The sequence below is a fragment of the Hakea prostrata genome, chromosome 11 (genome assembly GCF_041222555.1).
Source record: "Hakea prostrata isolate BN-2017 chromosome 11, UWA_Hpros_2, whole genome shotgun sequence".
Classification (NCBI taxonomy): domain Eukaryota; kingdom Viridiplantae; phylum Streptophyta; class Magnoliopsida; order Proteales; family Proteaceae; genus Hakea; species Hakea prostrata.
Window position 1 is genome coordinate 1,933,255 of NC_142610.1, and position 124,568 is coordinate 2,057,822.

The following is a 124,568-nucleotide window of genomic DNA, read 5'->3' on the forward strand; positions in this document are numbered from 1 at the left end:
TTGTTGGAGGGCATCATCATTGAGAATAGACGTTACTCATTTTGTTGGGGACTCAATTGAAGATTGAATTGCTTTGGTGGATGGGAAGTTTGGAGACTCATGTCGTTTAGAATATGTGAACTCAATAGGAAGCACTATATGTTGGGTTATTTGGAATCATCGTAATGTTTTCTTATTCAAAGTTATCCCTCCCTTTTTTTCCTAAATTCTTAGGTTTTTCATACAGGTTACTTGGTGACTAATGATGATAAAATAACACCAAACCGGGTTTAATCGCGGTCGGATCATGGACTCTGATCGTGAACGGGTTTAACCATGATTGAGACCAATCAAGAGTTCCAACCAATTAGTTACGTAAGGGTGAAGGAACTCTACAGTTAAGGAAATGAATGTGATCCCGTAGAATTCGGAATATGTGATCAAGTCACAAAGGGTAACTACCACTAACACAAGGTGGCGATCGTGCTAGGAAAGGTAATTGTCACCAACTTCAAAAGAAGGATAAAAACCCAAAGATCGAATGGCTACAAAGGAAGATCATGAAAAAATCCAACGATCGAGAGCAAGAGGTAAACCCTATACAAATTATAGGTCACACACAACTGAGGTATTTGAATCGTTTCCCTCCATTATTGTATTCAATTAAGCTCTGCAACTAGCCAAAGCTCTATGGTGATCAATTACTGACTCAGCCTTCGGAGGTGGCCACCCAACCATGCGTTTAGGCCACATCTGATGTTTATCTTGCAGGAATCTAAGGGCTAAACCATTTTTTGACGCATCAATGACATTCAAGGCCAACAAAACAATGTACACGAAGTCTCCTCCACAAATCAAGTTTTTATGCTTACTAGCCATACTCAGCAGCTGCTTGATTCCTTTACGTTTTCATCTCAGATGCAGCATGGACCATCTTTCTCTCAAGTTGGTGGTCATAGTAACATTCTTTGTGACCTAGATGGCAATTCCGTTACAGCAAAATCTGAGGTGTGTAAAGGTTTCTCTCCCATGACTAGAATCTTTGTGGGACTCACTTCATATGGCACTTCTATTGTAGCTCTCTCGTCTTTCTCTCATCACACATAGCAAACCGGCAGTTTTGCCCTAAATGGGCAAGCCCAATTGACAAATTAGCCTAATCATAGCATGGATAAAGAAATTAAATTCTAGTATTGATTTTGTGCCATTTAATTACATACATAGAATTCTATAATTCCTAGTAGATTACCTAGCAAAAGGTTGTATTGAAATTTTATATTTCTAAAGTCTAGTGGTTGTTCCCACCTTCTTTTATTGTGGATACTTCTTTTATGGACTCTAGTATTCCTCTAGAAAGCATAATATAAATTATATTCTAATGAAAAAACAACATTGTGAATTTAAATCCTTTGTTATGCAAGATCGTCTGCAATGCATAGCAGTGTAGATGTAGCCATACTAGTTGACATTTGCAAAGTAGCCAACGAACTATTAATGTTAAAATGGATTTAGTAAATATAAAGACACTAAAGTTAGATCTGCCTAACATATGCCCAACCTTAAAGTAAACTCATCTTTTTGCCAAAAAAAAAAAAGGCACCGGATAGGCAATAGGTCTAACCTTAAAGTAAACCCATCTTTTCACCAAGAAAAAGAAAAAGCTAACAGATATCCAATAGGGCTGTCAATGGACAGCTTTGGGCCGAGCCAACCTTGAACCCTAATCCTACCGTAGATACCGAAATTGAAACCCAAGCTTAACCTAATTATGTCAAGGTTTAAAAATCTTCAACACTAATTTGACCATGATAGGGCCCGACCCACCCTGATTAACTTTGATATAGTCAGGTTGGCATTGATTAACCTTGACCTTGAACCTAATTCTAAGTAGGAAACAAAACGATTAATAATATTGCCATTGAGTAGAATCCAACCCATGACCTCTTTGTTAATAATTATACGTCAACCATACTATGTTGGAATTAAATAAATTTTAACTATAACTTTAATTAAATTAAACAAAAATAGGGTCAGGGTTGGCTGGTCCAAGGGCTAAACTTGAATCCGACTTGACCTTGCCAAAGCTCATTTCTTTTGTAACCAAAGTCCGCTCATGAGGGTTTGGGCCAGGCTGGTCAATTGACACCCAATTCCCAATCACTTGGGGTCACTCAATTTCTCATCCCCCTACCCTCTTTTATATTTTAGTTATTTTTTTTTATGGAGGGGAGGGGGTTTAAGAAGTTGCGGGCTTATTTATTCAACTAGAAACCACAATCAATTTTTCAACCTAAACTATCTAAGAGGAAAGCCCAAGATAAATACATGGGATTGGAGTTTATGGATAGGAACAACCTTGAGTTTTGGCAACGTGTTTTGCAATTCTATTTGCTACAAAGTTAGCTTCTCTCAATGCATGAGCAAACTTGATTTGCTGGAACTGTTGGAGGAGATGTTGAATAATATCATTAAGAGGGTGAGCAATTTTCCATGGAGGGTCCCTTGGAAGGTAGTTGATTAATAGTTTTGATGGACTAATTGTCACTTTCCAAATGCAATTGATTAATTTCCTATCTTTCACTTATATAAGTGCTTTGTGAATTGCTTACGTCTGTGCTAATTGGATTTTTTTGCTTTCCTGCTTGACCAAAGAAAAATAATATTTTACCTTGACAATCTCGAGCTATGCCTCCAAATCCCGATATTTTTTTGTTCCTTAAAGACTGATCCATCAGCCTTCACCTTTATCTATCCCTCCAATGCAAGGGTCCAGGGATATAAGTTGCTTTGGTTTAGTGGATTGCTGCTTCAGTAGAAGCTAGAGTTGATTAGTAGCATACCTGATTGCAGCTAATATCTTGATCTGAAGGTAAAATGTTGGTGTCTACCATTGGAGTGTAATATGCCCAAATAACCCATGTTGAAAGAAGCATCGATAAATGATAATATCTGCTGCTTTGCCTAAATATCCTTGTGAATATTGGTGATAAGTGCATATACCTGTTGATGAAGTAGTTGTGTCAATTGCTAGGGAGGATGAGTGAGGTTTCTCCACACTTTAACTGCATGTGGGTAGTGATGTAAAGTGTGATCTTGTGATGCTGGATTGGTTGCACAAAAGAGGCAAGTATTTGGAATGTCATATGTCACACCCTCTAGTTATAAGAAGATCTACAATGGGTAACTTGTTGTGTATTCACTTCCATAGAAAATGTAGTACCCAAGGTGGCAAAAGAGTGTGCCACAATTTCAACTAGTTGAAATCTGAAAAAGTAGCAGTTGTTGAACCTTTAGACACTAATGTCAATTGTTGATGCAACCTAGAGGAGGGTGAATCGGTTGCAACTAGTGGATTGTCCTAATTTTTCGGTTTGATTGGAGATATAAGGCAAATTGAAAATTCAAATGTAATTAAACAATACAATCAACCACAAGACAAGTATTTTATAGTGGTTCGACTTTGCAAATCTACGTCCACTCCTCTCTTGGCCTCAAGAGAGTATTCTACTAGTGATTATTTTTCAATACAATGGGTAGAGAATCAAACCCTTACAATCTTTGTTACGGGGCAAGAGTATCATTTACAATCTTTGTTTATCCTAGGACAAGAGCACCATCTTCAATCTTCGTTCATGGGTAAGAGCACCCAAACAATATTTGTTAACGGGCAAGAGCACCCAAAACCAATTCTAATCTACTTAGACTTTGAATCTAAACAATTACAAGAGAAGGATGTTATCTAACAGGAGATGTGACACTTTACCTCTTGTGTGAATGTGATGCAATAAGAGTTATATGCTTAAGATATGAAATGCATGCACCACCAAAGCCTTCAATCACCTCAAGCTTGACTTCCACAAGCTTACTTAACACCTTGGTATGTTCTTCAAGGTTAGGGAGAGAGGATGAGAGGCAAAACCCAATAGCTTTCTTGTGATTTGAGAGCTTGAAATTACTTTGGGGAGTAGTTGATCAAGTGTGTGGTTCAACCCTCTCAAATGGGGTGAATTGGGCTTATGTAGATGGCATTTGAGTGCCTTAGCCCAATCCCCAACGGATAGAAAACGGACATAATTTTAGTCCAGTTTTAAGTCCAAACGATCATCCGTTTGGGAAATATTATTTAGAAAACTAGCGGTTGGAGGCTTAGTCAAGACCAGACAGACTTTCGTTTGGCTTGATGAAGCCAGACGGAAGTCCGTTTGAAGCACAGATTGCACAGTTAGGTCTGGGACTTGGACTTGGCTTGGGTTTTTGGTCTTTTTGGTCAAACCTAAGCCACATACACCTTCTTGCTATGTCCTAGGTTAGTCTAGTGACATGAAATGCATATAATTGGTGTCATTACATATTCGTATGTGTGAAAGTGTCCTAAGTCATAAATTCATCTAAGTCTTAATTCTTGACTTGATCTTTGTATTTTCTTGTGCATTGAACTTGATACTCATCTTGACTTTGGTTCTTTGTCCAAGATTGCTTGACTTAACTTGGGCTTGAGCATCCGGTGAGTTTGGTCCAGTAAGATGGAATCGGTCCACTTTAGTAATGAGCTGGATAAACATAGTTTTATGTAGGCAGTAGTAAATTGTGTTTGTTATGATCAAAACTAATGGAGGCTGATGTGGCAATGCTGACATGGCATTTCCCAACACCAATCTATATGCAAACTTCACTAAAAATTTCCCAAAAGAAGTATACTTCCAAATATACTTGTATGGAGCTAAGTATAATGGTAAGGGAATCTGTAATATTTGCTGCACACAGTTTTTGGTCACCGCTAGTGATCAAGAAGACCCCTATTCCATGTTGAGGAGTTTTTATCAATGAAAGGTTGATGCCTTGGTTGGAACTTGGCGAACTCGTGGATAGCATCCTAAATCCAAATAAGAATCTGGAATCCAATTTATGTGTCCATGGATTTATAGGCTCTCCATCTCCAATCCTGAGGAATAAGCCTTTAGAAAGTGATTCCCTAGCTTGAATGATTGATTTCCAAATGTCCATGAAGAGAAGTACTTCTGCTTAATTAGGAAACTCCAAAGAGGTTGCATAGAGTTCAACAATTCCCATACCTTTTGAGATAGAAGAACTAGGTTAAAACATTCAAAATTTTTAAGGTTGAGTCCTCCATCCTTTGGAATGACGTCTACAAATTTGTTTCCAACTCACTATGAGTACTTGATATTATCTCCACTTGACCCAAAAAAAAACTCTTCTTGAAGCTTTCTCAGGGTAGGATAATATTGAAGCTCGTAGCTTAAAATAAGACACAAAATGTATGGGCATCACATTGAGTGTACCTCATCTCTCACATCTCAAAAAGGTTTTTTTTTTTAATATTTTACTACATTAGCATCTTGATGAGAAGTGGCAAAAGAAATATAGCAAGTTATTAGTTGGCCAAATAGATAGTAAATCAGGAGAAATTAGATGATAACAATCAAAAGAATATACCAATGATATTTATCATGGAAATTGAAATACACCCAAATGGAACCTCAACAAGAAGCAATAGAATAAAGAGGAAGAATCATTGAGGCACGTCAGACGCTTTCCTTAAAACAGTTCATCCCCTCCGATGTGTGCTTGAGGATCTAATGGGCGTCAATTTCCTAGGATACAAGTCATACAACGACGGACAACGGTATACTTAGCATAAAGTAGACATCAAACTTGATATGTGTCTACCTTCTATCACCACAAAATTCAAATCGACAAACTTCTCAAAACATTGACAAGACTCACAAAATTTTAAGAAGACTCTCAAAGCACTCTTAGCACAATTCTTAAATCAAAAGAGACAAAAACCCAAAACTACATCTCTTCATCAAGGGGGATCCCAATTTATAGTGGAAGTCTTTGGTTGGTATAATGAAAATATCATATTATCATCAATGTCTCATTAACAAGCTCGAGAAAACAAAAAGTCCTTGTTATTTACAACCAACTTGGAAACGAAGAGTTTCAATTCTTAATGAATCAAGTTTGGGAAATGAAGAGCTTTGGTCATTTATAGTCAAGCTAGAGAAATGAAAAGTTCATTGGAAAATGAAAGTCCCATAACCCTCCATTCATGAACAATGCTAGGAAAATAAAAAACCCAAATGATCATAAACATTTTATGCATGAACAATCCTTGGAATTTGAAACACCCAATCGTCCATAATTAATACATGCACCTATTTCCACAAAATATCCTTAATGAATGATTTCCATTCACTCATGCTCCAAGAACCATATTCCAACATTATTTCCATAGCCACGTATAGGTATTGTGTGTACTCCGGAAATTCTCATTAAGGTGCAAAAGCACTTTTTTGATTGATTATCAATGAGTGCCAAATTTGTATTTGTAATTTTGGGTAAAAAGGACTATAAAACAAATGATATAAGATTTATTTGATTGGTGATGCATAGTATGCTTGTAGAAGTTGGAGAAGAAATCAACGTCATTGTTTATGCCTCCATAAAATAAAATGTACATACATGAGTTGAGTCGTACTAAAACATATTCTCTTTAATGTAATTGAACATCTCTTCATTGTGCAAATGGTGTTGACCTAATCGCTATGGCATGCACTTCAAAGGTAGCTACTTGCAAAGAATGTTCGAAGGTGGTACTTACAAGCTTGTAAGTGAAAAAAAAACACACTTCATGAGAAAATCAAGAAATTAAGATTGTTTTAAAATTGTTAAAGCAACTAGGAACCAACTCGTTTCTTGATATAGAACACAAAGAGACACTACAAAGAGACATCTCCAACAGATATGTCTTGTGTATAAAATAAAAGTAAATACTACAAACACATGAATCATGCAACAAATGGGTCGATCACAGGGAGGGAGAATATGATTTCCTTCCTTCAATTGTCATGAGATGTGAATTGCTCTTCAATGAATAAAATTTTATTACGCTAGCTGATCTAACTATTCCAACCCTTGTCACTTAGAATTGAATATCTAGAGAATAAAGCTTGGGAAGAGTAAAAGAATGGGAATGATAATAAAAATAACAACGCTATTTATTCAATAGAAAAACGAATTACAATGCATAAAGAAAATGTCTATCTACTTGAAAAGAAAAAGAAAAAGAATCCAAACAAAAAATATGACAGAATATACAGAGAAAAGTTTGGGAAGAGTAAAAGAGAGAGGAAGGGAATGATATAAATAACAATATTACATGAAAATACAATGCATAAAGAAAATGTCTATCTACTTGAAAAGAAAAAGAAAAAGAATCCAAACAAAAAAATATTGAAAGGAAAAGAAAGACTTACTTAAACAATAAAATTATATATAAAGGTAGCTGACTCTCTTAAAGAACCAACTCACAAAATTCTACTAAAGAAGAAAAGCTTAAATAATTTTCAGTGTATATAGAAGGGAGTGAGGCTAGGTTTTTTATAGGATGAACATCGAGGTAAAATGCTTCACATTTTTAATGTGGGACTAAACATAAAAGAGAATATTCCTAAGTTAAATAGGAAGAAGATATACATGAGAAAGGGAAAAGACAAAAGAAAAACTATAATAAACTGAAAATACTATTTTGTCCTTCTGAAAATTGCTTCATATTTTCTATTCCAGACTTACGAATTGGGACCTACAAGAAGAGATTCATTAAGGACTTTAAACATCCTCTAAAATATTCATTTTCATACATTTTTACAGATTTACCCCAAAAATGCAAAAAACACAATAAAATACTTCAAGATAACTTGCTTAAAATGTGTACAAATGTATAATTTATGTTCTAACATTTCGCACATAAATGCGCTCATCATGTCCCAAACCATGTATTTCTCATGAAAGCTTTTTCATTAGCTATTCAAACAAGCTTTTCTCCAAGACACCTATTGGCTATTGTTGGGTAATTGTATTACAAATTCTTATAACTACGAGAAATGAAATTGCATACAATTAAGATTTGAAGATCCTTAGGGGATTTGAAGAATTTGATGTTGTAATCAAAAGAACAACCAACGGACGAAGTTAAGTCACACCTTGAGTGCTGCCTTTAAAGTAATTGATGTACCCTACTACTAAGATTTTCTCTACAAGACCATTTCTAAGATAAAACAACCCTCAACTAGAAGATGAAACATTTTTTCTAGTCCTTTCAAGGAGCCAAAAGTTACAGTACAACACTAAGATAAACTCCTGAAAGAAAAGAAACCTTGCAAAGAAGTAAGTAAATGAGAATGTAAGTGTTTGTTGTGTTGTATAAATCACATAGTATTCAAAGATGTGGTTGGGCTTTTATAAGCCCAAGATCATATATTGTAATGAATTGAGCCATTAACCCACCTTCTTAACTAAGTGAAGAATGAATTCCTTACTAATGGAGAATTAGTAACCTTGAATCAATAAGTAATGGACCGAACCTAAATCGACTAAGTGGAGAATCAATTCTCGTATTTATCTCATGGCCATAAATTAGAGTTAATTCATTGTTACTTTAGCCCCAATTATGAAAATGGTCATGAATGGTCATGAATGTGCTAATAGAAATTTAAAGATTAATGATATCCTATACTTGAAATAGAAAATTCCATCAAATAAATAAGCCCACCTCATCACTCATAATCAAGGTCTTTAAGTCTCTTATATCAATTTCAATTGATATTCATAGCCACCTCACCATCCATGATCAAGGTCGTGAAGGATCTAATTATCATCCTTATAATTCATGGATCTCATATAAAAACAAATAAAATAAACTTTCAAATAAGCAGAAAAATGTCTTTTCTTTTCTTTTTTTCTTTCAAAATTGGTATTAACCAAATAACAATACTTCCCAGTTTTTTTTCTTTCTTTTTTTCCAGAAAATAATTCCAATTCTTGAACAAGTGACAGGAATCAATAATGGTATTAGATCAATCTTTTAAATTATTTTTACAAAATACATTTTTCTTCTATGTCAAGAAAAAGAAAATATATAATACATCTTTTCTAAAAATAAATGTATAATATGCCAAGAAAATTTCGCCACCATGCAAGGGCTAATCGAACGGGCGGAAGGTAACCGTTAAAATTTTAAAACCCGAAACTCACATTTCCTATGAAAAGCATTAAGAAGAGAGAGATGAAGAAGGGGGAAAGAAAGCGCTTCCTTCTAACGGCTAGTTTTTTTTCTTCAAATGAAAACAAAAAAAAAAATTCTTCGTCTTTGCCGTTGTTGTTTATCCGTTATAGTCTCCATCATTTCCATTCAGAGGTCAAAGATTCCGACGAGAAACAAAAAGCAGCAGATCCACCAATCCTCCTCCCCTGGTTGGGAGTTCGTGGCGTGTGTGATAGTCATCGCACGGTAGTTGGTTCTGGCAACTGATTTCCAGTCATAAGAAGGGAAAATAGATCGGGAAATTTGAGTGCTTTCTAGCGTAAGACCTTAATTTTTCAATAATTGATCGATCATTACTGGTTCCTGTCTGTTGATTAGGGCAAATGGGTGAAGCAACCGCCGAAGTATCTTCGATGTTGCAAGATCAGCAGCAGCCAGCCAGTAATGCCACCACCACCACCACGATGGCTGCTCCACAGCTTCATCGAAGACCAAGGGTGAGGGAGGTCAGCTCTAGGTTCATGTCTCCGGTCGTTTCTACTTCAACTTCTGGTGATCTTCATTTCCCGGCTTCCAAAGGTTTCAACCCTAAGCACGTAATGTCTTCCTCTGAATTTCAACCTAAGCAGAATCAGCTGCGGTCTCAATCTGTGCAAAGGCGGCAAGGTGAACTAGAACCGTTGGGCTGTGCAGACGAGAACAGATTGGATACAGCGCGTAGCATGGAAATTCTTCCCGGATCTCAGAATAAAGCAGTCACACTGCAGCGGAGGCAGAGACCGTTGAAGTTCTGTAAGGAGAATGGAAGCGATGCAGAGCATCACACGCTAAATCCCGACACAAGCCATTCGAAAACCTTCAACAGCAGCAGATTCGTGGGGAGAAATGGTAATCTAGTTCGTTCGAGGCCAGATACACCGATGGTGCGCCATACGGACAGAACAACGCCTATAACAATTTCGTCGAATCACAATTTCCAGCGGTCCATCAACAACATTGGCGTCAGCTCTGTGGCAACCACAGCTGCCGCAAAGCTTGTTCAATCGAGTATTGGGAATAAACCCACCCCCGGAGTCTCTTCCGAGGTTGTAGCTTCTGTTGCTGTGAGATCTTCTACCTGGCAAGAAGATGATCAGCGTTCTGAAGCCCTTTCAGAAGAACCAACATCTAGCGATGGCTCTGGACCCGAAACATGCAGCATCTCTCATCGAGGCGGCACATGTATTAGTCCTACAAATGCATTGCAGAAATGCAAGACACGGTCAGTTCCAGATTTCCGTTCTTCCATGCCGGAGGCGGATTTGTTGCCTACTATGTCCACCAGACATGTTAATGAACCTGGCGACTCTTCTAAGACTTCTGCTTCCCTTTTCCACCGTTCTTTGGTTTCACCTCTACCTAGTTGTGTAAATTCCCTAGTTAGTCCGGCCAGGTCTATCTACAGGTCAGCATCCGTTGTGTTGAAGCCTAATCCAATTACCACTAAAACAAGTATTTTCCTTCCACCACATCCTTCAAACACGAAATTGGTACCAGAGACAAGAAAGGGGAAGAAAGTTTCCAGTAGTCAAGAAGATGTCCATGCTTTACGGCTGCTTCATAACCATTATATGCAATGGAGATATGTGAATGCAAAAGCTGAAGCAACAAGCCAATCTCAGAGGACTGCAGCTGAGGTTAGTCATCATCTTCTTCGTCCTTATTCTTTCCCCTTTGTGAAAATAAGTTTCGAAAAACATGATTGGTCGGTTGATGATGATGATGTGGCGTGGCTTGATTTGGTTATATAACAACCATTTATTAAGGATATGGATACGAAATGAGTTGATCCATTTGTTGAACCATTGGATATGGTACATTCGCATATGCGTTTAGCTGTTGGATATGATAAATGGGTTGATCTGTCTAGGATCCATTTTCACTGGTTCCAACCTAAACTTGAGGGCCCTTAAAGACCAGGGCACCACCTTTGGTATCCTTAGCTAAGAAGTGTCTCTTTGAGACTAATAGACACATTTAATGTCTCTTCAAGCCAAGGGGTATCTCTTGGGGAAGACATGTATCTTATACCAAGAGGTTAAGTAAACCAAGTGCTCATTTACTTTAGGAAGCCACTACGGCTGTTGTATCTTGGAGGCCAATTCACATTCATGTCAAAAGTGCTACTAGGGGTGTCTATGGTCTTAAGTAAATGCCCATTGGCACACCTCAGCCAACCATCTTGCTGTTTTTTTTTTACACTGTTTATTTACATCAAACCTCCTGGTGAACCATCTAGGATCGAGAGTCCATCATATCCGTGTTGTTATCTTCCCCATTTATTTTAGTGGTAAAGCTTTGAATGTGGGGTACCTTTATTATTTTTTTAATTCATACTATGCTTTGGTTTTCTCCAAGGTGACACTCAGTGAATGATTTTGTTCCATGAATATGGTTGAATACAGCCTGGAAGAAAGACAAACAGAAAAGGAATTGGGCAAAGCTAAAAGCTAGTATGAGGAAATTTTGGGTACAATAGTAAAAATAATTGGAAGCACTTTTCATTTATCAAGTAGTTATAAGGGAGTTGCAAATAGTCAGAAACAAGAACGAAAAAACTGCGGACACATATGCTACCTTGAATATAAACCCAAACAACAGTTACAGATAGTTTGGTAGAACACTTGCACAGATAATCTTAATCTGGGTGGAAAAGAGTTACAGATAGTCAGAAACTACAAACATTGACTTTGCTTAATTGTTTCCACCTAGTATCTGCCAGAGCTGGTTTGGACTACCCTAGCCTCGAGCCTAAAACTACTTACCATAGCTCAACCTGAATTCAATTGAGGGAAATGCTGTTTCATATTTCAGAAACAAGTTCATGAAACATGCCAGAATTATTAACTCCGTTTGTGTGTGGGGTTTCATTCCATAAGATGGGTTTAAAATGCACAACATGTTTACTGAGATGGCTTTCTGGATTCAACACCCCAAAGCTCACCATCTCCTGTCTTGTTTCTTATTTGGTCTTTGGCATTGAACCTTACAAATTCAATTTATTTTTAAATTCTCTTACTCTCATATCAGTGTCATCACAGAACAATAAAAGATGAATCAAAGAAGAATGATCAGAGAAGCAGGTACAGTAAGCCCCACAACCAGGATTATCACCAGGAGTCAGTATCTTATTTTGATGTAATGCCTTACCATTTTCTATGAAAATTTTATAGGCTTTTAGGGATAGCAGGACAAACTTATTTGAAGTGTTATACAACAATTTCAATGTGACCCTAAAGGGGGTGCATGTCAAGTTGCCAGCCAAAATCTCCCATTTTCCACCCTTTTTCCTTTTGGGTTGGGGGGGGGGGGGGGGGGGTGCACATCTCACATCTGCTGTTTTTCTATAATCCTATTCTCTATTATTTGCAATACTTTAGAACTTATCTTGATTGATGTTAAACCTAATTAAAACCTTTCTATTTGGTTGTTTTTTGAAAGAATATTTTTTTAAGATACTATTCCATGTTCAAGATCTAAACTAATATATACAGCACACTAAAGCAATTATATTTTTGATGACTGAGGACGGTAGATGCCTCACTGGACAGATACAGCCTTCTAGCAGGATTTTAGTTTTATTGACTGAGAAGATTAAGGAGGTAACTAGCTTAAAAGGTTCTCATTCTTGTCTGAGAAGACAAAGCTATTCTTTTCAGAATCTTGGCATAGCATACGAAGGATTAGATAGTTAAAAAGATCTGATCCTCATTAGTCATCCTATTTATTCCTCAAAGTAGCCCGAGGAGTAATCTTGTGTCTCTTATATATATAACATCATGGTTCCCAGAATATTATCTGCCCAAGCTGTTGAACTCTAGTAAAAGGAACATCTGAGTGCACGAGGCTTCCAGTACAGCAGGTCTAGGAAAGGCAAATGTGCACAGCCTTACCCACAGTAAGAAAGAGAGGTTGATTCCAAATTTTGAACCCACAAGGCTGTTGAACCTTAATGAGAGATAATTCCTAGCATGAGACCAACATATTGTAGGGATGAGCATGAGAATCAACGAATTCTTTCTAATGCAATCCCTTTATTTCCACCTAGACACCAAAAGCAATAGAGGACCAATAATAGAATAGCTCAGTGAGCTTTTGGGTTTACCAAATGACATAAATTGTGCTTCCCCCTTTTCCTTAAGAGAACCTCTTCCAACAGTCAATTCATTGCACAAAGGAGGCATTCAGGTTTTACAATTCTGTAAGAACTTGCTTTTCATCATTTACTACATTTATTATTTGTTGTTATGTCACTAAATCATCAGTAGCAGAAATATTTACTTTATTCCACTGAATGAACTTCACCTCCAAGTAAAAACATTCAATTATTAGTTATGTTAATATGCACAGTTTTGAATAATTACCTAACCCTGACATCACATTTCCTTTGTTGCTGACTCAAATATTTCTTCTTTTCTTCCTTTTTTAGAGGTCACTTTGTGCTCTTTGGTGCAATATATCTCAGCTGCATGATTCTGTGAAAAGGAAACGCATGGAACTTGGACAGCTGAAAAAGGAAAGAACAATATCTGCTATTCTTGAAGCTCAAGTAAGTTTTCTTGGTTGCTGTAGAACCTTTTATTTATTTAATTTTTTTGGTTGGTGTTGGAGGGTGTGTGGGGGTTGAAAATGCTGTGATATATTGTTTTCCTTAAAACATCTGAGTTCATGGCATTCTTAAAACATCCATACTCATGCTGTAAGGGGATCATAACCAAATGCCAGAACTATAGAAGGAAAGAAGAGCAAAGAGCATGGAAGACCGGGAGAGGGAGGAAGGGAGGATGTGCAATAGGTCAGAATCATCAGATTGATTATATCATCATCCAGGCAATATTGTTTGTGCTACAATTTCTTAACTAACCTAGCCAATTCTGACCATATGAGTAAACTAAACCTAACTACAATTGGAAACATGACAGTACAAAGTCCATGGCACTCATGGACCAACCCTCAAGCTTACATGTAAGTATGGAACAGTCACCAACAAATGCAGCTCAATATAATGCCTTTGTAACTTGTAAGCATATCTGGAGTTGATTGCTGGAGTTGACAAATGGAGTTGGCTTTTTGGCATTTCTCACAAAATGACCTTCAACTACTCAATATGCATTGGTTTGTTCATGGAAAACGGGAATTCTAGCAATATAGAATACGGCATCTTTCTTTTTAGGTGAATACATACACCTAGGGGCATCACTTGGTTGATCTAGTGGGCTCAGAAATGGGCAGTTGATCATACCGTCTTATACCATTGGTTTGTGAATCAATTTTGTTTAGTTCTTGGAATTATTCTTTGGGTGAACTCTCACCAGGAATGGGCCCTCCATGTCTACACCACCAATCAAACACCAAGTACCCAATGATCAGATCTGAATTTATGGGGTGTTCCTAGTGATTCTACGAGACGTGATCATCCGACAACTTCACGTTCAGATTAATGATCATAATGCAAAAAATACAAACTCAAATAAAACCTGAAAGTTTTGGGATGAAAATCAGATTAAATGATCATTAGATGGTGAGTATTGATTCAGCATTTAAAACCATTGACTTGATCCTACTTAAAACAATCTCACATATTGGAAACACTTTTCATAGTATTAAAATAATAATAAAATATAAGTAAGATGTGTAGCATCACAGGAGGAGAACCAACCTTACTACTAAGGGTGCTAACATTTTGACAAAGACTTCATTGTGGATTTCAAGTTCTAGAAAGAAGAATAGGCAGAATAGAGGAATAAACTAGTTTAGATCAAGTTGAGTTTGCCTTGGCCCTTTGGTCTTGTCTCCTTTTGTGCTTAGTTCCATTTTCCTTCTGCTTTGTTTTTATGCCTTGTTGGCTTTGGTAGGGCTCTAGCCTTTATAGCTCTATTTTATTCTCTTCAACTCCCCCCCCCCTCTCTTCTTTTTGGTGAGTATTGATTCAGCATTTAAAACCATTGACGTGATCCTACTTAAAACAATCTCACATATTGGAAACACTTTTCATAGTATTAAAATAATAATAAAATATAAGTAAGATGTGTAGCATCACAGGAGGAGAACCAACCTTACTACTAAGGGTGCTAACATTTTGACAAAGACTTCATTGTGGATTTCAAGTTCTAGAAAGAAGAATAGGCAGAATAGAGGAATAAACTAGTTTAGATCAAGTTGAGTTTGTCTTGGCCCTTTGGTCTTGTCTCCTTTTGTGCTTAGTTCCATTTTCCTTCTGCTTTGTTTTTATGCCTTGTTGGCTTTGGTAGGGCTCTAGCCTTTATAGCTCTATTTTATTCTCTTCAACTCCCCCCCACCCTCTCTCTTCTTTTTGGTTAAAGAGATCTTTGTTTGTCCAAAAAAAAGAAAAAAAAATGTCAACTGAACAGAGGGCTATCAGTGATAGGCTACAGCCACTTGAGGCTCGGTGTTCACTCCTGTTCATGATAGTAACCTGCCACCTAAGGATGAAGACAGGTATCAATGACAATCTGCAGGGCATCATCGCAATAGAGAAGACTAGTCAAGGACTCCTTTAATGTAACGTACTTTTGAGGATAAGCTCAAGTTCGATTTCAACGTTTTGACTCTTTCTCAAAGAATACAGTGGCAAGCATATCCTTAAATATTCTACGATTGGTTATCAGCATTAGACAACTACTTTGATTGCTTTGACCTATCTGAAACAAGGAGGTTGAAATTAACTCAAACCAAGCTCGTCATATCCACTCGTGAATGTTGGAGGAGGGATCTTAAAGACATAGGTAGAGCTCCATTTACTTGGACAAATATGAAAGATGATCTGGGTGACAAAAATCTACCACAACACTTCAGAGACTTTGCAAGACAAGTCCATGGCAAACATTATGGGGCAGTTTGACACTTGCATTAGAGAGAATGAAACATATAGGTTCTCAATTTAGGCTGGGGTTGTGTCCAACATTTGCAACTGCTTTGAGAAAGTACTTCATACAAAGTAGTTAGGGAGAAACAAGAAGATTCTCATCAAAGAGAAGGTATTTATGACCAACAACAGCACAGTGCAATACTAAAATTTCTCAGGAAATGGGACACTATGCCAAAGCTCCCAATTGTCAAAAAATCAATGCAGTTGCTAAGAAAGGAGGTTCCTGATGATGATGAACCTTACTTATTCCTGTAACATATGGAAGATGTGGTTTTGACGTGGATGACTATGATGAGGCTGATATGGAAGAACATAGTTCTCGTAGAGTTGTAGTATTCATGTGATTACTTGTATCTTGGCATCTGAAACCAGGGGAGGATTGGTAATGTAGCTGCATCTTCTACAGATGCATTCAAGTGATCACCACACATATGGTGATAGTTGATAGTGTCAACTGTACAATGTTATGCCCAAGGGTGTTGTTAAGGAGGTATATTTGAAGACTGGCAGCATCAGGAACCATTTAAGGTCTCACTGCTGAATGGTAAGATGACCTTGAATACAGTTGATTGGAGGGCAAGGATCCGTCCATTTAGCAGACTCATTTAGGTGGGATAAGGCTGAGTTGTTTGCTCGTGTTGTTTTGTCAATTTGATCCAAACACAGACTGTGTGTGTGTGTGTGTGTGATCCTCGTCCTTTCTAACAAGTTGAATATCTCTCTTGTGCTTTCTCTTTTGTTGGGAACTATATTGATAATAAATGAATAGGTTTTTTCGTCTTGACCATGTTAGGTATCCTCATTCCATTTATATACATTTTTTTTCCAATGAACAATTCCCATCTGTATACTTGGTAATTGGCAGTACATCCACTAAGACAGTGTTAGAGGCAGAACCTAATCCTGCCTCCACTTGTCTCCTTCATCCCCCAGCATGGTGGTTCCCCTCCCTTCCTAACAGTGAATTTCCCACATAGGCTGTGAAGTGAGACTCATTCTGTTCATATACCTGATAGTAACAACACTAGACAGACCCTAACAGTCCAAAAGTAATTTTGCCCCCAATCTGAATTCGTTTCTGTTTTAGTTGTTGCAGGCTTTATGATAAGGGATTAAGTTCTTCAGTTATTAACCCTAATAGGCATGTTTTGTTGGGGACTGTTTCAGATGCCATATTTAGAAGAATGGTCAGAAATCGAAGAAAATTATTCATCTTCACTATCAGGAGCTGTCAAAGCTTTGCAGGATGCCCTGCTTCGACTTCCAATCAGTGGAAACGTGAGGGTAAGTATTCTTTTCTATATGTTTGTCACAACTTATAAATAAGGTTTCAATGATTTGTTTGGACATGTTTTTTTTTATTTATCTCCATGTATGTATTTGTCTCCTTTTTCTGCACTGACTTAAGTAATTGTCTAACCATGTTTGCTGATGTACTTTTAATTAACAAAAAATTGTTGAGAATGAGCATCTCTATACGTGCGCAGGTTGACCTAAAAGAGTTAGAGGAAGCTTTAAATTCGGCATCAGATGTGATCGGAGTAACATCATTCAATATTGGAAGCTTCTTACCAGAGGTGCTACAGATCTCTTTTATTTAAATCCACATAAGATAGAAAAAGATAAAATAATATGATTATAAGTTTGAAGTTTTCACTGAAATATACTGAAAATTATTTGAGATTAAACTGTTTTTACATTTATGTAGCAAAAATTTATTGCTTATGCTAGAGCAATAATCATTTAAATCAGAAAAAATCTGCACTACCACAGCATCATTTCCTTTCAGACTTTCTATTATCCATTTTTGATAGATCCTCCTTTTTTTTTTATGTGTTCTTTGAGAAAGAAAACACAGCCCGAGAAAGTGGGTATTCTGAGAACCCTGTGCCATCATCGCATGCTTAATTTCCATTTAGATTTCTGATAAATCATAGATCCTCCATTTTTTTAATGCATGTGTTTTCTTTCTGATACAAAATACAAGCAGAGAGAGTGGCTTTTCTGAGAACATCTGCATCATCAGAATGCAACATTTCCATTTGCATTTATACATTCTGTTATCTGTTTTTGATAGATCCTCCTTTTTTTAATGTTTGTGTTCGTTCTGAAACAAAACACAGGCCGAGAGACTGGTTATTCTCATTTCAGAATTAGCTGAGGTGGCCAGCACAGGAAGAACTCTGGTTGAAGAATGTGGAGATTTGTTAACAGACACACATATGTTACAGGTTTTTCCTTGCTCCTAATTATAGCTTCTTTTTATAGCGTAAATTATACAATGTTCTACTTAGAAAAACTTAATTCAATAATCTACCTAGGAGAACTTCATGCATATCTTCTCTTTAGAAAAATCAAGATCCCAGTCTTGACTAATTCAATGCTGATAAAGGACTTGTAGATGTAAATAATCCAAATGGTTCTGCATAATTGGATGCTCTTAATTTAGCATATCATATATGGACTTAAAGATCTTACAGGAGCAAAAACACCATTATTTTGTAACATAATACTAACTTGGTTTCTGCAAACTGCTGTTCTTATAGGTGGAAGAGTCCAGTTTAAGGGGTCAACTAATCCAAGTGAGCAGGAGCACTGCTGGTCAATCAAGGGAAGAATAAGATGGAAGTCTTTCCAGGATTTCCTTTTGCTACAAGAAAAGCTGCTTATTTTTTGCAGTAGAGAATATCAAATGCTCGGGTTCTCAAATCTTCTTTGGCTAAGGTTTGAAGTAGAGCATTTAGTATTTTCTGCCATGAATTTGGAAGGATGCGTTGATGCTCATCCAAGTATAAAAAGTTCATGGTGTTGAATAATCTTTTGCCTCTTATTGCCACTATCGGCTAAAACAACCTCTCCCCAATCGCTTCCCCTACCCGATCCAAATGAAATAAGGTGTTACTAAATGGCATCCCTTAAAGATGTCAAAGAATCTGTAATCTTAATTATTCTTTTATTCTTTAATACATTACATGCATTTTCTAACAGAGGTAAATGTCATCTCACAACAATATTGGGGCGGAATCAGGATTTAACAAGTACCTATAATTTACACAAAACACAATGAATTTTCTACCTATTATCTTTATGTTAAATTTTTTCTAGGGTCTAAATATTGATACCTCACATATGAACAAATAGTTAGCGGAGAAATTTTAAAATTTCATAAAGGCAATGTGTTATGATCGTGGTCAAGGGTAGGGCCTAATAAGAGGGTTGCATTGTAACAGAATATGTGGGTGGAATGTCATGAAGAGTATGGTCATGTTGGAGCTTATTAAGGGGGAGAATGGTCATCAAAATAGGGAAGCAAACTTAGAATTATAAATAATGATCGGGTGCAAGTGCTAATATTTCACACATGGAAGAGGACCACAAAGAAAATTCCAAAAAATTGGGGGGAAAACGTAGCTCCGCCATGGATATCTAGGAAAAGAATGCAGGATTGAATATTGGGCAATAAAGAAGAATAATTTAGATAAGTTGAGAGTAGTGGAGCAAAAGATGTTGAGAATGATGTGTGGCACAATAAGGGAGATAGCTAGTAAAGAGTGATTCTATTAGATCTGATTTTGGAGTAATGCCAATCTAATACAGCCCCACATCTAGTGTTATATGGCTTTTAGCAAAGCGTCTCTCAGGATACAAAGAATCTCAACTTTGGTTGTTCTTCAGAGTACAAAATCTAAATAGAGTGAGGATTTTGAATTTTCTACGAACTGGTATATACACTGGAGGGAGGGACTCTTATCAATTGCAAAATCTAAATATAGAATGATATTTGAATTCTCTATGAATTGTTTTATACATTGGAGGGAGGGACTCTTATCAATTGAGGTGTCTACACTGAACAGTCATGACTTTGTTTGTTCAGGTACCTTTTTTTTTAGGTTTTAATCTTAACCATTGGATCATTCGGCCACATAATCTGAAGGTCCAAATTGATATGAAAAATGAATTAGATCAATCCTTACAATAGTTAGATTATTGAGGCAGATCTAACCATAAGATCTTCTTGGATTCCAATGGACCCATACCTCTATAACCCTTGATTGTCCGTTGATAAAACAAAAGGTCAAGGCTCGATAGGCTCAAATGGTACATCGTCCTTGTTTGTACACTAAATAACAACTAAATAAGTAATAAATGATATGAGAAAAATTGCACCGAACCCATCTGGACCGGGTTCACATCTTTCGTCCTAGTTAGACCATAATCGGGGCCCATTCTAACCTAACCTAAACAATCAGGAAGGCGCTACTTTATAAGTTACCGGCCATGAACACCCTCCCAAATCTTGCGGTAGATGCAGCTTCCTAATAGGGAGCAACTATCGTCAGGACGGTGAGGGAATCGTGAGAAGTTCGGTAACTGCTATCACCCTCGAATATTCAGGGAAAAACCCTACAATCGGACAGTAACCTGCAAAGATCACGAATTCATCCGACGATCGAGAATCAAGGTAAATCCTATATAAACAAGTGATTGGTTCACGCAAGAGGTATCTGAATCGTTTCCCTACTATTATCATTCAAGTTTATGCGCTGCAATTAGCCAAAGCCTTTTGTGATTAGTTCAGCAACTGACTTAAGCTTCGGAGAGCCTTTTGTGATTAGTTCAGCAACTGACTTAAGCTTCGGAGGTGGCCTCCCGGCCTCCCAACCCCAGCGGTTGGGCCACGTCTAACTTTGTTTTGCAGGCCATCGCCAAGAGATCCGAAGGCTTAACAATTTTTGCGCCATCCAGTAAATAAATAAGTACACTTTTCCTAAAAGAAATAAAGAAAAGATTCCGGTGCTTAAATAAAGCCAAGAAAATATTAAAGATTCATACACTTAATTAAATCAAATAAAATATTAAATGTTATTTTTATCATATTATAAAAATATACAACATGTATGAAAAACAATAACAACTTGAAAGGAAGAAAAATACAAACCAACAAGTTGCAGATACGAAGAAATTAAACCAAGAAAAAGAATGATTTCAGAATAGAAAGTCTCAAATCTCGAATTGTAGTTTTAGTTCATGTCACACCCCACCCGCTGGTCTCGGTTACCCGCCCGATAACCCGTGGGAGTGATCCTTCATAGGATCCACGATTTTTGTCCATCAATAATAATAAATGCAAGTAAAGACAATCACGAGCAAGAATAATCAAGGAGTTCAAATACTCCAATAAAATAATCAAGGGAAGAATAAATGATAAAAAAGAATACGAGTTCAACGAAAGCAATTCAAATATTTAAATGAGTTTATTTCCGATTTCTTTCTCTAAAGCTAAAAACTTAGACTCAAGTTTATCAAGGTGATGGGTTCTCCAATTCTTCTCCAGGCGATGGCCAAACTACTTGACAACTTGTCTCCTACGCCCATCAATGGGTGATATAAGCGCACTCCATGCACTCACAGGAGCTCCCGCATAGGCTATCTCCATTTCCCATTGCCGGTGCCACATCTTCTTCATACAAGAAGGCTCCATCATGGGAAACCAATCCATCTTCCAGCGTATATCCTCCATCTGTACAGGCTAATATAACATAGACAAATAAAGGAATGACTTCTGCTGAACTTAGTAAGAACAGCAATAATTCTCATCCATATGTCAAACCATCAGAAATGCATATATGATAGTATGAGTGCAAAGTATGAATACCGCTAAGTTCTAACTATGCAAGTCTCTAACAGTTGACATGCTTTAAGATATACACCAGCCCTCCTCTGGGTAGGTCTAGTCACTCTGATCTGGCAAAGACTGGTTACCTCTGTAGGGATCTTGGGTAAAATGGAAAGTCCACACCTGGCTCTCAAACCATGGTTGGGGGTTAAGTCAACACTCTCTCACCACGACCATTGGCATGAGTACTGGCGCATGTCAGGGTTTCTAATCCAATGCAAGTCATAATGGTAACATACTACATGAAGTCTAGATACATCCCCTATGGCACCAACCAACTCGGTTCAGTATCCTTCGCAACCTAGGAATGAGAATCCTCACGGACTGGTTACCGCTATTGAACTCCATTTTATAACCCTATGGTCATCCACATATTGTTGGGGCGGAATGCTCTCATGACTCCTCACGACACCCGGTCCGCTCCTTGGACGTCCATGAGCCCAACCCTAACATATGCAACCCTACCATTGTATGACCAACAGTGGACCACTGAGTCTCCACACGGATTGGTTACCGCTATAGGATGAAATAGAGTCACATCATTGTCGTTACGGGTCATCCGGCTTCAATTCCCCTACCGAAAGGGTAGTAGTATGTGGGGTACCTAGCCATGCAACTCTAGACTCTACCTAGGTATGTCATCAAGTAGTTATGATAGTGCTGGAGACATCAGCAGGCATGTGTCCCATATCACAGCCCTTTGATATCTCAAGCCAAGATATCCCAATGGAATACTCTTTCCATCAGAACCACGATACATCAATTATCATCATACAACATTCATAATTGACAAAGTATATGTAAAGACAATACAAACATCAAGTATATAATAAGATCAACATGCTATACAAGGTTAAAACAGTATATAAAGTGAAAGAATAGTATTGAAAGATATTTTATAAAGATGAGGTTGTATGTCCTTACCTGTAAATAAGTAGAATTCCTCTGGATTGCAAACTAGAAATAATTATAAGACTTTTATTGGAAACAAAGGACACCTATAAACAGGGTTACATTAATATGTAAGTCAAATGAATCAAATCGGACAAAATCCAAAAGTTACATGCTCACTAGAAACCAGCCGGTCGCTTGGGCCGGTCGCTTAGGCTAAGCGATCGCCACTAGTGATTGTCCCAAAAATAGTGAGTTTCAATCCGAAACGGCTTCTGATCATCCGTATTCAATCCGATTTTTGAATGATCATAGTCCAAATTTCAAATCTAACACTCCTACAACCAAGGGAAATACGAAACCTAACAATTGGCATAAATTTGGTTATCCAGAATCCTCCCCTTGATTAGATCAATCCTTTTCACAAAAGCAGGGTTTCGTTTTCGGACCTGATCTCATCAAGATCATTAAAAAGGTAGGTACTGTAATAGAATGATCATGAACAACCAACGAGGAAAACTAATCTACTTTAATCATAGGTAAAGGTAGAGTATGAGTGAACATGGAATCACTTACCTCAACTAGATTAGCTAGAAAAGACAGTAGAAGCTTTGGAACACTAACAACACTTCAGATCACCTTCTAGCACGTCTCCACAACTGCCTCACCACCAAAAACAGCAATCCCGAATATAATATTCGTAAAGTAGATGAAGGTTGCTATTTATGAAAGTCTGAGGGCAAAATAGGGCAAAACCCCGCAACTAGGACCAAGCGGTCGCTTGGGGCGGTTGCTTGGTCCAATCAACCGCCACTAGCAACCGCCCCCTAGTATATTGCTATATAAGGGTGCTTTGCTCAAGGGGTTGATGTCCAAGTACAACCTAACCCTAATGTACACATGGGGGTGGTCTTACCTTCAATCCGGACATCTCCAGACATCACTTGCCTTCCAGAAATCCAACTACCAAGCAAGGCAGGGATTTTTGTTCGCGGCAGAGTGGACATCGTCCGCCCACTGCAGCGAACGTGACACGTGTCCGAATGTAATCTAACGGTTAAAAATTCAGTGTGGGGACTTAATCGTAAATTCAAAGTTTATTTTACATGTGAGGTTTTAAACTTTTTAAATTTACAATCAAACCCCTCAAAATCGATGAAACCCCATTCTCGATCAGAAACCCTATTTTCGTTGAATCAAGAAAACGCTGTGATATATCCTCCTTCTCCGGCTACGGCGACGGCGACGGCAAAGTGGTGTGGAACAGAGAAACTGCAGGTGTCAAGGACATTGGATTCAAAATGACATCTGTGCAACAAGTAGTTGGCAAAGACTTGAGGCTTTGGAATGAACCCTAGAGATGGTTCTACCTGAAGCATCACACGTTCTTGTTCATGCATCGAAGGGTTGCAGTTCACTACCTCTTGCTCCAACTGCTCAACCTGTAAAGCAAAAAATATATCCTCTCGTCTTTCAAGCAATAAAAGGTTTCACAGTTTCATGGGGCAATGAAGATAGTAATCTAATTAAAGCTTATCCGAAGACATCCCTTTCATTATAAAGCAAATCAAATCAAAGTTGTAGCAACAGGAAAAAGAATAAAAAGAGAAAGAAGCAAACCATTCAGTTTTAGCAATTGAAAAATAGGTTTATCCAGTATAATATGGGTCCATATGTTTCAAGTTCTGTTCGGAATACCGGATACGGATAACACCAAAACGATAAAACTCTTTGGTTTATCACAGCAATGGTTTGCTTCAACGAAATAGGGTTACCTAAATCTGATCGAGAGTGGGCTTTTACCTTAGAGTAGGTGCTGTGTTGTTTGGTTTAGGAGCAGCAACTACCCTCGATGCCGTCTCCGTCGCCGGAGAAGGAGGAAATAACACAGCGTTTTCTTGATTCAACGAAAATAGGGTTTCTGATCGAGAATGGGGTTTCATCGATTTTGAGGGTTGATTGTAAATTTAAAAAGTTTAAAACCTCACATGTAAAATAAACTTTGAATTTAAGATTACGTCCCCGCATTGAGTTTTTAACCGTTAGATTACATTCGGACATGTGTCGCGTTCGCGGCAGTGGGGGGACGATGTCCGCTCTGCCGCGAACAAAAATCCGCAAGGCAGACTCTTCAACAAGAGAATCCAGATCCATGGGTTCAGGGTATGGATCATGGACTTCTATCCGGACACTCCACAAATTTACCCAGCTAGACCTTCGGGTTCTCGGACCTGCAATACGGATCTCGGGTTAGAAATATGGGGGTTGTTACAGTTCAAATCCAACTTTTATTCCGTAAATTAGTACGAAATACATAGAATGGAATTTTGCGACTTTAAAATTTGCTGCATGGCGTATACTTTTTTTTTTTTTTTAAAAGGAATCCTTCATTTTGATTTTAAGGGTGAAAAACTTATGAACAAAGGAATTCTCCTTTACCCACTCCTATATGAAAATTTTAACTTTGAAAATGGAGTTTAAATTATTAAAGACATCTTATCATTTTAACGAATTTAGCATTTTGGTCAGGTTGAAAGGTTTGAATTTCAATTTGCATGTGAAAAAATTAGCACCGTCTCATTGTTTTCTAGGGTCAATAATCGACTACAACACTAGAGAGCAATTAGCTATCCTACGCCGAGAAAAAAGTTCTTATCCAATCTACTTTAGCTGCCATGCCCTCACACTTTATGTCATGCTCCTTGCCACGATCACAATTACACTCGACAAGCTCTCTCGGGATTTTTTCTGGTCAAATGGTACACAAGGGCATGTCCACACCATCTCCTGAGATCTCATTTGTCGCTCGACTAGAGAAGGTGGCCTTAACCTCAAAAAAAGTGTTGATTTTAACCTCGCTCTTCTGACTCGGAAGGCATGGGAACTCCTCAACCCCTCTGCATCGCTATGGGGTAGATTGATGAAACACAAGTATTTTAAGAATGACACCTTTCTCGACACCCCCTCCCCCTCTTCTACCTCTTGGGGATGGGAATTGCTGCTTAAAGCTAGGGAACTTTTACGCCAAGGTCTTTTCCTTCAGCTAGGAGACGGTTCACTAGCAAGTCCTTGGAATCTTAATTGGGTACCGAATCAACCCCCTGATCTGGGTTGCTTTCCAGTAGCCTCTCTCCCCATAAAGGTCTCAACCTTCATCAACTTCGTGTTCGCTTCTTGGCATTGGGATAAGGTTTTTGATTAGTGGTCCACTGACATCGCAATCAAAATACTCGGCATCCCAATACCCCTTTTCCCATAGGTTGACTGCTTCATATGCAAGCCCACTTCCTCAGGTAAGTTCACTGTCAATTCGGTTTACTGTCTGTCTACCTCATCACCCTCTCCCCCTGCCCCCCCTACCTAGACTTAATTGGGTTCGACTTTGGCATCTCCCCCTACCTCCTAGAATTCCTTTTTTTCCTCTGGAAAACTGTTTTGGGAAAGTTACCTACAGCAGATCTGCTCCCTTAGCGAGGATGTCAAGTACAACTCCATTGTAAACTATGTGGACATCATCCCTTTTCAACACATCACCTCTTTTTCCTGTGCCCTTGACTACTCACCTTTGGCATTCTCTTAGTCTTCACCAATGGGATCCCACACGCCCATTCGACCTCCAAGTTCATGACCTTGTCACCCAATCTACTTACCCCTCCCCTAACAGTCAACAACACTTTCACACTCTTATCGCCCTTTGGGCACTTTGGGGATACTATACTGCCACAACCCACTCTTCCATAACCCCAAGGCTTCAGGTTGTCATGATGCTGTTACAACAAATCCATGCGTTCACCCCTCTCCCTCCCCTTCAATCCCCTCGCAAACCTATACCACTCATCTGGTGGGAACCTCCACATCAGGGCAGGATCAAACTAAATGTGGATGGCTCTTCCTTTAAGAATCCAAATCACTCAGGAATTGGAGGAATAGCACGGGACTCTTTTCATCAGGTAGTGTTTGCTTTTGGACAAGGCATGGGCTGTCAGGTCTTTCTTATCGCTGAGGCACAAGCAGTTTGAAGGGGTCTAAGCCTCACCCTCGACTTTCGGATCTCACATCTTCAAGTGAGAGCAACAACCAACCTCTTGTTATTTCTATAACGCATACAGAGTCTTGTACAAGTTGGAAATCTCACACATCATTGCAGACATCCTTCGGCTGGCAGTGTCCTTCACTGAATGTTCCTTCTCCTACATACCGCGTGAAGCCAACTTTGCTGTCAATGAACTCGCTTAATCAACGGCCCACTCACAGGACTTGTTCATGTATCATCTCTCCCCACCCCCTCTTTATCTAGGATTCTACTCTTTGACTTTTTAATGTGTAAGATCCCGCGAAGATTCCAGTTAAATAAATAAAGTATTTTATTTTCCTACCAAAAAAAGTGAAAAAATTAGTTTTCCTTTAATTTTTATTCTTCATTGGCACACTTTTCTACGTGATCCTCTGCCTTAAATGATCGCCAACTATTGGTGTCCAGGTGCGAGGTAGTTTCCAGCTGATTAATAGAGAGAAAATCCATTTCCTTTATTTTATTTAAATTTGAACAAAATAAAAAAATGATCACCAACAAATAAGATTTTTTTTTGGGGTAAGAAACAAATTACCCATACACATTTTTGGATGTATTCTAGGCCCTCAAATATTTTTCAGGGAGTATTTACACTATTTATTCTATTTCCCTCCATTCCCTCTTCAATTGAGACTTTGATAGATACCCTTCAATTGCTTTTGTTTTTGGTTGATACAGCGGGTATCTGATGGTTTGCTATCAACGAAGCTTAAGATAAATTTTGAGTTTGCACTGAATTTGGATGATCTGAAGTTGCAGTTGCAGTTGCAGTTATGTCGACGACAGAGTTTGGGTCCTCCATAATTAAAGTATCCCCAACCGGATAATCTGCCATAGCCTGCATTTGAAGTGCTCGGAACTGCTGGATCTGTGACCTCTGCTGAGTAAGTGTCTTTTTTCTCTTTCCTGCATCCCACGAAAATACCGATGCCTGCAAATTCTCGTTTAATATTGCTGGATTGAACGAGCTACCCATCTTGATTCAGTGAGTAAAGGATTAGACGTAAGAATCTCAAAACCGTTACCGGTCATATTTCAAGTGTGAAAATATTTGTCTCAAAATTTTATTTGTAGAAGCTCACCTGGGTGACAATAGTGTACAGAGGTAAAGTGCTGTAGCTGCAGAGCACTTGAACAATCAGCCTGGACTAGTAAGTGGTATATGTAATGTCAGTATAAGAATTGAAAAGGGACATGCTAATGCAGCTAATGGCATTATGAATATCAAATTATATGAATACTGTGTGGTGTGAAATTCTGCTCTTGTATTCAGCTTGATGAATGATGATGCATTGTATACTGGAAATATACATTAATCCATTACCCTATGATAAGCCTAGGAACGATGTAGCCGACTTTTTCCATGATGCATGAATGTAATCCGTAGGTACACTGGAGACATCATTGAGAGTCAAATTTAAACTCAGTACAGACAGGAGAAGTGAGATACCGAGGAATGCATAGAAGAGCATAATACTAACCCATATCCAGATGAAGAATCCAATCTCAAATGAGTTTTGAAACAAGATGAAGTGAATTATGTAAAGAACAATCCTTGGACTGCCAAACCAGAAATATTTGTCAGATAGCTTGACTGTTGATGCTGCGGGATTATCAGTTCTCCTCTCTTCAACCTCTTCAGCTAAACGGGTAATGATGTGTTCCAACTTAGCACCCACAAGAAGTAAAAGCTGCAACTTCAATTCATTAATGATTCTGCATTTTGTTATCTCAAGGAACAAATATCATGATTCACATCTTCAACATTGAACACACTTACAATCAAAGGTAAGAATGATAACCAAAAATAAGTGTGCCATCCTGCATTAGCAACCACAAATATGATGATTTAATATTTATTCCCCTGCCACTGAAGGTACAAGGATGGAGGAGGATTGGTGTGAGTCTTATGAATACCTTCAATATTCAGCAGCAAGAAGATCAGAACAAACAGCCAGAGATACCAGCTGCAGCAAATCAAAACGGTTAGTCCTTCCCCCACCAAAAAAGGGGGAAATTATCAGCACCAGCCGCTGAGTTACCCACAATATTAATGCCACCCAAAAGTAGATCAAAATATCACCAAGCATCCTACAGTTGGTGAATCTCTGTTATCTAGAAATGTCAGCAGGTTATTTTTTTCAAAGACAAAAATACCCTCCAGATAATGTGAAACGATCACAATCAAGTGGAACCCATTAATACTTAAGATTCTTTCTTCCTTGTCTTCCTCTTCTCCTGCACCCAGCCTCACCCACTGCCCTTTCTTCCTCCCCTCCAGGTAGGCCTACCCTACCCTTCCCTTCCACATCCAAAGCATGAAAAAAATAGATTGCTGGAAAAGAAAGAATCAACAGCTGAGAAAGGGTGTGTCCTTCCCCCAAGGCCACCACCCTAGGCTTTCCATCAAGATGGCATGTATACGTCTTTTTTCTTTCCGTATTTTCCAGTTTTCCTTTTGTTCTATCACTTGGCCCTTCTCTGATTTGTTTAGATATGGGAATATGTTGTTGAACATTGACAGAAATTCATTGGTAGAGCAATTGGAGGTTTCTCATGAAGCAGAGTTGAAGCCAAGACTAAAATGAGGTACACCGTTACAGTTGCCAAAGGTCTCAACGCTTGGTTCTTAATTGTCTTCTCTTAGCATCAGTGTATGCATTCCCTCACCTCAGTCTGTGCTTTTGAACCTACCTCTAGCATGTACTTAATTTACTTCTCCATAGGCAACATTCATTGTCTCACAACCAATATCAACTCAATTAAGCTAGATTGGGGTAGAGATCTCACTAACAGCAGCAATGGAGTCAGCATCTCCTCCCTGTCGCCAAAGCACCTCTCAAGATGTCTCATTTAGATTAGTGTGATTGGTAGCTTCTGCCTTTTTGAGAACTTCATTCTCATAATAACACTGTTGCCTAGCATCTCTGTTCATGCTTTGGAAAGGAAAGGCTCTGCTTCGGAACTATTGATTCCTTACCAGCAACTAAGGGGTTCATGCTTTGGAGTCTGACTTGTCAATATATTGATTTTTCCACTTTCTTCACTTGTGCATTGACACAGATTTTGTTTATCAAACAGATTCCAGTGGTTTTTGTGTAAAGAAGAATGCGGAAGTCAAGAGGGTACGGCAAGCTGGAGGGGAGAAAGAAAGGGTGGTGCCGGAGAAGACGAAGATGAGGAAGAAAGAATAAAAAGTATTAATGGGTCCCACTTGATTCCCTCCCCCCTCACATTATCTAAACTCTAAAGGGTATTTTAGTCCTTTTAAACATATAACCAGCTGACATCACTAAATAACATAGATTCACTAACTGTAAGGGGTATGAGTGTTATTTTAATCTATTAAGGGTGGCATTAATATTAGGGGGTAGCTCAAGTGCACTGACAATTTCCCAAAGAAATTAGTATCCCCATGTAAAGCAAGCTCATCTTCTGAAGGTACCTTATACCAACAACTTTCTTAAAATCATATTCAAGTATCCGCATCATGTAATTATGAAAATCGTAATCTGGGGTTGAACGCAAGTGTGTCTGAATTGAAGACAAGGAATGGTATAGTCATGCATCTGCAGAATTCGTAAGAAAAAGCATCCAAAATATACAAACTGATCGTGTAATATCTTACCCTGATAAATCCTAGCTGCCCAAAATATACAAACTGATCGTGTAATATCTTACCCTGATAAATCCTAGCCGCATTGCAGCGTAATCTGACTTGGTTACAGAACCATAGAACTGCTTGAAGAATGACATCTGTGATCAAGCATGACGAAAATATAGTCATCAGTTTCCATATCAACCTTTGGAAAATCTAGAGCAATGCCTTGAGAATACTGTTGCGATTGGCCAAAAAAAATATTTTGAAAAGAAAGTTCAGCCTACCTTACAAGCACTATAAATGATCAGTGACATGTCTATCGGCTAAAGACAACTTTTCACCATGTAAAATGTTCTAAGGCCAGTTCAGGGCCTAAACGTGCCTGGTTCGCTGTTTTCTACGTTGGCCACTGCCAGGTAGACATGTGTCATGTTCAGAATTTTGAGCTCTTTAAAAACTCTGGTTTTGGGCCCCAAACTATTTGGAGGCCCTATTTTGCTGTTTTGGGCATTTTTGGTTACAGGAGCATTTTGGTCTTTTTCCTTTAAGTAGGGTTTTCACTGGTACCTATATTTATAGTCTCTCAACAGGTTGAGAGGGGTAGAACATGATTAGGTTTGTATTCTCTTCTTCTTCTTCTTCAAGGAAAACCATCTCTGCTCAGCTGTGGACATAGCCTTTGGGTAAATCATGTAAATCTTGTCCTCTGCAGCCTTGCTAACAATATGCACCCTAAATCTATGAAATGGAGGTAATGCAGCAGTGGAAACAATGAGTGTGGTATGTTTTATTGGTATATAGATGTGGTGTTTTACCTTATGAAACATATCAAGAATGAAGAAATAAAAAGCAACTAGGATTAATTTCTTGATATTTTGATAATCAATATAATGCGTCAAATGCATGTTGAATCTAATTCACTAAACTCACAAAGTAAATATATGAAAGAAACAGAAGTTAGATGACTTGGAAAATAAGCTAGGGAAGTATAAACAGTAACATTACAATGGCTTGAGTAGATGCAAAATATCTTAGAACTAAAGATGGAGCTGAAGAAAGCTTTCTAATTTATAGGGGAGACAGCATGGATCTAATAATTAATCCATTTGAAAATTTGTCTCACAGGATAGGTACACATCAAACAGCAGCTCAACCTCTGCCTTCCCCTTCTACCCACTCACCTTAGGGGTCATTTCTACACTTCCATGCTTGGTCTTATCAGCAAGAGAGTCCAGCTCTAGAAAGGCAAGCTCCACTCCTATGTGGCTAGACTTGTTCTAAACAAATCAGTCCTCCAATCTTCCTACATCTACTGGTGTGGGGTCATTGCCCTCCCAAAACCTACCATCCATGCCATGAAATCTCTTTTTTGCAGCTTTCTCTGGAACAGCCAAGAATCCTCCAGATTCCTTATCCCACTTTATTGCTCCACTATCTGAATCCTGTAAACTCATATCTGAAGGAGGTCTTGGCTTCCGTCACATCAAGGATTATAGTATTGCCATCCAGGTCAAACTCAAATGGAAAATCTCCACGAAATAGAATACCATTTCATTCAAACTGGGTATACTCCTACCTTGTTAAGCATGATTCCATCTGGACCACTTCAATCCCCTGCAACACCTCTTGGATTTGGAGGGAACTCCTGACCCCATGCACACCTTGCTCTCTCAGCTTTGTCCTCCATCACTGATGGATCCAATATATCCTTTTGGCTGGATCCCTAGCACCCTTCTGGTATCCTCTACCATTTTGTGGATGCCGGGGCTGTTTACTCCTCAGGTTTACCCAAAGCTAACTCTCTCTCCTTTCATTCTTTTGGGCTCCTGGTGTCTCCCAAATCCCTTCCCCGAGAACTAGATTCAATTTGGCCCTTACTACAACCCTTGCCTTAACCTTGCCCTCCTATGATTGACTTTTCTCTGGCTTCTAAATGAAAATGTCTTCGTCTCCATGGCCACAACTTGGGACCATATTTGCCCTCCAATCCCCTCTTGTTCCTTGTTGCAATCTTGTTTGGTTTACTTGACGCATCCCCTACCATTCTTTTACGCTTTGGAGATCCCTCACTCACTATCTTCCCACCCAATCCCTTCTCATTAACCACTAGATCCTATCAGCCTATCCCCCCCCCCCGGTACATCTTCTGCCCCTCTGATGAAGATATTGAAGATATCCCCCATCTCTTCTTCTTTGCTCACACCTTCACTAGACCCATTTGGCAATGAGCCCTCACATCCATCTAGACGGCTTTGGCCGTTTGAGACCGAATACCATTGGATAGCCTCTTCCTTCAAAGGCCACTCCTTGGAGGACTCTGTTGAGAAATTGATGTTTGGTGCTTGTATCTCACAGATCTAGATTGACCGCAATATGTGCATATGGTATGGACTACCAAATCCAGAACTCCTGACTAGATTTGGAAGGCCATCAGCATTGATGTTAGCTCTATAATTGCTCAGCTTCCCCATAGAATGTTAGCAGATACCATAAGAACAAGCTCATCACTATTACCTGGGGTTAGGATAGAACTTTATTGGTCAACCCTCGGCTTTAGTAGCCAAGCTTCCCCCTCCCCCCAGTTAATTGTTTCCCTTCGGAGTGTTTATAATATACTTATTATTCACCCAAAATAGAAAGTAACAGACTTTATGCAAATAAGGTTAAGGTAATGTGGGATGAAAAAATGGAGGAAAGGAGAAGAGCAGAAACCCGAGGAGTTGCAGAGGGGGAGGGGGAAAAATTACATTAAAAAAAAAGAGGGGGGGGGGGGAGGAGGGAAGAACAGAGTTCATATTCCACGTTTAAATGTTGATTACTAGCAGACAAATTATAAAAGAAGTAGACTAAATAAGAGAACAATTATACTATGAGTCTTAACTATTTAAACTGACATATGCCTTATTCCAAAATCTATAGAGGCTTTCTCTCTCCAGAATTGAACTGAAGCCTCATACACCTTATTCCTAAATCTAAAGAGATAAATTCTGCAGACAAATTTCAGCCAATCAGCTTATACTCAGTACAGTTAAAATCATTACCAAAGTGATTGCTCTAATCCTTAAGAGGTATGCTTGATTCTATTATTTGTATCTCTCAATCAGCTTTTATTCCAGGCAAATGCATTTGAGAAAATATTTTGATTTCTCATGAATTATTTCACAACACTAAGAAGAGGAAGAAAAAGAAGTAATTCAGCACTGATGGCCATAAAACTGGATATGCACAAGGCATATGATAGACTTAATTGACTGTCATTCAAAGAATGTTACTTAAATTGGTCTTCTCTGATTTCCGGGTTAAAATGGTGATTTCGTGCATTAACACTCTATTTACAGCCACATGGTGAATGGATTAGAATGTGGAAATATACAGCCTGTTGGGCAAATCACCCAGCTGCCCTCATAAAGTTCTGACGACCACAAACACATACAAAAAGGATCTAACATTTACTCTTGTGACTAAGACAAACATAGATGTGATACAAGAGGAAATGCATATACAAGTATAGTCAGAGAGCATACATTGCCCTGAAACAGTTCAAAAAGTACACAAAGACCCAAATCGAGGCACTCGTAAATGGAAGATCAACATTGGACCAACACTCATGTAAGTACCACTCAAGAGCTCAAGAATGAAGCAAGAACAAGCACACAACACCCAACATTTAGACTAGGACAAGTGGCACTTTGTAATTGCATGAAAATTCAAGTTTGTAATTTTTATAAACTAAATGAATGGGCAAAAGGGGCTGTTGGGTCAGATTTTAGGGGCAGAAACCAAAATCCAAGAATAATTTTGAAAGCCCTTATAAAGCCACTGGCCAGAGTGGCAGTTGACCATCAGGCAAAATTGCGTGATCCACCGTCACCATCACAAAAGCTTGGTGGTTTCAACTGTCAAGGTCTTCTCGTTGACAGCCAGGCTGATTGGTTGATGTACCAATTGTCCAATAATAAAGCCAAGCTGGCTTCTAACGGTTATAGTGGGCTGGTTGACCAATAATACTGGTTGACCATTGCATAAAAATGTGACCGTTCTCTATCCATTGGGACCCAATTCAAACCCAATCTGTTGGCTATAAAATATAAATAAGGGTCTTAATGACTCTCTTAAGCACAACTATTAGAGCAATTATTGACCCACTGATGTAACCCAGGGTTCGGTTTCAATATCCAGGATCTTCTAGTAAGGTTGCAGCAGCTATTTAGGCTCTTAGAGGTTTCAGCTAGGGTTTTAAAGGGCCTAAAAGGTTGTTGGAATGCTGAAAACAGGTCTGAAATTTAGTAGAACCCAAAATTCAAATTGGAATTTCAAATCCTAGTTGAATTGGGATTTGGCTATGGCTAGGGTTTGGGGAATTGGGCTGTTGTTCTGCTTCAAGAGTGGTAATGCCTCTAATCTGTAGTTTAGAACTGATTTACAGAAAGAGGGGTTAAGGTGTGAAGGAATTATGGTTTTCTGGAATTTTAAAAATTCCTGCAACTTCATCAACAAAGAAGATGAAGTGCAAACTTTCTAAAAGTCACTAACCAAGGTAGGTTAGCAGAAAATAAGGTTAGATCTTCATTTAGCAGGCTTGAGCATTCATAAAGAGGGTATAATGGGGTGTTTTGAGGCTGGTATGGTGGAGTCCTAGTTGGGGTGGGATCTGAAAACGTGGGAAGAAGAAGGGGTGGGGGATGGCTTATAAGGTTTGGGAAAAAGGCCATAACTTACTTGGGCAATTGGAAACTTGAAGGATGCTGCTGGACCTGATGATGGAGACTTCAAAACTTGATTGTTGTTCGCGTGAATGCTGGAAATGAATGCTTGAGTGCTTGAAGAAGAAGAGGAATTTGAAAATTGCAACAGTGATCACAGAACTATACCAAGTCTTTCTTCAAACTCAATCAATTCAATTAATCATTCAATCTGCCAAGTTACAATAAGACTAGGCTATTTATAAGCCTCCTATAATTGACTCTTATTACTCGTCAAACAAGAATTCCTATATCTAACTCCAAACTCATAACAAACTCCTTTCAAGATAAGACTCCTAAAAATTAGGAACCATATCTTCACCTACTAACAACTCCAAATACCAACATAGCTCAACATCTAAGACTCCAAAAAATAGAAACAGAATTAAAAATCAGAAACTATTTTGAACTCAACCATACTGACATAGACTCAATCCAAGGGGTGAAAATGACCACTTTTCCCCTTTGTTGGATTCGGCCCCCTGGTTTGGGCCCTATTCTGGATGGGCTCGGTCCCTCCTGGGCTCTTTTGGGGCTGCCTGGGGGCTGGTTACATCACCCACATTAACATGTTTTTGCTATAGACTTTGTCTCCAAAAATCCTAAATCTCTTTGGAGTTCCATTCCCTTTTGACCAAGAAGGTACAAGAGTCGAACTCTAGGAGGAGAGCTTAGAGACTAGAAGTAAAGTGCATTCACTAAACAAACTCAAACAAGGGTTAGTGCCACACCTATTGGTATTTATATTTTATGACTTCATTTATTTGATTAGGTGCTCTTCCCGGGATCAAGATTCTTTAAAGGTACTCTTGCCTAGACCAAGATTGTTGTGAAGGTGTCGTGATCCCAACCATTGTATTAAAAGGGAAATACTAGAGGAGTTCTCTCTAAAGTTGATAGATTAGGCATAGATTCAGTTGAATTGAACCCACTATAAAAATCTTTTTGCCTTGTATAATGTTTTTTATTGCTTTAGTTTTTCAACTATCAAATAATTTTTTATTACAAGGAAAATCCATTGGTGTCAACCTATTCACCCCTCCTTTAGGTTAACTTTCATTTTCAATTCGTGGTTAGAGCGGGAGCTTATTATTATTGACTTCTCTTTAAGTAAAAAGATCCATGGCCTTTATGTCCAAAGTAGACTCAACAATTCAAGACTACCATAGTTTGATGGTGAGGACTTTGTCTACTGGAAAAGCCATTTTCAAAATTAAATATGTGCACATGGCCTTGATGTCTAGGTTGTAATCTGTTGAAGTATACACAAGTTTAAGCTATTTTACTGTTCACATGAACAGTAAAAGCTGTTTTTTACTGTTCACATTACTGTTCACATGAACAATATTATGCTTGTGATGTTACTCTACTTTTTCTTTCTAAGGTAGGAGTCTTGCTACATAAGTTTTGGGAGTTTCTAAAAAGCATAGTTTCTATTTTGGTGGTAGTTTCTATTTTCAAAACTATCCATTGTAGGAGCTAAAAAGTTACTAAAGCTGTAATTTTTTCTTTTTTCTAAAGGACAATTACTTGTCTCTCAAGTTGTATTAGATTCATTAGAAGCTATAAATAAAAAGGGCTTTGTGATTCTAGACTCTTTAGCTAGAATCACAGGCCTCTTCTAATGGTTTTTCATCTCTCTTCTCTTCTTCTTCTTCTTCTCTCTTTTCTCAGTTCAAGTTCAACTACTGTTTTGATTATTTAAAGCTTGTTTTCTAACATGACATCAGAGCTTGTTTGGATCAAAACAGTGTTGTTCTCAATATTCTTTTCTGAAGTTCTCCTTTGTTTTTCTGTTTTCCTTGGTGTGCAACCACCTAGTGCTGTATATTATGAATTGTTAGATCAGGTATTCATGTGAACTGATCTTCTCTACCTATTACCTTACTCTTACAAGTTCTAGAACTTGGATTAAATATTGTTTTCTACCTACCTTCGTTACCTCTTTTTGTTACACTTTGCAAACCTTCTTTTTTTCTCCTATTCGGTCCTAAGGTTGTAGAATATTTTTTTTTGTGCTCATTCTACTTCAAGTTCTGGAAAACTAATTTGAGTGATATCTACCTCAATTTAATGTCTTCACTTACAAGTGACTCAACCATGAGTATGGCTGAATCTAAAGGATCTCAGGGAGATCATGTAAACATTCAAATTGAATCTATCAAGCTCAAAGGTAGTTCTAATTACTTGTTGTGGTCACAAGCGGTTTGGGTGTACATACTTGCAAAAGGTAAGCTTAAGTTCATTGAGGATGAACCTCCTGTTGATGACAAATCCTATTTTAGTTGGATCCAAGATGATGCAATCATCAATATTTGGATGTGGAATAACATGGAACCTGATATTGCAGCGAATGTTATATTCCATAAGAGTGCAAAGGGGATATGGGATGACTTGCAAGAGACCTATTCCCAAACTAAAAATATGACTCGGATTTTTAGTATTTATGAAAAGCTATTTCAATTTCAGCAAGCTGACAAGTCTCTGCAGGATTATTACAACTCCTTTAAAGGCATGATGAAGGAGTTGAATGTTTTTCAACCTCTCACCACAGATATAGAGAAGCTTAAGGCCCAACGGAATGAATTTTTTGTATCCAAGATTCTTGCAGGATTGAACCGTAAACTGAAATCTGTTAAAGGACATCTTCTTGTTGGTGAGCATGTCCCTAACCTTAGTGAAACATATTCTAGACTTCAACATATTGCCTTTCCTAAAGGGATTTCTCCAGAAAAAAGTTCTAAAGGAGAAATTCAGCCTTCACTACCTCTCATGGAAGGGGACGTGGTAGTGGTTTAGGGGGAGTTAGCAAGTCTTCTGGAGGTCGTGGTGTTCAACTGTCTGATAATACATCTCGACTTTGTACTCATAGTGGTAAAACAGGGCACTTAGTGGAAGCTTGATGGGCCAAACATGGAAAGCTAGAGTGGGCCAAGCAGTTTGCCAATCATGCCGTTTCTGATGGTGGTATTGATAATGTAGCAAACAACGATAGTGGTTCTGTATCTCCTTCGTCAATTGTAAAATATTGAGACCAGCGCTTCCACATCCACTAGTACTTCTACTGCCACACTTTCTCATGCAAGTAACACAACATTTCTCACTTCTTCTCCCAACCCTTGGATCATTGATTCAGAGGCTTCTTCCCACATGACTAGTAAGTCATCACTTTTCAGCTTTTTAAAAATCTACCACTAAAAATTCTGTTGTCATAGTCAAATCGAAGAAAGAGACCTAGAAGAAGGATTGGACTATCATTTAAGCCCATCATGTGTAGTCTCTAGAGAACCATAATTTGATAATTTCTAGAGCAGGAGAACTAAAGAGTAAAGACTTCCCCAAGGTCAACAAAACCCAAGGCGCTTCCCTCCTAGGCAACCTCCAAGACCTCCTAAACCTCAACCATATGAATACCCACTTTATGGATACTATGACTAATTATCAAGGGTACATTCCATATGGATATGAAGACCCATATGCATATTTTCCACAATCCACACACTACACTCCTCCATAAAATATAGGAGGACAGACCCAATGGACAAAGATCTTAAGAAGGAATAAGATAACAAGAGGTCTTTACTATTTGTGATCGAAGATTTCAAAGGCCTAAGGGTTATAAACACAATTGGCTACCCGAAGGAACAAATGGGTCTTTAACAATGATGGACCCATCAGAAAATGTGAACCAATACAATGTTGAAGCTGTCTTTGTAGGTGTGCTTGAAGAACACTAAAAACAACGAATGGTATATTGATACTAGTTGTTCCAAGCACATGATATCCAACCCCAAGTTGTTCTAATAGATAAGAAAACATGATGAGGGTTATGTACCTACGAAGACAACAACAAAAGAAAAATCATTGGGATCAGGAAGTGTGACATAGGAGGAACATCAATTTCAAATGTCTATCTTGTTTACAAGCTCGTTTATAATCTAATAAGTGTAAGTAAATTGTGTAGCATGGGCTATAAGGTATCCACATCACTACCTCAATTTGCTGATTAACCTTTATATTCAACCTCATCAATTTGCCTCAACAAAGTCCTGACTAGATCACTGCCTCTTCTTTTCCTGATACTTGGTACTGTAGATTGAAGACAACCTAGTTTCTATTTTTAGGGTTGTGTGACTGTCAAGGAAAAAAACACAGTGAGATTCATGTAGCCTCAATTGATTGAAGGCCAGTAACCAACATATTCAATGAACCAGGTGCCAAACAGGAAAAATTTCAAACTCTCGTGTAAGGGTTGTCAAGGCTTGTATGAAGATCTCTAGGTTTCCAATGGGAATGTGGCTTTGGAAAGCGGGTATATGAAAGGTACACATGGATTGTTTAAAATCTGGACATTGTTTAAAATCTGGACATTAACATAATGCTCCTAAAAGTTAGGAGGTAGTTAAGGGAAACAAGGACTAGGGTCAAAGGGGCTAGGGGAGGAATTTAACTTTGTAATGTTGGAGGGAATGGAGGGAGCCAAAGGTAGGTGACTTCCTCAAAAGGAGAAGGCAAACTGAGGATTAAATGCCCGTGAAATCCTTAGTTGCAGGTCATGCCAACACAGATTGACTCCCCTGGCTTAATCCAACAATGGGCCCCAAGGTTCCTCCAAATTAGCTGGCCAACCCCTTATTGAATGTACTTCAGGCATTTTCAGCCCTAATTTAGTTGCTACATTTTATTTTCAGAATTTTCTCTTTTATTGTCTAAAGAGTTTCAGTCAGTTAGGCAGTCCAGTTTGAGTTAGATAAAGAGTCCTTGAGTCATTAGTCAAACACATGTCAATTAGGGTTCTAATTAAATAGAGTTTAGCATGTGCCAATTAGAGTTTTAAGTTACTTAAGTTTTATTTCAGCATGTGTCTATTAGTGTCCCTTAGATCTTATAATATTTGGTTGGTTGAGATTGATTCATGTGGTGGGATCTTAACCTATAAAGGAATCCCAGTTAGAGTTACAAGTCTTTTAGTGTGCTATACATATTCCTACTCTTTCTTTGTAAACTCAAGTCTAATTATTGAATGAAAAGTTATTGAGTTTTGCAACGGGGTTCCTGTTGAGGGTGCCTCGGCAGATTTTCTCTTCGTTATTCAACATCCTTCTTCAAGCTACATCATGTCTTCCAATTCTCTACAGCCTTCACAAATTCCAGCAACCATTAATAGCAGACAGCAGCCAGAACCAAGTGAGCAAACAGCCCAGCACCCCCTTTGCCCTTATTCCCTACCCATGCAAGGTTCCCCCACCCCTTCCCCTTCACGTCCAGTGACTCCAGCCCCTTCCCTGCCCCTGTGCACCCTATCTTCCCTTCCCTCTTGCTACTGCAACCTGGCAGCTGCCATCCTCAAACACCACGACACTCCCAGCACCCTCCCCTCCCTTCTTCTACCCTCTCAGCCGTATCTCTCTGTTTCTTCTTCTTTACAGCCGCAGCAGCAGCAGAATCCCTCCCCTATTAGATCCCTAATCCCCAACCCCTGCCTCCCCTTTCCTTCCTAATTGGATCGCATAAACTCCTAACCCCATCCCTACCACTGATTCCATCTAAAACCTAAAACCCTAACACATCTAAAGTTTCTGCACTTCATCTTCTTCATTAAAAATTCTGCAATTCATCTTCAACCTCTATACCTAAACCCTAACCCACACTCTAAATCCATTAGAGCTAAATATCAAATTACAAAGACAGCAACAATAGCCCCAATCTCCCACTTAATCAAAACCCCAGTATCCTGGTTTCCAAACACTACTGCTAATTTTCAGATCTGTAACTATTTTTACAGTAAGGTTCTAAGTTTAAAAACCACATCCCCTTTACCTCAACACTTTAGGCCTTTAACTAACCCTTGTGAGCCCTAAAAGCAGTCCAGAACACTTCATTAAATTAGGTTTAATTGCTGGCAGATTCTGGGCAGCCCTTAATTTGAGGGAAAATCCATAAAAAACCTAACCATAAAATTGGGTTTACATCAGCAGGTTTTCAGATTATGCTGCATTAATGGAAGTTCAAGGACTGTTCTGAAACTGAACTGAAGGAGGAAGAAGATAGGGTCTCATCACAGCTGATCAGGGAGTCAGTTTTGAATGCTACAAATGAGGGAAACAGATTCAAGCAAATGTTTCAGCAGCTAACCAAAAGTAAAATAAATAAGATAGGGGTGGACGAAGAAGAACACGAATGAGAAAGGAGACCTAGATATTACTCACCCAACCTTAAGTTTGGTAGCTACGATACTACCCACCTAATACCGTCTTAGATGACACACCAAGACAGTTGGATGTTATCCACTCACGATGGAGAAGAGAAACAACTGCAGCTCTTGCAATCAGCAATTCCATCAATCAAATTCATCCTTAACAAAGTAACCTATGAGTTGCAACTCAGGGGACCACAGGGCTATACAGAATAAAAGAGTTTAACCCCCAGGCAACAAGGAATCTGTTACTTGGGTATCTACTAGGGGTTTGGAGGCCCCTGCAGGGGGGGGGTTGGAAGGGAAGTCTGGGCTCTGAAAACGGCCCTCCAAATCTTGCTTTCTTTTTATTTGATTAGCTGGTTCGGTTGGTCCACCTTTGGCTCATTAGATGGCTCGATTTAACTTGTCACGTGAGACTTAATTGGTCACATGTCTCATGAGCATTAGCATGGATTTAGGAACCAAATTCTCCTACCATTTAAGTAGTAGTAGTGTTATGTTTCAGTTTTCTTTATTTTGTAGTTAGGTTGTTAGCTAGGTTTTTGCTAACAGGTTTCCTCTTAATTAGTAGGCCATTAATTGAGTCTTAGGAGTTAGTTCTTTCTTATTAGAAATTAGTTTTCCTAATGTAACTTGACTTTATCCTTAGCCTGATTATAGCCTATAAATACCCCCACCATGGAGATAGCAAACAGGCTTTGAACAATTTTGCTTGTGTTGTTGTCGCCTTTTCCAGTGTGAGATCAGTCTCTTGCTTTGGGCTTCAAGTCTAGCTGATTATCTCCATGGTGTTTAAAGTCCAAGCAGTTGGTGGGACTGAATCAGACAAGTCCATGGTGTTTAAAGTCCAAGCTGCTGTTGGGACTCTGGAATCGGTCAATCTTTTTTACGCAGGAGATTCAATTAAAGCTCCACCTCAACAACTAAGTGAAGACTCATTTTCCATGCAAGGGTTCAGCCATACAAGCTGCTGCAAGTTTAAGACTGCAATAAGAGCAAGGAGATCCAGCTCAAAAACTAACTTTGGTTTTTCTTGATCTCCAGTAGACCCATCTATCCTCCAGTTAAGTCTTAACCAGACCTGGAACTCCACAGATCCAACCAGCTTGGACATTAATTTTAATCCCAACTTCACCCCTGGATTCGCCTTCCCAACAGTGTGGACACTTGATCAATTACAGCCTCCTTCATCCATTGGAATACTGCATTCGCTCGGCCCTAAATTCACCTCAAACCCTAAAATCCAGCAATTCAAATTCTACCCTTTACAACGATTAAGATTCATTCATTATTTGGAGTGCACTGTCCCCCATACATATCTCACACTCAGTTCCTATCTCAGCCCTGAACTCCCTTGAAACCCCATAATCCAGCAGGCCCTAACTATGCCTAGCTTTGTGACATCTACCACGTTATCCTTTGTATCTACCGTGGTTGTTTCTAATATTTCTATTATTTAGTTGTTTTTCTCCATAGGTAATTAATTAGGATCTTTCCTTTTCCATATATTGTGATCACTTGACTGTATGTTGAAACCATGAGAGAGTTTGGCTCTCATGACACTTCTGTTCCAGTCTTTCTTTTCTTTTTTCTTCTTCTCCAAGCTATCTCTGATTTATTTCTTCTGTTCCAGTCTTTCTTTTCTTTTTCTTCTCCTCCAAGCTATCTCTGATTTATTTCTTCTGTTCCAGTCTTTCTCTTCATTTTCTTCCCTCCCTATCCCCTAGGTACAAGGGTAATCACTGTTCTCAACAGGTGTTTTTGAGTCTTTCCTAATTCAATTTAGTTAAAAGCATCAAATCACTCAGTTGTCAAATGCTTTATTGATCAGATAATTGGAAAGAAATCATTCACCTAAAAAGGTCAAACAATCCACAAAAAAGGAAAAAAAAAAAATCTTTAGAAACTGCCAGGGACCTTAATATGTTTATCTTCTTTGTCTTTTTGCTTTCATTGAGCTTTCAACTGGTCCAAATTTCCATTTATCAGGGCTAAACTTAGTGGATGGATATGGCACCATACTGACAACAATATGGAAGAATGAGCTGTGTGTTTGAGAAACAACAAAGGGATCCATTTAGATATCAAATAAAATGATTTTCTGAAAATCAGAGACAAGTATTGAGCTTCATGTAATGAGATCTCTTCATTTTTATTATCTTTGTTTGACAGTCGTAAGGTATTCAAGTGGGGATTTCTTTTCCTCCTTTTTTTTTTTTTTAGAAAATGTACAGGAACAGACAAGGAATATAAGTTGAGCAAGTAGTTGAAAAGGCTATTAGTAATAGAAAAATAACCAAGTTTTTATTTCCTAGGGAGAAGTGACTGCATTCGAGTTCTTGAAAAAAGTAATATGGTAAGCATTCTGGTAGAACCTACTTTAAAAGGAAGGGTGAGCAACAAGGGAGAAGTGAGTTCTGCAACTTTTAGAATGAAGGAGGGGTTGAGAATGAAATCACCATCTAAGAAAGGAGGTAAATGTAGCTCCACAAAACTAGAAGCTCATCTTAGAAAATTAGATATCTCAATCGACTCATTCCAAGATACTCAAATCCAAAAGAAAAACAAATATTGTTCAGAGAGTAGAAAAACTATAACACCTTGTATAATGCTCCAACACTTGTCCTTTCATAGGATCACATTTATCTGATACAGATTTTGGTTAATGAAAAATAGATACATGATTATTATTAACTAGGCGTTTCAAATGCTGCCAGTGCCAGATTTGCATAGACTTACTGATTGTAAAAAGTTGAGCTACAGCAGAAATATTAAACGATGAAGATGAGCATACAAGACTTACCATCCAGCTGCCAACAGCTGACTTCCTCCAATATCCTATGGCACGCTGCTTGACAAAGTCAAGATTATGACGAGCATGTACAGTTGAAGATGTTGTGGGGCCTGCCGATACATTTATCACACCTTAACTTATAGAAACCAAATTAGTCCTAGACAGCTGCTGAAATATATCTGTCAATTACCCTTTTCTGGGTTCACAGTCTCATTCCGTACTGAATCCTCCCACTGCTTCCATTGGCGTACCTACAGAGAATACAGAGATTACCTCTTGGCTAAAACGTGTGAAAATTTGATGATCTTTACAGCATATAAGTTGCGAATAGATATACGTGAGAAAATCATATATAGATTTGATGAGCATTCAACAATGATAATAAAAACACAAAAGCTCATAAAATGGCTTGCATGAATAGAATTCCACAATATCCCTCATTTAATTTGAACACACAAGAAGCTAAAAATGAACCCTGCGAGGTTTTACTAAGTTAAAGGAAAAGGCATGAAGAAATGGAATGACCTAGAGAATCCCAAAGGATCTATTTTAAGTGAAGATCCAAAGGCTTAGTGGAGATTTTGCACCAATCAGAGGACTAATTAATTCAGGTTTTGTTTCTAATAAGAGCAGATGTGTGAGTTACCCTTGCTCCTCCAAAAAGCATGGTGGTCCCGCAAAATATTACATGGACGACTGCGAGCACAAAGATGAAAATATGCAGCTGGTGTAACGCTTCCAGCGATAGTAAAGGAACTGTTCCCTGAAACAACAATGAGACAGCAATCAAGAAATTAGAATTCTCAATTACCTCGATTGTTGGTTCAAGGTACCCAATATCGACGGAGCTGGGTTGAAGAAAGATGATGATGATGATGTATGGATAGCTTCCAAGGTTATGTACCTTTGCACACTGTACAGAATTCGCTGCCTCAGATAGTAGCCTCCTCCCCTTCTCTTGCGGCTCAGATCCATGAGATGAAGGGTGTTCGCTATTCACCTCGCACGGGAGCATGATAGACTCAAGATTTTTTGCGATACATAAACGGCCGATCAGACCTTGGAAGACAGATAATAGCAGGGAAATGAAACCCAGAAGCATCAATTCTGCAATCAGACATTATTTGAAGGGTTGAAGCTTTATTTGGAAACCCTACTCGGAACATTATTTCTTGATTGCATTACTGTCTTCAGCCCCAGAAAGAAAGAAAGGAAAGAAAAACAAAGGTTATGAGTTCAGTTCAAACCTTCTTTTAGCTTTTCTAAAGCCTCAAATAGCGCGGGCTGATCATTTTGCTTCAAACACTGAAAGCAGAGCCAGCAGGAACGAGTGTCACGAATTGCACCAGTCAGAAAATTATCGGTTAGTAATTCAAAGCCTCAGGCAATCCATCCAAACAGAGATGCAACATCTACGTGCAGTAGAATCTCCGCCCCTTCCATTTAGCAAAAATAAAAAAGGAAGTGAAATTTTCAGCGCCACCCTTTGAGTTCCCGGCTAAAAGGAACCTGACCTCGCCGGAGAGATTGCAGCGGCAGTGGCTGCCGCTTCTCCCGTCTTCCGCCATTGTAATCCTTCCTATGCCAACGAGCGACTCACCCATGCATGCTAAGTTGGTAACCCTGTTCACACTCTTTCTAGTCTACTGTTACAGTCCCCGAATCGAACAAAATATCCAAAGGATAACGCACTTACTCCCCTCTTATTCTCTTTAGACTGCGTTTGTTTGTGGAATAAAGGTAGAATAAGAAAAAAATGGTGGGAAAATTCTTGAAAAAAAGCGTAGATTTTTTACTTTTCCTTTAAATTCCAAAATGGTATATTGTTTGGTTGCTTGGGTGGGAAAGTAGGAGACAAGTGCGATTAGGATGTGGGCCGGCCACTTTGCAATCCCAAGCCCACCTATACGGGATAATTGAGCTCATTCCGCCCCAGCGGGCCAAGATATTGTCCCCGGCCCTAGCCCCGGGCCAAGCCAAGCCCATCACGCCCTAAGGCCCTAATGGGCCGGGCGGGATGGGTGGCCCGAGGCCCAATAGCCCTAATGGCCCCGACCCAAGGCCCGCCCCCCGAGGCCCGACCTGATCGCCCCGACCGATTGGCCCCCCCGGCCCCGATGGCCCCCCCCCCACCCGATTGGCCCCCCCCAAGGCCTTGCCCAGCTTTAATTGGCCATACCTTGGTCGAAATATCAAATGTAAGATAGGTAGTAATTAAAATACATATTAAAGTAATTAAATTCTTAAATTCCAAACCGGCTTTGGAAAATAAAATAGTAAAGATGTCAACAAATAATCCAAAACTTATATTCAATATGTATTTAACTATTTATACCCATTAAATTTTAGAGAAATAGAGAAAATTATGGTTATTATATGTAAGCTCGAATGGAAAAAGAAAAAGAAAAAGATTTATCTCAATCTCAATTAATTTCTAACTCTAAGACAATGGTCAAACTCATCCAAATTTCAATTGTCTTCACTCAAGTCTCTCTCTCTTTATTCGTTTTTACTTGGTTTTCTCCAAAGACAAAGAGTTAAAATTATTCATGAAATAGAATAAGTAGAGAGAAGAATTGTAATTAAATTTAGGCATATTTGAAAGTCAAGTAAATTAGAGAATGTCACACAAACTCTTTTGTAAACTTAGAAACACGAGATTCGATTCAAAAGGAATCGATAAATGAAAATTTATCTTCAAAGTCAAGAACTTAAGCCGTAGGTAGGTATGTTTCATTCACAACTGCTCAATAAATTGATATCTTTATTCAATACAAAAAATTCATATTCAAAACCTTGTTAACAAGTAAATCAACGATGATTTAGTATTAAAAAAAGTATTTTTCATAGTTAAAGAAAATGATGTTTAGTTACAAACATAGCTATATGTTTTTAATAAAATTTTTGAAATATCACAATAGATTTGTTAGATATTCAGATGAGAAGTTGGGGTATAGATTTGTTAGATATTAATTCCTTATGTAATAGTTTTTATTATTTATAATATATTATCTCGCCTTAGTCAAAAAACAAAATCAATATTTTATTGAACTAAAAATGACTTTGTTGGAAAAATAAAAATTACCTTAAAATAATATAAAAAGTGAATTATTAGTCTAATATGATCAAATTGACTAAATGCAAAATCAAGATTCATATCAAGTTAGTATGAAGATCGGGTAAAAATCTAGACCGTAGACATGATCATCGCAAATTAAATTAAGATTAAAACCAATAAGGGGATCGGGCCAAAATCAAATAGATGCTTATTACATTGGTAATGAGGTTATAATATTTTTATTAATTTCTACAAAACAGATCATGTTTCTAAAGTGACACGGCAAGTACCACCCAATGTAACAAAACCCTCCAGGGGTGGAGGGCGAGCTAGACCAAACAGGCCAGGGACGGCCAAGATCGGGCCGGACGGGCCAAGACAAGGCCAAAACGGGCAAGATAGGGCCAAAATCGGGACGGGCGGGATGGGGGAACCCCCCCGGCCGCCGAATTGCCACCCGCCAGGGCCAATCTGCCCAAGCCCTATCGGGCCGGGGCGGGCTTAGGCGGGTCAGCGCCAAACTTGCACCCCTAGTCTTGATGTGGTAGCCCAACTTTTTCACCCCATACCATTTTAAAACCCCACATATTTGGTGGGACTTTGTGGGAAAGTTGGGAAAAGTAAAAAGTAAGACCTACCTTTATCACTTTTTCACAAAACCCTTTCCTTTCCTTCTCTCTCACCTCACTACACATGGGACCCACATGTTTTTTTTTTTCACCCCACCTTTGCAAACAAACGCAGCCTTAGTTAATCAAATGAGACTTGGACCTTCTTAGTGGATAATATCACCTACTTCCTCTCTTACTTACAAAATTATCAAATACTTATTTTTTGTTAATTTTTTCTGTGAAGTTCTAACTTTACCTTTAAATATTTTTCTAAAATTTTAAAATTACTTTTAAATTAAAAAAATATTTTAACTTAAATTTTAAATTGCCCTCAAATAATATGATTATTAAAATTTCAAATTACCTTTAATTACTAGTTAACCCATTAAATTATCTTTAATTAATTTTATTTCAAGACCCACAAATTCCCTTATGTCTTTTATTTTAAATGTATAATTTCATTAATAAAGAAAAAAAATGGAAATCTAAGAAAGACGTTTAATTTTTTTTTAATATAAATTTAATGAAAAAGAAACGTATGGATAAAGAACATATGAGCATTTTGAAATTTCAATAATAATAAAATTAAGGGAGGGTGGTAGCTGAAGGGACGTGTGAAAAGGTTAGCTGAAAGGTTCTACCATTAGATTTGTTTCCTAAATCTGAGTCGTTCATTAAAATTTATATTTTTTCTTCCTATTATTTATAGGTTAATTAAATTAACCTTCTACCGTAGGTTAAAGGTTCAAAGAGAAAGAAATGAAGTATGCTCAAATCTCGTTCGCAGGTTCGTAGTCAGGTTGACGACTCTTTATTTTTTCCTCTATTCGTTCACTATTTCTTCATTTTCCTTCTCAATTGGCTTCACTTTCCTCTGTTCTTCCTTTGTCTTCTTTTCACTTTTTTTTCTCTTCTCCACTTCGTTGGTGGCTTTCAGGAAGGAAAACAGATTTTTCCTTTTACAATGCCTATTTATTCCCACTATTGACAGATGCTCGATCGAGTGGATCAGTGGCCATTTGGAAACCCTAAGTATTAAAGTTCAAGAAAACTTAATCTCGCAAAGGTTACTCTTTACTTGCGTTGCAAAGTATGACTAACTCATTGCTTTCTCCCAAGTGAAAAAAAGAGCGCACAGAAAGAAAAAACAGAAAAATAAAACAAGAAAAGAAAAAAAGAAAGAGATTGCAAAAAAGGATCTTTCATTCAAGATCCAAGTCCTAATCATTCGAAAAACCATTCCCAAGTTTCGACTGAGATCAATGTTTATTTTTCTATCTCTCGGAGGCCTATGGCAATATTTTCCAAGAACGAAGGTTTAATTTCAAATATGCATATCATAAAGAGGAAGAAGGCTTAGTTTATAAACAGATGTTCAACCACACACCTGGCTGTGGTGGGTGAGTCTCCTAGCGGGGATTTTTTACATCCAAAAGGATTCGATATCAGAACCTTGCTTAAGCGGACCAAGATGCTTACCACTTCGACCAACCCCCGTTGGTCAGCCAATCTATTCACACGTCCGTTCAACCACATTTATGCCTAAAAGTAATTTGAAGGTTATTTAAGATTTTAAGTATTAAAATAAATGAAGGTATTTTAAATTTTTTAACAATTATAATAATTGAGGATAATTTAAGATTTCAACTACTACAATATTTAAAGGTAGTTTAAATTTAAATTAAAACATATTTTCAATTAAGAGTAATTTGAGATTTAAAAAAGAGTATTTAAGGGTAAAAATATAATTTAACGAAAAAATTTAAAGAAGGGAAGGTGTTTGACAACTTTGCAAAAGAGAGGAGGTAAGTGATATTATTCAACTAAAAAGGGTCTAGGTGCCATTTGGTTAATTAAGAGGGGAGGTAAATGATACTTATCCAATATGAAATATCCCATTGAGCAATAGCTAGGAAATGGAAGACGAAAACAAGAATGAAAAAGGGTAAAACTCGTGGGGTTAAAACTGAAATTTTGCATGGTAGCAACAGGCATCTCAGATTTACTGTTCACTAATTAACCCACATGCTGCAAATTCATCAAACTTAAGTGAATTTAAACAATTAAACTCTCTAAATGTAAATCTAAATCGAGTAGTGGCTCAATGAACAACGGGGATGGAATAACTATTGGATGGTTATGAATTATGACATCCCATCTTTAGAGAAAAAGAAGGACGTGAGCTTTTTGAACATTGTATGCCTACTTTTTTTTTAAACATTTCCCGTAGTTTTGATAGACAAAGATGGAATTGTGAGAGCCAATGTTCCTTTTAGAAGGACAGAATCGAAGTATAATGTTGAACAAGTAAGTGTAACTATTGATTTCTATGGTGCCAAACATAGCATAGAGCTAAAAATCTCAAACCTAGTTATCTTTCAGGATCTTGCTTAGATGCTGCACATTTATATGGTCGAGACAAAATCTCGACCGTTTGTTTCGTAGTAAAATATACAAAACAGTTCACTTCCGTGAAATAAGGCAAAACTAGTGGTAGAGATCTATTGGCTGCACTGTGAAGCAATTCACTCTCTTTCAGGGAGAACTAAAGGACGAAATGTTCCTGAAAACATCTAACAGGGGTCAGGGGTAAGTAACTAAGGCTATTCACTAGTGGTAAGTTGTTTGTTATAGGGTTATACCATGTGTGTCATGTCATCCATTATGGAATAGCAGCAGATGTGAGATGGGCGCCCCTTACGGCATGGGGGTGGTTTCGTGGAATCTCGACCGAAATTTCGGATCCTACGGCCGAAATTTCGGCTTGATGATCCTCTACATCAAATGCGCAGAATCCAAGTTTTTTTGGGTTTTCGTGTCTATAGATGAAATGAATGCAGGAGAAAGCGATGGATTTGGTAATTGGTACCTTTCCGAGATGGTGAAGTAGTCGCGCAACGATAAGAGAGATGAGTACGATGACTGCGCATAGCACGGCCACCACCCACGTCGGAGTATACTCCAGAAACTTTCCCTCCACGGTTGGTGCTTCTTGTCCGCCTTCAGCAGCAGCAGCGGCGGCAGACACTATAAATGCCGTAGTCATATTTACTTAATAAATTTGCCAAATCTAAAGCTGAACAACTAGAGCGGTCGCAGTCCAAATAATTTATTGAGCTGCTGCTGCTGCTGCATGTATACAGAAGGGAGCCAGGGAGGGAGAGAATGGACAAGAAATTAAGGAAGGAATATGGAAGGAGACTTGTAACATTAGAATAGAATAATCAGCACGGAAGTAAAGAAACATTTACAACATTTACTCTTTTTTTTTTTTTTTTTTTTTTTTTTTTTTTACATAAAGGAGTAGACAATTTTATACACTTGAGAATGAAGTATTACATAATATAAAGGCGGGATCCAGTTCCCAGTCAGTGGCAGTGGGAAGTCATTTAGCAATACTTGGAAAGTAATGGCATGGAATGGACAACAAAAATTGAGGGATACCTCCCTACAGAAATCTGCACCAAATTGAAGGATACCTCCCTAGAAGAGGATGGTTTAAGTGCAACACGGATGCTGCTGTGAAAGTGAAGGAATGCTATGCTCAATTAGCTGAGGTGATCCGAGATTAAGAAGGTCTGTTCAGAGGAGGATTTTCTATCAAGATTCCTCTATGCCATGTAGTAGAGGCGGAAATGCGCGCAATCAAAGAAGGGGTAAAGGTAGCGTTGGATATGGGAGCATGGCCACTCCAAATAGAATCAGACTCGCTAAAGGCCATAAGGTTACTGGACCCAGAAGTTAACGAGCAAGGATCGATGGGAAGATTAGTTGCTGAAATTCGAAGCCTATATGCTTCTCGACAATGGTACTCATTGAAGCTACTAATGCCCTTCACCAATCCTAATGGTTTCTCAGTTGTCAAACCATAACGATCCAGAGAAAATAAATAAAATGAAACGGAAGCAAAACTTCAAAATGATGAGACAAAAAATACAGCCCACAAGAGTTAACAGTGATGGAGCAGACGAGAGTTGAGAAGAAGTTTGGAAGACACGGATTAAGAGAGATTATGAGAAGAGAAATACCTCATCGATTTCCCCCCCCCCCTTCTTCTTGTTGGGGAACTGTTGCCAAATTCTCTTCCAAGACCTAAATCTATGGTCCCGAACTTTAAGTATGCAGTAACCCTTCATATGATGACCATGATCGGAAATTTTCTCATTAATTTTTCTTAGTTTCCTCTAGATAATTCAGGAAATACTGCAATAAAGCGCCTCTGCATTCTCTTCTGCTCGAATAACACCGTGTTTCTTTGTGAATAAGTTACCTAAAAGAAAATTTCAACAATCTTTAAGCTCCTCAAGGCTGGGAAAGTAAAGGAAAACTAGAAGGAAATGTGTCCAAATTGAATCCAATCCAAGACATTAGGGTTTGAGGGAAGCACCTCATATCTTCGGAGCGTAAACCCAATATCGATTTCTCTAAATCTCTCACAAGTTGACAACGCTTTTGAACCTCCTTACCGACTTTTTCCTCTAGATGAAAAATGGGAAAATTACATATAGACCTCCGAAATTTGCAATCAATTACATCTGCTACCCTTAATCAATTACAAATACCTCGAGGATATTGCTTCCCCCCCCCCCTCTCTCGGGTGGTTTCCGGTGAACAATCTACATTGGTGATTTGCCTCTTTACCAACATGTATGGTTCCTTGAGGAGAGGATACGGGGTATAATTATAAATTCCAGTAGGGATAATTGACGACAATAGAAAGGGCGCTGCATCTGAATGGGTGGGCAAATTTGTTGAGCGAAGGTTGTCATGACATGGAGTGGGGAATATCTAGAGCAAATTTTTTGAGTGAAGGTGTCATGACATGGAGTGGGGAATATCTGGACAATCATGTAAGCAGCTAAATGCACCTCGAGGCGATGCTGAGGTACCGGGGTACCTAATCGAGTACTCAATAGGCAATTTTTTTCTTCCAACTAGTCTATTCATTATGGGAAACCAATTCTTCAGGCCAAATAGAGCTTACCTTCGCTTTCTCCAACGCATATAATCAAGGTTTCCCTCAACAGGCCGGTTCGGCTTCCTCTCTGGCGGCCACTTTCCTTACCGCTCCGTGGGCTTTGAAACCCTAGGTATAATGGTCATTTCGTTTGAGACGTTAACACCTTTGAAATGATGTTATGGTTTGTTTTTGACACACTAGATGGTTTGTCTTTTTTCTTTCTTTTTGGCAAAAGGAAAATTTAAATTAAACTCTCCATGCTAACTCTTTTGGAGGTGAGATAAGAGTTGTATACAATGAAAAGGGGTAGAGAAAAACAACTAGTTTCACGAGCTAAATAGTCTGTAAAAATTTTGAATTTCCCACATGACACATGCCTCTTTTGAAACAAAATAAATTGTTGTTGTCGTTTTCTCCCCAATTTGGCCATTGAAGGATGGGGTGTCTGGCGAGTCTGCATCACCATCCTAGGGCAAGCTATATGCTTCTCAACCATACAATAGGGATCAAACTAATGTAGAATTTACTAAATCTTTCAATTGTGATTTGTTTGTTATTTAGATATGGGTCATATCCCCATTGTGTGGTAGAAAAGCATCAGAGGAGGACGTGCCTCTCTCCCTTGATGGAGAGGTGATCCGAACTCTATTAGGTCATGCCAAAACAATCTTTTACTAACTACGTTATTTTCCGTTAGTGAGATCAATGCAGGAATCAAAGAAGTATTTTATGAAATACTTCTTAATTTTCACATGTATTAATTGAACAAATTGATTCAGCAATTATATTATTGGAGCTATCGTGCTATTTTTCTAGGGTTTATCCTTTTAATCAAAGGTATTCTTTCAGGAGCAGCATGAGCTAATGAGGCATCGGATGTTCAATTTGAGCCTAAAATAGCATTGGTCATTGAAGTTACGATTTCGTAAATTTCATATTTTCGAGGTACATTAGGTAAGGATCTTGATAGAGGGAGCTTGGGGTTTGTGAGGTCCAATGGGTTTCATTACCCCCTAGAAAAAAGAAGAAAAAGTGGGCAATGGGATTCTCTCAAGCCACTATTCATAAGTGCTCAATAATTATACGACAACATCCCTAATTGACATGCATCACGTTGTAGAGTGTGGATTATCTCCCCTGATGGGGAGCACAGAGTGCTCCTTCGATGGCTTTATAACCACAAATACATGGGAGCCAACAAGCGAAAAATAATAAAATAAAAATTTTAAAAACTAGAACGCATCACCTTGTGGGGCCCCCTGTATTTAGTGGTAAAAAACCATCGGGGGAGCAAAGATGGGGGGAGACGATCCGCACTCCAAGTTGAATGCCAATTAAGCTAATGGGATGTTTAAAGATTCCCCTGATATCGTCACTTGTCATACTGTTTTTTTTTTTTGGTGAGAAAGATGTTCTCTTTATATTCTCCTAGTTGTGGAATGCCTAGGTTTTCGTGTAGAGATAATTTTACATAAATCAATTTAGTTAGATGGGAAGGGATCACCAACTGCTGCAACTTGACTAGTTGGGCCTCGAACCACAACCCAGTCTTGCCGTGAGGCGCCCATGGAACAAATTTTGCCAACCATCTTACTTTCAAATATCAAACCATCACTCTTATTTTCTTTTCAAGAGTAAAACTAGTTTATCTAAACTTAAATCCACGAGGAACGACACATCAAGAATTGTCAATAAAAAATTGACCAATTAACAAGTTTTCTTCTTCTTATTATTATTTTTTCTTATGGGGGGGGGGGGGGGGGAGTATCAAAGAAAGAAACATCATGCTTTAAAGCTTACGTTGCGAGAGAGTTTGCAACATTGTTTGTTTCTTTGAGAGTGTGTTGGACTTCCTTCTTACCAAGAGAAAGAATATACCGATATTCACTAAAACAGAATAATAAAATACTAAGCATGTGTAAGACTTCTTTTATGTTTAAGGTTGAATGGTCATGCATGGGACAATCAAGATCTTTGTTTCACATGTAGTGCTATACAAGGCAATTTCTTAGTTGTCGATCGGATTGGTGAACCGCTAAGCGTTGTACAGGATCCAAGTCCTTAAATTTATCAATGGAAGATTAAAAATTGACCAAATAAAACCATATGTTACGTTTTCCTTCTTAATTCTATTTCTTCCGAACGAAAAGGGCAACCAATCCATATTTGGATGTCGATTTTCAACCGCAAAATTATAATCTACAACAATAGTAAGTTGAAGGGAATTCTCTCTCCCAATTATTGGGTTGAAATAATTTTGCCAAAATTAGGATGAAAATTCATGGTATAAATTTCAAATCACCCCACAAGCAATACAACTTGAATCAAGTCTACCAAATATCCATTGGAGTTGGGATCGCTTGAGCCTCTTGTCCCAAAGAAGGTCCAAGGTTCTACTTGATCCCAGCTCATTAGTTTGGCTCACTTTTTTTTTTTTTTTTGGCGAGGGAAAATTAATAATGGGCTCAAGCACGGATCTTATGTTAATTTGTTTATTATGCTTCCTTTTATGGGAGGGTGAAGCCAGAACTGTTGAGTTTCGGCTTCTCAAATCAAATGATAAAAAACAATCAGCAGCACCGGAACCAAAGGGTACGTCACCATCGTCAGCACCGAAACCAAAGGGCACGTCACCATCATCAGCACCGGAACCACAGGCTACGTCACCATCATCAGCATCGGGACCAGGGGGTACAGTGTTTGATGTCACCAAGCATGGAGCAGTCTCTGACGGGAAAACGGATAATAGTAAGGCATTCCTTGCTGCATGGGCTGCCGCTTGTAAATCTTCGGCGCAATCTACCCTTTTGGTCCCAAAAGGAGACTTCTTGGTTGGTACAAGTCACATTTGCCGGTCCTTGCAGCAAATCTCCTCATGTTGAGATAAGTGGTAAATTAATAGCTCCGCCCGACCTCGGGATCCGATGGTGCATGGATTACATTCAGAGGTTTGAGCGGGTTGAATATCAGTGGGGCCGGTGGATCTCTGAATGGTCAAGGAGAAAAGTCTTGGGCCACAAGTTGTGTTCACAGTGCCAATTCAAATTGCAAAATGGCCCAAACTGTGAGTTATTGGAATTTTACATGAGATCAATTGGAAACTTGATACTTATTTCCCTTTGTCTTTCGCTTTTGTTGCAGAGCTTGCAATTGGCATCGATTACCGGTGGATCCTTAAGCGGCATAACTAGTATTAATAGTAAGGCATTTCACATGGTTGTCAGTCAATGCAGTGACTTTACCATCAAAGATGTCAAGATTCAAGCCCCCGGTACGAGTCGAAACACTGATGGTGTGCACATTGGTGATTCGTCCGGCATCACCGTTACTGACAGTGAGATTGGAACCGGCGATGATTGCGTGTCCATTGGAGCGGGAACTTCCAACATTGCCGTCACCAATGTGAAATGTGGACCGGGTCATGGCATCAGGTATATTACAAGATAATCATGCTTAAATACTTACGTAAAAATCCATACTGATTTGTGCAGATGATCTAAGGGCCTGTTTGGTTACATGAGTCTGGAAATTTCTAATATCTAGAGATTTCAAATCTATGGAGTCATAATTTATAAAATTAAATGTTTGGTTGTGGAATGAAATTTGTGGATTCATCCTAAAAAATTATTTGATTGACGTGATTTTTGTGAATGTGCAAATATATAGCTTTTTTGAAATCTCTGGATTTCACCCCTTACCCATAAATCTACAGATTCACGTTTTTAGTGTAAAAATGTGAATCTCTAGATTTCATGAATCTGGAGATTTTTACAATCAAACGGGTACAATTCTCAGATTCATGAATCTAGAGATTTGAAATCTCTGGATTCATGTAACCAAACAGGCCCTAAAATAATATAGGGGTGTCAAGGAAAAACCCAACTACCCCAAGCCCGCCTGAGAGCAAACAGGGGTGGACCGGGCCTGTACTTCATGTTAGGTGTGGGATGGGTTTCATATATACTGAAATACGGGCTTTAATATAAAATGGGCCGTGACAAGCTTTTCTATTTCCATGATAATTATGTGCATTAAAGCTTGGGCTTAGCCCAAGTAGGGTCCTATGGGCTATGTATTTTCCATGACTTAATGGGCACATGAAAACCTAGGTGAGTTAGGGCCGAAATTTTGTTGGGAAAACCTACTACACTTGGGCTGGGTAGGGTTAAATGTAAGGTTGGCCCTACCAGCAGTGTGATGGGCTTGGGTTTAGATAGGGGCTCCTAGGGTTGTGCTCAAGTTTAGGCACACTCACACCCCAACACACCCCTCCTCCCCACACCCCCCCCCTCTTCCCCACCCGAAAAAAAAATGAAGAAAAAATGGAGGATGAGACTTGTTTCAGTTGACATTAACCATGTTCTTTTTTGCTTTCTTTTGTAGCTTGGGAAGCCTCGGGAGGTATCCAGGTGAAAAGGCAGTGAATGGTTTGAAGGTGACGGGTTGTACCTTGACTGGTACTGATAATGGCGTTCGGATCAAAACATGGCCAGCATCAGAAGCTAACACAGTTTCTAATGTTATATTCGAGGATATTACCATGACAGATGTAAAAAACCCGATCATCGTCACCCAACAATATTGTGACAAGGCACAATGCGACTCTAAGGTAAGTTCAATAAAAGCCCCAAAACAAGGAAAAAAATAACACTTCACACCTGTGGGATAGTACTACTCAATCTGAACTAATATACTCTTTGACAATCTCTCTCCTAAGTCTTAACACAATTGCACCTTATCATAACCGCCCTCATTTCATCAAATCAATACATTGACGCTCCCCACCAAATAAGACTATCAAGTCTGGTCGTTGGGTGAGCTCTCATTGGCTAGGTTGGTGTAAGTATTCTTACACAACCATCCCTTTTTGTGTTTGGTGGGAGAGAGGTAGGTCAATCAGTTTGAAAGATGGAATTCTGATCACTCTACCTCATGTTTTTAGTTGAAGATTGATTATGTAATTACATTGTCTCCATGATTACTAATGGTATGTGTCGACATTACCCAATGCAACAGCCTTCACGTGTGAAGCTGACAGACATTAAGTTCAGAAACATCAAGGGTACGACCCCCACAAAGGAAGCAGTTAGCATCTCATGTAGTGAAGCTGTACCTTGTGAAGGAGTAGAGCTCGCTGGTATTAGTTTGAAATCTACGGCAGGTGAGGTGACTTCTATTTGTAAGAATGCAAAAGGTGTTGCTTCTGGTGTTCAAAGTCCAACCTCGTGCTTTAAAGTCTAATTCAATTGGTCCTCCTGCACAAATGTCTTTGATTGCTGGTGCATCCTTTCAAAGAGCGATTCCTTGGGTAGGCAGATTTGGGTGTGCTAGTTCAACTGGCCCCAACAAAGCTGCAACTATGAAAGGAGAAAAGCGTTTGAGACCTTTGTATAAACATCTGTTGCTACTGATATTGACTTGAGTCAAAGGTTAATATAATGACATTTTTTATTCCCTTTGTGAGTGTTTAAACTTTGACGGTGGGTTTATTTGGTTGCAACGAGAATTGAAGGAAAACGAAGGAAAATTTTCATACTAAAAAAAAAAAACTTGTCTAACAATTTATAATCATCACACTAAGAGACGACATGACTAATTCAAAACCATTTAAATTTTGATCATTGAGTTTCACTCGGTCTCACTGCATTTGATAATCAGCTTTGGAAAGGCAAATTCACATGATTTGACTTTTTAAAAGCCACAGGTTTGGCCAGCCAGTGTTTTCCATGGGCTCACAGCTAGATTAGGTTGTGGCCCAAGGCCCAGCTAGTCTAGCAGGAGCTCTTCGTGATCCCTTCCCACTACCGGACAGAAGCCGGTAGCGGTCCCATGTTCAAGTCAAAGAGCACATAACTGTCAAATGTGAGAAATAGAAGAGCAGAGGGGATTCAAACCCGAGACATGGGACCTACCAAAACCCCATGGGATTAAACTTGAGACCACCTAATCCACGGGTTAACCAAAACCTTTTCTATCCGGATACCTAAACATTTTGTTAATAAATTTCTTGGAGGAAACATTGGGTAAAAAAAAAAAAAAGACCAAGACAATCCTGAAGGGGATGTTAAGTTCAAAGTTTATGGATACCGGAGAGGCCAATATACACGAGCCGAGTGACGTGCATTCCCTGGCATCAAGGTTTAAAGTATCGGTATCGAGTATCGTATCGGTCAGGTGATTTTAAGAGACGTATCGTCCTGTATCGAGTATTGTATCGCTCTAGCTAATGTATTTTAATGTAATCCAATAGAGAGACGTATCGGGATGTATCGTATCGGTTAGGTCAGATATGGATACATATTGACTAGTATCGTATGGTATCGTGGGATACTTTAAACCTTGCCTGGCATCTCTCCCTATCACGTGGAATGAGATATCCTCTCTCTCTCTCTCTCTCAAAAGTCGTATGAAATGATTTAGCATACCATATCCATCCTGTGTCTCTGAGGCATGGTGTGTAATTTTGTATTGGATTGGATCAGTTTTTGTAGGGTAGGATCAGAATCCATTCTGGCATATGATTAGCTCGACAGCAGTAAGCTGATGATTCCATTCTAACGATTAGGAATGTTGAATTTGAGACGTCAGCCTGCTCCAATTGGAAGCGATTGAAAAGTGTTGGCAACAGGAATCCTCAAAAGATCTTCTTTGTCTGTATTTTTGTTTTCTGCAGGCAGAAAAACCCTAACCCTAACACAGATGAAGTAGGAGAGAGGGTACGTTGCTGTAGCTGAGAAAGAAATTGCTGAACTTCGTAAAAATTGCTGGGGCCGAGATGGAACGAGGAGATCTGAATGACATTGAAAGCGAAGGACTACTTACTTATTGATGTGAGGGACGGGGAGAGTCGCTCGGACATTTCGGAGAAGGATGCTATGATCAGGCAGCCACTCCTTAGGAGGAGGAGGATGAATACTACCTCTCAGATTGCCATCGTTGGTGCTAATGTCTGCCCAATTGAGAGCCTTGATTACGAGTAAGCTTTTTCTTTTTTTTGGATGAATAACGAGTAAGCCTTGATATCTCCCAATGCTTAATGTATTCTTCTAACTTCGAAGCATTGTGAAGTAGATATAGTAATTAACAATTTTCTTACTTTTCCTTTGCTTTCTATTTTCAGGATTATTGAAAATGATCTATTCAAGCAGGACTGGAGATCAAGGAGAAAGGCTCAGATATTTCACTACATTTTCCTCAAGTGGACTCTTGCACTTCTTATATATAGGGTTATTAGCTACAGGGCTTGTTGGCTTCTTTAACAACCTTGCAGTCGAGAACATAGCAGGTTTCAAGTTGCTACTCACTAGCAATCTCTTGCTTGATAAAAAGTAAGCCTAACCCCTCTCAAAATGCTACAACAGTGTTTCATTGAATACGTTCTGTTGTTACTTCTACATAAATTGCACTTTAAGGCAGCTGTATTTTGAGTTTTTTTTTTGTGCATGTTGGGTAAAAAAAAGAAGACTGCAGTGATGTGATGTGATGGTGCTTGGCCATTCAATCTATATCGTGTGCTAGAATCATAAAAACGTAGGTTTGGAGTTCTCATAATTTTTTCAGACAGAGAGAATGAATGGTAGGTTGTGATGATCTGATTGAACACATTCAGTTACATAAATATGAGAGTAATAAGGGAAATCTACTGTTGCACATTCTGTGAGATCCTGTTTATTAGCCCCACCTACTATGTGATCTACATCCTCCAATTGGAAAAGAGAAAACATATCAAACAATTTTGGGTGAGTTTGTATTCTTTTTTCTGTTATGAAATGGAAATATAGTAATTTTGTTGAAGTTGGGTACAAAAAGGCAACAAAGTAGCTCTTTGATATGCCTATGTTATAAGTGTTGTGAATTAATGAGGTTGCCCACTTGGTGTTTAGAAAACATTGGATTTGTGAAAGGGGAGTTGATACTAATACATGAGTCAGATGAAATGGTATAAAAGATTTGTATCCATATCTTGGTTTTGAATCTTACCCAAAAAAAAATCCTGGTTTTGAACTTTAACAGAGAAGTATTGAGTAGTCAGAATTGTTCCTTTACAGTACTTAAACCTTAACTTAAAGAGCCTTCTGCTTGATCCAAAGTTTCCAATCATTCAGTATATAAACTTATGTTTTTCAAGGTCTCCATCATTGTGTCTTTTGGACTTCCAAAAATAATCCATTGATGTTATTGTTAACAGCTAGTGCAGGAGCAGGAAGTGAATGCTTAGATTGCTTTCGGTATATACTTTGTATTCTAATAGTTAGTACAACATGAATGAAAATTTTTCAAAAGATGATATATGTTAAAAGAAGTGAAGGAGGAATCAGAACAGCTTAGGGATTGCAAAAATTGTGATCTCTCTTTCTATTTTGAAGACTATATCTTCACTAATTATATCAGATTTTTAGTTTATGAATTTCGTCAACTGTGTAAGCAATGACATTAGGATGGTGAACAATTTAGATTTTGTTTATACTGGATTAGAAACTAATGGTATTGGTTGTCTAAGAGGAGGCTAATTGGAAGAGATGATCTGGTCTTTTCAATGATCCCCGCCGGAAATGACAGACATCCTTAGAAAGGATTTTCTCAAGAATTGAGCTTTAGTTTGATTTGGTTATGTTTTTTTGGGTCTTTTGACCCCGTTTTGTAACAACAACAAAAAAAAAAGGCGGGATTTTGCCTCCACTCCATGGGAATTCAAACCCTGACTACCTTTGAGGTGATGGTTTCGTACCATTAACTGTATAAGTTTTGGTTTTCTTTTCTAGGGCAGGAGGTTCTCCTTAGCCTCTCTCTTTTTTTTGTTAATATAGAATTTTCTACACAAACTTTCTTTCCACTTCCATCAATGGCAATCAGCCACACTATACCTTTGGAGCCAACTACTACCCACCATCAACAACCTCTCATTTGGCATTGTCGTTGAATAAGAAGAAGATGAGGGTGTAGAACACCTTCTCAATTTGATTTGGGCTTATGAGGAAGATTTAGTGATGAACACGTATTCATTAATTGACATAGTCTACGACTCTATGTATTCTGAGGCTGCGTTTGTTTGCTAGAATAAAGGTAGGGTAGAAAAAAAGGGTGGGAAAGTGAGAGACAAGCTTTCTTGAATTAAGAAAACTTGTCTAGTGAGGTGACAGTCCAACTTTTCCACCCCAAGACTTTTTAAAACCTTACAAATTTAGTGAGATTTTGTGAAAAAAATTTGAAAAAGTAAAAAGTAGGACCACCACTATCACTTTTCCACAAAATAATTTATCGCTCATTTTCTCTCCCTCACCCCTCTACACATGGGGCCCACATGTTTTTTTTTTCCCGCCCCGCCTTTGCAAACATACGCAGCCTAATATTCGTCGATGAACAAGAGATTTGATAAATGTTTAACCAGAAAACCTAAGAAGTAAGAAGTAAGAAAATTTTGAAAAGTAAAAAGTAGGACCACCACTATCACTTTTCCACAAAATAATTTATCGTTCATTTTCTCTCCCTCACCCCTCTACACATGGGGCCCACATGTTTTTTTTTTCCCACCCCGCCTTTGCAAACATACCTAGCCTAATATTCGTCGATGAACAAGAGATGTGATAAATGTTTAACCAGAAAACCTAAGAAGTAAGAAGTAAGAATAATTTGAAAACAAGACATCCAACTATCCAAGCATCTGCAACCGAGACTTAGAAGTTGTGACATCTGCACTCTAGATCAAATTAAATCTACAAATTTGCGAGGGCATTTTTGGGCATGTTTCTGTTAGATTATCTATTTGGAGAGTTTCTTTTACAAGTAAAGACATCTTAATCCAATCAATCCTTTGTTTATTCCCTGCTTGTTTAGTGCGTTTTTGTTTGCTTGATTGGATTTCTAAAGTCTTTTGGAAAGCATTACATGGAAAAAAGTAGAATCTTGTGACTTGGATAAAACTTGTACCCTTCTTGCTGAAAGGTTATGGGCATGATCTCATAGAAACTGCAGCTGCAATGGATAGTAAAGATTTGTTGGGTTGGGTTTCCTTCCATGTAGAGGATAACTCATTACTTAAGTTAGTCTATATGTTTTATGGAACGGCATTTTAGTATTTTTCTTTACAATTTAAAAGTGAGACTAAATGCTATTGTTTTTTGTGTGACATGTCTAATATCGATCAAACTCTTCATTGGGCAGTCATCTGATGTCCGATTGAACTGAAACTTGGGTTGGAGGTTGGTGACTTTTCATTCTTCAAATCCAATGGTGGGATTATAAATCAATGCTCGCAAAGTCAGTGAGATTTGTACCTCTATTTTGGTGAGATCTATCTAAAACTTATTGATTCCATTCACTTTGGAGTTCATCGAATTTGATGGTGTATGCCAAGAGCTGTTTTTCTTGATGAATGTTGATGTTTTCCTCTAGAAGATCCTTGTATTCCTAATTTTGGTGATTAGTGGATACTTTGATGGACTACGATCTCGCAATTTTTCCTCTTCACATCGGAGAGGTTTTCCAAGCTAAAATTCTTTTATATGACGTGTTTGTGATTTTGTGTACATGCTTATAATTATAGATGTATTTGTGGATGTGTTTGTGATACAATTTGCATCTAAGTTGTGAACAAAATATATTGCTCCCAATGTGTTTGAAAAATTTCCTGCAAAAGTTTCTACATGTCTGTTTTTTGACGGGTTCGTTCAAGAAGGGGAAGAATTAATTTGTTTCCGTTATTATTTTCAATATTGTGGTTAAGTTGTTCGTTCCTTTCCCATCAAGATGTTACCAGGGGGTAGGGAAAATGGGGCTCCAATGGTGATTTCCATGGATCTCGTCAACGCTTAAAAAACACTTCTGTGCGGCAACCGGAGGAAGGAATACTCTTATGTCATACACTCTTCCCTTACAAATCTTAGAGCATGGCTCTAAAACTTCATTAATCCAGTTTAACTTCTTCTGGTGCTAGGATCCATATGAATTTTCATAGTCCAATAGAGTCTCAGTGCTTCATTTGACAAGAGTGTAGCGTTAGTATACCTAGTTCAGACACTACACTCGTGTCCTACACTCATTGACCATATTCCTATTTCGCCCCATTTTCCATCCAAACATTGGGGCTTCTAGTTCTACAGCCTCACTAAGACTAAGCTTTCATTCAATTCACAATTCCAAAAACTTTTGTATCATTGAATGTAGGTTCTGCATGACTGAACGATCCTATTGAACCTTAAACTTAGACTCTACACTCAACCTAGATTCTGTATTTTGGTCCAAATCACATCACAAAATCTGGATCTTTTTCTCACAAAGGTTCATCAGGTCTAATTATGCAATAAATTTCATATTCGAGTCCATAATTTAAGGGTTGTTGGTTTGAATTGCCCACCAATTTTGGGTAATCCTTTAAAAATCAAGTCGGAGTTTTTATATGGCAACCCAAGTACTCATGGCCTTTCTGATCTACACTTAATTCCACATGGTTCGAGCATATGTATCATCATATTTCTAAAAATCTAACACCATGATTTTCAATTTCATGTATAATTCCTCGAACTAGAATATAGATTAAAAAATTTCTATTAACAATTAGGAAGGAAAAGCTTGTAGTTTTACTTTAAGAGACAAATTGCAGCTCCTCTTCTCCTCTCTCTCTCTCCCCTTAATTTTTGCTATCAAAATCTCTCGTCTTTCTCTTTTTTGCATTTTATACCAATAATATTTTATTATTATTATTATTATTATTATTATTATAGATGTGTCATGATATTCTTTATTGTAAGATCATATGCTTGCAAATATCATAATCCAACCCTCTACCTCCTCTACTTGGAGGTGAATGGTGAGTGGGGCGATTGGGGAGGTGAGAGGTGTCCCTCCTCTCTTACTCCACCCACTACCCACTAATATATAATGTATATACACACAAATATCACAAATAGTAACCATATGCTTTTATTACTTCACATGAATGGATTTTGAGCCTTTCTTTGTGGTTCAACCACCATGATCCTTTAATAATCTTGAGTGTTAAAATAATAATATAAAAAAATGTGGCCATCACATTTACAGCCTTTGCATTACCACCATTATTATGGTTCGCTTCCTTGAATGTTGTAGATTTCAAATTAGCACTCGCAATTGGTGTGGTTAACAAGATCCAATGAATTAAGCTTTGTTTGAGCTTTTCTTTGTTTGTATGTTGTGGAGAACACAACACTTTCTTAGAAACCCTCAAAAGTGGTTAGTGGATCATGTGGTTTATGCGGTCCCCCAACACCAGCATCTCGGTGCCTCTTTGATGTTTTCAACATTTCACTCTCCCTAAAGCTAACATCCAGGCTCCAGGGGCCCGGAAACCTCCTCTGAAAATCTTGGATACATAGTGATATGTTCCTGTTGCATAAGTGGCATATGCCGTTTCCCTGGGTAATATTCATCTGAAATTGTATATGGTTTCAGAGAACTATGGGAAGATTCTATACTTTTGTGCCCAAAATTCTACTGATGGGCACAACTATACCTCTTTAGGTCCATAGGATTTCTCCTTTGGGGCTACCTTCATCCTATTCGAAGGGACAGGACCCCCCCCCCCCCCCCCCCCGGTCCAAAAAAAAAAAAAAAAAAAAAAAGAAAGAAAAAAAAACAGTTTGGGATCTTGTAAATCTGTGATGGCATCATATGTTTGATCCTTTACTCTCTTTGGCTTCTAATGGAGTTTTCGATATTTCTGCTTGATCCAATGGTATTACTAAGATTTTTTTTTGGCACGCAAGTATTTCATTGAAAGGCAAAAGCCAAGGGGTTTTTGATTACATGGATCTAACACCCAATGAGTGGTAGAGGGCCAAATTGTCCCGCCTTGAAGGGGCAGTGCCAACCGGGCCAAGGAGTGAACTACAAAATTCCTCTCCCTGGGAAGAAAAATAAAAGAACAAGATTGAAACCTACTTGCGGCATGTCAGATGTCCTCAAGAATTGGCCATAAAAGAAATGGGCCTTGATTTGGTTCACTATACACCAAGTCCACCAAGTATGAAGAGTCTGAATGAGCGACTACAAAATTAATCTTGGCTTCAAGAGCCCATCTCAGACCTTCTAACAGTGCCAAGGCCTCTCCACATAAGCTATCATCCACAAAGATTGGTATTAACATAGCAGCAAGCAGTTCCCCCATAGCATTCCTTGCCATGATTCCAATGATTTTCCTCAATGGGAAGTGCTACATCACCAAAGAGCACAACCACTTGTGTTTCAACTGGGAGGTTGTAAGCCGGTATATGGTCTGCGTTTGCTACTTACTCAGATGGAAGCCTCTATGTTGTGGTCCAGAATTTTGTTGAGGTATTTGAGTCTTACCCAACTTATGTTGAGGTACTCAAGTTATACCTAACTTATTGTTGAGGTATTTAAGTCATACCCAACTTATGTTCTAAATGGGCCATCAGATTAGTTACGATCTTAACGGTGTAATGGGCTTTTATGGGAGGGTCCAATTACCAATAGAACTCAATGTGGTTCTATAAATACTAGCTAGAAGCAACGGTCTGGGTATTCCAATCTAGATACTCAAGGTATAATGCTTTAAGCAACCTCGTGCTTAAACCCTAACCCTAACAAATTTTGCTACAGAGGACTCAATCCTTTCAATCAGAGTAACCTGATCAATGTTTTTCTTATTAAATACAACCTCATTCCTGGAAATCTAAAAGCAACAGATGATGATATTTTGCAAAGTGCTTTCCTTCCCCTTTCTTTACTGTCGAATCTTATGTTCTCCCAATTCTTGAGTACTGATGCAAGAGAGATATCCTATTGATTATCAACCAAATAATTCATTGTGCATCCAAACTATATATGCACGGGCATATGGGCATTCAAAAAGAAAATGATTACTGGTTTCCTTGGCGATTCCACAACGAATGCAAGAGCTCTCCACCTTCACTCCTCTTTTCTACAATCCAACATTAGTCACCACTGCGTCAGCACATGCGCCATAGAAAATTTTCAATTTTTTGGTGACTGTTGTGTTGGAAAATGCCATGTCAGCATTTGCCACATAAGCCTCCATTGGTTTTGATGATAACAAACATGATTTACTAATGGCTATATTGAGTTGTGTTGTTTTAGTTCAAGATGAAAATAAGTGGACCAACTCCAAGTAAAAACCATATGCTGAAGTCCAACCAAAGCCAAAATCATGCCAAGATGGACATGAAGATGATCATGAAGAATGGAATACAAGAAGACTCAAGAACTTCAATGATCAAGACTTAGTTGGAATTAGGACTTAGGACACTCTCGCATACATGCATATGTAAATACATAGAAAATATGTAATTCATGTCACTAGACTAACCTAGGACATAGTAGAAAGGTGTATGGGGCTTAGGTTTTACCAAAAAGTCCAAAAACTCAAGCCAAGTCCAAGTCCCAAACTAAGATAGCAAAACTGTGCACCAGACGGATGACCGTCTCAGACGGTCGACCGTCTAATTGTTGACAGGCATATTTTGGTCACAGAATGCCAAACGAAATTTTTGTCTCGGCTGTGTAAGTCACATGGACGACCGTCTGACCAGACAGTCCTGACTAAAACACAATGGCTAGTTTTTAACGGCTATTTTTGAGACGGACATCCGTCTGGGCTGAAAACAGGACAAAAATTATATCCATTTTCTATCCATTGGGGATTGGGTTTAGGCACTCAAAAGTGCTCTATATAAGCCCAATTCACCTCATTTGAGGGTGTTGAACCTCACACTTGATCAACTACTCCTCAAGTGATCTTAAGCTCTCAAATTGCAAGAAAGCATTTGTGCTTTGCCTCTCATCCTCTCCCAACCTTGAAGAACAATACCAAGGTACTAAGTAAGCTTGTGAAGTCAAGCTTGAGGTGATTGAAGGCGTCGGCGGTGCATACATTTCCATTTGAGCATACAACTCACATTGCATCACACTCACACAAGAGGTAAAGTGTCACACCCCTTGTAAGGTAATACCCTTCTCCTGTAAACTGTTTCAATTCTAGTTTAGGTAGATTAGAATTGGTCTTTGGGTGCTCTTGCCCGTGAACAAAGATTGTAAAGGGTGCTCTTGCCCTACTTGGTAAACAAAGATTGTAAATGGTACTCTTACCTAGTAGCAAAGATTATTGTAAGGGTTTGATCTCTACCCATTGTATTAAAAGAGAATCATTAGGGGAATACTCTCTTGAGGCCAAGAGAGGAGTGGACGTAGACTTGTATGGTTGAACCACTATAAATCATGTGTTGTGGTTGCTTGTTATTGTCTAATTCGTTTGAATTTTCAATTTAACTTGTATTTCCGCATAAACCCCAAAACTGGGATATTCCACTAGTTGCAACTGATTCACCCCCTCTATGTTTCACCAACATGTTGCAATGCCAAATCCTTTTCCAGCCCTCTTAGGAATCATTTCACAGTTATGTACTCTAGAGGTGGAAGATTGCAAGGTAGCTGAAGCATCCCTGTGGTTAACTAACATATGAAATGCCGATTTTATCGAAAACAAACCATTCCTGTCTATCTAAGACAAGATTCCTAGACAACCTAATCTTCAAAATGGCAGTAGCATCAGCCTGGGAGAACCACCTTTCCACCTCTTCCCTTTTCCAACTTCTCTCTGATGAATTTATAAGATCTTCTACTTTGTTGAGGGGGCACCCACTGGGTTTTTTACCTTCCACCTTGTACTTAACTTTCGAAGGTAGCCAATTGTGAGTCCAGATATCAATGTGGTCTCCTGTATCAACCTGCCATAGCAAACCATCCTTGAGCACTTGCACCCAACCAAACTACTCCTCCAAGCCCATTAACGGATAGTTGGCATAGCCTCCAAGTAAAGTCGTATTAGGATAGTATATGGCATTATAGAACTTAGCCAACATTGACACTGGATGGAAGCAAAATTCTTAGCTTTGGAAAAGGTTGAAAGTAAAGCTAAATGGCTTAGAAACATGATTGCAAATATGCCTCTGTGGCTCAAACCAATGCCACCTATATCGCTTCATTGTGACAGTAAAGCAACGATAGGAAGGACTAAGAATCGGGTATATTATGGGAAAAGAAGATACATATGTCTTCAACATAATCTTGTAAGGCAATATATTGATGAAGGAACAATTGCAATTGATTATGTGAAATCAGAGAAGAATTTAGCTGATATGTTCACTAAAGCTATGCCAACAAGAACTTTTAATGAAACATTTATAGGAATGTGATTAAGACCTGTGACATAGGTCGTGTGATGGATACCCAATCTATCTGAAGAGGTTAAATCCTAAATTAGGTTCAAAGGGTAAGCAACGAAGTCACTAGATGACATATTTGTACTACTATACCCCTTCTGAATAATTATAGTAAAGTAGTATCACCATATGTTAGATGTGGTGCACACCTAATGCTGACCTAAACAAATATAGAGGGTGAGGTCGCCTTCAGTTGAAAATCTCACACAGACAAACTTTTTTAAATATCTATGAGACTAAGATTCGAGACAAGGCCAATAAAATGTCTACTTTTCTTTATAAAGGGGTTGTCAAGAAGGTTGACCGGTTGGATATGAATGGTGGAGTAGCCAGCTACACTGAAAATGATAGGTTCAAGAAGTCAGACTTCACCGGTACTTTATAGCGTACTTTATCAAATCTAGTGTAGATTCAAGTCCGAAAGACGTCTACAACAAAGTGTCCTACTATGTCTAATGTATTCACTGTTGCTTGGGTCTTCCTTCTTTGTATTTAAAGTTTTAACCATTGTGGAGGATTGTTGGAAATATGTTTAAAATTTTCTGTATATTATTATTTTTTTAAATATATATTTTAATCGTGTCTTTTATCTTATGATTTCTATAACGAAAACTTTAGTCCCACATCGGGCAGAAAGGAACTGATTATGTCGTTTATATATAGTAAGGACCCATGTAATATATCCTTGGGGTTAAGGATCGAACCCTATGTGACGCGAACCAAGCTTGAACCTTGATGTGACCCAGCCATGGTTATATAGCTATCTATTAATTAATATTAGTATTAATAATTCTATATGAGTTGGGACTTGGGTCGTGGGTCATAGGCCTTGATCTGGAAGGCCTATTTTGTCATTGGCCCTAATTCGGAAAGTCCATTGCCAGGTGAAAGTGTGGAGATGCCATTAGAGAGTCACTTTCCCTTAGAGAGATCAGCTGAATAGGTACCTTGCTGTAGGGAGTTGAGCTGAATAGGTACCATTACAAAGGGAAGTGACCTTACCATTTAACCCACATTCTTTGGGACTCTATATAAATCTATTTTAATGTTCATTTTTTACACTGAATTTCCTCATCCTCTTCCTCTCTCTCTCCCTCTCTCCCCTTGTTGTTATTCTATTAAGCAGCGAACATAATTTGATTACACCTTAAGTAACTTTTCTTGGGTGCAAGCTTAAAGGTTTGAGCTGACTGATCTTGGGTAAAAACACACTTGGAACCTTTATTGCACAAATTGGGGTGTCTATATACCTTAAAGAAAATATCTCTTATACATTTCAACTCTGATGAAGTATCGTGATTACAACAACCATTCAAGGTTCATGCAAATTCTTTGACATCTTTACCAAAAAAAAACAAATTCTTTGACAAGTTTTCAACGTATACTTTTGTTTTTTAAAGGAATCCTTCATTTTCTTTATTTAAGGGTGAAAAAAATATGAACAAAAAAATTAAGCATTTTCAGTCAGGTTGAAAGGTTTGAATTTCAATCATTAACTCGGAGTCGGAGTCCCAAAATTGAGGGGGTTTTGGATGTGAAAAAATTAGTTTTCCTTTAATTTTGTTTGCGTCTATAATCGCATTTTTCATTGGCACACTTTTCTGTGTGATCCTCTGCCTTAAATGACCAACTATTGGTGTCCAGGTGCGAGGTAGTTTCCAACCGATTAACAGAGAAAACTCATTTCCCTTATTTTATTTAAATTTGAACAAATAAAAAAATGATCATCAGCAAATAATTTTTTTTGGGGTAAGAAACAAATTTACCCATACACATCTTGGAGTTGCATCATCATGTATTGTAGGCCCTCAAATATTTTTCAGGGCTATTTACATTATTTATTCTATTTCCCTCCATTCCCTCTTCAATTGAGACTCCTCTTCCATCGTAACTGCACTTGACTTTCTAGTAGTTCTGAGATACCCTTCAATTGCCGCAATAGCCTTTTTGTTTTTGGTTGATACATTGAAGCTGAACAAATACCACTGAAAGCAAAACAAACGGCTATCACTGATGGATCGCTATCAAACAAAGCTCAAGATAAATTTTGAGTTTGCTCTGAATTTGGATGATCTGATGTTGCAGTTGCAGTTATGTCGACGACAAAGTTTGGGTCCTCCACAATTGAAGTATCCCCGACCGGATAATCTGCCATTGCCTGCATTTGAAGTGCTTGGGACTGCTGGCTCTGTGACCTCTGCTGAGAGAGCATATTCGATAAAGTACGTTTCTTTTTTCTCTTTCCTGCACCCCACGAAAATAACGATGCTTGCAAATTCTCGCTTACTATTGTTGGCTTGTACAAGCTACCCATCTTGATTCAGTGAGTAAAGCATTAGAAGTAAGAATCTCAAAACCCTTCCTGTCATCTTTCAAGTGTGAAAATATTTGTCTCAAAATTTTATTTGTAGAAGCTCACCTGGGTGACAATAGTGTACAGAGGTAAAGTGCTGTAGCTGCAGAGCACTTGAACAATCAACCTGAACTAGTAAATGGTATATGTCAATATAAGAATTGAAAAGGGACATGCTAATGCAGCAAATGGCATTATGGATATCAAATTATATGAATATTGTGTGGTGTGGAATTCTGCTCTTGTATGCAGCTTGATGAATGATGATGCATTGTATACTGAAAATATGCGTTAATCCATTACCCCATGATAAGCCTAGGAACGATGTAGCCCACTTTTTCCATGATGCATGAATGCAATCCGTAGGTACACTGGAGACAACATTGAGAGTCAAATTTGAAGTCGGCACAGACAGGAGAAGTGAGGTATGCATAGAAGAGCAAAATACTCACCCATATCCAGAAGAAGAAACCAATCTCAAATGAGTTTTGAAACAAGATGAAGTGAATTATGTAAAGAACAATGCTGGGACGGTCAAACCAGAAATATTTGTCAGATGGCCTCACTGGTGGTGCTGCGGGATTTTCAGTTCTCCTCTCTTCAACCTCTTCAGCTAAACAGGTAATGATGTGTTCCAACTTAGCACCCACAAGAAGTAAAAGCTGCAACTTCAATTCATCAATGATTCTGCATTTTGTTATCTCAAGGAACAAATATCATGATTCACATCTTCACGTTGAATACACTTACAATCAAAGGTAAGAAGGATAACCAAAAATACGTGTGCCATCCTGCATTAGCAACCCACAAATATGATGATTTAATATTTACTCCCCTGCCATTGAAGGTACAAGGATGGAGGAGGATTGGCGTGAGTCTTATGAATACCTTCAATATTCAGTAGCAGGAAGATCACAACAAACAGCCAGAGATACCAGCTGCAGCAAATCAATACGGTTAGTCCTTCCCCCCACCAAAAAAGGGGGAAATTATCAGCACCAGCCCCTGAGTTATCCACAATATTAATGCCACCCAAAAGTAGATCAAAATATCACCAAAGCATCCTACAGTTGGTGAATCTCTGCTATCTAGAAATGTCAGCAGGCTATTTTTTTCAAAGACAAAAATACCCTCCAGATAATGTGAAATGATCACAATCAAGTGGAACCCATTAATACTTAAAATTCTTTCTTTGTCCCCAGCTAGGTCTACCCTACCCTTCCCTTCCACATCCAAAGCATGAAAAAATAGATTGCTAGAAAAGAAAGAATCAACAGCTGAGAAGCAGAGTCTCCTTCCCCCAAGGCCACCACTCCCTAGGCTTTCCATCAAGATGGCATGTATACATTTTTTTTCTTTCCGTATTTTCCAGTTTTCCTTTTGTTCTATCACTTGGCCCTTTTCTGATTTGTTTAGATATGGGAATATGTTGTTGAACACTGACAGAAATCATTGGTAGAGCAGTTGGAGGCTTCTCATGAAGCAGAGTCGAAGCCAAGACTAATGGGAGGTACACCGTTACAGTCGCCAAAGGTCTCAAGGCTTGGTTCTTAATTGTCTTCTCTTAGCATCACTGTATTCATTCCCTCACCTCAGTCTGTGCTTTCAAGCCTACCTCTTGCATGTGACTTAATTTACTTCACCATAGGCGACATTCATTGTCTCACAACCAATCTTATCTCAATTAAGCTAGATTGGGTTAGAGATCTCACTAGCAGCAGCTATGGAGTCAGCATCTCCTCCCTGTTGCCAAGCACCTTTCAAGATGTCTCATTTAGATTAGTGTAATTGGTAGCTTCTGCCTTTTTGAGAACTTCATTCTCATAATAGCCCTGTTGCCTAGCATCTCTGTTACATGCTTTGGAAAGGAAAGGCTCTGCTTCTGAACTATTGATTCCTTACCAGAAACTTAGGGGTTCATGCTTTGGAGTGCTGACCTGTCAATAAATTGATTTTTCCACTTTCTTCACTTATGCATTGACACAGATTTTGTCTGTCAAACAGATTCCAGTGGTTTATGTGTAAAGAAGAATGCGGAAGTCAAGAGGGTACAGCATGGTGGAAGGGAGAAAGAAAGGGTGGTGCCGGAGAAGGAAAAGATGAAGATGAGGAAGAAAGAAAAAAAGTATTAATGGGTCCCACTTGGTCCCCCCCCCCCCCCCACATTATCTAAAGGGTATTTTTGTCCTTTTAAAAAAAACAAGCTGACATCACTAGATAACATAGATTCACTAACTGTAAGGAGTATGAATATTATTTTAATCTATTAAGGGGTGGCATTAATATTAGGGGGTAGCTCAAGTGCACTGACGATTTCCCAAAGAAATTAGTATCCCCATGTAAACCAAGCTCATCTTCTGAAGGTACCTTATACCAACTACTTTCTTAAAATCATATTCAAGTGTCCGCATCATGTAATTATGAAAATTGTAATCTGGGCGTGAAGGAAAGTGGGTCTGAATTGAAGACAAGGAATGGTATAGTCATGCATCTGCAGAATTCGTTAGAAAAATCATCCAAAAATATACAAACTAATCATGTAATATCTTACCGTGATAAATCCTAGCCGCAATGCAGTGTAATCTGACTTGGTTACAGAACCATAGAACTGCTTGAAGAATGACATCTGTGATCAAGCATGACGAAAATATAGTCATCAGTTTCCATATCAACCTTTCAAAAATCTAGAGCAATGTCTTGAGAATACTGTTGCGATTGGCCAATAAAAAATATTTTGAAAAGAAAGTTCAGCCTACCTTCCAAGCACTATAAATGATCAGTGACACGTCAAGACAAATTTTCACCATGTAAAATGTTCTTAGGCCAGTTCAGGGCCTAAACGTGCCTGGTTCACTGTTTTCTACGTTGGCCACTGCCTGGTAGACATGTGTCATGTTCAGAATTTTGAGCTCTTTGAAAAGACTGGTTTTGGGCCCCAAACTATTTGGAAGCCCTATTTTGCTGTTTTGATTACAGGAGCATTTTGGTTTTCTCCTTTAAGTAGGGTTTTCACCGGTACCTATATTTATAGTCTCTCAACAGGTTGAGAGGGGTAGAACATGATTAGGTTTGTATTCTCTTCTTCTTCTTCATAGGAAAACCATCTATGCTCAGCTGTGGACATACCTTTGGGTAAATCATGTAAATCTTGTCTTCTACATCCTTGCTAACAATATGCACCCTAAATCTATTAAAAAGAGGTAATGCAGCAGTGGAAACAATGAGTGTGGTGTGTTTTATTGGTATATAGATGTGGTGTTTTACCTTAAGACACATATCAAGAATGAAGAAATAAAAAACAACTAGGATTAATTTCTTGATATTTTGATAATCAATATAATGCGTCAAATGCATGTTGAATCTAATTCACTAAACTCACAAAGTAAATATATGAAAGAAACAGAAGTTAGATGACTTGGAAAATAAGCTAGGGGAAGTATAAACAGTAACATTACAATGGCTTTAGTAGATGCAAAATATCTTAGAACTAAAGATGGAGCTGAAGAAAGTTTTTTAATTTATAGGGGAGACAGGATGGATCTAATAATTAATCCATTTGAAAAGTTTGTCCCACAGGATAGGTATACATCAGACAGCAGCTCAACCTCTGCCTTTCCCTTCTACCCACTCACCTTAGGGGTCATTTCTGCACTCCCATGCTTGATCTTATCAGCAAGAGAGTCCAGCTCTAGAAAGGCAAGCTCCACTCCTATGCAGCTAGACTTGTTCTAAACAAATCAGTCCTCCAATCTTCCTACATCTACTGGTGTGGGGTCATTGCCCTCCCAAAACCTACCATCCATGCCATGAAATCTCTTATTTGCAGCTTTCTCTGGAACAGCCAAGAATCCTCCAGACTCCTTATCCCACTTTGTTGCTCCACTATCTGTATCCTGTAAACTCAAATCTGAAGGAGGTCTTGGCTTCCGTCACATCAAGGATCATAGTATTGCAATCCAGGTCAAACTCATATGGAAAATCTCCACGAAATAGAATCCCATTTCATTCAACTGGGTATACTCCTGCCTTGTTAAGCATGATTCCATCTGGACCACTACAATCCCCTGCAACACCTCCTGGATTTGGAGGGAACTCCTGACCCTGTGTGCACCTTGCTCTCTCAGCTTTGTCCTCCATTGCTGATGGATCCAATATATCCTTTTGGCTGGACCCCTAGCACCCTTCTGGTATACTCTTAACATTTTGTGGCTGCTGGGGCTGTTTACTCCTCAGGTTTACCCAAAGCTCCCTCTCTCTCCTTTCATTCTTTTGGGCTCCTGGTGTCTCCCAAATCCCTTCCCCGAGAACTAGATTCAATTTGGCCCTTACTACCACCCCTGCCTTAACCTTGCCCCCTCCCATGATAGACTTTTCTCTGGCTTCCAAATGAAAATGTCTTCATCTCCATGGCTACAACCTGGGACCATATTCGCCCCCCGATCCCCTCTTGTTCCTTGTTGCAATCTTGTTTGGTTCACTTGACGCATCCCCTACCATTCTTTTACACTTTGGAGATCCCTCACTCACTATCTTCCCACCCAATCCCTTCTCATTAACCACTAGATCCTATCAGCCAACCCCCCACATATTCTGCCCCTCTGATGAAGATATCCCCCATCTCTTCTTCTTCGCTCACCAATTCACCAGACCCATTTGGCAAAGAGCCCTCACATCCATCTAGCCAACATCTAGATGCCTTCGGCTGTTTGAGACCAAATACCATTGGTAACCTCTTCCATCAAAGGCCACTCCTTGGAGGACTCTGTTGAGAAATTGATGTTCGGTGCTCGTATCTCACAGATCTAGATTGACCGCAATATGTGCAGATGGATTACAAAATCCAGAACTCCTGACTAGATTTGAAAGGCCATCAGCATTGATGTTAGCTCTATAATTGCTCAGCTTCCCCATAGAATGTTAGCAGATCCCCTACGAACAAGCTCATTGTTATTACCTGGGCTTAGGATAGAACTTTATTGGCCAACCCTCGGCTTTAGTAGCCAAGCTTCCCCCCCCCCCGGTTACTTGTTTCCCTTCGGGGTGTTTATAATATACTTATTATTCACCCAAAAACATAGAAAGTAATAGACTTTATGCACATAAGGTTAAGGTAATGTGGGATGAAACAATGGAGGGAAGGAGAAGAGCAGAAACCTGAGGAGTTGCAGAGGGGGAGGGGAAAAATTACATTAAAAAAAAGGGGGGGGGGGGGGTAGGGGGAAGGAGGGAAGAACAGAGTTCCTATTCCATGTTCAAATGTTGATTACTAGCAGACATATTATAAAAGAAGTAGACTAAATAAGAGAACAATTATAATATGAGTCTTAACTATTTAAACTAACATATGCCTTATTCCAAAATCTATAGAGGCTTTTTCTTTCCAGAATTGAACTGAAGCCCTATACACCTTATTCCTAAATCTAAAGAGGTAAAGTCTGCAGACAAATTTCAGCCAATCAGCTTATACTCAGTACAGTTAAAATCATTGCCAAAGTGATTGCTCTAATCCTTAAGAGGTATGCTTGATTCTATTATTGGTATCTCTCAATCAGCTTTTATTCCAGGCAAATGCATTTGAGACAATATTTTGAGTTCTCATGAATTATTTCACTACACTAAGAAAAGGAAGAAAAAGAAGTAATTCAGCGCTGATGGCCATAAAACTGGATATGCATAAGGCATATGATAGACTTAATAGACTGTCATTCAAAGAATGTTACTTAAATTGGTCTTCTCTGATTTCCGGGTTAAAATGGTGATTTCATGCATTAACACTCTTATCTTACAGCCACGTGGTGAATGGATTAGAATTTGAAAATATCCAGGCTGTTAGGCAAATCACCCAGCTACCCTCATAAAGTTCTGACGACCACAAACACATACAAAAAGGATCTAACATTTACTCCTGTGACTAAGACAAACATGGATGTGATACAAGAGGAAATCCATATACAAGTATAGTCAGAGAGCATACGTTGCCCTGAAACAGTTCAAAAAGTACACAAAGACCCAAATCGAGGCACTCGTAAAATGGAAGATCAACATCGAACCAACACTCATGTAAGTACCACTCAAGAGCTCAAGAATGAAGCAAGAACAAGCACACAACACCCAGCATTTAGACTAGGACAAGTGGCACTTTGTAATTGCATGAAAATTCAAGTTTGTAATTTTTATAAACTAAATGAATGGGCAAAAGGGGCTGTTGGGTCAGATTTTAGGGGCGGAAACCAAAATCCAAGAATAATTTTGAAAGCCCTTATAAAGCCACTGGCTAGAGTGGCGGTCAACCATCAGGCAAAATGGCGTAATTGACCGCCACCATCACAAAAGCTTGGCACTGTCAAGGTCTTCTAGTCGACAACCAGGCTGATTGGTTGATGTACCAATTGTCCAATAATAAAGCCAAGCTGGCTTCTAACGTTATAGGGGGCTGGTTGACCATCACATAAAAAATGCAACCGTCCTCTATCCCTTGGGACCCAATTCAAACCCAATCTATTGGCCATAAAATATAAATAAGGGTCTTAATGACTCTCTTAAGCACGACAATTAGAGCAATTATTGACCCACTGATGTAACCCAGGGTTAGGTTTCGATATCCAGGATCTTCTAGTAAGGTTGCAGCAGCTATTTAGGGCTCTTAGAGGTTTTGGCTAGGGTTTTAAAGGCCCTAAAAGGTTGTTGGAATGCCGAAAACAGGTCTGAAATTTAGTAGAGTCCAAAATTCAACTTGAATTTCAAATCCTAGTTGAACTGGGATTTGGCTAGGGCTAGGGTTTGGGGAATTGGGCTGTTGTTCTGCGTCTAGAAGTGGTACTGCCTCTAACTGTAGCTTAGAACTGATTTACGGAAAGAGGGGTTAAGGTGTGAAGGAATTATGGTTTTCTGGAATTTTAAAAATTCTGCAACTTCATCAAACAAAGAAGATGAAGTGCAAACTTTTTAAAAGTCACTAATCAAGGTAGGTTTGCAGAAAATAAGGTTAGATCTTTGTTCAACAGGCTTGAGCAATCAAAAAGAGGGTATAATGGGGTGTTTTGAGGCTGGAATGGGGGAGTCCTAGTTGGGGTGGGATCTGAAAACGTGGGAAGAAGGGGTGGGGGATGGCTTATAAGGTTTGGGAAAGGAGGCTGTAACTTACTTGGGCAATTGGAAACTTGAAGGATGCTGCAGGACTTGATGATGGAGACTTCAAAACTTGATTACTGGTTCGAATGAATACTGGAATGAATGCTTGAGTGCTTGAAGAAGAAGAAGGAATTTAAAAATTGTAACAGTAGCTCAAACCTAGCCATAGGTCCCTCCCAAGGATCACACAACTATACCAAGTCTTTCTTCAAGCTTAATCAATTCATTAATCATTCAATCTGCCAAGTTACAATAAGACAAGGCTATTTATAAGCCACCTATAATCAACTCTTATTACTTGTCAAACAAAAATTTCTATAACTAGCTCCAAACTCAAAACAAACTTCTTTCAAGATAAGACTCCTAAAAATTAGGAACCATATCTTCACCTACTAACAACTCCAAATACCAACATAGCTCAACATCTAAGACTCCAAATTAAAAAATAAAAAAATAATTAAAAACAGAAACTATTCTGAACTCAACCATACTGACATAGAATCATTCCAAGGGTGAAAATGACCACTTTGCCCCTTTGTCAGATTCGGCCCCCCGGTTTGGGCCCTATTCTGGATGGGCTTGGTCCCTTCTGGGTTCTTTTGGGGCTGCCTGGGGGCTGGTTACATCACCCACATTAACACGTTTTTGCTATAGACTTTGTCTCCAAAAATCCTAAATCTCTTTGGAGTTCCATTCCCTTTTGACCAAGAAGGTACAAGAGTCGAACTCTAGGAGGAGAGCTTAGAGAATTGAAGTAAAGTGTGTTCACTGAACATACTCATACAAGGGTTAGTGCCACACCTATAGGTATTTATATTTTATGATATCATTTATTTGATTTTAGGTGCTCTTTCCGGGATCAAGATTCTTTAAAGGTACTCTTGCCTAGACCAAGGTTGTTGTAAAGGTGCCATGTTCCCAACCATTGTATTAAAAGGGAAATACTAGAGGACTTCTCTCTAAGGTTAGACAGATTAGGCATAGATTCAGTTGAATTGAACCCACTATAAAAATCTTTTTGCCTTGTCTAATGTTTTTATTGCTTTAGTTTTTCAACTATCAAATAATATTTTAATACAAGGCAAATCCACTGGTGTCAACCTATTTACCCCTCCTCTAGGTTAACTTTCATTTTCAATCGCCGTCAGAGCGGGAGCTCATTATTATTGACTTCTCTTTAAGTAAAAAGATCCATGGCCTTTATGTCCATAGCAGACTCAAGTCACTCAACACTTCAAGGCTACCATAGTTTGATGGTGAGGGCTTTGCCTACTGGAAAAGCCATTTTGAAAATTAAATTTGTGCACATGGCCTTGATGTCTAGGTTATAATCCAAAATGGACCAGTTGTTATCAAGGATGAAACCGGGAAAACCACTAAACCTAGGGAGAAATGAAACACATTTGAGAAGGCTAGGTTTCTACTGAACCACAAAGCCATCGTGTTCCCCTAATGTGCCCTGAGTGAGAAAACATATAATAGATGTGAAAGATGCAAATCCGCCAAAGAGATTTTTGACAAACCCTTGGTAACATATGAAGGTACTAAACATATTTGGGAAATGAACCTACACATATACATGTCACACCATGAGAATTTTAAGATGATGGAAAATGAGAACATCACTTCATAACTTAATCATCTCACTTACATAATCAATAAGTTGCAAAGTCTTGGCAAAGATTTTAGCACTGCAGAAGTAACAAGGAGAATCTTGAGAGCACTTCCACACTATCGAGGCCTAAAAGACTAGAATCCAGGAATCAAGAAATCTGTCAAAGGATCTCTTGTAGCCTATGAAGCTAGGTTAGAAGAGTCAAACGTTATGAAGCTAAGGAAGCAAAGGAATGCAAAAAGAAAGTCGTTGCTCTAAAATCTTCCAGCAGCGCAAATGATGAAACTGAGGATGAAGAAGATTTCAATCTGGAGAACGAATGTCCCTCATCACTAAAAGATTTCCCAACTTCCTCAAAAAGAAAATAGGAAAAGCCATCAAGGGATAACAGTTCCGAGATAGAAAAGGTAAGAGCACTCAAAGACAAAAAATCTTTCATTAACAACAGAGATATTCTGTTTTGAGTGTAGAAGATCAGCACACTTCAAGACATGTCCAAAAGTAGATGAGCCAAGTGAAGGAAGAAGGAAGCCTATAAGGACAAAGTAACATATGAGATAAGGCAACAAATATGAAGAAGAAAGTTTTGAAGATTAAGTCACAAATCTTGCCCTCATCGCTAATAACAACAAAGGTGTGGAGGTAAGATCACTATCTCACTATGAAGACCTGGACAATGTTGATAACGTTGATGAAGATGACATGGAAAAAGCACTTGAGGTCCTATACCAAGAAAGCAAGAGACTTGAGGTCTCTAACCTTGCCCTAAAGGAGTACAACCAGACTTTAAATCCCAAAGTTATGGAGCTTAATGACTATACTCTCAAACTATGAATTATAATGAAAAGTTCACTAGCGTGCCTATCTTTATAAAAGCCCAAAAGACCTTGGAAAACCTCTTGGGAACTCCCAGAATCACCCCAGACAAGAAGCACTGATACAATAGAGACCAATCCTAAAAGAACAAGGGAAAAGAAAAGATTGTTTACCTTTGAAAAAGGCTCAGCAAGCAATGCTCAGAAGAAGCCACATCGCAGAAAGAGACCTAGAAGAAGGATTGGACTATCATTTGAGCCCATCATGTGTAGAGTGTCTAGAGAACCTAGACGCACTTGATGCATACACACAGTGGGAGGGAATAATATGATAATTTCTAGAGCAGGAGAACTAAAGAGTAAAGACTTCCCCAAGGTCGACAAAACCCAAGGAGCTTCCCTCCTAGGCAACCTGCAGGACCTCCTAAACCTCAACCATATGAATATCCACCCTATGGATACTATGACTAATCATCAAGGGTACAGTCCATATGGATATGAAGACCCATATGCATATTTTCCACAACCCACACGCTACACTCCATATAATAAAGGAGGACATACCCAATGGACAAAGATCTTAAGAAGGACCAAGATAACAAGAGGTCTTTAATATTTGTGATCCAAGATTTTGAAGGCCTAAGGGTTATAAACACAATTGGCTACCCAAAGGAACAAATGGGTCTTAAAAATGATGGACCCATCAGAAAATGGGAACCATACAATGTTGATCCTGTCTTTGTAGGTGTGCTTGAAGAACACTATAAACAACGAATGGGATATTGATACCAGTTGTTCCAAGCACATGATATCCAACCCCAAGTTGTTCTCATAGATAAGAAAACATGATGAGGGTTATGTACCTATGAAGACAACAACAAAAGAAAAATCATTGGGATCAGGAAGTGTGACATGGGAGGAAACAAGGACTCTAGGGTGATTACCTCAATTTGCTGATTACCCTTTATATTCAACCTCATCAATTTGCCTAAACAAAGTCCTGGCTAGATCACTGCCTCTTCTTTTCCTGATACTTGGTACTGTAGATTGAGACAACCTAGTTTCTATTTTTAGGGTTGTGTGACTGTCAAGGAAAAGAAGACAGTGATATTCATGTAGCCTCAAGTGATTGAAGACCAGTAACAACATATTCAATGAACCAGTGCCAAACAGGCAAAATTTCGAACTCTCATGTAAGGGTTGTCAAGGCTTGTATGAGGGTCTCTAGGTTTCCAATGGGAATGTGGCTTTGGAAAGAGGGTCTATGAAAGGAACACAAGGATTGTTTAAAATCTGGACATTAACAGAATACTCCTAAAAGTTAGGAGGTAGTTGAGGGAAACAAGGACTCTAGGGTCAAAGGGGCAAGGGGAGGAATTTAACATTGTAATGTTTGAGGGAACGGAGGGAGCCTAAGGTAGGTGACTTCCTCAAAGAGAAGGCAAACGGGATTAAATGCGGAAACCTTAGTTGCAGGCATGGAACACAGATTGACCCCCTGGCTAATCCAACAATGGGCCCCAAGGTCCCTACGGAAGGTACTTTGGGCATTTTCAGCCCTAATTTAGTTGCTACATTTTATTTTCAGAATTTCTCTTTATTGTCTAAAGAGTTTCAGCAGCTAGGAAGTCCAGTTGAGTTAGATAAAGAGTCCCGAGCATTAGCCAACACATGCAATAGAGTTCTAATTAATAGAGTTTAGCAGGCCAATAGAGTTTTAAGTTACAAGTTTTATTCAGCATGGCTATTAGTGCCCTAGATCTTATATTATTTGGCGGTTGAGATTGATTCATGTGGTGGGATCTTAATCTATAAAGGAATCCAGATAAGTCTTTTAGTGTGCAACATATTCCTACTCTCTTGAAACCAAGTCAATTATTGAATGAAAAGTATAAGTTGCATTGGGGCTGGAGGGGCCCGGCAGTTTAGTAAGTCTCTGTTATTCAACATCCCTAGACACAGCTCAACCTACAGCCCACAAATCCAGCAACCAAGCAGAGCAGCAGAACCAAGTAAGAAACAACCAGGGCCCGCCCTTATCTACAGAAGGAACCCCCTCAGAGGCCTCCTGCCGGACAACTCCTCCCGCTACGGACGGCAGCGATTCTCAAACACAGACACCCCAGCACCACCCCCTACCAACTGTACTCTCTGTTTCTTCTTCTTTACAGCCCCAGCAGCAGCAGAATCCCTCCCATATTAGATCCCTAGTCCCCACCCTCTGCCTCCCCTTTCCTTCCTAATTGGATTGCATAAACTCCTCACCCCATCCCTACCACTGATTCCATCTAAAACCTAAAACCTTAACACATCTAAAGTTTCTGCACTTCACTTCTTCATTAAAAATTCTGCAATTCATCTTCAACCTCTATACCTAAACCCTCACCCACGCTCTAAATCCATAAGAACTAAATCTGAAATTACAAAGACAGCAACAATAGCCCCATTCTCCCACTTAATCGAAACCTAGTATCCTGGTTTCCAAACACTACTGCTAATTTTCAGATCTGGAACTATTTTACAGCAAGGTTCTAAATCTAAAAACCACAGCCCCTTTACCTCAAGCTTTGCTGAACCCCTTTAGGCCTTTAACTAACCCTTGTGAGCCCCAAAAGCAGTCGAGAACACTTCATTAAATTAGATTTAATTGCTAGCGGATTCTGGGCAGCCCTTAATTTTAGGGAAAAATCCATAAAAAAACCTAACCATAAATTTCGGTTTACATCAGCAGGTTTTCAGATTATGTTGCATTAATGGAAGTTCAAGGACTGTTCTGATACTGAACTTAAGGGGGAAGAAGATAGGGTCTCATCACAGCTGATCAGGGAGTCAGTTTTGAATGCTACAAATGAGGGAAACAGATTTGAGCAAATGTTTCAGCAGCTAACCAAAATAAGATAAGGGAGGAGGAAGAAGAACACGAATGAGAAAGGAGACCTAGATATTACTCACCAGACCTTATGTTTGGTAGCTACGATACTACCCACCTACTACCGTCTTAGATGACACGCCAAGACAGCTAGATGTTATCCACTCACGATGGAGAAGAGAAACAACTGCAGCTCTTGCAATCTGCAATTCCATCAATCAAATTCATCCTTAACAAAGTAACCTATGAGTTGCAACTCAGGGGACCACAGGGTTATACAGAATAAAAGAGTTTAACCTCCAGGCAACAAGGAATCTGTTACTTGGGTATCTACTAGGGGTTTGGGGGGCCCTGCGAGGGGGGTGTTGGAAGGGAAATCTGGGCTCTGACATTGCTACAAACGGCCCTCCAAATCTTGCTTTCTTTTTATTCGATGATTCGGTTGGTCCACCTTTGGCTCATTAGATGGCTCGATTTAAGTTGTCACGTGAGACTTAATTGGTCACATGTCTTATGAGCATTAACATGGAATTAGGAACCAAATTCTCCTACCATTTAAGTAGGAGTAGTGTTATGTTTCAGTTTCCTTTATTTTGTAGTTAGGTTGTTAGCTAAGTTTTAGCTAACAGGTTTCCTTTTAATTAGTAGGCCATTAACTGAGTCTTAGGAGTTAGTTCCTTTCTTATTAGAAATTAGTTTTCCTAATGTAACTTGACTTTATCCTTAGCCTGATTATAGCCTATAAATCCCCCATCATGGAGATAGCAAACAGGCTTTGAACAATTTTGCTTGTGTTGCAGTCGCCTTTTCCAGTGTAAGATAAGTCTCTTGCTCAGGGCTTCAAGTCTAGCTGATTAGCTCCATGGTGTTTAAAGTCCAAGCAGTTGGTACTTGGTGGACTGAATCAGACAAGTCCATGGTGTTTAAAGTCCAAGCTGTTGTTGGGACTCTGGAATCGGTCAATCCCTTGCCGGTGAGAAGCACAGGAGATTCAATTAAAGCTTCCACCTCAACAACTAAGTGAAGACTCATTTCCCATGCAAGGGTTCAGCCATACAAGCTGCTGCAAGTTTAAGATTGCAATAAGAGCAAGGAGATCCAGCTCAAAAACTAACTTTGGTTTTTCTTGATCTCCATTAGACCCATCTGTCCTCCACTTAAGTCTTAACCAGACCTGGAACTCCACAGATCCAACCAGCGTAGACATTAATTTTAATCCCAACTTCAGCCCTGGATTCCCCTTCCCAACAGTGTGTACACTTGATCAATTACAGCCTCCTTCATACATTGGAATACTGCATTCGCTCAACACTAAATTCACCCCAAAAAGCTAAAATCCAGCAACTCAAATTCTACCCTTTACAACCATTAAGATTCATTCATTATTTGGAGTACACTGTCCGCCATACATATCCCACACTCAGTTCCTATCTCAGCCCTGAACTCCCTTGAAACCCAATAATCCAGCAGGCCCTAACTATGCCTAGCTTTGTGATATCTACCACCTTATCCTTTGTATCTTCCGTGGCTGTTTCTAATATTTCTACCATTTAGTTGTTTTTCTCATAGGTAATTAGATTAGGATCTTTCCTTTTCCATAGATTGTGCTCACTTGACTGTATGTTCAAACCACGAGACAGTTTGGCTCTCATGACACTTCTGTTCCAGTCTTTCTTTTCTTTTTTCTTCTTCTCCAGGCTATCTCTGATTTATTTCTTCTGTTCCAGTCTTTCTTTTCTTTTCTTCTCCTCCAAGCTATCTCTGATTTATTTCTTCTGTTCCAGTCTTTCTTTTCATTTCCTTCCCTCCCTATCCCATAAGTACAAGGGTAATCACTGTTCTCAATAGTGTTTTCGAGTCTTTCCTACTTCAATTTAGTTAGAAGCATCAAATCACTCAGTTGTCCAAATGCTTTATTGATCAGATGAGTGGAAGGAAATCATTCACCTAAAAAGGTCAACAATCCCCAAAGAAAGAAAAAAAAAATGACTAATCTTAAGAAACTGCCAGGGACCTTAATATGTTTATCTTCTTTGTCTTTTTGCTTTCATTGAGCTTTCAACTGGTCCAAAATTCCATTTATCGGGACTAAACTTAGTGGATTGATATGGCACCATACTGACAACAATATGGAAGAATGAGCTGTGTGTTTGAGAAACAACCAAGGGATCATTTAGATATCAAATAAAATGATTTTCTGTAAATCAGAGACAAGTATTGAGCTTCATGTAATGAGATCTCTTCATTTTTATTATCTTTGTTTGACAGTCGTAAGGTATTCAAGTGGGGCTTTCTTTTCCTCTTTTTTTTTCAGAAAATGTACAGGAACAGACAAGGAATATAATTTGAGCAAGTAGTTGAAAAGGCTATTAGTAATAAGAAAAATAACCAAGTTTTTATTTCCTAGGGAGAAGTGACTGCATTCGAGTTCTTGAAAAAGTAATACGGTAAGCATTCTGGTAGAACCTACTTGAAAAGGAAGGGTGAGCAACAAGGGAGAAGTGAGTTCTGCAACTTTTAGAATGAAGGAGAGGTTGAGAATGATTGAATGAAGACTCACCATCTAAGAAGGGAGGTAAATGTAGCTCCACAAAACTAGAAGCTCATCTTAGAACATTAGATATCTCAATCGACTCATTCCCAGATATTCAAATTCAAAAGAAAAACAAATATTGTTCTGAGAATAGAAAAACTATAACACCTTGTATAATGGTCCAACACTAGTCCTTTAATAGGATCACATTTATCTGATACAGATTTTGGTTAATGAAAAATAGATACATGATTATTATTAACTAGGTGTTTCACATGCTGCCAGTGCCAGATTTGCATAGACTTACTGATTGAAAAAAGTTGAGCTACAGCAGAAATATTAAACAATGAATATGGGCATAAAAGACTTACCATCCAGCTGCCAACAGCTGACTTCCTCCAATATCCTATGGCACGCTGCTTGACAAAGTCAAGATTATGACGAGCATGTACAGTTGAAGATGTTGTGGGGCCTGCAGATACATTTATCACACCTTAACTTATAGAAACCAAATTAGTCCTAGACAGCTGCTGAAATATATCTGTCAATTACCCTTTTCTTGGTTCCCAATCTCATGCCTTATTGAATCCTCCCAGTGCTTCCATTGGCGTACCTACAGAGTATACAAAGATTACCTTTTGGCTAAAACGTGTGAAAATATGATGATCTTTCCAGCTTATAAGTTGCAAATAGATATACGTGAGAAAATCATGTCTAGATTTGATGAGCATTTAACAATGATAATAGAAACACAAAAGCTCATAAAATGGCTTGCATGAATAGGCCTCCACAATATCCCTCATTTAATTTGAACACACATGAAGCTAAAAATGAACCCTGCGAGGTTTTACTCAAGTTACAGGAAAAAGCGTGAAGAAATGGAATGACCTAGCAAATCTCAAATGATCTATTTTAAGTGAAGATCCAAAGGCTTAGTGGAGATTTTGCACCAACCAGAGGACTAATTAATTCAGGCTTTGTTTATAATAAGAGCATATGTGTGAGTTACCCTTGCCCCTCCAAGAAGCATAGTAGTCCCGCAAAATATTACATGGACGACTGCGAGCACAAATATGAAAATATGTAGCTGGTGTAACGCTTCCAGCGATAGTAAAGGAACTGTTCCCTGAAACAACAATGAGACAGCAATCAAGAAATTAGAATTCTCAATTACCTCGATTGTTGGTTCAAGGTACCTAATATCCAAAGAAGAAGATGATGATGTATGGATAGCTTCCAGGGTTATGTACCTTGGCACACTGTACAGAATTTGCAGCCTCAGATAGTAGCCTCCTCCCCTTCCCTTGCGGCTCGGATCCATGAGATGAAGGGTGTTCGCTATTCTCCTTGCACGGGAGCATGATAGACTCAAGATTTTTTGCGATACATAAACGGCCGATCAGACCTTGGAAGACGGTTAATAGCAGGGAAATAAAACCCAGAAGCATCAATTCTGCAATCAGACATTACATTTGAAGGGTTGAAGCTTTATTTGGAAACCATAGTCGGAACATTATTTATTGATTGCATTACTGTAGTAAGGTAGGGTCTTCAGCCCCAGAAAGAAAGAAGAAGAAGAAGAAGAAGAAAAAAAAGGTTCTGAGTTCAGTTCAAACCTTCTTTTAGCTTTTCCAAAGCCTCAAATAGCGCTGGCTGATCATTTTGCTTCAACCACTGAAAGCAGAGCCAGCAGGAACGAGTGCCAAGAATTGCACCAGTCAGAAAATTATTGGTTAGTAATTCAAAGCCTCAGGCAATCCATCCAAACAGAGATGCTACATTTAGGTGATGATGATACATTTTAAAATGGAAGAGTGAAATTTTCAGCGCCAACCCTTGTGTTGACCTGACCTCGCCGGAGAGATTGCAGCGGCACTGGCTGCCGCTTCTCCCTTCTTCCGCCATTGTAATCCTTCTTATGCTAACGAGTCGTTACTCAACCATGCATGCTAAGTAGGTAACACTCTTTCTAGTCTACTGTTACAGTCCCCGAACCGAACAAATATCGCACCGAGGAATAGCCGGGAAATGGAAGACGAAAACAAGAATGAAAAAGTAAAACTCGTGGGGTTAAAACTGGGATTTTGCATGGTTGCAGCGGGCGATGAGACGATCCATTACTAACCATAAATTATGTGGGTCCCACACATAAAATTTTTCCCTTAACACAAAAACACGTGGGCCCATAGGTGAAATTTTGAATTTTATTAATTTTTTTCAAAAGTGTTTTTCATCTTTGGGGAACTAGCAGCGTATTGGTCGTAGTGGTTATTCACTAACTAACCCACGTGCAAATTCATCCAACTTAGGGTGAGGATCAACAATTACACTCTTTTTGCATAGTTTGGCGGCCGATGAGACGATCGGACATTACAAATCCATAAATTTCATACTGGGGAGTCATAATTTATAAAATAAATGTTTGGTTGTGGAATAAAAATACTGATTCACCCTAAAAATCTTATTTGATCAATGTGATTTTTGGTAAATGTGAACAATGTATAGCTTTTGTGGGGAGAGATGAACCGGACTCGCAGTGGGGCAGCTCATATTTACTATTCACTAATTAACCCACGTGCAAATTCATCAAACTTAAAAGTGAATTTCAACAATTACACTCTTTTATAAGGCATGTTTGGTTACATGAGTTTGGGAGAATTCAAATATCTAAAAATTTCAAATCTATGGAGTCATAATTCATAAAATTAACTGTTTAGTTAACTGAACATGTGGAATGAAATATGTGGATTCATCTGTAATTTTTGTGAATACATAAATATTTATGTTTTTATAGTAAAGATGAAATCTCTGAATTTCACATCATACCCATAAATATTCACATTTTAGTGTAAAAAGATGAATCTCTAGATTTCATGAATCTTAGTTGGGTATAAATCTCGTACTCATGAATCCGAGATTTGAAATTTTTGGATTCATGTAACCCAACAAGCCCTTAATTTAAATTGAATCAAGCAATGAATCAGGCCGGTCCTTAATTTAAATTGAATCAAGCAGTGAATCAGGCCGATTGGCGCGTTAATTAAAGTGCATCGACATAAACCTAAAAATCTCAAACTCAGTTTTCTTTTATGATCTTGCTTAGATGCTGTCCATTTCTATGGTCGAGAAAAAATCTCAACCACTCATTTTTGAGTGATCGATATCTATTGGCCGCATTAATGCGCAGCGCTGAAGTCTTTGAGGGAGATCTAGAGGACGAACCTTTCCTGAAAACATTCCTAAAAGGAATCAGGGGTAACTAAGACTATTCACACCATGAATGTATCATGTCATGTCATCCATTATGTAATAGCAGCAGATGGGAGATGGCCGTCCCTTACTGTGGACAGTAGAGAAGCCACTCCAAAGCCAAGAGGACATTAATAATTTTGCATAAGTCATGCAACGGCTCAGGGGGTGGTTTCGTGTTTATAGATGAAATGAATGCAGGAGAATGCGATGGATTTGGTACCTTTCCGAGCTGGTGAAGTAGTCGCGCAACGATAAGAGAGATGAGTACGATGACTGCGCATAGCGCGGCCACCACCCACGTCGGAGTATACTCCAGAGATTTTGCCTCTACGGTTGGTGGTGCTTGCATGTCCGCCTTCAGCAGCAGCAGCAGCAGCGGCAGCCACTATAAATGCCATGGCCATATTTACTTAATCAAATTGCCAAATCAAAAGCCCAACAACAAGAGCAGTCGCAGCCCAAATAATTGATTGAGCTGCTGCTGCTGCTGCATGTATAGAGAAGGGAGCCAGGGAGGGAGAGAATGGATAAGAAATTAAGGAAGGGATCGCGAATATAGAAGGAGACTTGTAACATTGGTATTGACACAAGAAAGAAACTGCCCCCACTTCCAAGAATAGAATAGAAAAGAAAGACAAAATTTTGTTTCTGGGCGCTGTGCCGCTGTTGGTTTCATGGTTTGGGAGTGGGAGCCGGAAAGAAAAGATGGTGAGCCAAGGAAGGCATCATCTATTTTTTTAAATAATTTGAAAAAAAAAAAGAAAAAGGAGAGGCAGAGGGGAAAGTATGATCAGCAAGCAAGCAAACATGGAATAAATGATTTTACATATTGGAAAAGAGAATATTACATAATACAAAGAGGGGCTTCTCAGAGAATACTAGAACTCTGACCTTCTACTTTGAAGTATTGGTTTTGTACCTAACCACCCCCTCAAAGTTTAGTTTTCCTTTTTCAGGGAAGGAGGTTCTCCTTAGCCCTTTTTTGATTCATTTAGAATTTTCTACCCAAACCTTCCTTCGACCGCCACCTCCTGGAGTCAACCACCACCCACCATCAACAACCTCTCATTTGGCATTACTGTTGAAACAGAGGAAGCCGAGAGTGTGGAACACTTTCTGATCAATTTGATTTGCCATTTTGGGCTTACAAGTAAGATATGCTAATGAACAAAATTCATTAGTTAACATACTCCATGTATCCTTAATATGATCTATCAATGAACAAGAGATGTGATAAATGTTCAACCAAAAAACCTAAGAATAATACTTTGGAAACAAAACATCCGAACACCTGCAACCAAGACTCAGTAGTCTGAAATCTGCATTCTAGATCAAAATCTAAAAAGATCTGCTAGGGCATTGTTGATCATGTTTCTGTTAGGTTATCTGTTTGGAAAGTTCCTTTTACAAGTAAAAACATCTTAATCCAATCAGTCATTTTCCATGCTTATTTAGTGTGTTTTTATTTGCTAGGTTCAATTTCTAGAAACTTTTGGAACGTACTACTTGGAAAAAAGTTGAATCTTGTGACTAGGAGAGATAAAATCTGTACCCTTCTTGCTGAACGGTTATGGGCATCCACAAATTGAAACTAATAACAACTTAATGATTTGCTCATATTTCAGCAAATCCTCCCTCTTTGATCCTCATACCCAGAGAAAAACAGAGTCATCCCCCTAGAATTAGGAAGTAGGAACTGCAGCTGGAGCGTAAAGGAAAGATGTTACCATAGGGGTTGCAAAAATGGAGCTCCAGTGGTGATTTCCAGGGATGTCAAGAACTTCCTATGAGAAACATGGAGGTAATTGTGACAGCAGTAGTCAAGTGGGTTAGTTAAAAAAAAGCCTGGAAACAGAAAGGGTCACAGAGACTGATGCATCCATGCTAACAACGACCCGGACTAAAACTAGTCCTAGCTAGAAAAACAAGGAAATTTCTTCATTTAGCCAATATACATTGATTTAACTGACAATGAAGCATGAAATCATGAACTACAAGAGAATGCTAACATAGCTTACAAGGAGAATTCAAGAAAAAAGAGGCACCTAGTTTTCTCCATGATGCTGCCAAATCTAGGTAGATATGGAAACCCAAGCAAATTACAGAATCATTCTAAAAGGACAGCAGAGTATAGAAAATAATAATGATAATAATAACAATATTTAACAGCCACAGTACGTCAGTATTCCAGCATAAGTATAAATGGCTCGACTTTCAAATCCATCTAGCCAGGTTTCCAGTGCAGCTGAACCACATACCCATTGATTCAATCAAAGATTTCTGGACTCATCAGTAGCCAGAGGGGCCCCAAAACAGATTTCAGATCAGAGTCCCGTGCCTATATCGACCCTCAAGGAACTTCTCAAACACAGGAAATGCATAAGAGCCATCTTCAACTGAAATGTCCACCATTCAGTAGGAGACGCCATTTGGTCAAGCCTTCACATCCTCATATATATTTCTTTTTCTTTTCATGCAGATGGGGAACCATGCTTTAGCCAGGCTCCTATTCAGTCCCCGGATTTATCTTTCCAGTTCCTAAACTTTATCTTTACAGCCTTTGCATTATCCCCAATATGGTGGTTCGCTTCCTTCAATGTTGTAGATTTCAGATCAGCACCCGCAGTCGGTGGCTTAACAAGATCCAATGAGTTGAGCTTTGTTTGAGCTTTTCTTCGTTTGTATGTTATGGGGAACATAACACCATCTCGGAAACCCTCAGAAGTCGTTAGTGGATCATGTGGTTTATGTGATCCTCCAACACCAGCATCTCGATGCCTCTTCGATCGATCCAAAGAGGTTTTCAACATTTCACCCTCCCTAAAGCTAACATCCAGGGGCCTGGAAACCACCTCTGAAAATCTTGGATACATAGTGATATGTTCCTGTTGCAAAGGTGGCATATGCCGTTTCCCTGGGTAATATTCAGCTGAAAATGTGTACGGTTCCAGAGAACTATGGGAAGATTCTATACTTTCCCGCCCAAAATTCTGCCAAGGGGCTTCACCTTCACAACTATACCTCTTTAGGTCCATAGGATTCCTTGACAACCGATGGGCTCCTCTGGGGCTACCTTCATCACTGTTCCAAGGGAGAGAATCCCCCCCAAACAATTTGGGTTCTTGTAAATCAGTGATGGCATCATATGTTTGATCCTTTACTCTCTTTGGCTTTCTGATGGAGCTTTCTATATTTCTGCTTGATCCAATGGTATTACTAAGAAATTCGACTCTCTCCTGATCAGCTATGCAATCAGGCAGCTCAGGATTTCTATAAGCATTTCTGCCACAGACTGTTTGATGATGTAATGGTGACTCCTCATCATGTTCCCCCGTGTCCCATCGATACAAGGATGCTGTTGAAGGAGACAATCTTGACGTCTGCAACATTGGAGGTTCAACCAATTGACTGGGTTCCACTTGCATAGGCATTCTTCTCAGTTGTTCCTGTCCACCAGAAACACCTTTAGGTACGATTTTCAACACCCCCTTTGGTGCAGACCTACCCTGTGTCCAACTATCACTAAACACTGATTTTGGAAGTTGAGTTTGGAAGGAATTCATCCCAACAGGCTTTATTTTCAGAACCCCCCTTGCACTAGTGTTTGAACCAACAACTAGTTTCATTCCATTTGAAACAGGTGGCAAATGATGGGTAGTTGACCCTTTACTGTCTACGTACTTTTTCTTTGGCAAACGGCAAACTTTTGTTTTTGTGCTGACCTCCTTGCTTAAAAGATCTCCATCCAGAGGATATGCATTAAGATCAAATGGATCCATGCCTATATCATTCTTCCTCGTCCTCCATATATGGATTCTGTCTTCGACATTTATGCTAGGTTGGCATAGGTTCCACACCTTCTTCATGTCTAAAAATGTCTGACACATACTTTCGTGATATGATTTCAAGAAATGATAATATGTTCTCCTTTGTAGGAACTGTAGACCTTCTCTGAAATGAGTCACTTTCGGTGGATAGAAACCACTTCTCAATCTTTCAAAAAATTCTGCCAATGGACTGCCAAAGAACATTTCATTACCAGCAAGTAAATCCTTCATGGTCAACCAAAAAGTCTGCTGATCCATATCTGGGAGATATGCGGAGAGGGAGAACCTTTCATCATCTGTTAAGCAGGAATTCCATGTTTCTAAAGATAGTATTTCCTTCAAATCTGGCAGATCATACAGTTCATAAGGAATGCTACACATTTCACTGTCAAGTGTTCCCATCTCACATCCCACTTCTGCAATTTCGCAGTCATCAGAATCATCTCCTGAGTCCATGCCTGAAACTTCTTTGCCTTCTCTCCCCGGGCCATCTAAACTCGGGAAGTGAGAAGTGTGTCCGGAATTGCTACCATCCACAGCTATCCAGTGGTGGACCTTCACAATTCCCATTAGCACAAGGGCCAAGATGTGCAATTTAGTCAAAAAAAGAAGTGAGGTTCCAAGTGCGAAACCTGGAGTGGCTGTAAGAAAAATCCTGTGCACCAAAGCTGAAACTTGGTTAATCATAAGGAGCAAATGATTGACCATCAATGCAAATACAACTCCACAACACCATATCTTTTATTATTGTTATGTTTTATTATTCTTTTGTGTGAACAACAAATCCATTACCAAAGCCTTGAGAAAAGGGAGAAAAAGGGAAGGGAGTATAAGAGCTCCATGATACCCAATAAGCCATAAAGTAAAAGAAATAAGAACAAGTTAAACCTCACGCCCAGACTTCCAATGTAATGAATACCCTAAAGTTTAATCATACAATACATATTGATCTCTCATGAGAAGGTAAATACAATCAGATGAAATTGGCAAAAACAAAACCTCAACAGCATATTGCATGTTTCATCTTGTACTGATGCACAAAATTCACAAGACAAGCTAATGTAATCCTGGAATTATAGATAAACAACTGGGAGCAAGTTCTTCCTAGACAATTATGAAAAGGTCTGGCCTTAACTGTAAATAAAAGAATTGATCTTCTTCTAAATTAGGTTCACACCTATATGGCTACGGAGATTAAGAAAATTCTTTCATGCAACCTCCAATATAAAAATAAATAAATAAATAAATAAACAAAAGAGGTGAAGATCTTGATAGAGATCTCAGGGCTTGGAAACCCTATTCCAGAATCAATATAGGCAACATGAGTAATCAACTAATCAAATCAAGAGCTTGGTGTCAAACTGTAATTTTGAAGTTTTAAAGAAGAATGGCAGAACTGTAAATAGATGGGATCCTGAAAGGGTATTAAGATGAACAAAAGATAAAGAAGTAGGAAGAGAACTTACAGAATGAGAAGGGGCAAACAAGGACGTAAAGGTTAAAAGCGATGGGGAATGGTGTATACTGGGAATCAAGGAATAACAGAGATTAAAAGCAAGCATGAGAGTTGTCTTCTACCACCATTACTAAAGAAAGGCGGAAAAACCAGCAATGCTTCAAGGTGATCGAGCTCCCTTGTTTGAAGACCAATCATCCTCAACTTCAGGAATTGATTAATCTAAGTAGATCTAAGTAGATCTTGACAAACTTGAGCTGGTCAAGGCACGTTATGGTCGGATATCTCAAAGTCAGATTAATTTGAAATTTGAAAATGTCAATAGAAATCTTTTCAAGATGGTCAAGACGAGTTATAGTTTGACACCTCATACTGGCATTCATTTCAAAATCTCAATCGGGGGAGATTTTGATGCTTGATGTGGAACCAGGCTGGTTTATCCTTTATGCTTCGCTTGCAGGCTACCCAGCTGTTAAATATCTCAATTCACAGGCAAAAGTGGCAAATATGTGAATATGAAGATTTATATAAATAATGGCAGAACTATAAATAGGCTGAAAATTATAACATGACAGCAAATGTAATTAAACTGAACTTTACAATTGGAATGGCAATTCTGTAAATAGATGGAAACAAAATATAAAAGGGAAAGGTAACATACAATATGTGGAGGGGCAGACTTGGAATAAAAAGAACAAGGACAAACAGAAGTACAAAAGGAAGGGGGATTCATGGAAAGTGAATACAAACTCACTAAAATGGAAGCTGTGAGAAAGGAGGAACGCTGGATCTTCTTCAACCTTGAGATGAAAACAGGGGTTCAGTCCTGTACTGGATTTCTCTAGTCTGAAGGTATTCTGCTCCAAAATTCAGAGGTTCCAGCTACACCCTTAGGTCTCTCGAATACAAAAGTCAGTGGTTGAAATAAGCTAGCAGAAGAGGAGCTGAGGAGAACTGAAACCGGATCTGGATAACTCCTCAAAGCAGGTTTTTTCCGCCGTTCAAATCTCAGAACAGGGAAAGATTTATTTATGAATCCTTCAGGTATATTGCTAAGGGTAGGTTTATCTTAGCACAAAATCTCAGAAGAAAACGAAGAGGGTGGAGGAAGATAACAATAGTCAAGAGAGAACCTGCTGTGATCACCAGAAAAAGGAGAAACAGCAAGGGACAGAGACAAGGAAGAAAAAGAAAAGGTGAGAAGGATACTAATGCAAACCTCAGAAGGGGTACTATGGAGGGATTAACAGAAAGAAAAGCAGGGGAATGAGAAAAAGAAGGGAGGAAATCAGAAAAGGCAGGTGGAAGAAGAGGACACACGTAAACAGCCCAACAAGCTATCAAATTCATAGACTCAGTTCAAATCCTTTTGCTCTGGTTAACAATGGAACGATCACATCATTAATATACAGAAATGTAAAAGACTCTAGAATAAGACTAACTCCATAGTTAGGACCTAATTCAAAATTTCAAATTAAGAAACCAAGAATAACTACAAACCAAATATCCTTAACAAATTCATCGACCCATCCATCTTGTCTTCCCTTTGCTCTATCCCCCCCCCCGAGGAAATCCGTGCTGCCATCCATTCCCATAAAGCTAATAGAGCGCCTGGCCCGGATGGCTTTAGTATGGGATTATTTCTAGCCACCTGGGACTTCATTGAAGCTGATCTCATTCATGCTATCCGTAGCTTTTTCCTTAATCCTTCCCAGCTCTCATCCATCAACAATACGTTTCTCTGTCTCATCCCCAAAAAGCCAGTTGCCTCCTCCCTTTCGGACTTCCGTCCAATTTCTCTCTGTAAGCTCCTCTATAAATTCATCACCAAGGTCTTGGCCAATCGATTAAAGTCTGTTATTCCCTCTCTTGTGAGTCCTAACCAATCCGCTTCCATTGTTGGCCGCAGCATTTCTGACAATATCCTCCTTTGTGCTGGGATTATTCGAGGTTTTGACAGATCTGCCCATTCTCCTGCTGCCCTCATGAAAGTTGATCTCCACAAAGCTTTTGACTCTATCCGTTGGGACTTTATTAGTGAAGTTCTATCGGCTATGGGTTTCCCCCCACCCTTCATCCATTGGATTGAGACCTGCATCTCCACCCTCCATTTCTCTGTAATCACTAATGGCTCCCCTGCGGGTTTTTTTGCTTCTTGAGTCGGGATCCGTCAAGGATGTCCCCTCTCTCCTCATCTTTTCACCTTAGGCCTCAAGGTTCTTTCCCACCTCCTTCAATCCAAAACTGATCAAATGCTCATCTCTCCGATTCCTACGAGTCGATCCTTGAAACTCACCCACTTGGCCTTCGCAGATGATCTCATGATTTTCTCTAAGGCTGACCATTCCTCTATCTCATCTATTCTGTCCACTCTCTCTCTCTTTGAATCTCTCTCCGGTCTCAGAGTCAATTTTGAGAAGTCTACTATCTTTCTCTCTGGTATCCCGGACTCTACCCGTGCCTCTCTCCTCCTACTTACGGGGTTTTCCCTTAGCTCTTTCCCTGTCACCTATCTTGGCCTTCCCCTCATCCCTGGTAGGCTAACTCGCCATCACTGCTCCCCCATGCTTGACCACATTCGGAAAAAGCTCCAACTCTAGAAGAGTAAACTTCTTTCTTTTGCTGGGAGAGTGGTGCTCATCCGCTCTGTCCTTCAATCCTCCTATCTTTATTGGTGTGGTATCTTTTCCTTTCCCAAATCCACTATCCGCTCTCTGGAATCTATCTTCTGCGCTTTCCTCTGGAAAGGCCAAGAGATCCCCGCTTCCTCCATCCCATACCTTGGAAAGCTATTTGCCTGCCCTATTCTGAAGGAGGTCTGGGTATCCGTCGTATTTCTAACATGAATATGGCGTGCCTTATGAAACTCATCTGGAAAATTGCCTCTAAACATGATTCCATTTGGGTCTCTTGGGTCTATTCATACCTTCTAAAGAATGACTGCCTTTGGACTGTCTCCCTCCCTGCTAACCCCTCCTGGATCTGGAGGAAGCTCCTGCTTCTCCGGGACCGCGCTATCTCTGCAATTTCTATCCAGATTTCTACTGGTCTCTCAACCTCTTTCTGGCTTGATCCTTGGCATCCGATGGGTATCTTGTTCACTCTTCTTGGTCCCAGAACTGTGTATGACTCTCGTATCCCTAAATCCACCCCCCTCTCCACTTTCATTTCCTCTGGGTCTTGGACTACCATCCCTCACCCCTGTCTCACACAGGTTTGGACCTCCCCTCCCCCCCCCCTCCTTTCCCTCTCTGAGGACCGTATCACCTAGCTTCAATGCCCCTCTAACCCATTCACCATTGCCTCAGCCTGGAACCTCCTCAGAACCCCTTCACCCCCGGTCCCATGGTGTAAGCTTGTTTGGTTTAAAGGCCACATCCCTCGCCACTCCCTCACCCTTTGGAGAGCCCTTAACCTTGCTCTTCCTACCCAAGCTTTTCTCATTAGCCGCCACATTCCTGTTAGCCCCAACTGTGCCACTTGCTGGAACTGTTCAGAGGACCTGGACCATCTCTTCTTTGGTTGCCCGCTATCCCGCTCTGTTTGGATCCTAGCCCTTGCCACTATTTGGCCTAGATCGCGACGCCCTTTTGGCTTTGAACGAGAATGGAAATGGATCTTGAGAAACTTTGCAGGTGCCACTATCTGTGACCATGTGGGTAAGCTTGTCTTTGCAGCCACTATCCACCATCTTTGGTGGGAACGTAATCTGAGAAGATGGACTTCCAAATCCCGATCCCGTGATTTGATTTGGAATGCCATCTATTTTGATGTTTCGACGAGACTTCGTTCTCTTCCCCACCCCCTATTGCTGATTCTCCAAGAAATAGGCTGATTGTTAGTTCTTGGAGCCTCTCTCCCCCTCTTCAATCTTCAAATTGATTGTTCTCTTCCCCCCCCCCCCCTCTTTTCCCCTCTTGTATATGTTCTCTTGTTCTCTTTCAGTTATTTAATATATTATTCACCCAAAAAAATATCTTAAGAATCTCACTTCTAAAATAAATAGAATAAAATAGACAAAGACATCAGTACCCAGATAATATATTTCCTAAAATTATACTAGAACCATGACTCAAACAAGAACCAGATCATCTTGATCTGGGAAGCCAATTGGCTTTGGGTTGGTCCGCAGTTGTGTTTCTACATCAACTGTGCTAGTGTAAAGCAAAACTCATGAATTTTGTGTGAAAGAATCAGAACTATGCAATCCGCATCCACAAATATCAACTTAGATGGGGTGATTATCCAAAGCATCCCATTGACCAATTGGTTGATCGTCATTACTGACTAACACCTCTTTAATGGTAATCTATTGGCAGTGTTTCACAACCGAAATCAGCTTGTCAAACAATTCTTCAGTTTCAACTTCAATTGTATTCCGTAAATCAATTTGATCATTGGTTCATTTTTTTTCCCAACATTTTCTTCCATATCCAATTCTACTTTTGATGATCGTAGCATGCTTGACAGCATATCATATAAGTGAATAGTACTACTGGCAATCTCCTGAAGACCTGTCATCAGTGAAGAAAGTCCGGATAACATTTTATGGAATCCATCAGTAATCAAAAGATGTAAATCAAGTTGGCCAATCTCCATGATAATAATGGCAGATTCATATATATAAGTGAGACTCTATTAGGAGACGGCAGAATCATATATAAAGGGATCTCTATAAAAGACTTAGAATTGTGAATATTGAGGTTGAACTGGAAAACCAATGGAACTTAAATGTAGAAAGAGAGGAGGGTAAACTAAGAGTGACAAATAAAATTAGAAGAACGAAGGCACAACTATGACAATAAAAAAACTAAAAACAGCAAAAAGAGGGTTCCTATGTTGCCAAGTCGTTATCTAGACTCTCCTACTCCAAACTGAAAGCAGTAGACTTCAATTGGAGTTCAAACCTAACAGAATTAGAGGAAAAAAAGAAGAGGAAGATGATCGCATTAGAAACTGAAGAATCACGCTGCAATGGAAGTGTGAACCAACAGGATTTTTCTAATCACTTATCCTCTTCTTCTTCCATCGCTTCTCTCTTCCTTCTCTTCTTCTATTTCTTCTCTATTTTCCCCACACACTACCTCTTGTTTCTTGGTTTTCCACTTCTCTTTTTGGCTCTTTCTTCTTCTTTTTTAGGGGGGGGGGGGGGGGAATGATGTTAGAGGGGTGGAGTTGTCACTCGAAACAGCAGCTAGAGGTCTTTTAATTTATTTACTGTTTTTTTATGTACAACAAAAAAAAATGAGGAAGAAGAAAACTGATGGGATGGGGATCCACAACTCCAATACCAAGTTACTGCAGACTTGACAAGTGCTACGCTATGGTGGGCTTAACAGTGAGAAAAGTAAGGTTAGAGGAAGAAGGGAGAAAGAAATCATATAAGAGAAGGAAGCGATTCAGCCCTAGTTGAAGGGAACAAGCAGGGCAGCAATTCTACCAGGATCAGTAAAAATAAACCATAAATAGGACTTTCTGGTAAAGATTGTGACAGGTTTTTTTCTGGGTTTTCCAATTTAGAATGATGTGAATTTCATAGATTTGGAAGTTTCCCAAAAGTTAGGAGGTAATTGAGGAAAAGAACCCCAGGTCAAAGGGTCTTAAGGAGGACTCTTGGGCTGTAACTTGGATAGAAGGGAGGTGTCCTAAGGGTGAATGCTTCCTAAAAAGATCATCCAAATCTGAACCTTAACAGTACATAAAGTCTGTCTCGGTGCTGCTAGGGATGGGCAACATGTAGGGATTGATGAGGGTGTCTCCTTGAAACAAAGCAAATCAAAATAAGGGTCAAGAAGGGTGGGTGATAATCTAATCTGCACCTAACCTTGCAGTAAACCAAGGATGAAGTGGTTATATGATGGGCTAATTCACAACCTAGGGTACTAAACATGAAAAGAACTTGATCCCCCTAGGACTTGAAATACCTAGAATAACAGTTGCTTGAACTTGAAGCGCCAACTCGAGTCTTCCACTCCAGGGAAACCAAATTCAAAATTAAATCTTATCTCTGAAATTTTATCAATGGCCAAACTGAATTTATTCTTGCACGATGGGGCAATTTATATAGCTTAAAAGCCTTATAAGCATAATATGAGTGTAACTCTCCTAACCATGTAACCACATGGTAACTGCCAAAGGGGCAGTTTTGGAACAACCCCCCAACCAAAAAAAAAAAGAGAAGTAGATTAGTGGCTGCAGTTTGATTTTATGTAGGACCCTATCTTCTGTTTTTTGAGTTGTAATTTATTTTGGGTTCCTAGGAATACTAAATTTTGCATTCTTTCTCCTATAAATAAGGCTAGACTGCTTTGGACTACTCATCGATTCTGAGAAGCTCCACAGGCTTGTCATGAAACATCTTTTTCCCTTTTCTCTCTTTGTTCTCTTCTTAAATCTGAACCCAGCTTGCATCATATCAAAGCTTGTCCAATAAAATACTAGCTGTGAATCTTCTTCTTCAAGTTTTTGTTTCTCCAATAAAGGACGTTGCGGCTGGACAAGTCTTGAAGATCTCCTTGACCATCAGCTGAAGGGTGCAGTACCCATTGCTATAGTTCTCAATGAGAAGTTAAGACTAGTTAGGCGTAAACTAAAGAACTAGTTCCGCTGCTTTGAAGGACAAGCTTCAGTCTCCCTAAAAGGTCATTTCCTTTTTTTTGAAAATTAGGGTTGTTTGTTTAGTGGACTCAATCCCAAATTGTTTAGAAAATCCTTTGTTTTGGGTTTTTATTTTTTCGTGGGAGGACAGAAGCTGCATTTTCTTCTATTTATGAGGGTTTATTCTCTTCTAAGTTTGGACATACATACTCTCCATTTTGGTTGTTCTCTTTCTGGGTAAATGAGATCCTGAATTCTTAAAAAAATATACCTGCTTTACTGTTTGCTTCCATTAATTATACTTTACATTTGGGAAACCAACCCTTGAAACTGCAAGAAAAAGGATATTTTTTGGGGATAAGTTCAGGTTATAAGACTCCAATTCTGTTAACAATTTTAACATTATTCTGATTCAGATATTATAAATCTGTTGCAGATTAATTTTCTGGTTTGGGAATTATTCTGGATTGAGATTCTGTTTTGGGAAGTGTTCTAATTTAAGGGTTTCTGTTTTAGGGAATTTTTCTGGTTGGAAAAGGGGGGAAATTTCAGATTCTATCATTGGAATTTTCTGGTCTAAATTTTTTTTTCTGGTTCAGATTTGGGGCAGACTTTTCTGGTTCTATTTTAAAATTTTCTGGTTCAGTTTTAGTGCCATATTTCTGATTTACAGCAAGGGATCCTCTGATTTGGTGTCTTTGGTTCTGGTTTAATATCTCCTTTATTGCTGTCTACTCGTATTTGTCTTACTTTTGGGGAGCTGAGGCTGTATAAATTATTGGAAATATAGAAACATCAGATCCTAAAGCTGCTATTACTAAAGTTGTATCCTCATCGTCCAACCGCTTGACTGAAAAGAAGCTAGAAGGTGCCTCTAATTCTAACCAATAGAAAACTACAGTTGAAGTTGTACTCACTGGATGGGGACAACAAGACCACTTGACTCAATATGAATCAGGTAATTACTGACGCACATAATCTAGGAAAGATATTTAATTCCATGTCTGACAATATTGCGGATCTTTTAGCTCACCTAGATACCGTGTTGTGCAAGTATTTAAACATGTTCAGATTTTTTGGGATCATTTCTGATTATAATACTCTTAGTTCTGATACCTATTTTGGGATTATTCTGAACCAGAGATTATAAATCTATTAGGGGTGGGCCTTGGCGCAGTGGTCAGTGGACCAAGGTTTAGCCTGACGACAAGGGTATCTAAACAGCCTCTCAGCCAAAATTGTCAAGGTAAGGCTGCACAAGAAAAATGCCCCCAAGACTCCAGTTATGTGGAAGGCACTGGGTTCACCCTTTTAAACATTACAAGTCTGTGGTGGAGTAACTTTTAGTTAAAATTTCTGGTTTAGGGATTATTCTGGCTTGGGTTTCTGTTTTGGGAACCATTCTGGTTCAGAAAAAGAAAAAAAGAAGGAAAAAAAATTCTGATTTCTGTTTAGGGAATTTGTCTGGTTTAAATTATTTTCAGTTTCAGTTTTCGGGTAGACTTTTTTGGTTATGTTTTAGACTTTCCTCATTCAGTTTCGGGGTAGAAATTTCTGGTTCTGTTTTAGACATTTGGGTTCAGTTTTGGGGCAGTATTTTTTATTTAAAGCAAGGGTTTTCTCTGGTTTTGTGGATCGGTTCTAGTTTTCTACTCCTTTTATGGCTGTCCACTCTTATTATTTGTCCCCAACCTTGGGGGAGATGAGGCAGTACAAATTGTTGGAATTATAAGAGAAATATCTAGACCTAAATCTAATACAACTGAGGTTATACCCACATCCTCCTATCACTTTACTGAAAAGCAACTAGAGGGTGCCTCTAATTTTCACCAATGGAAGACTATAGTTGAAGTTGTTCTCACTGGACAGGACAGCAAGAGCACTTGACTCAAACTGCGCAGAAAGCATAGTTGTCACAGCGACGAGGCGATGCGAGGCGTTTTAGGCTAGTTGAGGCAATAAGTCGACAAGGCGCCCTCCGAGGAGCTTTTGAGGCGGTTGAGGCATTTTAAATGAAATTTTTTGTGTACATCTCATTCACTCTAATTCATTATAAATCTACCATATCATATATAATAAAAAAAACTAACATTAGCCTACCTCAAGTCATCCAACATACTACAAACCACACATGGTAGGTCCTAAATAAAAAAGTCGCGGGAAGAAAGGAAGAGAAGAAGTCGCCTGTCGCTAGCCGCTGCTTGCCGGAGTGTCGTCGCGGGAATGGAAGAGAAGAAGAGAGGAAGAGAGAAAGAGATTAGGAATTAGAGTGAAAGTGAGTGAGAGTGTGAGACTCGAGTCAAGAACTTATTCTCTTTCGATTTTGTTTGTTCTTTTTTTTATTTTAACATTTGATCACATGTAGCGTCATTATAAATATGCATATAGGTTCAAACAATAAATACTTTACAATCGGAATCTAATAAGTAATTCAATATATGCCTTCGATTTGGCATCTTTCATGTGATTTAAAAAAAAAAAAAAAAAAGCGGACGCCTTGGGGTATAAGGCGACTGAGGAGACACCTAGGCGATGCCTCATACCCCAAGGCGGTCGCCTTATTGCCTGAAAATAAGGCAACGCCGATTTGAGGCACCCAAACGCTTAGGCGACGCCTTAACAACTATGGCAGAAGGAGATACGAAATGGGCAGTAACTAAATCACGTATTATAGGACATATATTTAATTCCATTGCTCACAATATTGTGGATCCTGCAACTCACCTAGATATTGTGAAAGATTGAGTTTCCACTTCAGCTAACACTTACTCACAAGGTTCTACTGGTACCAAGGAAGAATTCTTTAGACACAACACCAAAAGATAAATCTGCACTAACAACCTTTAAACCCAGTCGAGGTCATTTAGAAGGACAAAACACAGGAAATAAATGTGGAAATGTTTCTAGAAAGAATGTTGGCTCTCAAGCAAGGTCTAAGATCTCACTCTCAAGGCAATCTCGCCCTTGAGAAAAAAAGCGAGATCTCGCTCGAGATCTGGTATTTATCGCAATCCAACTCAAGTGAACTTCGGTCAAGTTCGACTCAAAGTTGGTATTTCGCCTAGTTTAGGCCTGCTAAACACACTTTTGACCTTAGATTTGTGAGAAAACAACCGTAAGTATGAGTTCTAACTAGACCCTAAGTTTAAAACTGAAATGCTATAGGAATGAACATGCAAGGTTATAAAACGTAAAATATAGAAACATTAGGACATATAAATGAAATGCAAATGATGAGATACATCAATCAATCAAACAACTTAAATATCAACAAAATTCCATCCACGTGAGTACAATAGAACAACACACTCTTGACTCTTGAGGATACAATAACACAGCCATCATAAGTTCAATATAAATCATAAGTTCATAACAAAAGTGTTGGGAATGGCTCATGCTTCACACTTTGTTGCCAACTACCTTCCACCTTATGCATATTGGGGTCCCACTCCCAGGTGAGCGGTTGGAGATCAAGGGCCGCACCGGTGGCTGTGCAGGGAGCAACGCCCCCGCCTGTAGAGGCCTTATATCACTTTGAGACTCGGATTTCCTCCACAACTTTTGCTTCGGCCCATAAATAGCTATTGTGGCTTAGGGAAGTTCTCGACGAAAGGAGGCGACAATCTGGCAAAAAAATGAACTTGGGAAGATGTCAAGAGATGGGAGGCAAGAGGAGGCTAGACAAGTCAAGGTCAAGTTGTGGCACTTAAAAGGGTGGTTGGACCGAGATCTCGAGTCGAACTGACATCACGACTTGACTAAGATCTCGATAGAGATGGGTATTTTGTGAGACTCGACCATAGTCTCGTCTCGAGCCTTCAAAAAGGCAAAATCTCGTAAGACCTCATACCTTGCTCTCAAGCCCTTAATGATAGTTCTAGACAACCTAAGACTTGCCGTCACTTTAGGAAAACCATCACAACCATCCATTGCCAGTACTGCTTGACAAAGCCTGCCCCGACCCCCACATTGCCCAAGTTAGGACAATGAAGATGTCAAAGGCCGACTACCTATGATTTACACAATTTTAGGTACAAGCACAGGCACAACCACCCATGGCTACTTTCATCCACACAAGTCATGCCACCTCATGTTTTCTATCCACATCACGCCTTTGGATCACTAATTCGAGAGAATTACCATATGATAGGTAGGATAGGTAGTCCCTATATCTATTCTTCGTTTCCCTCATCATCATCCACAATCACCCTAGCCAATGGGTCCCAAGCCAATGTTAAAAGGCACAAGAACAGTTACACCTACCTCCATTTTATATTTACTTGACTTCCCATTTAATTTGTTTCCTGCTTATAAATTCACTACTAACAATTGCTTTCTGTCATCTTATTCTCCATGGCTATTGCCTTTGAAAGATCTTTTGACGAAGCAGAAACGCAAAAGAGGCTAAGAATCTAGGGGATTGTACCTATTGAAGACTCCACCTTTGTGGCTCGTTCTGGCATCGCCAACCCTAACCAAATTCATTGTCATTTGGTCATCCTTTCTAGATAATCTAAAATGGCTAAATAGTTGTTTTCATTCACTTTCTAATTTACCTTTAAGTCCTATCAGTTTGGGAAACTCCACCGTGTGACCTATCCTCCTCGTCTTAAGAATAGGTTTGACCAGCCCTTTGCTTTAGTCCATTATGATGTTTGGGGACGGTGTCCTGTTTATTCTCTTTTGGTTTTCGATATTCAGTTACCTAAGTAACGATTATTCAAGAATCACTTGGATTTATTTAATGAGATCTTGTTCTAAATTATCTCATATTTTTTGTGCTTTTATTGTTGAAATATGAATCTGATTTGAAATAATGTTAAGATTTTTCGCAATGATAATGCAAAAGAATACTTTTCTTGCACTCTTTCAGACTTTCATAACATATATATAAGAGGATTCTCCACCAGTCCTAGTCTGCCGACACCCATCAACAAAATGATGTGGCAGAATGGAAGAACGTCATTCAATGGAGGTTACTATTATTTGAAATGTGAGTACCTAAACCCATTCGGGGTGAAGAAATGCTAATTGGATGTTACCTAATCAACCAAATCCCTTCCTCTTTCCGAAGAGCTGTATTCCCAACTCCATGTTATTTCCCTTTGTTTATTTGTTTGCTTTGCCTCCCCATGTTTTTGGATGTATCTATTTTATTTGTGATCATTGTCCTGATCTATCCAAGTTAAATTGTCGGACCTTAAATGTATTTTTGAAGGTAATTCTCATACCCAAAAAGGATACAGCCGTCACTCATTTGAGTTACAAAAATGTTTTCACTACAAGGGTTTTTGTTAGGGGTTTTAGGGAGTACCAAAATTCAAGAAAGTATCTATATTTGTAGGCAATGACATAAAGGTATGATAGAATGGATAATTGGAAGATACAAGGGTTCTTGTTTGGGGGGTTTTAGGGAGTACCAAAGTTCAAGAAAATATCTATATCTTGAAATTGGACAATAGGAATGGGGTCAAACTAGGATCTAAGGTCAACAGTGTTGGAGGCATGAGGCATCTAAAGTGTGGGGTAGATCTAGCAGTTAGATTGACGTAGATCTAACCTTGAATTTTGAGTGTCCTGACAAATCCAAAAATTCAAGAAAATTAAAGAAAAACAGAAATGTGATAGGAAACGCAATGTATTAAAGAATCTTCATAAGAGTCAATTAGGCTTTAATACTTTATTTTGGCCTCCTATAAACAATGAGCTTCTTATTTTTGGGTTTATTGATGTAATGGGCCTAATTTATAAGCCCATAAAGTGGGGGCAATGCCAATACACGGGATTTCAGTATTTGAGTTAGTGTTTAGTTAAGATTAAGATAATTAATAACTAGATAGAATTCTGTTTTGAGTTTATTTACAGTCTTTTAGAGTGATTAGGAGTCCTTTTATGAGTCAAATTAGAAATTTGAGTAATCAATATATATGAAATGCATCCCCCTCAGATTCAATGACCAGATCTAGACGATGATGTATAGCTCGGAGATGTAGAATAAAAATCCATTATTTGCACCAACCTTTGAAAGGGCTCTTTCACGGCTTACTCAACTATCCAAGAAAAATTGAGAATTTTGGTTTCAGCACATTGGAATTGGAGCAGACAGAAGAGAGATTTCCATTGATTGTGGATTACTTGGATATTTTTGAGTTTGTTTTATTTTGAGTTTTGACTGAGCTCTCTCTCACTCGTGCAATTTCTTCTACTTCTTGTTACTCAAATTTCTTGCAAGATAAAAAGCTTCTTTATCATCCCCATCCTCAATTCTTCTTCTAACCTTCTAAATTTCGAAACCCTACTTTTTTTTCTCTCTCTCCATTTTCAAACTCAAATCTACAACAATCTGACCATTATAACAATCCAAAACTTTAGGGATCATCCCCATGTATCATTACATAAGTTTTCTCCAAGTGTCACCCCATTGTGATGCCTTTTCATCCCATATGGCCATATTTCAATAACCTGCCCCATCCATCCATACACCCCATTACTAAAACCTGTCAAAAACTATCCAGCCACCATAATCTATTTTCTAATATATTCCACCAAAATCTTAAAACTCTAACCCTTACTCTTTGAGATCCCGGAAAGATGGCCCCTAATTGAACTTGTTCAATCATCAAGAACGAGATTGATGTAGGCTACCAATAATACTTGAATGAAGCCTTGAGAATGGAATATTCAGATGGAGAATGAAGGACGAACTCTGATCTTCAAACAGTGGCAAGAGTCTACACTTGACTTCCCCTTTAGAACCTTCTAAGGCACGGATCTTCAATTTCCAATTGATAGAACCAGGACTTACTAACAAGCACAAGATGAATCACTCAGCCAGAAGCTTTTCTTATTCAATATTCAGTCTGATCTCTTGCCATCAAGCAGAGGTCTATTTACATAGTATGCAAGAGTCCTGCGCTGATTTGGACTCCAAGCTGGACTCTAACTCGAAATTAGAAACTAATTTAGACTAGGACACTTGAAACTAAAATAAAAACATATGAAAGACTATTCTACCTTTATAAATTAAGCAGAATTTAAATTATTTAAATTATTTTCATCCTTAGCCTAGACACCAAACTTTTGCTCCCATTCATAACCCCATTAACCTTTTAAACAAAGGTCCAGCATTCATATCTATCAACCAAAAAATCGGCCAACTGTCAGTGCTGGATCTGCATCAGTTGTCAAACAAAAAAAATTATTGATCGTAGCACCAGGATCAGAATCAGCTGCTTCAATGTCATACAGTCCACGTATGGTGTTGCAGGGCCCTTGTCCAGGTAAGACGTCTGATGAAAACAGTTTGGACTTGGCATATCAAAGCATGATATTAGCTTCAGTAACCCATCAAATCCACTTACAAATTCTATACTGACCCATCTTCATCAAAAACTTGACATTCAGATTTCAGATTCTGTATGGCCCATCTTCCTGACAAACTTTCATTTTCAGATACATACAAGGACTAATTAAAAGAGTAACTTGAATATGATAAGCATTCTTCTGCTCATCTCCACTTGAATGTGAGAAAGAAACCAGATCCCATCTTCATGTCTCAGTTTGACAATGAGCCAGAGTGTAGTCCTCAGGAAAAATCCTTTCTTATCCACCAAGAAGATGAGTGAAGGGAGCATTCCTTCACCCCACAACTTTTATGCATTAATAAAAGGAAACTGAGGGTAGTCAGACACTGAAAGATAATATCAGTTAAGGGTATTTTGGGGTTTCTAAAAGAAATTTAATGAAAAGGCACAACATAAGTAGGAACATTAACAGTAGGGTCCTTATTGTCATGTTTCCAAAGGCGACAGGGGACTAGGTGTCAATAGCCTAAGAGGGGCTCTAAGTGTCATTCAGCCAACTTAAAGGGGTTGTAACTGTCATTGTTACCCACCAAAAAATTGTGCAAATCCAAAATATGAAATTGAGTCCCCCCCCCCCCCCTCTAATTGAGGACCAAACAAGATTATTAATCCTAAAATGAGCTTCCCTTGAAGTGTTGGGAGCCAACTGTGGCCATTTACCCACTGGGACATTCAACAAAACATAAACAAACTCGCCAGATCTCTGTCATCTCAAACTGATTGAGACATCGTGATAGGACCCTAGGGTTAGCCACGTGGAGGGGAGAGAGAGGATTAAGGGTATGGGAGGGGATTATAAATAGAAGGGAAAGGGAGAGGAAAGGCATCAATCGTTATGTGAGTGAGTTAGGGCAGCAATAGGCTAAGGGGCACCCTGAGGTGTTGGGGGTGACTAGCACCATTAAAATCAGCTCTATCTTGTTATTTATTCTGGTTTTGTCATTGAATTCCATAGTGAATAGAAAGTTCTTATCAAATGGTACCAAAGCAATGTCGATCCCAAGGAGGTGAGATGGCATTGTCGCTATTTTCCGGAAAAGAACGAGCGCAGGAATGGTTGACTGAAGTCGAGCTCTTCTGTTGGCAACATCAGATTGAGCAAGAACATTCGCTTGCAGTGGCTGTTAAACATTACGAAGGATTCACATTGGATTGGGTATACGAAAGATTTTGGCCAGAGTTTACTTGGGCGAACTTCAAGGAGGCACTAATTACTGATCTCAGTAATGGAAAGAATGCAAAGATTCCCCATATCGAATATGCGTCAATTTTCGATGAAAAGATTCGCAAAACCACCCTGTAAAATCGAAAGAAGAGGCGGCGGGAGTTGCAGTCGGTGGGGATGAGTCTCACCAAGCATGGAGAAGAGAGAAGAAGAGAGGGAGAGGTTCGGGTATCAATGCCTACCGGATTAAAGTTGCAGCAGCGAGAAATCATGCCGCTAAATCAAAGGTCTGCAAGAAGAAGAAGAATTGAAGGAGGCCAGAGGCACTCAGTGGAAAACTCCAAGCGGCGGCTAAGGTTTCTATTGGCAAAAAATGGAGAAAGACGATGTTGGAGTTTGAGGATTTGTGGGGCAGTTTGGCTCACCTCAAAACCCGTTCATGGGTTTGGTTCACAAATCAAGGGCCAAGGATCTTATAATTTGGGCCCTAACTCAGGTATGCATAGTATCAAACTTAGGGCCCAAGAGAACCAAATTCAAAGATTATGCCGTTAGTTTCCCCAAGAAACCCCCTTGGGCCCAGACCATTCCATTAACCCCAAGCCCATCTTATTTTATTAACCCAATATCCAACCCATATTTCTTAACCCACGATTTTAAGTGCTTATGCCTAACCAATTCAAAGAATTATCTTAGGCCCATTCCATTTTCAGGACCCAAAGCCCAATCCATTCCATCAAACCAACGCCCAACCCATCTCTCTTAACCCATAGTTTGTATTTAGACACCACCCATTTAAAAGACCCACCTCAGGCCCATCCTATTTCATTAACCCAATTTTCTACCCATTTTTCTTAGCCCATGGTTTTAAGTGGTTAGGCTTAACCAATTCAAAAGCAACACTATGGGCCCAGACCATTCTATTAACCAGCTCAGGCTAGTCCTATTACTGGATATCCAGCCCATCCTTTTCTACCCTTGGGTTTACGTATTCGAGCCCAACCACTTCAAAAGACCTACTATGGGTCTAGCCCATTTCGTTACCCCAAAACCCAATTTCTCTTATTATTACTTTGGGCCCAAATAACTCAAACAGACCAAGGCTCAACCCAAGGACCAGTTCGAACCAAAGAGTCACCAAACCAGTGGTCAAACCAAGCCAAGAAAGGAGGGAGCCATCGTCTTCAACCTCTCCAAACCGAGATGCAAAGAGAGGAGGTGATGTTGGGGCTGCAGAAATTGAGGTACGTCCTAAACAACAAGGGAAACCACCATCTTCTACCACCCTCTTGAGAAAGCCTTCAGATCTGGTTGTGCAATATCCCAAGGCGGAGAAGCAGCATTCGACACCGGTGAGTGGAACCCACCTCCTTTGTTTGAAATCTAGTGCAACTCGGGCTTCCAATCGACTAGCTCTCCCAACACCGGCAATATTTGCAAGGGTGTGACTTGCACCAACAACACTTGGATTGGAAAATCTGCCAAAAAAAACCATTGTTTAGCATTTTTTTCTCGATTTTTTTTTTTTTTTTTTGTGCTTTGCTTTGCTTGGGGGTCTCTGTCCTACAGTGGGTTCCATTCACTTTTTCTTCTTTGTGGTCTAGTGCTTGACTTAGAGGACCTGCAATCCATCTCTGCGTGTGCCATGACATCATTGACAGAAATAACTTACCTCTATGCTGGATTTCAGGCGGGTATAACTTATGAAGTGTCGCTTCTTGGTCTTCTTGTGACCCCATTTTGGTAACGGCGGCATTGCGCCTCCTGGGCTCCCATCTACCCGTCTCTATTGTTTGGCATCTTGTTCGAGAGGAACTGAAGTGTGGCATCTCTGATTTTTCATTCGAGGTGTCAATGGAGAATGCAAAGCATCAAAAGTTGCACACCATTGGTCAATTGCATCCTTGGAAATGGGCCTGCTGTTGGGTCTATGAGAATATTGCTGAATTGGCCTGGCTGTGTGGCAAGCACGTGAAGACCAACTTTCAATTTTTTTCCTTCACCTTGAGGACAAGGTGAAATTTAAGGGTGCAGGAATGATAGGACCCTAGGGGTAGCCACGTGAAGGGGAGAGAGAGGGTTAAGGGAATGGGAGGGGATTATAAATAGAAGGGAAAAGGAGAGGAAAGGCATCAATCGTTATGTGAGTGAGTTAGGGCAGCCGTAGGCTAAGGGGCATCATGAGGTGTTGGGGGTGACTGGCACCATTAAAACCAGCTTTATCTTGTTATTTCTTCTGGTTTTGTCATTGAATTCCATAGTGAATAGAAGGTTCTTATCACATCGTAGTAAGAAAAGTTTGAGCTATTCACGTTGGGTATCCCAACACGAGCAGTAGCTACAAGAAAGAACTAGCAACTACAGAGAAATATTGACCTAAGATCAGGTCTAACCATCTAACTTTACTAGTAGGTCCAGTAGGGATCAAAATTTGATTCTCTCAATAGGGAAGACTACAACAATTAAGGGCCTAGGCCCTAGGGTAAGAGATCTCACATTTATATTATTAAGGCAAAAGAGGAAGGGATGAGGTCCATGAGGAAGATGAAAGCTTAGCATAAGGGGTCTGCAGGATTGTGCAGAACAGAGCAACTTGCTGGTTTTGTAAAATCAGTTCATGCAACAGTTGAAACAGAGGAACAATAAAGAGAAACAAAAGAAAAGAGACAGAAGAATAGCTGTAAAGGGAATAGAAAGGAGGGGAGAGAACTGACGGCAAGAAGGTCACACCACCATAAGTTCCCGTTAAAATCTTTCCTGATGATTACAGATAGATATGTAATCACAAAACATTGAAAGAGAGAACACAATAAGACAAATCCACTCACCCCTAGAAGCACCAATTATGGGTTGCATACTATTGCTAATCACAGCAGTCATCGCCAGCTTGGGAATCAACTGGAACTTTGGCTTTTATTAGGTGAGGAAGATCCAAGGGTGCAATAAGAAGGTGACTGCCACATGGGACGAGGGCCAAGGCAAGAGAAAGTGAAGACTTCCAAACCTCCATTCTCACTAAGTCACAAGCCCATGCATCTGAGGTAGAAGTTGGAACAGTACTTGGTCAAGAATTGTTAGGAACACACGTATCAAAGAGCAGAAATACTAATAGGAATCAATTACTGGACTAAAGTTTCAATAACTTGAACAAGAATCACAGCAAGAAAGTGCCAAGGCAAGAGAAAGTGAAGACTTCCAAACCTCCATTCTCACTAAGTCACAAGCTCATGCATCTGAGGTAGAAGTTGGAACAGTAATTGGTCAAGAATTGTTAGGAACACACGTATCAAAGAGCAGAAATACTAATAGGAATCAATTACTGGACTAAAGTTTCAATAACTTGAACAAGAATCACAGCAAGAAACTAAAGACTGCCCAAACTCCACACAAAACATCCTATTACCTCTCCTCTCAATTCCCTATTATTTATAACCCACCATGTGTTAATTATGGTGACTCTTCCCCACTCTCTTTCTTCCACTTGTTGTCATCCCAGGGCCCTAACACTATCCTACTTCTGGCAGCGCAGCCCCATCCCCTTCATTGAAATTCAATCAAACTACAGCACCAAATTTCACCATTCTTAAGTTCCAATTTTCAATAACTCTAACCTTGATTTCCAATAAGTTGGTTATTTTAAAAGTTTCGTTCAGCATTAGCCCTTTGTTGATCCTATCCATGGAAAGTTGCATCAAGAATTCAGTATGTTCAAAGTTGACCTACTGATGTGACCAAGGTTGACACCTAGGCCCAATCCAAAGCTGGCTGAATACCCCAGATGTATTTGGTCATTTTTTCAGCCCTTTTGGGGTTCAATATGGGTCTATTTGGAATCTCTTTGATCCAAGGGCTATGTATCTGCTTTTATTTTTTCATTTAAGGTTAGTAACTTGTAAGTTATAGTCCACTTTAAAGTCTTATTTGAATTGTAGACAACATAAGATTCTTTCCTATCTGGTTCTTATCTTTCAAGAGTCTTCTTTCGTTTAGAATTGGTCTTTGGTTTTTTATCTTTTATTGGGATTTTAATCTGACTTAAGAGTCCCAATTTAAGTGTGTAGTGGTTTCTTATCTGGATAGAGTTAGTTGGATAATGTTCCTAGTTAGATAAGGGACCTAAGTTGAAGTCAGTTAGGAGTAGAGTTTGATTTAGTTTCAAAAAATGCAAAGGCTATAAATAGCCAGGTAGTCAATGTAAATTTTCAGTTTTGATTGATTAAAGAATTTGAGCGTTTATTGCCAAGGTGTGGCAGGGTTCCTTTTAGGGGGGGACCCTGTGGCTGTCAAATTGAGCATTCTGATTTTCTGCATCCAATCTTCAAGGCATCCTTCAAGAATTCAGCAAATTTCAAGCATACAATCAAAGTAGCCAAGTAAGTACAGCAGCTTCCCCACCCCCTCCCCTGCCTTCCCCCTTGTCCGCAGCCCTTCCCCAGCCTTCCCCTCTCCTGTGCAATCCTAGAAACCTCTCTCCCTTGCACCGTAGGCTTCCCTGCTATCTACCCTCATGCCTAGACCTAGAAACCCCCCCAACCCCATCGCACCTTCACTCTTTACCTCCCCCTCTGTTACAGCAAACCCCACCGCCTGTAAAGTCCTTTTTCCCAGCTCCTATAGACCTCTTTCCTCCTTTCCTAGGATCACCCCTAGCCCTAGAAGACATTTCCTAAGCTATTTTCCCAGTTCAGCCTATTTTCGCTGACCTAGAAAAATTATGCACCTAATCTTCTTCCTTGAGAAATTCTGCAGAATTCTTAAAAATTCTGGAACCCTAAATTTAGATAATTCAAACCTCCTAAGAACTCTGAATTAGTGAACCCTAGTTCTGAAATTACAGAAACAGCAAGGACAGGCCCTAACCCACCCTGGCCGAACCTTCCTCAAACCCTAATTTCTGATTTCTGCGAAAAGCCAAAAACCCATGCACATTGTAGCAGAGTTTCAGGGTGTGAAAACACCACTGCAAACCCTAGGATTTTCAACCCTCTTTGCTGGAATTTCCTGGAGAACCCTAAATCTAGGGAAATTACCTCAATTCCCTTAGCCCTTAGATCCTGATTTACGTCATCTGGTCATTTTAGTAGGTCTGACCAGCTAAGGCTGAATGTTGACAGCACTAAGAAAAGGTGAGGCAGTTGTTTGAAGATAAATACTTTCTCCTTTCTTCGATAGTACTCTTTGCTCTTCCTACGTGTTCCATCCAGGTTCCATATTCTTGTGAGCGGAGAGTAATGATAGGACAGTGGAAATAGGTTTTCTAAGGTCTTTCTTTTATGTTCTTTGTATGCTGACTGCACATTTGCAGGGTGATGATGTGACTTAGTTCTCCAAGGCCAGATAAGAAGGAAAGGTAAAGCATGCTTTCCTAAATTTTCATGCTGTTGTTGAGGTTAAAGCACCATAAAATTTTGTAAATGCACCTGTTAATTTGATGAGTTATTGTGCTTTACGAATGAGGCGTTTCGCTCGATACTTAGTAGCCACTAGCTTTGACCAGAGAGAATTGTAATCCCACCAGCACGGTGAAGAATTTGTCTATACTTAGTTTTGTAATTGGGTAATATCCAGGTTATCTACATATTTTAGTTTTGCACATATCTTGCTAACGAGTATCTTCATCAATTTGTGTACAAGCATGAAACTTACTTTTCCCAACAATACCCGCCCAGCCACACACATTGTCTTGAATCCAACCAATATCACTAAAGCTTAGTAGTGCATAAAACTCAGCCTTTAGGCCAATTGAGTTTGTTATATGCCAACTTCCAGCAAGTCTATAAGCAATTCTCAAAACAGGTTGCTTCTACTATGTTGGCTGGAATCTAACAAGAAACGCCCTCCATCCTCAGATAAAGCAATAGAAGAAACCAGAATCAACAACTTTACAGCTGAAAGAGGAAGGGGGATGCCATTGTAGATGTAACCAAAACCAAATCTTAGGTCTGACGAATCACATCAAATCAGGCATTAAGAACCCAATCCACAACTGGCGGTTTCAGTGGTTCTACTATCTAGCAGTTAGGGAACAAATTAAGAGAACAAGACGGGAAGCACGGGTCATCGACAAAGAATCAAGTAGCAGAACCATATAGAGAACCCAAAATCAACCTAGGATAACAACTGAGTGTGACTTGTGAGGAGATAAAAAAAAATTTAACGCAATTCTGATACCCAGATCGACATCTGGTATGGCGTCTTTAGATCGACAAAGCTATCAGGCCAAGCTATAACCAATGGAGTTGCAAGAGAAAAGCAAATATTAAATTACCAAAAACAAATAAATAATGAACCGAGATGAAGTAAATGCAGATGGGCGTGAATTGCAACTGAGAATCCCAAAAGAAAATCAAACAGACCATTTCTCCGCGCGATTATCCCATATGCATACACATGCAAACAACACAAACTTTCATACACATGAGGATTTTAAGAAACCCAAAATCTTAATGATAGGGATTAACTCGTTGTGAGAGTTCGCAAATGACCCAAACCCTTATTTCAGTGATTCAGTCTCTGACCATTTCATTCATCACAACTGATCAAAAAGATGGAACGGAAGGAGAGAAAATACCTTGCTGCAGTCTGCAATGGTGACACAGATTGTACAGATTGCGCGAGAGATCCTTGCTTCAACTTCAACCATTCTTCTTTCTTGCTTCCTTGTCGATGTTCTATTTATTTATTTACTTTTTCGTTTTCTTTTCTTAATTGTTCTTCTCTATTTTTTTTTTCCCTTCTTCCTCTTCCCCCTTTCGACAAAAGTCTCCGTTCTGCGAACGCAAACAGTACCAGAAAGGCAGAAACTGAAACACCAACTCTCCCTTCTCACCCTTGCTTTCTCTCGTCGCATCCATCGGTTAATTATTAATAGCAAATAAGTATATAATTTACTTTTAGGGGATGACAGAAGTCAGGTGAACACTAAAGATTCGATCCAGCGCGGGAGAAACTGTTTTGTTTTCGCACATTAACCTCTGATACAATTCGATATTTTTCTTACAGAACAATTTTTTATTTCTTACCCTTTTTTCCTTTTTTCCCTGGAGCAGCGAGGTGGGGTTGGAACTTGGAACATGGTTTGTGAATTTTACACTGTACATGTTAAATTATCTCACTTAACCTTTTTTTTTTTTTTTTTTTTTGGTAATAACTTGACCTCCGTTGACATCATAGTCTTCTCAACTAAGTATCTCACCCAATCACCCACCCAAAAAAAAACACTATTTATCTCACGGATTTTGCTTGGACCATAGCCTATGTAGCACTGCTTCAAGCAGCGAACGGCTCAATTTTAATATTAAAGCTTGAATTTAATCTTGACCGTCTTTTTTTTGCATGTGTAACAAATGCTCTTTAAGTGGTATTGACTCGGTTTGCTCTGGCTTTAAGTCGGACCATATAATCGGTTCATTTTGAACCAAACGAACCATAACCATATGAAACGGCATGGTGCCGTTTTGTGCACCTGGAAAACGGCACCATGTCATTTTACTTCTATGGTCAAGTGATGAAATGGCATGGTGCCTTTTCACGCACCTGCAAAACGGCACCATATTGTTTAACTTCTATGGTCATAATGATAAAATGGCATGGTGTTTTTTCACGCACCATGTCATTTCATTTTTGTAGTCATAGTGATGAAACAGCATAGTTTTTCATGCATCTACAAAACAACACCATGCCGTTTCAAAATTTTCATTTCGGTTCACACGGTTCAAAATGAACGTTTAAGTCAGTAAATCGGCACTACTACACTTAAAATCTAAATTTTTGCACGTGCACAAAATCCATGGCCATAATTTAATCTAACACCCAACTTTAAATCTTGGTCATTCACTGCTTGGAGCAGTGCCACGTAGGCCTGGCTTCCAAGCAAAATCCCTCACGTTCACTCCCAAGCAAAATCCTTATCTCACCCTTACAGCCTTGCCACACACACAAAACACCCTTTATCAAGGTAAGCTAACCCATCCACATTGATTTTCACCTAGCCTTGATCTGGTGCTTCCCATCTTGATAAAATACGTTTCTGAGATGCTGGAGTATGCTAGGGTTGGTGGCAATAATCTAAGAAAGCCCTTTTTGCTATTAATTCCACAACTTCCTGAGATTTGGGCGGTGACTTTTCAAAGCATGTTGTATAGAAGGTCCAAATAGCCCACAAAGCAGTGAATTGCTATTACAATTGTTGCTGCTTTGACAGATCTTGAAAGCATGAAGTCATGAGATGTTGCAACTGAGCATATTAATCAACACAGAAGAACCCCAAGCAGATAAAGATAAAGAACACCATAGTTGAGAAGTATACATGCATGAGATAAACATATGTTGCATGGATGAATCTAAGTGTCTGCAAAAGAGGCAAACATTGGGTGTATTGCAACCTTTTTGAGCGAGCAACTCTGAAGTAGGTAACTTACCATGGACCGACTCCACATAAAGTGTCGAATTCGGGGGGGGGGGAAGAGGAAGATGCCATAACTAAAGCCAATTAGTTGATAAGAGTTGATTTTGAAGTTTGGATGAATATAAATACAATTTATATGTAGACTTCACAGAGAATTTTCCTGAGCTCGTAGTCCATATAATTTTATCCCATGACTGAGAGATTGGTAGTGGAATACTAAGGATAGATTGGGCTACCTTTGTTGGCCAACATTTGTGCACTAAATCTCTATTCCATGAGTAGGTGCCTGCATGTCTCAACTATTGAATGAAAGATATGAGGTACAAGGAAGCATCCTATGTCCAATGAGTGATTAGCAACCCAAGGATGCAGCCATGGGTGGATATCGTGACAATTCCCAACCTGCATAAAAATTCCCTTTTTTAAATACTCTCTTGCAAGTAACAAAGATTTTCATCCCCATGATGAATTCGGAGAATCTGATGCTTCCAATAAATATTAATTTTTGAAGTATTTGTGCTTCATAATTATTCCCCATAAAGAAGAAGAAGGAGTGAGTAGCTCCCATGTCTTCCAAGACAGAAGTGCTAGGTAACAAATTCCAAATTCTTGAAGTTGAGACCACCATTCTTGTAAGGTTGATAGATTGTTTCCCAATTGAGAGTGTGTACTCGTTGTTTATCTCCAAATGACTATAAGAAATCCCTTGACTTCTTTTCTAAAAGATGAGTTATTGATGATGGCAACTTAAAGCATGACATATAATGTGAGGGCATCGCTGATAAAGTAGACTGGATCAAAACTAACTTACCAGTTGAAGCTAATAATTTAAACTTCCATCCTTGCAACCTAGAGTTCAGTCAAGTTAGGAGAGTCTAACAATGTTTCTTTTTCATCTTGCCATAAAAGAGAGGAATACCCAAATATATGTCTGAATCCGAAGATGGTGTAATGTGGAAGTGCTTTGATAGTTCCCTTCTAAGACCTGAGGTTGTACTTGAGCTGTAATAACCTCTAGTCTTATGAATGTTGAGTTGTTGCCTAGAGAATGAACAATATTGGTCAATAATTTTATGAAAATAAGCAACTTTAACCCAAGTGGATTGCCCAAACAAGAAGAGGTCATCTCCAAAGGCTAAATGATAAAGTCTTTCTCCTCCCCTAGAAATTTGAATACCCTTCAATTTTCTCCTATTTAAAGGTATCTCCAAGTCTAAAGAGAGAACTTGCACACAAAACAAAAATGTACGAGGACAGAGGCTCTCCTTGCAGTAATCCTCGAGAGGGCTTGAAGGGTTGTTGTGGACTACCATTCAACAAAATGGAGTATTGAGGTGTAGTGATGCAGAAGATAACCCAATAAATCCATTGGAAAGGAAATCCAAAGTGAGATAAAGTGGCACAAATGAAGTCCCATTCTAATCTATCATAGGCCTTACTCATATCTAATTTCACAATCATAAACCTTTTTTTCCTTTTCCTATGCATATGAATCTTGAGCATAATTTCGTGAGCTATTAAGATGTTGTTTTGAATGTGCTTGTCTCTTACAAAACCATTATGCTGAAATGAGATGAGGTGAGGCAAGATAAGCTTTAACCTGTTGATCATGACCTTGGAAATGTTTGTAGGTCATGTTACATAAACTAATTGGCTTGTAATCTCCAATTGATTGTGGATTACTTACCTTTGGAATGAGTGCGAAAAATGTATGATTGAAAGTGCTTCTAGATGTACCTGAGTTGAAGAAAGTGTATGTACGGAGCAAATGTTGTGCTTAACATCCTCCCAAAGATATCTAGTAAAAGATACCTGAGAAACCATCTGGACCAGGAGATTTGAGACCATTGGATGAAAACACAGCCTCTCGAATTTCTTCATTGGAGACAAGAGCAAGTAATAATGATATATCACCATTAGTAATTCTTCCTTCGATAACAAAAAATTAGTTATTGTCCACATGTGGATGAGAAACACTGAACATGCATTTTCCATTGATTTTATCATTCAAAGGTTGAAGTTATTGATTGAATTTCTTTATGGCAGCATTTGTTTGAAGAATTTGAAGTAAGGTGATAAAAAAGGGGTAGGAGAAAGTAATTTTCTCAAAAAATTTAAAAACTTGGATTTTTAATTCCATTGGGTGGGGGGGAGAAGTTGGATGCTTCTCTACTGACATGACATTCCACTTTTCCTACCCAATCCCTTTGAAAAGTTTCCCATACGTAGTAAGATTTTGTGAGAAAGTGAAAGATATAATAAAAAAGATACCCACATTTACAACTTTCTACAAGATCATTTCATTTACTTTCATATTCTCCCATCCCAGTACAAATGAATTCCACATTTATTTTTTCCACTAATTTTTATCTTGCAAACAAATGATGCCTGTATCTCTCCTCTATATTTATCATATATTTATTATTATTCTCCTCTCAAAAGTTTTGCCTCTAATCATATCATACGATACTAAACTATTATAAAAGCACAAACTAAAGGGAGATAGATATATTTTCTTACCGAAAAAACCCCTTACTCATTTTTTTAATATAAATGATTCAATGATATTCAAAATGTAATTTTACATTTTACATTTAATAAGTACTAGGATTTCTCTCCAACAAATTCCATACTCAAATTCTGCAAATCTTCAAGTGTATGAGGGGTATCACCCAGAGGTCGTGGAGTTTCACCAAAAGCATATTTCCTCAAGGTCAACATCATCCTCAATATCCGGGATGACGTTGGGATGCAACCGTAACATGGATAGCACAATCCGCCCTCCAATTCGCATCACGGACGTTGAAGGGTATCCGATCCGAAAATTTTCTACCCGGAAAATATCCGATCCGCCGCAAGCAACCGGATTCGGATTCGGATAATTGCTTATCGGATCGGATAATATCCGGATAATTTTTTATCCAGATAGAGTAAAGTATTTAACATTTTTTCTTTAAAAATAGATGATAATCGGATTCGGATACCGGTAATCGGATTCGGATACCGGCATTCGGTAATCAAAAATTAGAAATCTATAATAAAAAATGTAAAAAACTGACAATTATCAATCAATAATAGGATATTTTATCGGATTGGATTATTATCGGATATCCGATAAAGTTTCGGAATCGGATGTTGTCTCTAAATTTTTGCCGGATTCGGATTCGGATAGCGGATTTGCTAATCGGATTCGGATACTAGTGTATCCAAGCCGAATCCGGTCCGTTTACAGGCCTACGTTAGGCTCCATTGGTATTGCATTTCAAAGGAGGAGGATAGTCATAAAGGGGAATTCCATTTGTGATGCAACCTTATTGCTTATGGTGAGTAGGGGTGTAAATGGATAACCGAAATCCGCTTCCGAATTCGCATCCGCATCCGTTTAGGGGTATCCGAATCCATCCGATTATTAATAGGATACGGATATGGTATACCCCTTTCTTACCGAATATTATCCGTCCGATAAAATTATTTGATTAAGTTACTTATTTAGATTTATTATTCTTATTTTTATAAATTTTACATATGATATGTGACTATTTTTCTAGATTTTTTACTAAAATTAGCTACCAAAGTTGTTAAATTCTTAAATTTCAAACCTAGCTCTCACAAATAAAAAGGTAAAGATGTAAATAGGTAGTCGAAAATTTGTATTCAATCTATATTAATGCCCATTTAGAATAATCTACTTAAGAAAATAACTATCCGATTATCACCCATCTGAATCCGACAGAATTCGTTCGAAAACCGATAAGATATTATCCAAATCCGTCAGAATATAATAGGATGCGGATATGGATATACCACTATCCTATCCGAATCCGGTCTGTTTACACCCCTAATGGTGAGCACCCATCTCGCCCTCCATTTCTGCATCACTGGACGTTGAACTGAACATTTTCTGCTTGTAGGTCTGTACCTCATAATTAAGAGCTTGAATAGCTTAATTTTTCTAATACAAAAAGTCTTCCAATACAAGAAGTTCTTGCTAATCATGGGCCATCTTCTCCTCTACAAACCATTTGAATTCATGGGCACCCATCAAAATCACGGCTTTTTTTCTCTCTCTGCAACCTAAATATCATTGACATGGCTTGGTTGCAACAGAAGCAGAAGCAATCCTTTCCTCCTATGATTCATCGTAAAGCTCTTGAATAATTTGTTGTTGTTGTTGCTGAGCATCTCTCGTAGGGCATCGCAATCGTTCTCGATTTCAACTCGAGCAAAAGATTATTGACTAAACCATCTTGAAACTCATCAAACATCCATTTAACAGAACGTTGCTAACTGACAATGCTGTTGTTGATCAATGTACAACTACTACTACAAGTACAATGTTGAAGTAAAACTCTCGAAATCCTCTTCAAAGTTCCCATCCCAAGATCCGATCAATCTAACTACAAACTAGTCAAGAAAAAGGATAAATAAATCTAACAGTTAAATCCATTATTATTATCCAAAAAAAGGAACTAAGCTGAATATGCTTTCCTCTCTTTCTCTCCTGCCCAGGTACCAAACGTCCCAGAATTCATTTTGGAAAACCTTGATGATAAAGAACCAATAACTCTTCACTTTCCTTAGTCTTTCTACTATTATTAATTTTTAATTCTTAAATCTTTTTTATTGTCTAAATGATTATATTTCCTTACGTTTTGAGAGACAAAGAGATGAAACTTTTGAGAAGATAATAAGAATAAATATAGAGGAAGTATAGAGAAGAGAGAATTTTTTTCCTTTTAAGATACTATTTGCTTACTAAATCTGAAGTGGGGTGGGAAGAAACAGGTGGACAAAAGGTTTAAAAAATATATATTTTTTCATAAAATCCCAAAGTGTGGCTTATTTGATTTACTATGGTGAAAAAGTTGGCAGACAAACTTCCTAATTAATTTAAGAAACTCGTCTGCTAAGGTGGCATGCCAACCTTTCTACCCCATCCATTTTCAAAATCTCATAAAATATGTTGAATTTTGTGAAAAAATATGAAAAACAACAAAGTGAGATCCACATTAAAAACTTTTTTCACAAAATCATTTCCTTTCCGTTCTTATTCCACCACCCCATTACATATGGGTTTTACATGTTTATTTTTTTCACCTCTTTTTTCCTCAATCCACCTTTGCAAACAAACAATGCCTGGGCCTGTTTGGTTACATGAATCCAGAGATTTGAAATCTCTGGATTCATGAATCTGAGAATTATACTCGTTTGGTTGTAAAAATCTTTAGATTCATGAAATCTAGAGATTCACCTTTTTACACTAAAAACGTGAATCTGTAGATTTATGGGTAAGGGGTGAAATCCAGAGATTTCAAAAAAGCTATACATTTGCACATTCACGGAAATCACGTCGATCAAATAGTTTTTTATGATGAATCCACAGATTTCATTCCACAACCAAACATCTAATTTTATAAATTATAACTCCATAGATTTGAAATTTATAGATTTGAAGTCTCTAAATATTTGAAATCTCCAAACTCATGTAACCAAACAGGCCCTTAATTCATCTAAGTCAACTTTAAATCCATATTTACTTGTATTCATAATGGATGATTTAAACAAAAATATTCAAGATATGTATTCTTGGTATATGTTTTTGCTAAATATAAGGTTTTGGTAGATAAAAGTAAGGATTAATACCAAATAGAATCATAGAGAGCGGCTTTGGAATCAAATGAATTTAACCAAAGTAGAGTGAAGATAGAATATTTAGTATATAACTTCTGCTATGACTAGATCAACATTGAGGTGGTGAGATTTAATGAAAACAAGATTCCAAAAAATAATTATTTTAGGAATATAAACTCAATCATAAATGGGAAAAATTTTTGGTATAGAGGATGAAGTTGAAAGGTGCATATAGGGTCTTCTTTGATAAATGTAGTCATTTAAAGCTCAAAGAAAATTTCGTTGTACAACTAAGAATGATGCATGGGGCAGAGCATTGGGCTATTAAGAAAAATTACATAAATAAACTCAGTGTAATAAAAATGAAAATGATAAGATAGATTAGTGGCAAAACTAATAATGAGGTAAAGAATGTCATAGCAAAGTTGGTCCCATAATAGCTCCGATTAAAGATAAACTACGAGAAAACCAATTAAGGTGGCACGACCATGTTCAACGAAGGCTTTAATTCTCCAAAACGAAGAAGTGATTTAACAAAATGGAATGAACTAGAAGAGCAAGGGGCAGATCTAAGATAACCTTAAAAGAAGTAGTAAGAAATAATAAATATGACTTAATCCTTACATAGAATATTGCCTTAACTCTTAAATGGAACCGATTGGAAAGTAAGAACCCATGTAGCCAACTATATTTGGTTGAGATAAGGCATGTTATTGTTGTTGTTGTTTATTTTAATAAC

General features: G+C 38.9%; 4 protein-coding genes, 2 long non-coding RNA genes and 1 pseudogene across 9 annotated transcripts; 4 read left to right on the top strand and 3 right to left on the bottom strand.

Moving 5' to 3' along the window:
* Positions 1-9,126: 9,126 nt before the first annotated feature.
* On the top strand, positions 9,127-19,083 carry LOC148999541 (uncharacterized). Its single transcript, XM_089140399.1, has 6 exons — positions 9,127-10,722; positions 13,515-13,634; positions 17,142-17,258; positions 17,462-17,551; positions 18,098-18,205; positions 18,521-19,083. Exons 1-6 carry the CDS (start codon positions 9,430-9,432, stop codon positions 18,593-18,595), a joined length of 1,803 nt encoding a protein of 600 aa, XP_088996525.1. The 5' UTR covers positions 9,127-9,429; the 3' UTR covers positions 18,596-19,083.
* An 8,044-nt stretch (positions 19,084-27,127) lies between these two features.
* LOC148999542 (MLO-like protein 1) lies at positions 27,128-45,330 on the bottom strand. The gene is made up of 13 exons (XM_089139739.1): positions 45,198-45,330; positions 44,855-45,057; positions 44,597-44,713; positions 44,141-44,201; positions 43,960-44,060; positions 30,296-30,370; positions 30,060-30,148; positions 28,532-28,581; positions 28,395-28,435; positions 28,096-28,305; positions 27,939-28,006; positions 27,697-27,757; positions 27,128-27,590 (listed from the first exon to the last, which is right to left on the bottom strand). Exons 2-13 carry the CDS (start codon positions 45,050-45,052, stop codon positions 27,324-27,326), a joined length of 1,338 nt encoding a protein of 445 aa, XP_088995865.1. The 5' UTR covers positions 45,053-45,057; positions 45,198-45,330; the 3' UTR covers positions 27,128-27,323.
* A 9,708-nt stretch (positions 45,331-55,038) lies between these two features.
* LOC148999543 (exopolygalacturonase-like) lies at positions 55,039-57,820 on the top strand (annotated as a pseudogene).
* Positions 57,821-59,108: 1,288 nt separating this feature from the next.
* On the top strand, positions 59,109-64,224 carry LOC148999544 (uncharacterized). The gene is made up of 3 exons (XR_016170844.1): positions 59,109-59,555; positions 59,700-59,907; positions 62,741-64,224. It is a non-coding gene; the product is annotated as an uncharacterized LOC148999544 (long non-coding RNA).
* Positions 64,225-70,848: 6,624 nt separating this feature from the next.
* On the bottom strand, positions 70,849-89,994 carry LOC148999545 (MLO-like protein 13). 4 transcript variants are annotated; one of them, XM_089139736.1, is made up of 14 exons: positions 89,603-89,994; positions 87,747-87,804; positions 87,381-87,583; positions 87,140-87,256; positions 86,683-86,743; positions 86,502-86,602; positions 73,719-73,793; positions 73,535-73,623; positions 72,056-72,105; positions 71,918-71,958; positions 71,620-71,829; positions 71,471-71,538; positions 71,234-71,294; positions 70,849-71,128 (listed from the first exon to the last, which is right to left on the bottom strand). In XM_089139736.1, the coding sequence occupies exons 1-14, from the start codon at positions 89,729-89,731 to the stop codon at positions 70,850-70,852; spliced, it is 1,542 nt and encodes a 513-aa protein (XP_088995862.1). In that variant the 5' UTR covers positions 89,732-89,994; the 3' UTR covers position 70,849. The 4 variants fall into 4 exon arrangements, with proteins under 4 accessions (XP_088995862.1, XP_088995861.1, XP_088995863.1 ...); XM_089139735.1 differs by having other exon boundaries at positions 71,471-71,829; XM_089139737.1 differs by lacking the exon at positions 89,603-89,994 and adding an exon at positions 87,929-88,146 and having other exon boundaries at positions 71,471-71,829.
* LOC148999546 (uncharacterized) lies at positions 70,959-73,545 on the top strand. The gene is made up of 3 exons (XR_016170704.1): positions 70,959-71,036; positions 71,534-71,925; positions 72,015-73,545. It is a non-coding gene; the product is annotated as an uncharacterized LOC148999546 (long non-coding RNA).
* Positions 89,995-90,946: 952 nt separating the features above from the next.
* On the bottom strand, positions 90,947-116,465 carry LOC148999547 (uncharacterized). Its single transcript, XM_089139030.1, has 2 exons — positions 116,363-116,465; positions 90,947-93,864 (listed from the first exon to the last, which is right to left on the bottom strand). The coding sequence occupies exon 2, from the start codon at positions 93,777-93,779 to the stop codon at positions 91,893-91,895; it is 1,887 nt and encodes a 628-aa protein (XP_088995156.1). The 5' UTR covers positions 93,780-93,864; positions 116,363-116,465; the 3' UTR covers positions 90,947-91,892.
* Positions 116,466-124,568: the final 8,103 nt, after the last annotated feature.

Coding starts and splice junctions, on each gene's coding strand:
- LOC148999542 (XM_089139739.1), bottom strand. CDS start 45,052: ATGCTTCTGGGTTTCATTTCCCTGCTATTATCTGTCTTCCAAGGTCTG. Junction 44,714..44,854: donor ATTCTGTACAGTGTGCAAAG/GTACATAACCTT, acceptor TTGTTGTTTCAG/GGAACAGTTCCTTTACTATC. Junction 27,758..27,938: donor GTTCCTAGGCTTATCATAGG/GTAATGGATTAA, acceptor TTACTAGTCCAG/GCTGATTGTTCAAGTGCTCT.
- LOC148999545 (XM_089139735.1), bottom strand. CDS start 89,731: ATGCAAGCACCACCAACCGTAGAGGCAAAATCTCTGGAGTATACTCCG. Junction 73,624..73,718: donor TGCGGCTAGGATTTATCACG/GTAAGATATTAC, acceptor TCTTCAATTCAG/ACCCACTTTCCTTCACGCCC. Junction 72,106..73,534: donor AAGAAAGTAGTTGGTATAAG/GTACCTTCAGAA, acceptor GATTTGCTGCAG/CTGGTATCTCTGGCTGTTTG.
- LOC148999547 (XM_089139030.1), bottom strand. CDS start 93,779: ATGGGAATTGTGAAGGTCCACCACTGGATAGCTGTGGATGGTAGCAAT.
- LOC148999541 (XM_089140399.1), top strand. CDS start 9,430: ATGGGTGAAGCAACCGCCGAAGTATCTTCGATGTTGCAAGATCAGCAG. Junction 17,259..17,461: donor CAATCAGTGGAAACGTGAGG/GTAAGTATTCTT, acceptor ATACGTGCGCAG/GTTGACCTAAAAGAGTTAGA. Junction 17,552..18,097: donor TTGGAAGCTTCTTACCAGAG/GTGCTACAGATC, acceptor AACAAAACACAG/GCCGAGAGACTGGTTATTCT.